Source organism: Perca flavescens, chromosome 4, assembly GCF_004354835.1.
Source record: "Perca flavescens isolate YP-PL-M2 chromosome 4, PFLA_1.0, whole genome shotgun sequence".
NCBI lineage: Eukaryota > Metazoa > Chordata > Actinopteri > Perciformes > Percidae > Perca > Perca flavescens.
The window spans coordinates 27954350-28065223 of record NC_041334.1 but is presented as its reverse complement, the minus strand read 5'-3'; the positions used below and the strand labels follow the sequence as shown (position 1 = coordinate 28065223).

General features: G+C 39.7%; 8 protein-coding genes across 11 annotated transcripts in view; 3 read left to right on the top strand and 5 right to left on the bottom strand.

The window, feature by feature from the left end:
• Positions 1-3143: 3143 nt before the first annotated feature.
• On the bottom strand, positions 3144-5412 carry il10 (interleukin 10). Its single transcript, XM_028576014.1, has 5 exons — positions 5030-5412; positions 4805-4864; positions 4453-4617; positions 3708-3770; positions 3144-3583 (listed from the first exon to the last, which is right to left on the bottom strand). Exons 1-5 carry the CDS (start codon positions 5195-5197, stop codon positions 3473-3475), a joined length of 567 nt encoding a protein of 188 aa, XP_028431815.1. The 5' UTR covers positions 5198-5412; the 3' UTR covers positions 3144-3472.
• Positions 5413-20785: 15373 nt separating this feature from the next.
• On the bottom strand, positions 20786-23471 carry il19l (interleukin 19 like). The gene is made up of 5 exons (XM_028574725.1): positions 23316-23471; positions 23059-23121; positions 22740-22892; positions 22588-22650; positions 20786-20878 (listed from the first exon to the last, which is right to left on the bottom strand). The coding sequence occupies exons 1-5, from the start codon at positions 23469-23471 to the stop codon at positions 20786-20788; spliced, it is 528 nt and encodes a 175-aa protein (XP_028430526.1).
• A 4396-nt stretch (positions 23472-27867) lies between these two features.
• On the bottom strand, positions 27868-37967 carry prelp (proline/arginine-rich end leucine-rich repeat protein). Its single transcript, XM_028575695.1, has 7 exons — positions 37869-37967; positions 32295-32730; positions 32020-32205; positions 30181-30338; positions 29852-30048; positions 28798-28873; positions 27868-28630 (listed from the first exon to the last, which is right to left on the bottom strand). The coding sequence occupies exons 2-7, from the start codon at positions 32724-32726 to the stop codon at positions 28540-28542; spliced, it is 1140 nt and encodes a 379-aa protein (XP_028431496.1). The 5' UTR covers positions 32727-32730; positions 37869-37967; the 3' UTR covers positions 27868-28539.
• A 14518-nt stretch (positions 37968-52485) lies between these two features.
• zgc:113307 (lumican) lies at positions 52486-59575 on the bottom strand. Of its 2 annotated transcripts, none has more exons than XM_028576298.1 (5): positions 59371-59575; positions 56183-56496; positions 55681-56005; positions 54563-54880; positions 52486-53450 (listed from the first exon to the last, which is right to left on the bottom strand). In XM_028576298.1, the coding sequence occupies exons 1-5, from the start codon at positions 59384-59386 to the stop codon at positions 53299-53301; spliced, it is 1125 nt and encodes a 374-aa protein (XP_028432099.1). In that variant the 5' UTR covers positions 59387-59575; the 3' UTR covers positions 52486-53298. The 2 variants fall into 2 exon arrangements, with proteins under 2 accessions (XP_028432099.1, XP_028432100.1); XM_028576299.1 differs by lacking the exon at positions 59371-59575 and adding an exon at positions 59186-59310.
• A 5961-nt stretch (positions 59576-65536) lies between these two features.
• fmoda (fibromodulin a) lies at positions 65537-72550 on the top strand. Its single transcript, XM_028576531.1, has 6 exons — positions 65537-65581; positions 66141-66520; positions 70069-70191; positions 70297-70437; positions 70530-70797; positions 71535-72550. The coding sequence occupies exons 2-6, from the start codon at positions 66152-66154 to the stop codon at positions 71684-71686; spliced, it is 1053 nt and encodes a 350-aa protein (XP_028432332.1). The 5' UTR covers positions 65537-65581; positions 66141-66151; the 3' UTR covers positions 71687-72550.
• Positions 72551-79660: 7110 nt separating this feature from the next.
• slc6a14 (solute carrier family 6 member 14) lies at positions 79661-85137 on the top strand. Its single transcript, XM_028575079.1, has 16 exons — positions 79661-79687; positions 80316-80460; positions 80553-80684; positions 80815-80976; positions 81246-81360; positions 81450-81582; positions 82792-82932; positions 83021-83156; positions 83253-83345; positions 83444-83569; positions 83666-83784; positions 83968-84067; positions 84163-84272; positions 84597-84764; positions 84925-85044; positions 85126-85137. Exons 1-16 carry the CDS (start codon positions 79661-79663, stop codon positions 85135-85137), a joined length of 1839 nt encoding a protein of 612 aa, XP_028430880.1.
• Positions 85138-88176: 3039 nt separating this feature from the next.
• On the bottom strand, positions 88177-90839 carry LOC114554198 (acidic mammalian chitinase). Of its 2 annotated transcripts, XM_028575871.1 has the most exons (12): positions 90815-90839; positions 90632-90661; positions 90341-90542; positions 90143-90199; positions 89889-90054; positions 89500-89624; positions 89276-89399; positions 89009-89191; positions 88781-88900; positions 88547-88685; positions 88374-88460; positions 88177-88331 (listed from the first exon to the last, which is right to left on the bottom strand). In XM_028575871.1, the coding sequence occupies exons 1-12, from the start codon at positions 90837-90839 to the stop codon at positions 88177-88179; spliced, it is 1413 nt and encodes a 470-aa protein (XP_028431672.1). The 2 variants fall into 2 exon arrangements, with proteins under 2 accessions (XP_028431672.1, XP_028431671.1); XM_028575870.1 differs by having other exon boundaries at positions 88177-88460.
• Positions 90840-107374: 16535 nt separating this feature from the next.
• lrrn2 (leucine rich repeat neuronal 2) overlaps positions 107375-110874 on the top strand; it is a 5199-nt gene continuing 1699 nt past the window's right edge. The window contains exons 1-3 of one of the 2 annotated variants that reach the window (XM_028575124.1): positions 107375-107746; positions 108111-108285; positions 109087-110874. The exon at positions 109087-110874 is cut by the window's right edge and continues 1699 nt beyond it. In XM_028575124.1, the coding sequence (XP_028430925.1) occupies positions 109519-110874 (1356 nt within the window). In that variant the 5' untranslated portion in view covers positions 107375-107746; positions 108111-108285; positions 109087-109518. Of the gene's footprint in view, positions 107747-108110; positions 108415-109086 lie in introns of both variants that reach the window. The other variant, XM_028575123.1, reaches the window with a different exon arrangement.

Below are 110874 nucleotides of genomic sequence, written 5' to 3'. Positions count from 1 at the left end.
ACAGTGTGGGGGCATTGAGTCAACACAGACATTTGCCAACACTGGGGTGTTTAGAGCAGCTTCCCGCTAATGCTTAAGCTTATTTCTCTTCAGGTGCGAGGCAGCCGTAGACACTCAGCTTCCAGCTTTGAGTGTGACGAAACCTACAGTCATCTCTCTCTCTCAGGTAAGTGAGAAAGGGGATAAATGGGGCTTCAGGGGAGTTCCTCATGATAGTAGTCCTGTGGAGGTTCTACCCCCCCTTACTCCGCCCACTACAAACCTCAGGGCACCCACCCACCCAGCACGCTCTTCAGAAGGGATGGATGGCACCCTTTTGACCACACCATTTTGTTTTCTGACAGGTGGGAAACGCAATACGTGAAGCACATACTATCCATGTAGCTTCTGAAATAATCACTAAGCCACCTTATCAACAGTTTAACGTCATCAGAGGATTTCCATCATAACATATTCATTTGTTCACAAATATGAATTAAAATAAAATATTTTTTTCTAGGTTATAAACTCAAACGTGCCAGCACGTCATTACTGTGTACATCCTTTGTAACAGTGTGGGGGAATATATAAAGGGCAGAGAGTTCTCAGCTGATGTGGTGAGACACGGCTCGGAGTTCTTTGAAGTGGCAATGCTATCCTGATTCTCACATAACCTCAGACACGAGGGTGCTGATTGACCTGACCCAGACAAGATAGCAGTGAGACGGCACACAGCCTCTCCGCAAGACACCCACAGCGAGCTGTAGCAAGGCTTTCAGACATGATCAAATGGAAAGCGGTTATGTTGTCAGTTTTACATGTACAACAGTTGCTGATCTGTTTTTGCTGTCGGGGTACATGTTGTGGTAACTGGTTGCTTGATTTTCTTTGTCTTTTTTTTTTGTGTGCAATGCACATGTATATGTGGATATCTTAGACAAACTTAGACTCATAATAGAAAGCGTGTGTCACTTTGCATAAAAAGCAGCATCAGCATATTTGGAACAATCTGATCTTATACTTGACTCATCAGGTGCAAGCAGAAACCTCAAACATGAGCCTTCATGTTTCAAAATATTTGACAACTTTTGCAACGTTTTCCTGTTCTTCTCGTGGATGTTTTCATGTTTCTACGTGATGTATCTTGACTATTTCCAAATAGACTTTTTCTAAATCAAGTGTGCCCACAAACATTTTAGGTCACCAACTCTAAGGAGACACACCTAGAGACAGGGACTTTTTTTTTCATGTTCACTCTTTTAAAGAAATCTTATAAACACACACATACACATCATACTAAGTGGCTGTATGGGCATTATTGGGTGGGAGGGGGCTCAGAAGAGAGGGAGAGTTTAAGCTGCCATTATGAGCTTGGAGGACCCAATAGCTTTGGAAACCTCCCCCCTTACACCTTTCCAAAGTCGGATTAGAGAGGGAGGAGGGTAGCCTGGCTCCGTACGAGAGTCTGGTAGGACCAGGCTAGGGGGAGGCTGCGTACGAACACTTGTGTAACTTTCTTAAAACTGACCAACATTCACACCCTCTTCATGATGTGATTGGTCACCTGTGCGGTGGTGAGACAGGAACCAGGGTTTGAACTTCTCTCTATAGCTCTATTTTTTTCATTCTTGACATAACCATTTCTGTCCCTTTTCATGTGAACAACCGAGTTCAACATTATGAATGAGGCTGTTTCCGCTTTTTCTCTTTCCAACATTAGGTTTCTTTATTCATTTTGGACAAAGTTGGCTGTTTTGTCTCTATTTTGCCTTTTATTATTTTGGGTATTGGAAGAATATTGACTCGGCGGAGCATCCAAAGAAAATATTTGAAATGATGTGGATGGCCTTTTTGTTTTTTTCTTCTTTTTTATAAATTGAATTATAAGATTTAGCACCTCATCCCAGTATTTTTATACAGCCCCCAATAATGATTTGCTGAGCATTTGGAGTCTTTGAAGTAGGCCTAACAGTTTAATAATGTAAGGCAGTGGGGTTTGAACCCAGGACTTTCTTGTTGTGGGGTTTTGGGATATCTTAACTGTTGAGGTGAAAGTGGTGTGCCATGGTATATCCATATTATAGATATTGACAATTCAACCTTTAATTATGATCATTCAAAACAGTGATTCTGCATTTTTTAATCAAAGTCCCTACAGTGTGAAAGAGCCCATAACTGATGGTCTCCATTTTTTCTCACCTTGCCTCGAAACCATTGCTCTCTGTACAGACATATCCAGTCATTACATAACAGCCAGACGTCATCTAAACCAGCAGGTTAACAGCCATGCGATTCAAAATGTAAACACTGATTTTCGGGAGACAGAAGTCTGAACCTACACTTTAAGAACTTTTTAAAAGAATGAACACAACACTGATTACAATGATTTTAAGGAAACCCCTATTAATACTGTCAAAATAAAATTGGTCATGCTTTATCAGACAATTATTATGAATTATATCTTTGCATAAGGTACTGTCATCGCTGGAATGATACTATTCAGATCATCCTATGTTGACTAAGCAGATAAAATGACAGATAAAATGCCATAGAATGGTTTCAGTTCAGGGGCCTGAGTCAAGTCAGGAATCTCATGTCACTTTGCAGTCGATTCACGTACGTACATTAAAATGTTATTACAGGGGCATCTTTTAGCACCCTTACTGTTAATATTTGATTGCTCAGGTATAAATGCATTATAGTACAGCTGATGAATTAAACCCTGCAGTTACCCCCTCTGGCTCTGTAACTGTGATCAAGTTGACATGATAAAAATGCAAAAGATTTTTATGCAGGGCAGCTCTATTGCACCCTGTGTGCTACTTCTGTTTTATGATATGTCTGTGTGATTGAGTAAGATTGCTTGTGTGTGTGTGTTTGTGTGCATCAAATGTGCAACTGTGCATATGCCATGAGGGTGAGGCTGGCTAGTTACAGTTACGGTAAGTGACGTACAGGGCTGCTGCTGGTAAGTGGTGTATATGGGTCACGTTTGAGGTTTAGTGCATCAGCATGTTGAGTTTACACTCTTAAGTGGTTCCCCACATATAGACAGCAGAACTGCAGGATGTGATATTTTCAGCACTCTACCAATTACACATTCCTAATAAATTGCACAATAGCAGCTGTATCATCTTGTCAAATAAAATCAAATGAGTCATTCATTATCAACAAGTCATTTATTCATCTACAAAAATACAATATTGGTCATCATAAATAAAAAAAAACCACATAATATATGATACAAATAAATATCACAGCTTCATAAGCGACAGTTTTAGTTGTAACTTCATATGTAGGACTCAATATGGTCTTAAAACAGAAACTTGTCCTCAGGACAAAATCAGAAGTCTCAGAATTAGACATCAGTTCAGCAGGCTACAACATGTGGCAACAAATAACGGATTCATTGCAAAAGAGTGCAAGGTTCAAAGCTGTCTTTTCTTTTTCCTAAGATGAACAAGATCAGATTTTAGTTAGGGTCAGCAGGTCTTTAAACAGCGGCCATTCTGTGTCTTAGCCGTTTAGAAGCCAGATATGTCTCAATGTAGTTAAACAGCAGATCCAGCTCGTTCATGGCCTTATATGGACCTTTACTCTCCATCTGTGGACAAACACATGGTTCTGTTTATTAAACTGATCTGTTGAAATACAGGCATGAACACATGCAAACTGCATTTGAAAAAACACACATTTTCACAATTAAAAGATGAAATGTTGACACTCACCTGGGTGTAAGTAGAGTTGAGGTTTTCAATGTCAAACTGTTTCTTGCAGGAAAAGTAATTTCTCTATAGGAGGAACGATAAAAAAAGATGATGTTACCACAGGGGCTACCAACTTTCATTTGACAGTCAAGCCCTGAATTCAACCAACACCACCCACCACACAGAAGAAGCTACTTTAGTGAGTAGCAGCAAGCCATTCTTTCTCTTCCCCTTTAGCAAGAATTGGATGATGCACAGTTATGCACGCTGCTGCAGTAGAAGAATCACTGACTAATGCAATATTATGGCCTGTCCTGTGAGCCCCTCTTCCCCTTTCTGCCATGGTCACCCATTTGCCTCAACAGTGCGGGGAAGATTTGGGGATGTAGTCCAAACCCAGACGGCGGTTTCCATGGTTTTTCTGTGTCAGACATGGGCTAGACTAGGCTACACCTATCCCTGAAACTTATAAGCGTTTCATGAGCAACAATTCGCCCTTAGTCCACATGTCCAAATGTAACCTTTCACTACAGTGCAAATTATTCAAATATCTTTTTAATCAGGGACCTGGGCTACACTTCTAATGTTGGAAGTTAATAAACTTGGGAGTTCCATGTTAATTCGGTTCCTCATTCCTCCTACATTCTGCTGCGATTTGCCCACTCAATGCTAAACTACATCGGAGCTTTCGGCAGAGCGCACCCGGTGCGTAGCCTATTTACATCTCTGTTCTCCTGTAGTACTAACACGTGCGTCAGCTACTCACACATTTGGTGACATCCGTCTTGAGCTCGTTAAAGATGTGATGTATGGACTCCATGTAAGGCTTTAAGTCATTGGTGTCTTCCGTCACTCCGGCCATGGCTGTCGGCAGAACCGTGCTCAGATAAAACTCCAGTATGCTGTTCATGGCGTGGCAGGCAAACGGGCTCTAAAAGGGGAAGGAAAGCACCAATCTGGTTATGCGACGTCGTTTAACTCTTTACTGGCGTGCACCATGTTCGTCTTGTCGAATAAGTTTAGGCTTTTTTTTTTTGCATTTTCGGATAATACTTTAAAAGCAGTGCATTTGTTATGACTATGAATGAACTTCGTGTAGACCTAAAAGAGGAACTTACTTTAAAAGAGTCCTCGACGCTCTGGTCTAGCAGCGCTGTGTCCAAGTCGTCGTTGGCTTCCTGCAGACAGAAGAAAAAGCTTGAGCTCAGTGCCAGCAGAGGCAGACAGACAGAGGTGAGCAAGTGCAGCATCACCTGGAGACTGACAGGACTACATGGCCACATGTATCCGAATGATGCTGCATGTCAAGGTGCTTTCAGAGTTAATGTTATGCCTTTACTCACATAGAAGTCTCTGATTTGTGAATAGTCCTCTCTGAGCTTCTTTAGCCTGGCAGGGAATGCCTCCACGAAACGACAGCACTGGTTATTGCACGAGATGGGAGAACAGCAGGCAGTGCTGAAAAAAGCCAAGAGAACCAGGACGGACAGGAGGAGAGACCGAGGAGTCATGCTGGACACGCTGATGGATCTTCTAGAGGCAGAGAAGAGAAGACTGGGCCCTCAGGAGGAAAGATGCTGCTGCTGCTGGCTCAGTGGACGTATGACGTTTTTGACTTCTGAGAGACGAAATCTTCTTGGTAGGATCTTGATGAAGAGCTCAGAAGAAAAGGTGCATATATTTTGGCTCATCTCTTGTCTGTATATATAGCCAAAATTGGGACAGATAGGGAGGAGACTGACTGGAAGACAAACGGTTAAACATGCTTCATACATGCGGGGGAATTTTCTTTTTCAGAATCTTACATTACATATGGGTTACTCCTCCCATGAGATAGGCTGGTGATAGATCTCAAGATCATGAACTCTCAAGGAAAAAAAAAAAAAAAAGGTGACATAGCACCTTTTGGAATTTTGACATTACATATTTTTCTCTTTTATCATTGTTTTTAATATTATTATATATACTATTTATTATAATTAGAATAATAATAATAATGAATATTATATATTATGTGTTTTTGATGTTACTCTTATTATCAGTGTAGTGTAGGATGGCAATATCAATCCCATATACAGTACAGTAACCTTGCCTTTGTCTGCTAAATTAGCACAGAAATCATAAATCATCGTTATAGGTACAAAAAATAGTGTTTAAAATGTCATCAAATGTAAATCACATTATATTATTCCATGCATTCACAAGAACAGAGGAAATGGTGCCATTCAAATGGAAATGATAGGCTGTGGTTTGTGTTTGATGATGCTGTGGATTCCCTCTGTATGTCAGACATGTGTAATAAGACTGAAGACAAGTAATGTCATCATCTTTGCTTTTTGCTTATGTGAATGAGGTCATGGTATTCTTTCTCTTTGGGGAGGATAACATATTCATAGGCAAATATGTATAGTGTCTTTATAAAAGGAGAAACTACATAGAGAAGTGTTTCGGGACTCTTGTGGCATCGTAAGGGGTGTTTTCCCGTCAGTACTTTTTTCTTGAATGGAATGTCCATTTATCCACAATTAATGTCTCTCTCGGCCCAATTTACACTTTGTTTGTTGGGCAACACTGGTATTTTGAAAAGTCTTGTCAGCAACATCATTACTAGTGATTATCTGTGCATAGTGAAGACTTCACAATCTGTGCAAATAAAATTCAGGATGATTTGTCAGGTCAAGTTAAAGTTCATTTACCGGATGAAGTGTCTGTCATGCTGAAGATAACACAGTGTGCTTTTCCAAAAAGTAAAATAAAAAAAACAAATGCCTGGTACAACACAGACAAATGTGGATAAACAGTGCAGCAATACAAGAATTAGAAGTTTGATAAAAGGTTTTTTAGTTTGTTCTTAAAAGGCCCTAAAGTATGGAAGATTTTAAATGCCTAAATAAATAAATACATATATAACATTCATTGTAATATACATTTATGCATTTACAGTGTCATAATCAAATAAAAAAGATATGTTCAAAGAGCAATTGTTTAGCTTTTTGTCTTTGATAACAGAATTATTGTTTTTATTGAATTTTCCATGTCACAATATAATAAAATCACGTCACAGAAAACAAAGAGTAGAGTAGGGTAGCCAAGAAATTTAATCCGTGAATGCCCAAACACCTTGTTACACCTTGTTAGACCTTGTTACACCTTGTTAGACCTTGTTACACCTTGTTAGACCTTGTTACACCTTGTTACACCTTGTTACACTGACTACCACAGCAAGCCATTGTGCAGAGGTATATTGCATTTCAGTGTCCAGAAGAAAGCATTATAGACAGTTGATTTTTTTTTGTTGATGTCCATTATGTTTCCATTTCAAAAATGAAAATGCTCCCTCTGCTGGACAACACTGACATGCAATGAACCTAGTAAGTATGTAATTCAATTACTAAAGACAATAATCTATATATTGTCCTTTTTACAAAACATTTAATTTGATTATGTGGCCGGGCCATAGCAAGGCCTAATTTAGCTAGGAACTTTGAATTGCAATGACCCTTTCACTTCGCATTAAAAAGAAACCAACTAGCAACGTGATATCATGACTTAGTGTAAACATACACGCCCACTTTCTTAAGCCAAGTGGCGTGTTATCTGCATGCATTTTGAGCGCCGTATACAGCGGACGGGTTGGGTTTAGGAAAAGAACAACGGGGTTTGCTTTTTTAAAAGAAGAAAGCGAGTTTAGGAAATGTGACACGCGGGACACAATCCCCGGTCTCCTGAGTGAAAGTCCTGTGTTTGACCCATCCACCACATCGACCAACCTCCCTACGCGGATTTTCGCCCTTTCATACTACTCACTACGGCGTAAATTCACACACGTCTTGATAACACGCCAATAATGGCATACAAATTGGCGTGTCATACATACGCCACTTCATGAGATCAGTCTGCAACTAGAAACCAAATAAATCCCACAGATTTAATAAAAATACACTTGCCTGTCAAATAAAGGCAGAGAAAAGGTCTTCCAAAATTAATAATATATACATATTAAATATATTTGAACATACATTGTGACTGTTTTAACTATTTAAAATTGTCATTAATTTATTTTAAATCTGTTATATTAAAAACATGATACAAGTACTATAGCCACACACACACACAATTAAAAACAAAGGGAAATTTATGAAAGAATGAGCATTATTTCTTTGTTTGATTTGTTTTTAGTTAGGCATTAAAAATATTATATAGTTCTGTGCATGTGTTACCTAGAGTAACATCATCATTCAAAGATGTTAGTCAACATGAATGTGAAATAGTCTTTTGCCAATTCTGAATTTCAAAAGTTGTAAAAGTGTAGTGGATGTTGAATCAATATTTCAAGTGTTTTGAAGTAGTTTCACTAATATACAATTCCTAAAAGCAGCCAAAACATATGGAATGCAAATAACGTCAAGAAGCAAATATAGGCCTACCTCATACATTTAAAGATGCTATATATGTACATATTGTATATATACATATGTGAAATTAGGATAAGTCAGCAGTACTCAGTTTATAGGAAACCCCTCTGACTTTGGCACTAACTCTGTGTGTGTGTGTGTGTGTGTGTGTGTGTGTGTGTGTGTGTGTTTGTGCGTGCATGTCTGCATTTAGCTGTGTGATTTCATGACTGTGTGGTTGCAATTGCATTTGAGATGCTTCTTCCAGATTTCAGTTGTGGCTTTGTTTATGTGCATGTGAGAGAGATTTTGAATCTGCTATTAAGTCATATAGTTTTTGTTCATAAAGTAACTCACTTTTAGCAGTTAGTTAGAGCTCTTCTTTCCTGCACACAACTCATAATCAAACCCAAATACCAGATGTGACAAGAGCAACTGCTAATAAAACCAATTTCACGCACGATCATCAAGATCTTAAGACAGCTGTTCACAGAATTGGGGTGTCATGAAAGTATAAGTATATTTCATGATGACGTGTGTAGCAATGTGTAATGTATTACCAATACCATCTATCATGAGATATTTATCAGTCACAAGTTGGTTCCCTGGTTTCAGAAAAGTCTGTAGCACCAAAGAAAGCAAACCACATTAATTTAGCTACGTCTCTCAAGCTCTATTTGCATTTCTTTCTTGTTTTACCATTATCACCAAGGTGACAAAAAAGAATAAACTGACAACTAAATGAGTGAGATTCACTGAATGGCACGACAGCTTTGCAAAGTATAGGAATATGAGTCAAGTGGGTGTGCAATTTTTCTATTTTTGCTCTCTCTGTGTATGCTTTTTTGATGTGGTAATATTAAAACTAATTTGATCACATTTTTAGATCATAATCCTGTGAGTTAAAAATGTGTTAACCCTTTGGAGGCTTCATATCAGCAAGTTAATGTTCACTCAAACCAGAGGTACACTAAGAAGCTAGTGATATTTCTTACACTGCTTATTCTGATCAAACTGTTTTCTTCAGTCAGCTCTATGTCCTGTTCACTCTGCCTCTTCGGCATTGGGCCAAAGCTGAATCAGTTAAATCTTATCTTTCATGTATCACTTTGTCGATCACTGAGTAACAGTCAGCAGAACACTGTCTGCTCTGGAGATGTGTCAATGTGTCTTTGTTCTCTCTAGTTTTGTCAGTTTCTGATGGTGTCACTATCTATCAGGATCTGCAGTCAGCAATACTGTGGCACATTACCTGAAACCTGACTGCAGATATCATATCCAGTTGATTAAGTTTAGTTGATTATGCTTTTACATTTTTCCTCCTTGTATATGCTATAGGATGCCACATTTTCTTAATTTGTGTGTGCATATTGAGTGTCTGCATAGTTTACTTGTGCCTTTAGAGGAAATCTATCTGTTTTTACAAATAGATTCACCACATTTCTCTTTCACTTTCACGTCTGTCGTCTGTTGGACTGCGGATGTGTGTTTTCGTGTGTGGAGCGTTGAATCCTTCAGACGTCTGTTTCTGTTATTGTTTACGTCAAGTGGTTGTTGAAATGCGGACATAAATAATAGTAGTAAGTGTGTGTGCTAGCGTTTTAGAGTTGTCTCAATACGCCTACAAAGAAAGGAGTTTCTCTGATAAATATGTATGAGGTGACAACAGGGTGACAGTGTCCTGTCCAACCACTCACTAATTCCCATTCATTAATGGGTGTTGTTTTGACAGCTAATATGTAGGAGGGCAGAGGCCCATAATTAAGGATCATGCAGAACGGAATATTACTAATAATACTAGAAGTCTCATCTATGACCTACAGAGACCCCTCTGGATTTCAGATGAATTCTTTAGTCATTGAGGCTTCCTCTCAGTTCACCCGTCATGGTGAATGTGAGCTGTCGTGTAGTTGGCATGTCACACACTTCACCCTGTGGATCTGAACAAACGTGTGTCTGTGGTAGATCTTTAAATGGAACTGTGATAATAAACAGGAACATTTAAAATAAATAATTCAAATGTGAACTTGAATAATTACTTAAAAAAAGATAACTTCCTCCGAAACCTTATCATTTCCACAGAGCTGAGCAAGCAACATGAGGTGAAAGTATTGCTGTAACCTGAAACTGAAGTTGCCCGGTCCTGCTGTGCAAGCATCTTTTTGGGAGATGAAACTTTCCCACTGAACGCAAAGTTCAGACCAGTTTGACCTGGACATTGTCAGTAATGTAAGATTAAAGTAGCGCAAGCAGTTTTCCGGTTCAATCAGTGATTGATATACTCCAGTGTGATGCTTCCAAAAGTATGACACCTAATCCTCCATACTCTATTTATGCGCGTTAGGGTGGAAGTGCGTAAACACATGCATGCGTATGGCCATTCGCATATGTACTGTGCCTGTGATGGTGTTAACCGCACTTATGTAAGCACTGCTCATTATGACGGCTCATATTTTCCCATGCTGTTCAAACATCTGAGTGCTGAATTAGTGAAAGTAAAAATAACAACTTCTAAATGCAATTTGAATGATTAATCACAGTTTCATTGACTCTTATTTACGTTAACTTGGTTCTTGGGCTATCAATACTCAGATGTCAAGCAAGATAGACCGGGGTGGGTATGAAGAAGTGAAAAGAGATATAACCCTTGTGGTCGATCATCATCATGCTGCTGCTGTCGCTGATGGCGATGACGATGTTGTATGGAGTTATATTACTGCCATTAGTCAGGAGCGCATTATTTCAATTTGAGAGCATTTCTCACTGATATTACGTTCAGATTTCTTGCTCTCACACTCAAATAGTCACTGCTCGCACTCAAAACCTTGCTCTCACACTCACTGCTGCTTAGATTTGTTCTGCTTGTGCTCAAACTTTCTGCCTAGACTCAGATATGTTGTTGTTTGGACAGATTTCCTGCTCTCAGCTTTGAACCTTCTCCTCGCACTCAGGCTGATTCTGCTCGCTTGCAAATTTTCTGCTCTCGGATCTCTCCTGCACGCTTGGATTTTTTTGTTTTATAACCCTGCCAAAAGTCAACAACCAATAGAATGCCAGCTGTAGTGTTGACCAATGAAATGATCCCTGCCCCGTTGAGGGTGCGTTCACTTTACGTTAGAACGTCTGTTGAGGGCGGCTGCACTGTAACCGATAACTGTAACCAAGTTTATATACCCCCGCGCCGTTCATTGCTTTATTATAAGTATATGTCAACAATGTGCACAGAATGGTCGACGCACTTTCACCTGCACCCATCAGGAAACGGGAGAAAGCTTTGAAGTGGGACATATCAAGTTATGTCCACAACTACGAGGGTGAGTACCATAACTTAAGCACCTAGCTAGCTAGCTAACATATGGCGCTAGCATATAGCCTAGCTTGATGTCCATAAACAAATAGATTTTCTTTATTGTATAGCTAGATTGAACGACATATGACGGACTGTATGTGTATATGTGATGACCTCACTTTGTATTTTTTCCTCGTTTGGTTAACCATGTTCCTGGGGATTTGGCTAATTTCATGTTAGAGCCAGCAGTAAAACCTAAACTGTAATCAGTTTTTGCATCACTGTTGTGTTGTTCATCAGAATTTAGTCTTCATTCCTTCATATAGCATTAGTCTGAAAATGATGAATTCATATCAGTCTGTTTAAAAAGTTGTAACATTAAGTACAATTTTACCACTATAATAAAAACAAATCTAGAAATGATATGCTTTCTTATTTGCTCCTTAAATAGCAGTTATTTGTTTAATTAATACAAAGCAAACTGAACTGAAAAAACATTTATTTTGTTTCACGTTCTTTTCATAGGTGGGGCTGAGGGGCTCGACCCCTGTTGATCTGTGTGTGTGTATCACCAACCCATGATAGCTAGAATTCACCCTGCTACTCCAGATCTACCTACTGTATGGCTGACTACAGACTACAACCATCTGCTCCAGATCTACCTACTGTATGGCTGACTACAGACTACAACCATCTGCTCCAGATCTACCTACTGTATGGCTGACTACAGACTACAACCATCTGCAAGTTTTGTTTGTAGTGAACATCAACAGCTGCACTAAACGTCTCTTTTGTTCATATGGGACTTGGTTGTTCTCCATACTGCATCACACACTATATTATATTAGTATATTTTTTGTTTTGTTATATTAGTACAAACAACAACTTTAGCTTACCACTACCTCATAACTTAACCTTAATTGCTCTTGTATAATTCATTTATCTTCTACTAGTTGTATATACCTCCTATTTAATTGAATTATTCTTAATTTGTGTTGCAATACCTGAATCATCCCTCTTGTGAACACTAGGCTTATCTTATCTTTATTCATAACCCTGCTCACAAACTCACCTTAACCTGGGTCATCTGTTTGCCAATATCAATGTTCCTGCTACAGTAAATCCTATAGGCAAATTGTTCTGCTTTCACCCTAGTATGAACAATACACTTTTAAGGTTTTCCATCCATCCATCCATCTTCGTCCGCTTATCCGGTTTCGGGTCGCGGGGGGAGCAGCTCCAGCTTTTAAGGTTTTGTGTCAAATATTGTGCAATTTGTTATGAATTACTCATTGTTTTGACAAGGTCAATTAAAGCTATTTACCAAGTGTCAGCTCTGGTCAATGTAATTGTACTGTTTGTTTTTATAAATGTTATGGAAAATGAAAAAACCAATTTGCCTTGATCAGGGTTTTGATTTGTTGCAAATATGAACATGGTTTTAATAATCTGTATCTTATTGCTCTGAAAAACTACAATGATTTAAGAAATATCAGTGATACTTATTAACATTTATTGAATTGATTGAATATATTGGCAGACATTACAGGCACCTATTCATGTCAACAGAGAAAACAATAGTTTGTTCTCTCTTTTATCACTTTGATAATGCAGGTGATGGTGCAGAAAGAGGGGTGAAGTCCTTGTAGATCTCTGGCAGATCCAACAAGTCTCCACTGTTGTCTTTGTATAGTATGCTCCTATTAAAGACAAATTCATAGACATCAACACATAAGATATTAGGTGTAAATAGCTTTCTTTAACATCATTACTATACATATATATATATATATATATATATATATATATATATATATATATATATATATATATATATATGTATATATATATATATATCTTACCTTATCTGATTTGGTTTTGTGGATATCAGTAATTTTCTCTCCCAGGCCTGGTTGTGCACCCTGTGAATTTAAGCAAGAAACATAAATGATAAGTGTATGTAACATGATTTTACTATTATATTACAACAGGGGTACTTCAGTCACACCTAGAAGAAGAAAAACAAACAAACAAAACACTTGTTCTTTTCTGCTCAGTTTGCTTTGTATTAATTAAAAAAATAACATTTAAGTTGCAAATAAAGCATATCATTTCTAGATCTGTTTTATTATAGTGGTGAAATTGTACTTACAGACTGGGTCCGTGTACTTTTTCGTTCATTCGATTTTCATTTCATAAACAGGTATTATAAAACAAAAAACAAATGGTTATTTGATAGAAAGGAAAAAAGGCTTGTTTTTTCATATTCAGAGACTGGATGTTGTCATTTCCAAGGCAACAGCGCCAGCCTAGCCTACCAGTGTTGCTTTCAGCCCAGGCTAAAATTACTTTGGAAACCTGTACTCTTGATAATGCTTGGGGGGAATTTTATTTCATAATGTCACATGTATTTATTACCTGGCTCCCTCTGACTCTCTGTCTCTTCCTGCCGCAGACAACTTCGCCCAAAGAGAGTCGAACCAGCTGACTGAGGAAACAGAATTTCAGTTCACGGCTATAACGGTACCGTTACGCCACTGTTAACAATCCCAGCAAACTTTCTGTTGCTGCCGTTAAACTTGCTGATCTGGCAGAGAGTCACCGGGGGTTCGGGATCAGATCATGGGGATCAGACCTCCGGTGCTGGGTCTAATATTCTAATATTAGCTGCTGCTGCAGCTGGCTAGCAGCTAGCCACCAGCCCTGTGACCTCGGTCCCTGCGGTTCGCTGGCGTTACCCGCTCTAGCTGAGCTGGGAATCTGCCGTGCTTGTGATTTATTCATATTTTCTTTTCTTTGCAGTGATATGCTATGATGCACTGATGCCAGGCAGGCTTGCTGCTGCTTTTAGTCAGAGTCTGTGAGATAACAAAACTTAATAAAATATAACGTGCATATAAATAGACGGAATAAATAAAAGTCCCCGGAAATAAATATAAGTAAAACATATGTATTTAGGCTATTGAACTATAATGACTAGCTAATGCCTATATATGTATTGCCTCATTTATGTATTTCATGTTCTATTTCATAGCCATATTTATTATGTAAAGGGTGGCAAAAAACGGATGATCAGTCGCTTAGGAAGTTATAGGCTACAGTTTCCCTCAACTGCAGCTGGGACATTCTAACGTTTAACGTGAAAAAGCGTAACGTGGTTTAATGTAACTAAACAGTCAGTTATCAGTCACATAACGTCCATAATAATTGGACTTTGGTTTAGATTTTTTGACAGTTTTCAGTGGTTATGAGGAGCAATATGAGAGAGAAATTTGGTAAACATTGATCATTGCTTTGGTACATTAAACCACATTAAGCTTTTTCACGTTAAGAGTTAGAATGTCCCGGCTGCAGTTGTTTTTAATGAACGAAAAAGTACACAGACCAGACTGATATGAATTCATAATTTTCAGACTAATGCTATATGAAGGAATGAAGACTAAATTCTGATGAACAACACAACAGTGATGCAAAAACTGACACAAACAATCCAGTTTCTGGTGTTCTTTCAGTTATATTACAGTTTAGGTTTTACTGCTGGCTCTAACATGAAATTAGCCAAATCCCCAGGAACATGGTTAACCAAACGAGGAAAAAATACAAAGTGAGGTCATCACATATACACATACAGTCCGTCATATGATGTTCAATCTAGCTATACAATAAAGAAAATCTATTTGTTTATGGACATCAAGCTAGGCTATATGCTAGCGCCATATGTTAGCTAGCTAGCTAGGTGCTTAAGTTATGTTACTCACCCTTGTAGTTGAGGACATAACTTGATATGTCCCACTTCAAAGCTTTCTCCCGTTTCCTGATGGGTGCAGGTGAAAGTGCGTCGACCATTCTGTGCACATTGTTGACATATACTTATAATAAAGCAATGAACGGCGCGGGGGTATATAAACTTGGTTACAGTTATCGGTTACAGTGCAGCCGCCCTCAACAGACGTTTTAACGTAAAGTGAACGCACCCTCAACGGGGCAGGGATCATTTCATTGGTCAACACTACAGCTGGCATTCTATTGGTTGTTGACTTTTGGCAGGGTTATAACACAAAAAAAATCCAAGCGCGCAGGAGAGATCCGAGAGCAGAAAATTTGCAAGCGAGCAGAATCAGCCTGAGTGCGAGGAGAAAGTTCAAAGCTGAGAGCAGGAAATCTGTCCAAACAACAACATATCTAAGTCTAAGCAGAAAGTTTGAGCACAAGCAGAGCAAATCTAAGCACGAGCAGTGACTATTTGAGTGTGAGAGCAAGAAATCTGAACGTAATATCAGTGAGAAATGCTCTCAAATTGAAATAATGCGCTCTTGACTAATGGCAGTAATATAACTCCATAATGTTGGCTATGTTACATCTGCTCACCTGTAGTGGATAAAACACTTTATTTTCACTGCTCACCACTAGAGGGCAACAATGAAGCGCTATCATCACTTGTACTGCCATCTGTAAAAGGCTTTTGATACTGTTGATTATAATATATAACGTATGACTGTTGCTGCTGATGGTTTCAAGTCAAAGCCACAGATGATTGTTTAAAGATGTCACACAATGATCAACTGCAAAACAAACTGAGTCACTTGTTCGTCTACAAGACGTTCAAGTTTTTCTGGCATTTTTCATATAGGTGACAGTGTCAGTGTGTGTGTGTGTGTGTGTGTGTGTGTGTGTGTGTTTAATGACTGTGGGGTTGAATAGTCTTGTTGAGGCGTTATACTGTATACACTGTATGTATTTTGTTCTGTCTTGTAAATAAAGCTTAACTACCGGTAACTAACTAACTAACTAACTAACTAACTAACTAACTAACTAACTAACTAACAGTTGCCTACCTACCAACTGTTCCACCTGAAGGTGATATGATAGAACAAATCAAATGAAAAAAATATTTGTATTGCTGTGGTTCAGAACAGCTTCTAATTACTTGGACAAAGTTGTGTTAATAAATGAGTAAAAATATATAAATATTAAATCAATAAGCTAGAGTGGCACAGTAATGGTTATAAGTAATGTCATATTCATTAACTGCAGGCACTTTGGCGTTGCTGAGTTTCTGTCTGATCATGTGTTTATGATACATGTAGGTCTCGCTGCCAAAGGAGTTCCCCTCACACAGCCACGACAGTCCATTCACCGACAACAGTATTTATTAATGATTTTTGTTACACACTTAATAAATTCAATAAACTTTTCAACCGTGCGCCTCAGGTTGCCCGGCTTCTCCGGCAAACAGTTCAGTTGCTCACAGACATGACCCCTCCCCGGCCACTGAATGCAAACCATGCCCACCTCCACAATACAGTACTGTAGTATTTCAGCCAGAAGTAAAGTTATTTTAGAATGTGATTAAGTTGACTAGATTACCAAATACATACAAAATACATTGAAATTAGCAACATATTATTGGATAAAAATACGGCTTCTTCTCAAAGTATTAATGACCTCCAGACAACTGTTTTTTTTGGAAGATAGATTACAACCAACTAAATATTCATATAATCTACGAGAAGTAGAATAAGTTGTAGGACACTGTGAACCCCAAATAAAATCCTGATAGATGTGGTGGCTGTGTGTGCAGGTTATTTGAGATATTATTTAATGATACCTACTATAATAGACAAAATAAAAACATTTTGCATTAGAAATTTCATCAAAAGTCAATAACTTAGCTTAAAATCAACTAAATTATCTTTACAGAAGTTAAATGAAATTGCTTCTGGGGTTTCCTTACCCCACTCCTTAGCACCCTCTGCAGTCCACTGTGAGAATGTTTGTGAGTGGTTATTTAATAACTATACACCGTGATCGTTCTCTGTGTCTCCTCTCCATAGTGACAGTGTTTTGAATTAAAGCACATTAAATTGTTAAATAACAAATTTACACATTTATGTATATTATTGATGGAGTAACCTGTTAGGGGGCCTCAGGGCACCCCCTACCTACCGCCCTCCATGCAATGACCCTGGGGGACTTTTGTGACACTCAATTTCTGGGGCTTCGGGGCTGCTGCCCATTTTTCTTTGCTGAGACGAGGTGAAGTTGCTGAACACTGTCTCAACGGAGAAATAAAACACAAGAGGCAGGAAAAAGCATGTCTGACCATCCTGATGGAGACAAATACAAGTCAGATTACAGGCACAGCACCTTGAACACACCATGCTGTTTAAGTGAGCTGTTACAAGCATAGTCACGCATTGCCAGACCTTCCTCCACAGCACGGAGTAACAATGGAGGAGGGTCTTACTAGTCCACACAGCATTCCGGGATGGGAGAAAAACATGCTCTGGTTTATTGGAGTGTCTTTAAATCAATCACAATAGTCATGGAAGGCGCTAAGCTACGGTGCCGCTGCAAAATAGCCTCGGGAAGGAACTTGTTTTGGTGGAACATGTGTATGTTCAAAAGTTGTTTTAGTCATGCAACAGAAAACTCAGATTGGACAGATAGTCTAGCTAGCTGTCTGGATTTACTCTGCAGAGATCTGAGGAGCAGTTAACCATATTCCTTAATCAAACAGAGCTTAAAATTCCAACACAAAGAAAGCGTAAGGTAACGGACACCCGGCCAAAAAGATTGACATCCAGCGTAATTTCCGGTGGCTTCGGAGGTATCCCGGAAGTGGAACATCGTGGATATAAACTAGTACAAGCATAATGTCTAGGTGGGCACACAATATAGTTGAGCCAAACTGTTAAACGTTCCCTCTGTAATTTTACATTATTCATTAGGATGTGGTGGGCTTGAACACAGTTTCAAGGTCCCTGACACTTTTGATGTCAAACGTTTTTGTTTTGCAGGAAAAGTAATTTCTTTGTAAGAGGATAGAAAACTGATGTTACCACATGGGCTACCAACTATCGTTTGATTATGATAAGCACAGGTTTTGAGACTAACAACGCCATGAATTTACCCCCCACCTCTTTCTTTGCCATTTTCAAATTAAATAGGCTACAGTAGGCACTTGGCAAAGGTCCTTGGTCCTCGGGATTTGTGTGCAGTCTCAGAGGCAGAGTTAAGGGCAACAAAATGGTGAGCAAGCAGCAGCATGCCATCTCGTATTATAAGATACCAGTCACAGGGGACATTTTTTCTACAGAATAAGTAATTTGACCTTTGATACTTGTAAGTACATTTTGCTGATAATACTTATGTAATTTTACAAAGCAGAGCAGAGCAGACATCAAGTCTTTGTGTTGAAAGGAAACACTCAAAGTCAGTAGGTAAGAGTATTTTTGTATTGAAGTTAAAAGGTTTACTCTACGAACAGTACAGTAGAAGCATGCATACTTAATGATAAATGATGATATGAATACATATACACTTATGTCAATATATATATATATATACATATACAAACCAACAGGAATCCAAAAATGCAAAAATGCAAGAAACAACACAAGGAGTACAAACTGAGGCAGGCAAAAACTAAGTCCAAAATGCAAAAAGGGAAACAGAGCTGAATAACAAAACGAGAGCACAGAGACCGCAGGGAAGACTATGACACATAACTCTGAGGCCATGTCCACATGAACACGGGTATTTTTATAACCGTGACTTTTTTTACGCGGTTTGGCCCTCCGTCCACACGAAAACGCAGTTTCAGGGCACTGTAACCGAACATTTTTGAAAACTCCGGCCAGGGTGAGCCTTTTCAGAACCGCCGGTTACAGTGTTGTCGTAACCGGGTCTTTTGCCTTGCGACGTCAGAGTGTGCGCCGTTATCCACTGTGTTTGACGTCATATTGTGCACCGCTAACTGCTTTGTTGATGTTTGTTGACGATTCTTTGCAATGGCGGATGAGTAGGATGTAACTTTTTTCTAGGCTTCTGATTGGCCAAGGTGACTTTACGATTTGGGTTATATCGCCGCCTGCTGGTGTGGTATGCTCTTGACAGCGCTTGACAGCGTGTTTTTGCGTTTTCATGTGGACAGAGATTTATTTTAAACCGAGCATGTGTGGATGGTTTTTTTTTTAAAAACAGAGGAGAAAAAACTCCGGTTATAAAAATACCCGTGTCCGTGTGGACTAGGCCTGAGACTGGAGCAAACAGGGACAGGAACAAACACAAAACGATGTGACAAGAGACAAAGGGAACACAGAGACTAAATACACTGGGAAAACGAGAAAACGAGGAACCGGTGACAAACAGGTGAAACAGAGGGTAATCAAAAAGGCGGGAAAACAGGAAGTAAAACTAGACAAGACAGTAAACCAGACTACCAGAGTAAAACAGAAACCTACGTAATCGTCAAAGAACAGAGGAATACACAATAAATAAGAGAATACAAAAAACCTACACAATCACCAAAGGAAACATCAAAAACAGGAAAACAGAAACCAACAATCATCACAGAAACCTAAGCATAAACAATCAATGAGGAAACACAGGGAACCGAGACATAAATATACAAACAGGCAACCGAAATATAACCAACCCCAACAGACCATAACCACAACAGGATGAAATAATTATTAAATTATTTAAAGTACTAAAAAGAGAAATGTACATTGGCTTCTGCTTACAAGTAATGTCAAGTCAGAAGTGAAATATTTGATGTTAGCTTGGAGACTGCAGTCACTTCGGGATTGCAGAGTTGATTTTGCTCAGTTTCTGACTGATCAAGTGTGTGTTTTCTGGCCAAGTTCCTTCATGTAAATCGGATGATGTTTGTCATATAAGGCGCATTTCATGTTGCCAGCAGGGGGCGTTATGACCAAAATTGAATTTTAGCCTGTAGGTGTCCTCAGGCCTGGACCCTTGTCAATCGTGAGAAATTTCGGTGAGATACGACAAAGTACACACAAGTTACAACAACTTCTTTGTTCATCTCTAAACACTCAAAATGACTGTCACGCCACGCCCACACCGTCTGACGAAAAGTCTTTCTTTTAATAACTTTTCATCGTTAAGGTGTTGGAATGGTACAGTCCAAGTTTGAGGTCCATCGGATGAAATCTCTAGGAGGAGTTCGTTAAAGTATAGAACTTGACTTTTATTTGTCCTCAGGGTTGGACTCTTATGAATCCTGAAAAGTTTCGAGCCAGTTGGACAACGTACACTCGAGTTAGTAAGAATATTTTTTTATTGAAGTTTAAATTAAACCATTGTTAAAGTTAAAAAGTTGACTCTGCTAACAGTACAGTAGAAGCACACATACTTAATTATAAATATGAATACATATACACTTATGTCAATATATATAATATATAGCATAACATATCATAAATATTGTATATAAAACAGTCCATGTGTTAGTGGATGAAATAATTTACAAAATAAAAAAGTACAAAATAGAGAAATGTACATTGGCTTCTGCTTAATGTCAAGTCAGAAGTGACATATTTGATGTTAGCTTGGAGACTGCAGTCACTTCGGGATTGCAGAGTTGATTTTGCTCAGTTTCTGACTGATCAAGTGTGTGTTTTCTGGCCGAGTTCCTCCAGCCACTCCAGCACAGTGTCCAGTTCTCCCATGGCCTTCTGTGCCGCCTGGTTTATTTCTAACTGCTCAATGGAAAGAAATGGAAAAAAGGACAGAGAGAACAGTGGATTTAATGATGGGCATTTCTGTATGGAAACAAGTAACAGTCAGGTTTGGATAGTCAGGATATTAAGCCAAAAAATAGATATATAGATAGATAAATACCTCCAGACAAATGTTTTCTTTCAAAATAGATTAAAAACACCTCTTTTGAAAAGAAACCATATTATTTAACCTCTTTGAGTTTCAGGAGTGAACTGTGTCACATTTTTGGTAACATATAGAACTAAATATTCGTATTGATGGCAGCATTTTTGCAGGTCACATCTTTTTTCCTTTGAAGGTCCCGTGGCATGACAATTTCACTTTAGGAGATTTTTTAACATTAATATGCGTTCCCCCAGCCTGCCTATGGTCCCCCAGTGGCTAGAAATGGTGATAGGTGTAAACCGAGCCCTGGGTATCCTGCTCTGCCTTTGAGAAAATGAAAGCTCAGATGAGCCGTTTTGGAATCTGCTTGTTATGAGGTCATAACAAGCAAAGTTACCTCCCCTTTCTCTGCTTTGCCCGCCCAGAGAATTTGGCCAACCCATGAGAGAGAGACATCATGGCTTTCAACCGAGAAAAGTGGCAGTTGGTCAAGGCTACACCCCCACCCTCCACCTTGCCCCCCCCCTCTCCTCCTCAATAGCTTCAGACACAGAAATGGCACATACTAAGGAAAGCTCATTGTGGGACTGGCTCTAGTGGCTGTAATTCTGCACCAAAGCTGAATTTCGGGAAAGAGACTTCAGATACAGTATTAGGGGACCACTAAGGTCTATATAAAAGCATCCAAAGAGCACCATGTCATGGGACCTTTAAAATATACCTCATATTTGCAATATTTTTTTTGAGACTTTTTAAAGTATTTACTAAAATTGTAACATCTTTTGTTTTGCTAAAATAGCTATTTCTAGGGATATCATAAAGCCTTGATCCAATAAAAAAGTAAATGGTACTTTTTACATACAGTGCTCAGCGTAAGTGAATACACCCTTGCTAAAATTGACTAAAAAGAGGAATAAAACAAATCATCTTTTGGAAATTGATCTTAATGCCTTGATAGGAAAAAATAGGAAAAATCCAACCTTTAAGGACACCAATTGTCTTAGTGAATGAATAATGTATCATAAATTAATAAATAAATAAATGTTCTTCCTTAAAATACAGGGGGCATAATTCAGTACACACCTATGTTAAATTCACATAGAGGCAGGCAGAATTACATTTTTAAATTAAAATAGCCCCTCACATCATCACATAAAAATCTGCCTGCCTCTATGGGAATTTAACATTGGAGTGTACTGACTTATGCCCCCTGTATTTTAAGGAAGAACATTTATTTATTCACGATACATTATTCATTCACAAAGAAATATTTTTCAAAAAATTGTAATTAAGACATTAAGATCAATTTCCAAAAGAGGATTTTTTTATTCCTCTTTTTAGACAACTTTAGCATGGGTGTATTCACACAAAATTTGTCAAATCTGACCCTAACACAATATAAGGGTTAGATATTAGTAAGTGATACCTGATATATTTAAAATATTCAACTATTCTAAATAGAATATGTGTGAATTGGACACCAACTGTATCCCATAAAACTACTGAAAACCAAATAAAAAATCATTTGAAAAAGTGAATTAAATTGCCCCCTCATCAGTCCATTGTGAGAACGTCTACATACCTTGATAAACTCAGCATGCAGGGAGTCAACTGTTCTCTGTGTGTCCTCTCCGCAGTGGCAGTGCTGCACAGAACAAAGCACAATTATTAAAACAAGTTACTGGCGTTTATAATTAAAGAACTAACAACTAAGTTATTGAACAGCTAACTTACACATTTATGTATATCTCTTCTGAGGCTGACAAAAGCATTGGCCAGAGCGCTGGAGCAGCGTTGTTGCTGTGGCTGAGAAGAGGCGTAGTTGCCGAACACTCTCTCAACGTAGAAACGCAGCACAAGACGAAGGAAACAGCACTTTTGACCGTCCTGATAGAGACACATCAAGGTCAGATTACAGCAGTTCTCACACATTCATGTTACATACTCATACAATGTTCATAAAGCCTTTATCATTTAGAGCAGATGAATATTCAGAATCTGAACAGGAAATTAGGATAGAAAGAATTCCAGCACTACATGGTAAAAGACTCACCTGAACATGCTTCATCAGTGATTTGTCCAGAAGTTTCACTCCGATCTCATTGTCTCCTTCTATCTGTAATGTAAAGACCACAGAGAACAAGTGAGAATCTCTCTCTGCTTAAAGGTGTTTGCTGTGAACAATTTCTGATATTTTTGTGTGGTAAAGTGATTGACTGTGTCTGCATGTTATGGTGGATGCTGCATTTGTTGATTTCTATTATTTAATTTGAGTCAGTGGTTTGAAGAGTGTGTGTGCAATAAACTCACCGCATTTGATCGTATGTCAATGTAATATTTGCGCATTTCGTGTGTGTGAACATTGACAGAGCAGCTGTCCAAGTTCAGCGTTCGGCCCTCCACATGTTCACTCAGACAGCTGATCAGGAGGAGCAGGCAGAGAGAGCAGCCAAGCAGCATCTTCATCATCATTGTTGTGGTTGTCGGGTGAAAGAGCTAACAGAAAAATGTTGTTTGTTAAATAGAGAACAAAATTCAGAAGCTAGATCCAGCAAATGCTTGGGGGTTTGCTTATTAAATGACTTAATCAATGGATAGAAAGTTTTTTTTTTCTGTTGATAAACTCACAGTATAGCATTTAAAGCCTTCAAAAGTGATATGGTATTTGTATATCATCTTCAATCTTACTTTTTGTTTCAAAATCTAAATTAATTTAAGGGTACCTGCTAGCACCACCTCAATTCAATTTATTTATAGTGTCAAATCACAACAGAATTGATCTCAGGACACTTTTTAGATAGAGTAGGTCTAGACCACACTCACACCTGTGTTTAGACTCACCTGTGTGTGTTACTCAGAGGAAGAGTCCTGGGAGTGATGTGCCTCTGTGTCACCATGCTGTCTCCTCTTATAGTGGCATTAGGGGGATTTTTAGCAGGCAATGCACAGCTTGCACAGACACACACACACTCATGTGCCTCCACATGTACACACACACACACACACACACACACACACACACAAATTGGTTTACAGAAAGAGGAAGTATTTTGCAATTAAAGGAACTGAATTCCCATTACCTAATTGGAAGAAGGAAAAGAAATCATTTAAGATTTCCTCCTAGCTGATGTGATGAGAAACACTTTCGCTGTCAGTGATGTAATTATTTAATGGGCCATTTATTCAATTCTCATTGTCGTCATACCTCTGCAGCAAATAATGTATTCACCTGTGTGTTCCTCGTTATATAATACTCATTTCATTATTGGGCTAATGATCTTTTAAAATGTGTTCCTCTATTCTTTTAGGGTGAAAGATGGCTGTGTTTTGCACCAATATCAATTTGTTTTTATGTTCTCCCTGACCGATCACCATGTCTGCTCTCAGGTGTTCTATATACAGTATGTTAAAGAAAGCGTTGGGAATCTGAACCAAAAAAGTCGATAACACGATGGCTTGAGTTTCAAAATGTGAAGGTGCTTTTATTTACAAAAAAGTGGTTAAACAGACGGGACGAGAAGCATGACGTCGACAGCCCTATGTGGAGCAGCACTTTGCCTCAGCTCTGGTTAAGACCCAAGGACTGGAGAGGAGAGAGAGTTCAAAATAATGGGTAAGTAACATAGTTCGTTGTAAAATAGAAATTACTTAAATGAATAAGTGTGATATGTATAAAAGTGTGACTGCAAATAAATTGTCTGGGTGCTTTGTGACCTGAGTGGGTTTGCCATGTGTCATCCAAACGTGACAGAGCCTTCGTCACAATATACGTTCAGTTATTTACTGGAACTAAAACCTCCTTTGGCACAGTGTAAGACATATTCCCTCAGGGAGCACTCTCACCGGGCAGTGTCATCACTCCTGTCAGACAAGTCCTGATCGGAATCACCTACTGTACCTGCTTACCTGCCGGTTTAACTTTTAATAGCTGCTGAAAATGCAATGCAGTGGAAAGAATTATATGCATGGGAAGTCCAATGGCAAACAGGAATATCCTATGTTCATCGAAATAATATACATACGTAATAGCACTAAAAATAAGGAAGTGAACATTTTCAGATTCACTACTGCTGTGCATCCGTCAGTGCATGTAGTAAAAAATAGCTGCCGGCACTTCCCAGCTCAGGAATGCTGTGGAGGCAAATTTTATTTTAACCATTATTGATTAATGATTTTAACCATTTGCTTAAAGATGGTTTTAAACCTCCACAAAATGCTGTTCCTTCCTCTTAGACTCTTAAAGACCAGAGAGGGACAGCTGCAGCCATGAACTCTAGCTTCTCATTTTGTTTAACTTTTTAGCAGACAAAGTCGAGAAGGCCACAAACCGTGTCTCCTTCTGCCTCCTGAGATAAACTGTTGTTTAGGTTAATGTTTGGAACAGAGAGCAGAGGGGAAGGTGAGGATGGTTTGACTTTTCATGATGTCCTCTTTTCAACTATGGGCAGGCTAAAAGATAAAGTTAGAGGGGTGATTTAACAGAGGTTTTGACTATATGATGTTGTGATTAGGTTTGAAATCTGTATTCTCATATTTTGCAAAATATAATAAATGCTCAAAGACCAGATTTTGGTTTAATTCTCAAACAGTCTTTATTCGTTTTCATTTTTATCATTGATATTTACTAAACTCTGCTGCTTCAAGAAAAATTCCACCACATGCTTAGTGCTTGTTTCTAACCGCTAGAGGTCATAATAAAGCTTTATGAACATGGAAATACTTCAAATGATCCAGAGCACAACTCTCTGAATCTGTGGCACTGGTTCAACAGCTGGTGAATATAATATCATATCATCTGGTCTAAGATATTTCTGTTTATATCATACACTTTTACTACTTTAACACAAAGTAGGCTATGTCTTACATATTTTGAGATATGAGATTGAGTCACAGTCACAGTCACATTTTTACTGTCTCAAAAGTTACTTTACGCATATATGAACATATTAATTTCACACTAATCATAGGTCACTTTTTTAAACACATTATGTGGAGTTATCTTGTGAACAAACAAAAGTTTAAATTTAGTGTTTCTCACCCAAACACAATGAGTGTTTTCTTGAACGCATTAACTTCCTTTAAAACTGAGCCAATTTGTTTTTACATTTTCAAATTGTGATGATGGATTGTGTTTACATTCATGTTTACTGTCTAGTACTACAAGTAAAAACAAAAACTCTCATTCACTCCCTCCACCTTCTGTCTTTGGCTAATTGTTTCTCAATGGTCCCCCAGCTCTGTTGGTGGTGGTGGACTGGAATTGTTCTGCGCCATTTTATTTTTGGCCTCCCTTTCCTTCTTTTGCCTTCTGGTGTCCAGTGTAATGCGACCATTAGGATTGGTTTGATGTCCTTTTTTGGAGCACATGGCCAATCTAGGTCCACCTGCGTCTCTTGTCTAATTGATGATGGTGTGTCTTTTAGTTGGATGATTTCAAGAAGGTTATTATTGGAGATGGTCTTTGGCTGGAATATAGATATCCTCTGTAAGCATGACATATGGAAGGTGGATAGTTTGTAAGTGTCCTGTTGTTTTTCAGCATTCTGCACTGTAGAGTAGCGTTGATAGTGCACAGCTTTGGTAAATCTGAAATTTGGGTTTTGGTGCTGTATTGGTTGGATTTTCAGATTAGTTTAAGTCTTGTGAAGGTTGTGTGTGCTTTATTGATTCGGTTTTAAATATCTTGGCTTGTACACATATTTGCAATAAAGTACAAACAGACTCCAGTTCTATGGACAACAGACTGGTGATCAACGTCAGTAAAACCAAATTCACGCCCATCAACATCAATACACCAACAGAAATAACAAAAGGTCTTTGACAACACTGATAATTTCACACACCTAGGAGGAACCATTTACCACAATGGGAGTACAAGCCAAGACAGTGAAAAACATACAGCAAAGGCCTAGTGGTCAAAAACTCCACAGGGTAAGAAAAATCCCACTCTAAAACAGAATTTGACTTTCCTTAGTTTTGCAATCCCAATTTCGTCAAAAATTAGAGTTAGAGTTATCAGCAGAGCACAGTGGTGGAAGAAGTATTCAAATATTTTACTTCAGTAAAAGTAGCAAGACTGCAGTGTAAAAAAGTCCTGCTTTCAAAATCTTACTTACTTAAGTCAAAATACATACTATTTGCATCAAACGTAAAAGAAATATGTACAGAATGACACATTTCAGATTCATATATTGTTTACATCATCACTGGGTTATAATTATTCATGTAATAACATGTACATAATTGGTAAAGGTGAGGCTAATTTAAATTACGTTATATACTGCTTGGTAGCTTAATCTATGATCTCATCACTGATTAGTACATTAGTTGATTTATATTTTCTATTAATAAACCTACATCTGCAAAGTAACTGGTAACTAAAGCTGTCATATAAAGTAGTGGATCACCCGGATCACCTACAAAATCCTGGTCCTCACCTACAAGCACAGCTCACCTCAGCTGGTCTCCTCTCCATCCAAAAATCCAACCTACGAAGTTTTGGGGACAGAGCCTTCTCCAGGGCAGCTCCCAGGCTCTGGAACTCCCTCCCCCAAGAGATCTGCACCTCTGAGTCCCTCACCATCTTCCAGTCCCACCTCAAGACCCATCTCTTCACCTCTGCCTATCCTTAGCCCCACGCCCCCTCCCTTTCCATCTGGGCCTGAATATTGTTTTGTTTTGTATATATAAATTAAATATATTATTATTATTAGTGTAGAAGTAGAAAGTTCCATGAAGAAACAGAAAGTACAAGCACCTAAAAATTGTACTTAAGTAGTACTTGAATAAATGAACTTACAGTACACCACTGGTGGAGCTTATGAGAAGGTGGTAATAAAATCTCTAAAATCAAACACTATCAAATGATCAAAGAAAAAGTTTTATTTTCCATTATTTGTACAAAGCTTCTTTATACAAAAGAATAATATACAGAAGACTAAGAATAAAATGAATAAAATGCCATTTTTACATGAAGTACCTTGAAAATAACAGGCACATTTAGGACAGTTTCCACTACATGGTAGTTATGTTTTAAACTGGTTCTTCTGAAAGCCACTGCAGGTCTGTTTGTTGTCCATGGTGGCAACTCTACTCTGGTCACATCTGCTAGTGAACATAACTACCCTCCATATTTGAGCATGTCTGTCAATGTACCTGTATTTTCAGGCGTACTTATTTTAGTTTTTTTGCATTGTATCTCTACAAACAAAAACAAATACTGATAAAATATAACAAAAACCTAACCCTAAAGTTCAGTATATCTACTCTTTTTGTAGATTCGTAGTTCAAGGTTTAAATTCCTTTGAATTTGGCAACAATGAATTTACTAAACATATCATTGCTGTAAGTTTTTTCATCTATTTGTCTTTCAGTAACACAGTTCAACAGTATGTACGGTTGATATAGCCTACCTTGTTTTTCACTGAGCATGCTTTGCCTTTAATTGAGTTGGCACAAAGTGACTCTGTGTGTATTTGTGTGTGTAATGTGTGTGGTTTGTGTGCATAACCCCAGGCCTTTAGGCACATTTCTCCTAAATGACAATAGAGTGGAGGTGTCTGAAGCACATGATGACATCCACAGGAATCGGGGGGCTCAGATGATTTCCATCCAAACGCAGGTACCTGACAAAACAGAACAGGTGCGTAACATGCCATTACAATGACAACTGCTTTTTAAAATTCATTTGTTCCTGGCATAATTATAGTTGTTCCTATTTACTTACTGCCAAAGGGTGCCACTGAACCAGTTTGTATTGACGAGTGCAAAGTTGTGACATAATGTGATTTACCTTAGTCTAGGCACCAGACTGAGATCGTTGAAGTCGGCCTGCATGTTATAAGGGCAGAGCAGGGTGCCATTGATGCCTGCCAGGAAAACCCACAGTCATGAATGGCCAGTCCTCAATCAAGTAATAATAAGAAAAATCTACCAATTGAATAGGATTTTTTTTACTTGCTTATCATATTAATAATTAAATCTTGTCAATTTATTTAACACTTTTTAAAACAGAGTGCAGAGTCCAAAGTGCTTTAAAACAAGAGACACATAAAGAGCACATTTTTTTTGCCGGCTCAAACAGAAAAATAAACATTAGCCAGTCCATGCCAAGTTTTAAAAATAGCAGAATCAGATACATTTTTATGAAGTAAAATTATGTTGGTCCTGGTGTTCATTTTACTTCAACATCTTGAAATAACTTTGGAATGAAATGAAATGAAATGAAATGCTTATGAAACTTTAATTAAATAACCGTTTAAAAGACATGGTGTCACCTGGAAAACATGGAAGTGTCTGTACACTGCGCTGCACACAATGCATGCATGCACACACACACACACACACACACACACACACACACACACACACACACACACACACACACACACACACACACCACATGCTTGCTTGTTTTGCCTTTGTTATAGTGTAGTAGGATAGTAGAAGTTTATTGATTAAATAATTATTGATTATGAATCTGTCTGCTTGAATTAAATACATTCTATTATACTTTAAGGAGCAATGGTCAGTGATTATTTGTGTATAGGTTGTCAGTGCTCAGATTCACTTTATAAATATGAGATAAATTATTTAAGATAAATAATATCTACATTTTTAAGAGAACACCCCTTTTAAGACTGTATCCACAGTTCAGTTATTGGTCCCTGAATAGTATTTCTTCAATTTGATAAAGTTAATAATATATAAATATTCATAACTTTATTAATATTGATAAAATACCTTTGATGCTTGCTAATGACTGAATCTGTGCTCCCTAAATTCCCAACATCTGCTACCTCTCACAAATCCTTAAGATGGTGCAGATTGCTGCTGAGATAACTTACTCTCGATGCTGTTGTGGTTGAGGTGCAGGTGCTCCAGGTGACTGTTGAAGAAAGGAACAGAGGCGAGCTGGTTGTGGGACAGTTGCAGGTCCAGCAGGGTGGATATGTTGAACACAGACTTGGGAAGACCTTTATCACTCAGCTGGTTGTAGTTCAGCCTTACAAACGCCAGGTGGGTTAAGCCTTCGAAGTAGTCTCTGAACAAGAGAACAATGGATGAGAAGAACAACTGTAAAATTTGACATCCAACCTTTGTTTAATAATGCATGCAGTGTGTCTATGCGTGTGTGTTTATCAGCTATTTGACAACGTGTGCACTGTATACTTGCTTTGGGATGTCATCTATGTGGTTCCTGTCCAGGAAAAGCTGTATTAGGGTACTGGGTACGCCAGCAGGCATCTTTTTCAGGACATTGTGAGCCAGATTGAGCTGCATGAGGCTCTTCAGGTCCTTAAATGTGTTCTTTCCCAGGTCACTGTCACTCAGCTGAGAGAGAAGTCATTATGTTTGCTCCAGAAATGCATGCAGTACAGATGGGTGACCCTGCTCAAAAATTCAGCCCTGGCAGTGTAGCCACACCAGCCCACATCACCATGCCCATGCAGCCCCACCCACGGACACGTGCATTCACTAATTACATTTGTGTACAGATGGTGAAATAATATGAGCAGTACCTTATATGTAACAGATTTTTAAACATTTAATGTAAGTAACTGGCAAACAATGCTTTTAAAAAGCACATATTTATAACAAATTTACACATACAGCCTTTTTATGCTGTTTGTATGCTGTTACTGTCATTCTCTACAATATGTTGTCTTTTTGTTGTCACTGTCTGTCTTCTTCGATTGTCCGTGTTTCTCTCTGTTGACACTGTACATATTGTCTGTCTGGTTTTACATCTAGTCGTCTGTTTTAACTCTCTAACTCAATTTAAAATTTAAATTTAAATATGTTTTTATGGCTGTCTGTGATTATACGTCAGGGTTTTTCCTTGCTCAGAATTGACCTTTGGGGGAACACTTAAAGCAAGTAGGGGTCTGGGGGTCGTCCCCCAGTACATTTTAAGGGTAAATGACTTCAATTTCCTGCATTCTGATACATTTTTAGGCACCAATTTATAGTAAAAACGTATATTTATGGCAAGGAAATCACCAAATTCTGGTGGCAGGTAACAATTCGAAATACAAAATATAATGGAATATTATTATATTCAGTAGTCCAGTAAGGGGGCTTACACATCTGGGACATGGGCCGGATACGACAACACTTGACCCCAAAGTCCAGTTGTTTAATTAGCATAAACAGGGCTTTTATGGTAACTTTTTTTCCCCAAGGGGCATGTTTTGCTCCAAAGTTGAAAAATGTAGGATTGACTTACATAGGCTACTGCTTTTACTGCTAAATTGTACAATAACACAATCATGTTATGGATACAAAACGTTGTGAAGTGTAATGTTTTCTACATTCTATTGATCAGAAATTATCAGTGATGTTGAATATAGCCTACAGTGTAATGGACCACCACAGTTCAGGGATACATATGAACTGCGGATTAATTGCAGAGTTTAACCTACATAGTGTAAAACTAAACACTACGTTCTACCTACGTAGAGCGGCAGCCTGCCAATCGGAAGGTAAGTAGTTCGATCCCTGGCCCAGCAGTCCCATGTCAAAATGTCCTTGGGCAAGACACTGAACCCTGAGTTGCTCCCGATGCTGCGCCATCGGAGTGTAAATGAGTGTGAATCTTTATCTGATGAGCAGCTGGCACCTTGTACAGCAGCCTCAGCCACAATGTGTGAATGTATGTGAATGGTGAATGGTTCCTGTACTATGTTAAAGTGCTTTGAGTAGTCGTTAAGACTAGAAAAGCGATTTTGAAATGCTTCATATTTATTATTATTATTATAAATAATATAATAATTATTATTATAACCGTAGTGAAATCGTGCAAGCGATAAAAACCCGTCCTATGCGCTGTTGGCCTGTAAAGAAAATGTATTTGTATATTTAAAAAAAAAATCTGACCGGCCCACATTTAAAAAAATGGTCCGGCCCCTCTGGCATTTGCCAGAATTGTCAGATGGCTAATCCGCCCCTGCTCATACCTAAAGAGACCATTGTAGTAAGATGCTCACAAAGGTACTTTTAAATAGAAGTTTACCTGGTTGTGGTACAGGTCGAGCAGCGTCAGGTTCCCCATCTTGCTGAAGGCACCAGCAGGGATCTTAGAAATACGATTCCTACCGAGGCGGAGCTGTTCTAGGTTTGCTGGAAGACCGGAAGGTACCTCTTTCAGGTGGTTACGCTGTACATAGAGGTACAGCAGTGCTGGGATTTTTTCAAACACCTGCACAAGAGATAGATACAGAAAACACATTTATAAATGGTTTTATGTTATTTTCAAATCACGAATATTAATAGAGGAAACCTTCTGACGTTTTTGTCTATTCGGTGAATGCGGTTATTAGCCAAGTTGACCCAGCGGATCTCAGTGGCGTTGCGGAACGGCTCTGCTGTCACTTCTGAGATGTAGTTGTTCTGCAAGTACAAGTAGTGGGCTCTAGATGGGATGACAGGGATCACACGGATGTTCCGGTTCTCACAGTTGAGAGCATTGGGGTAGCTCGGGGAGCATAAACACTCTAGGGGACAGTCAGGAAACATGGAAGGTGGGCCCAGGATCCGAGGGGGGAAGTCTGTTGGCTCCTGGGGCTCTGGCTGTGCCGGTACAGCAGGCTGGGGGACAGATGGCTTCCTGGTGGTGGGTGGGCGCCTGGTGGGCTTCTTTGGCCGAGGTCTCTGGGTAAACACTGCCCCCATCAGGAGGAACAGAGCCAATGCAGAGAAGAGTTCTGCGCCGGCCTTCATCGTCCTATGACAGAGCACAAAACAGAGGTAGTTGATTTGTAGACTCTACTGTATGTACAGTTACATGGGTTGAGAGTTAAGAGAGGGAAAGCTGCATTACCACAACACACAACCTGTCATTTTGGTTATGCTGGTTAGCCAATACGGTCAGCTCATCCCACCCACACAGAAAGTTTAACATCATGTACATTGGTCTTTTTTTGTATTTCTTGCTCTGTGTGGGAGCTCTGGGGCAGTGCTCCCTCTCAAGTGGGCACAAACCCTGCTTCCTTGATTAGCAGCCATTTACAGGCTCAGTGCAGACGAAGGCATCTCTCATTACACTGAAAACTTCAGCAAGCAACTGTTTGTATTTTTCTTTTGATTGCTCCTATTTTGAAAGGGGCTTGGGAGTATTCTTTTTGACAAAAATATTTCCAAGCCCCACTGATTTTTGTTCAACGTGTGTTGAGAGAAAGAGTTTTCAGAGTTGAACTGGCCAAGTAATACTTCGACAAACATAAAGCAGGTTTCTTTTGGATCTTAGTCATGAAAACACAGACTGTAGTGCTGTAAACCAATATGTTCAGCAATCTGCTGCTTTAACTTTTACTCCACAAATGTATATATACCTGATGCTGCTCTTACATAAGTGGAAATGTTGCTATTCATGACTTCAGTGTCTTGTTGAGCAGAAAATAATTAAGATATGTACACTAAGAGAGTAGGCTGGTTAACCCTAGCTTTTGTACAACCTTTCCAGTTTCCTTCAGAGTTTAATATTGTAAATAAGTATGTGCATCAGTGCTGTGAATGGATTAGTTATTGTATAGTAAATGTCAAAATGACATAAATTGATATGTTATTTCAGTTAAAATAAATGTTAAGATGGGGGTTTCTGGCTTGATGATACAAGTGAAAGAGAGTGAGCAAGAAAGTAGACCGTGATTTGTTAAATTTGATCTAATCCAAGAGAAGGAGGGGCAGATAATGGTACAGGAAATTAGTACTTATGAGGGAGAGGAAAGGAAATGTTTTGGGATAAAGGCTCTATTGTCAGCACTGGTCCAGAGGGAGTGTTGTGGAGGGGAAAACTGCAGGTCTGGTAGGTTAAGGCTCTTTGACCCAGGAGAAGCCAAAGGAAACTGGGCTAAATCCCAATAAGGCTCTGATGGAGACATGTGTATCTTATTGCAAATAAAATCCACGATAGGTTAGGTTTATAGCTGACACATCTTTTTAAAGAACAATTAATGTTTTTATTATGCGTTAGTGTTTTCTAAATGGCTTTAGTCTAAAATCTAGTTGTTTAGATTTAAGAGTTTCTACTTTGCATCTTTTAGCACATTGATAGTATACAGACTCATCCCAGCCACACCTAAGAGTTTGAACTTTCATCAGGATTAATTTGTGTAGGTCTACTGTAATTGATCACTTTTTTAAAATATTTCCGACAGATGTGTGCAACTTAAATTAGCTTAGGTCTTGTGTGTGTACAATGTAATGACTTAATGTCCTCACACGCACGCACACACACGCACGCACACACACGCACACACACACACACACACACACACACACACACACACACACACACACACACACACACACACACACACACACACACACACACACACACACACACACACACACTTATTACACAGTCTAACTTAGCATCTCAAGTATTTACCCTTCAGATAAATTCACTTTTCAAACTTGAGCGATGTCCTCTTTATTTGGAATGAGTGAAGTTTTACATTACTCAAAATGTCATTACATAAACTACTACAGGCTAAATAAAATGATATATCTCTGTTTGTGTGCATTTTTTTCTTAACACTGTGCAAAATACATAATGCTTCAGCCAAAATGCACCCTTAGTTTCCAATCACTTTGCTACAGTTGAGCAGTCTTCCGGCCAATTTGATAAACATCACATATGAATCACGGGGCAGGAATGAGGCTCAGAGCCATAATCTGTCCTGACTGGAAAAACAAATCCGAACTTTTCACTGATGGTGTTCCCTGGCACTGCCCTTCCTTTTCCCTCTCAGCCACCCAGAACCTCCTAGCCCTTCGTTCAAAACCAGAACCAGCTCTCCTCCCCCTCTTTCTACTGTTGTCAGGATTAGTAGTCTGGCAAACAACTAAAGACTCAAAGTCAGAGATGGCTGACTCATTGATTTAATATTTGTCACCTCAATGAGCAAATCTGATCAGTACAAGAACTACACAGTGGGTCAGAGATCATTATACATTGATCAGATTCACATATGACTGTAATTCATTCATCACTAACCATGATTAACTAGTTAATCCGACTTTAAAACCCCCAAAATATTGTGATATCCTCCTTTTAAAAACACCAGGTCAGGTCACACATGCAAGGTCCATTTAGTGTCCGGAAGCTTTTGATTACATCACAGCTGTATTGCAGATTTAGTTTGTCCAGTTGTCATGGAAATGCAGAATCACAAATTTTACATTACAAAAAAGATGAAAAAGGACTTGTAGAATCACAATTCCATGACACATTGACAATCTCCATCTGCTGCCAGAAGAACTACTAAATGGGCCTATTGGTGGGAATGTATTCTCAATTGCTGTTTTCAGGGTCAACAATGCATTTTGAACCTTGTCTACATATCAGTTTTCTGTTTCTAAAATATGCAAATTCCAAATATGTCCACTAGCATTGAGACTAGCCACAACTCACAATTGAAGATGTCTTAATTGTGCTTTTTAACATCTATGACCAACATATTATTTATATCAGTCACAGTACAATTGAAGATATTTTGAACTGCAACTATTTCTGCACGCTTTAGATATATATACATTTTAGTGCTATGAGTACTCGTACTAGGCGAAAGTCCTCTTGAGATGTCCATGTGTATCAGGAGATTTAAAAAACCCATAATTCTCAGCTGTCCAACAAATCTCTTTGTTACCACAAAGTTCTTGACGATGAGCTCTTTCCTATTCATTTTTTTCTTTTGTTGGCAGAACAGGCATTGTCATTCCTTTATGTAAGTGTAAATATCACTATTGTTTTGATAGACCACTAAATGAAGCCTTGAATAAGAGCCGTGTCACGCACAGCTAAATTCAGCAATCTAAATTAGATATCTGAAAATATAAAAATGCAAATAACAAATGGTGTATGTGCCATCATAAAAATCTTCTGACAACTCATCTCTATGTATCTGAAACTTATTATGGGCAGTTAAGTCCACTTTAACTTCCAGTTTTTTTCGATTGCTCAGCGATAGTGGTCACAACTGAAGCCACATGTGGAAAACTCTAACCACAGTCTGCATCACCAACAGTCACCTGAGCTAAACAGTTCACATCACCTGCAAAACTCATTCCAAACAACACAACTCTTCACACACGTCTCAAAACAGGCTCAGTGCAGCCAAACACTATGAACAATACTCACTGAGATAACACACACTGTCACTCAGAACACACTGAGAGTAAAAACACTAGCATCCAACACCAACACAGATTATACAAACTTGTAATCTTTACAGTTTGAATAATTTAAGGTAAGTGACTTCACACTAATCAATAGTTTCTTTAAAGAAAACAGTGAAATTCTTTCAGATGAACATTTTTATTTTATAACATACCAGTTTTTTTAGGAAACAAAAAGGAATGAAAATCAACAGTTTGCTTCAATAGATATATCATTTTATTTAGCCTGTAGTAGTTTAAGTAATCTCTAGAAAGAAGTTAAAAAGTAAAGGTGCGTAATAACAAAGAACATTGGATGTCCTGGCTCTCCGTGCACCTGCATCATCTCTAAATACAAATGGATGTGATGTTTCCATTGCTTCTATCTCCATTACTTTCTGAAAAACAGTAAGTCGCAGTTTTACTTACATAAGGTAGTGTTTTTCATGTTTTTTATAGCTGTGTATGTAACCTCAGACATCTTACCTGGACATGTTGGTATCTTTGCTCTTTTACCTGTTTACTGTTTCTCTCAAACAGTATAATGTATAACTGATTCATTTTTATTTGGTGTTTCTTTATTTCCCAAAAAAGTATTTCTGAGCTTTCCTGCTATATATATATATATATAGCAGGTTAACAGTTTTGACAGCAGTGTGTTAGCATTAGAACAAAGTGCTGCAAATCCAGTGTTGTGCAGGTTGTGGTTAAAAGCATGGGATACGTGTGTAGAGTTTTTAAAATCTGTGTTCAAGCAATGAAAAACGAACTAGAGTTTGGTCCACATTAACTGCTGCTGTGCAGACTTTAGTTAGAGTTTTGCACATGTGGCTCCAGTTGTGCCCACTGTCGTTTAGAAATCGAAAAGAAAAAAATAAACTGTAAAGATGGACTTAATATTAAAATGTAGTGGTATACATGCACCAGAAATATTATAGTTTCAGAAGTATCTGCCCTCCTTTTGAAACCCTCATCAGAAGCAGATACTCTGCATTAGTATTGTGGGTGTGGCAGTCCTGCAGTGGCTGTGCAAAGGTTGGCTCTACATCTATGGTACGGCAATATAGATGTGCAGTGAAGGAGTTGGAAGGTGCACTGACAAAAACGACTGATGAACTAATACAGATAAAATGACACTATTTTAAAGTAAATCTACACTTCATACTTCAGTCTCTTGTCCTGCTTGACTGGATGCTGTCATCACTTCTTCTTTGTCCTCAACATCAGCCAGCTCACCAAGATCAATCGTTTACCTTTTACATTTTTCACAGAGGTTTTTTTAAAAGTTCAACCCTATTACAGTACACTGTTTCACCACAGGCAGTGATTTTGAAAAAAAAGCTGCATGCCTGAGAATTTTCTTTCACATTTCCAGAGTATTCCTTTTCAGTCTTATATGAAAGGAAGGTGAGTGCGCAGCAGTGGAGAAAAGCACTAGTAGAGTTGAAGTGTGCGGCGGCTCCCTGGAGGACAGAGTACCACTTTGTATGCCACAGCGTTTCTATAGAAACACACCAGCATGGCTAAGCTGTGCCTGTGCCAGGATTCCCCACTTAGTCCACAAACACACATGTACACTGATCTTTCTGCCTCTCTCTGTTTCACACACAAACACACTCCTGTCTGAATTCTTATCTTGTTGATAATGTCCCATCTAAAACAGCCCCCCACCCCCCCTTGGAAACAACAAATAAAGTTTCTTACCTGCCCTCTTTTGTCAAATCACAAGTTTTGTGTCTTTTCTTCTCTCTGCCTCTCTCACTCTTTTCCTTCCCCTCCCTCTCTCTCCCTCTTCCTCTGTTTCTCTCTGTACCAAACCTCTCCTCCCCTCTCTCTCTCTCTCTCTCTCTCTCTCTCTCTCTCTCTCTCTCCTTGGGTGGACAAGCTGCCTGTTGGGTTTGTTCCCTGCGTTTTTCCCTCTGAAGGTCATAGTGGTTCTTTCTCCCCCTCTGCTCGGCTCAGGGCCAGTGAGGTTTGATCTTAATTCTTTGCGGGCTCTTTCATGTGTCTGCACTGTGTCACAGTATGTTATTATTTTTGTTCTGTTGCAGCATAGCATGAGAGTGCATATTTGTGTATATGCACATATTTGTGTGTATGCATAAGCATGTGTTTCTATTACAGAAGTCTTGGGAAAATGCTGTGAACACTGAACCTCTGTTAGGGAAAGCCCAACTGTACTTGCATCTCTCTGTCTCCCACCCACCCTGCTATTGTTGAGATGACTGCACTCATACCCAGTCATGTGCTTTTCATTAGTAGCATCCATCCGCTGACTCCACGTCATCTTTTCTGTGTCAGTTTTCTTTTCTCCCAGTATCAGTAAACTCAAACAGTCTGACTACTGAGGTCCAGCTGAGGCATAGGGTGTTGTATAGGGTCTTTTCAGGAAGTTGGGCTGTGTAGCACTGTATTTAACAAAGTGTGAGCCTTTACTGTATGTGTGTTAGTGTGTGTGTGTGGGTGTGTGCGTGTGTGTGTGTGTGTGTGCGCGTGTGTGTGCGTGTGTGCATGCGTGTTTGTGTGTGTGTGTGTGTGTTTATATGCCACTGGGGGTTAGGAGATGTGTGCTGTCCTGCATTCCTGAAGAGTGAGCTGCAGCAGAAGGATAATGAGGCAAACATATGTGGGGAACAGTTTCAAACACACATGTACTGTACACATGTGTGCCTCCTTCTCCCACTTTCCCTCATCTAGTTTTTTTCTTTTCATCAATTCTCCCCACTGCACTCCTGTCTCCTCTTCACTCAGTCACCAGGTTTGGGTTATTGAGCTCAGCTGGGAGCAAACATCTGGTCCCAACAAGGAAAGGAAGGTTACATCAACAAATAGGACAAGAGAAATGGGTATATGTGACAAATACGTCACTTTCTTATCTTTCTTATCTTTCTTATTGCTTTCTTATCTTCTCTGCTACCATTTGAGAGACGGTGCAGGAATTCTATTGAATGAATCAGCTCCTCTGATCATAAACTACTCATTTTGCTGTAAACAATTTTATTTTGTGCTGCCTGCAGCGATGACATTATTGGAAAAAGTTGCTCATTAACAGCAACGTCTCATGATGTGTTTAATTTTTCATGTATCATCTCCATAATATATTATTGTAAGGTTTACAAGTGAATTCATATATTTGAGTTAATTTACAAAAACATTATTTACAATGTTTATACAGTTAACTATTTACATATTTGTGTTTACACAGTCAGTATTTGCACATTTACATGTTTAATTATTTACATTAACAGTTATGAATCTACCTCTGGTTTTCCTCAGATTTACCTCAGTCTAAGTTCTGCTAGCATCTGATTGGTTTGTTCAGCTAACTGCGATGGAGAAAACGGGGAAGTGTTGTTGTTGTGGAGCTGATGAAGTGTGAAGAACAGTAAGGTGCTGCTCGACAAAGTTATCCGTCTCCTTCCAGCTGTTTCTTCTTATTCGCCGGTACGGCAAAGGAAGGACAGTCACGGGCTGTCAGCTGTTCTCTCTGCAATTGAGTCTCCCTACAGTGGGAGCAGAGCGCCCAAACGGCCGGCTGCTGCTCGTTAGCTAACGTTAGCTTTCTAATTTCTATGACTTCATCATACACTGGTTAGCAAACATTTGCCAAACAAAATTGTCACTCATCTGGTGATAGCGAATTGCTTTCCTACGATGTAAAAAGAGTGTGTGAATTCAACATTAAGTTGTTACATTTAACTATTTTAGAGGCTGTGGACGTTGTTTACTTCATTAATGTGTTTACTGTGTTAATGGACTGAGGATTGGAGTAGGATTCGGTATTTGGTTTTGGATTCGGCAGAATCTTAACCAGTGGAGTCGGTATTCTGCCGAACCCTAAAAATGTGGATTCGGTGCATCCCTAATTTTAATGGAAGAACAGTATCATTAGAACATGTCATGGTAATGGCAATTTACTCCATTATCCAGTCTAACACATGGTGGACACATTATAAAGAGATTGGCAGGTTACGCCTTAAAGTGATGGTTCGGAGTAATTTACCCTAGGGTCCTTTGCACCATAACCTCGAGCCAAACACCCCCCCAGAAGCTTTTTTCACCTGGGTCGAACATTGGGAGAGTTAGCGTAGAGTAGCGTTATCAGCTGAATAGCTTAGCGCAGGGGCTAATGGATCCAGTGATGTATCTCGTAAATGCCCCCACGAATAATGCCCAAAATGATACCAAACTTCTACACTAGTACAAATAGGTTATGCATTCATAAAACGATGGATTGGAAAGTTTGTAAGTACACCAGAAGTTTATGTAAATAACACTTGCCTGCTGGCTTCTGCTCTCTGCTGTTGTTGTTGTTGCTGCTGCCAGCAGTTAGACGAGTGCTTAGGGCCGTCTACAAATTACAACACCGAAAAGAGATGCAACAAAAATATTTATTAATTTAATAATTAAATAAGGTAATTTCTCCAAACTTACCTCAATTATAACTTGTCTCCTGCTAGTTATACTACAGCACTTACTTTAAAAAAAAAAGTTAAATTAATAAATATTTTTGTTGCATCTCTTTTCGGCCCTAAGCACTCTTACTGCCCGTTAGGTAGCAGCAGCAGCAGCAGCAGCAGCAGCAGAGACGAGAAGCCAACAGGCAAGTGTTATTTACATAAACTTCTGGTGTACTTACAAACTTCCCAATCCATCGTTTTATGAGTAAATAAACTATTTGTACTAGTGTAGAAGTTTGGTATCATTTCGGGCATTATTAGTGGGGTCATTTACGAGATACATCACTGGATCCATTAGCCCTGTTACGCTGATAACGAACCAATGTTTGACCCTGGTGAAAAAAGCTTCTGAGGGGGTGTTTGGCTCGAGGTCATGGTGCAAAGGACCCTAGGGTGAAATTACTCCGAACCATCACTTTAACCTAACTAAGTAGTTGTTGTGCCTAAACCTAACCAAATTGCAATTGTTTCACATTGTTAACGACATGGTTAAAACCATGAACGTGTGGACAAGATTGTCACCTTCAGTTCTCTCATCTCCACCTAGCTGCCCGTAGAGAGAAGAGAAAGTCGTGAAGTAAGTAGCCAAAGTTTTAGTTTGTTTCAGATTTGTAAATTATTGTAATGCAACACATATACATTTCTGTATAAGCTGAGTAACCGGCCAGATGTACGTACGTTACCTTCCGCTTTCTTTGTGTTGGAATTTTAAACTCTGGTCGATTTATGAGCACTATGGTTAACTGCTCCTCAGATCTCAGCAGGGTAAATCGAGACAGCTAGCTGGACTATCTGTCCAATCTGAGTTTTCTGTTAAACAACTTTTGAACGTACACATGTTCCACCAAAACAAGTTCCTTCCAGAGGCTCGGGGCTCCGCTTGGAGCTTATCACTGCACAAGATGATTGTGATTGGTTTAAAGAAATGCCAATAAACCAGAGCACATTTTTCTCCCAACCCTAAATGCTGTGTGGACTAGCCAGACCCTCCTTTGTGGCACTGTGGAGGAAGGTCTGGCAATGTGAGACTAGAGATGGATGGATGCTAGTTCTCTGTTTTTCAGGACTGAATTCAACCTGTTGATTCAAGAAGAGACATATTTATAGGGCAGAGAACCTGCTGGTACTGCAGGAAATCTTTAAGCAGCAGTCCTCAATGCTATTACATACTCCAGCAGATGTTTTCCAAACTGATGTAGAGAGTGAGGCAGGCCTAGGCTCCAGCCCAAAATGACTTGGTGTTTATAAAAATCTTAGAACGTTCCAAGAACGGCCTGTTCTGTCATCTAGAGAGCAATTTCCATGATTAAACTGTTTGGTTTAAAGGCATGAGCTTCAGCCAGAAATGTTTTCTGAGAAATACTAATATTCTCCCCAACATTTACAGACAACTTTCTAATGTGTTGTACTATCGCAACAAAATGATACAGCATCCTGTACACACTTTGTATACATACTTAAGTTCTGCAGGCCGCACCCAAAGTAATGTCCATCCTGGCAAATGTTTTATGCAAATACAAATGTAGCTTATATCTTATAAATCACAAATTACATTATTATTGCATTATTCCTGAATAGACTTTTAATATTCAAACAATGCATGGTGTTTATAGGATTAGGAAGGGATTTAGAGCATAAATGTTCATTAAAAGAAAACAGCAAACATCTTCACTGCTTATTTTATCTACCACAGAGAAAGTGCACAGAGTTTAACTGTCATGCTTTTTCTGTTGGCTACACCACCCAGAACCTGCCTAAGAATAGGATACTGTGCATGCATACCACTCTTCATTAAAGGGAGAAAGGTAGCTGGAAGGCCCTTTGTTTATCTATGAAGTCAAATGAAAAATATTTCTATAATTATAACATTGTTAAAATTTCTTTTGTCTCTCAAATAAATACCTGTGAATTATAAAATCTCACTTCTTAAAGGTGCAGTAAACAATGCTGCGCAAAGATTGTTAGTATTTGAACTCAACTGCCAAACAAATACAACCCCCCCTTCAGAAGCTCCGCCCCCCAGATTCAGGGACAGATAACTACTGGACAGTTTTAAATATATCTTTGTCCCATAGTTGTATTACATATAAGATAGGCCGCGAACAATCACAATCACAATCACATCATAGCCATGCCCTAAAACACCCCCTGCTTTATTGTCGATTGTCGATGTCGATTGTCGAGAATCAACGAGACCATAATTCAAAAAATTAACATCATATTGTATCATAGGCGCGGGAAGTAGGGGTGCTGGGGGAGCTGCAGCACCCCTTGTTGGCAAACTGCGATCAAGCCCGTATTACCCAATGGGCATTAATCATTATGGTGATAATTATCCAATCAGAATAAAATAAAAGTTGTTTAATGTAATGATTGGGAGAAAGCCGCATGCACTGTGTAGATTGGCTAAAGATAAAGGTGGGTGGGCATGGAGCAGGTTGTTTACATTGCACTGATCCAAGATCAGCTTTCTAAGAACGCGTTGAGATTGAAAGAGTGGAATTAATTTGTAACTGATCCCCGGTCAGATTGGGTTGCATCAGCGAGTGAAAGTGTGGAAAACGGAGAGAAAGCGGCTGCTATAAAAATGTCCCGCGAATAAATAGCTTTTTAAAAAGAGCTGGGAATGACGAAGAGGAAGATGTCGAGGAGCTAGCCAACGTTAGCTTGGAAGAATCACTGCCTTCTACCAGCTACACTCAGCCACAGCTAACAGTGGCTAACGTTAACTTTAGCGAAGTTGTTGTGGAAAAAGACAGCGATGAGGCCGGCGGTCATCAGCATTACAGAACAATGTAATAGCAACTCAGGTACCATCATCTCTGAAGAGCCTGCACTACGGGGACCGATTACGGAGACCGTCCGGGAGGAAGTTATACCCAGAGGGATATTAGCCTTTCAGAATCGGCGGCTAAATGTCCAGCATCTCGGAGGGGGGACGAGGCTGGCGGCAGAAAGACCCGCTCTCTCATTAACGAGGCACTGCCCGACACCTTCACAACGGTGAAACGGTACCACAGGAGTGGATTCTATATTCACTGTCCACCGGAGACATTTGTTGCGTTGCCTGTAAAGTGCTCCCAACACACAGCAGCACATGTGTAGTAGGGGTTAGCGAGCTACTGAGGGAGCTGGACTTTGAGGATTTGATCTGCGACTTTGCAAAGAAAAAGACAAGAAATTAGAACTTCTAAATGGTAAGAGCTATTATGCTATCTGTAAATTGAGTAGGTTAATATAATCTGTTGTGACCGTGTGACCAGATAATGTACATATTTTGTTTAGTTTATTGAAATGCCGTGCATATCAGACGTATTGCATCATAATTTTGTGATGCTGCTATAGGCCTGTATGAGACTTAGTGGTCAAGTGCAGTAGCCTATATGTTGGCTTTTGCAGTTTGTGAAGTTGCAGCTGACTAAGTGGCTGTTATTTTGTTATACAGCTGTGTTGTGTGATGGCATTGTTGTATCTTCAGTCAATCACGTTTCAGAATTACTATTGTGCTTTCTGCTTGGGTGATTTTTAGTGAATACTATATCGCCATAGTCTTGAGCCATACAACGCTTTGGTATGATTTAATTAATTGTAACACTGTCTTGTGATGTGTGAGTCACATGGCAGTACTTGGTTTATTGAACTGGAAAGGCATACTTGATGCCTGCTCAGCTGGACTAGTCATTCATCTTTTTTTTTTATTATTTTTTATTCGATAGTGACAGTGGATAGACAGGAAAGGGGGAAAGAGAGGGAATGACACGCAGCAAAGGGCCGCAGGTCGGATTTAAACCCGGGCCGCTGCAAAGGATTCTTTTGACCAGAAGTGATTGGCATGTGATTTAGTGCCCATTTAGTTTGCACCGTATGTAGCCTACTTCATGGAGGGGGGGGGGCAGTGGTAGAGTCGTTCTGCGCACCCCCCCCCGACAGCCCCCCGCACCCCCTGCTGAAAATGACTTCCCGCGCCTCTGTATTGTATTGCAGAAAACTTAAAACTAGCGATTGACACCTTAAACTCATTATGAAAATGTTTACTGAGGGAATTCAGATGGAATGCAGGTTTAAGGCACTTCCGCATTTGCAGCACTTCGCCGAACCGGATGCTTTGTCCATTAATATTAACAGTCTATGGTTCACATGCTGCCTCCCCCCCCCCCCCCCCCCTACCATCAACTGTTACCGCCTGTTGCCGTTTTGCTTGAATAGTGTTTTGTGGCTCATGCACTCCTTTCTGTTTGTTTTCCATTTACACAGCCAGGGCTATGTATTAAAGGTATAGTGGAGGATTTTCTTTTTCCGGGTGGATCATCAAGACTATTGGTCCTCCTGGTTGTCAATCATTCTGGTGATATGTTTACGTAAGGCCGTCGTACGTGCACGTCCCTAGCTTTCAGGTGTATATGTTTTGTGAGCTTGAGCTACGGTTTCAGCCATTCATTGAAGCATTGAAGCTTTTGGGAGAATATTTCACACGCTGGCGTGCGCTAAAAGCACAGGTTGGGCTTCCCACTGATGCCTCAGTCGTGAAGTTTCTACTCCACAGGTAAAGTTTGACATGCTATTTGGAGAAATCCATTTAAAATCACTGCTAGTAAAAGTTGATGTAAGCTATGATTAGCGATGCTAGCCCTGGCACAAGTCACGCACCGCGAACACACGGTAAACATCTCAATTTGTGGAAAAAGTGCAAATCTTCTTTTGGAAAGTAGGCTTGTATGAGCCATGCCAACAGCTTGTAAACAGTGCACTCTCGTGCACACGTTTAATAGGCGTTCCCTCTCGGGAGCAGGCAGAGTGTTGCGCATGTGCATTTTTTCAAAAAGTACAGAGGGTGGTTCTTTTCTAAAATTCGGGAAAATCCTCCACAATACATTTAACACCAGATTGTTTTTCGGCACACAGAAAATAAAGAGAATATAAAGAGATATTCGCTGAATTTGACAAAAAGTGTATTGGATTAACATCACTTATCATACTTTTAATACCACGTGTCTTTTGCGCGGGGTCGTCACATTGATGAAATGAAAATGTTCTGAATACAATCAGTGACTGTGGATCCCAAAGACAGCTGATGATACTGAGAAGCATTACATCATGCATACTTTTCCAACAAGTAAGCATATTGGTAAGCGAGTCGCTAGAAGGAAGCCACATCGATAGTGGACATTTCCAAATCAAAGCTCATCTGTCATGCATTTAAGACCAAGTATTATCCAGTCGACTTGCTGATGGTTTACATACCAAACGGATGCGCTTCAATTACATCAGCTCAGTGAGTGAGAGAACAGTGACTTTCACTAAATTCTTGGAAAAGGTTCTTAATTATCAGACTTCAAATTCAAAGATGAATTCAAATTTTTAAGGAGTGTTTTTTCCTTTCATGCAATAAAGTAACACAGTACGTTGGTGTGGAATGGTTGATTAAACCCATCCTATTTGCAGTGTTTGCACGGTCATGTCAGAAACCTTGATGAAATATTATATTTATATATACTGTAAACTTTTGCACATCACTGATTAACATTTTTCCACACTCTGCAGAAACCGTACAGCCTTCTTTTCCTTTCTTTTTTATGATTACAGTAACATTCCTTCTTTTTCATTCTAAAAGAGTTATATTTCACATTTTTGTTATAGTGAATTTTTCCAGTGTAATATACAGTATCTATTCTGTATTTCTGTTCTTGAATGTAGCAATACTTTGCTTTATTTTTTAGTCCCTTCTTAATGTGTTTATTGTTTACTGTATGCACATTATACACAAGCAAATTTACTGTGCAAAGTGCAAACTAGTTTGGCAATAAATCTGATTCTGATTCTGAAATATGTCGGTTTTCAATGCCTTTTAATAAAAAACACCCAATACTTATCAGAACTGGTTTTCATGTGCTTAAATGATCTTGTATTGGTTGTTGTTGTTGTTATTGCTTCCTCCCCACATTATTTAGATTTTTATATCTGAAATAAATTAGTGTTTTTTTAATTACAGTAATACACAGTAGTTTTGCCCAGGCAATGGATTCCCAGTAAATATGGAAGTGATACTAGTGTGTGTACTAGTGCAGTATACGTATATTGCTCTACTTTAAATATAATACACTTAAAATACTTGGGAGTAACAGCTTGTTTTGCAAGATTAAATACCTAATTTGTATTCTTTTCTCAATCTACTCTGCTGGTGGTTGGAATTTACCGTTCGCCCCCTTTATTAACATGCCCATTTCCTGTGTGTGTGTGTGTGTGTGTGTGTGTGTGTGTGTGTGTGTGTGTGTGTGTGTGTGTGTGTGTGTGTGTGTGTGTGTGTGTGTGTGTGTGTGTGTGTGTGTGTGTGTGTGTGTGTGTGTGTGTGTGTGTGAGTGTTGGATAAACTGCATGTGTTTCACATATGAGGCCCTTTGGTCAGTACTCAGTTAAATATGGAATGTGTGATGGCAGTCAAACTCCTCTCACACACACAGTGCATCGTTCAAACACACAGCATTCCGTCTGGACCCTGAACTCCACATCTCCCACCTTTAACCACTCTGACGAGACCACCTACACCCCTCTTAATGTGTTGTCAGCGATCTAATTAAAGTCTTATCTGGGTAAGGAGGAAAACCACAACTACTTACTCTACTCTGAGTTATATTGCAACATCAGCTTAGAAAATCATCCAATGGTGCACAGTGCAGGGAGTGTGGGAAAACCTCAGGAAATGGTGTCATAAACTTTTCAGCATATGACAAACTCTGCAGACTCTTACAATTTGAATGAGGATTGCAAACAGACCAAATCCTCTGTATCTCTCCAATGTTTGATATAACCCTATAAAATGAAAATAAAAGTAAATATATAAGAGTAATAAGAGTAAATAATAGATCTGGTATTTGTACTAAAATTTGTTAATTTCTAATTGTTTTGGCTAAAGCTACTAATCTCAAGAACAGAAGATTTTGTGAAGATTATGTGTTCGCCGCTGTATTTCTGAGGCTCTTTAGCTTGTTCCCATTACTATTACTGAAGTTGTGTTTAATCTTCTCTTTTTAGCAACAAAGTGTTAAATGCACTGTATGTTGATGACTTTGTAAAATAAAAGTAAATGCAATACAAGACAGCAGAATCAGCATCTGTGCATGTGTTTATTTGTAGGTGTCTAGTGAGAGGGCTGGCGGTCTCAGACTTGTAAACAGCCCTGTAAATGAAACTAACGGCTTCCTCAGTCATCTAGCCAAAACCACATGTACCATACAAGTCTGTGTTGGATTTAGAGATGATTTCTCCGCCCAACAACAAGCAGCCTCTTCACACAGCTGGGAGGCCTGAAGCTCTCCGTATATTATTCCCCTTTTAGACCAGCCTGTTCAATATGTTTAGTTTGAGGCTTATTTTTGGAACATAGATTTAAAAGATGCTGATTTTATGGAACAATCAGGGCATTGATGTATAGTGCATTTGAATCCTCAATGCTAGTCTAAAAACCATCTCACTGTTTCCCCAATTTAGTGACCTGCAACAACTGGAACTCTTTTGACCTGCCAGCCAGACCTGAAGTCAGTCATGACTGTACAGCAACAGAAAACACACAAACCGGCCAATGCTTGCATCATCATCAAGCTTGCATGCTTATCATTTGTATATCAATTACTCAACAAGTAGTAAAATGCCTTGAATTCATGATGAGGGAAGAAGAAGAAGAAGAAGAAGAAGAAGAAAAAAAGAAACTGCCATGCTCCACACTAATGGAGAATCAAAAAACTGAGAAACGTTTTGATGATTTGAAGGAATAGGGGCACAGTTTTCTTCAAGAATTCAAGGCAACACTGGTGAGAAATTGATATCCAAAAGATCATGTTGAGGGTGAAGTATTCTTTTAAGTCTGCATTAATTACCTTTAGCCAAGGAGGTTATGTGTTCGTTTCAGTTTGCCTGTTTGTTTGTTTGTCTTTCTGTTTGTCTGCCTGTCAGCAGGATGCTGGCCCCATTTTTTTTTTTATAAAACTTGGTGGAAGGGTGAATCATGGGCCAAGGGGGAACCCATTAAATTTAGGAGCGGATCCGAATCACGGGCCAGATACACAAAATATTTTTCACTTCCGTTAACATTGCAAGATAGGGCATTTGTGCTGCATTCATGTGGTGTCTGAATAATCCCAAAAGTGCCCTAGTTGATATTATTTAGGCCACTTGGAGGCAGCGCAACAATCTATGAACAACAGACATATTATAGTTACAGTATAACGAACGTGTTAGCAAACTGTTGCCTGTTTACACGTTCAGCAGACACAGAACATTAGTATTCATTTTTTTGCTCTGTTTTGGTCTTTAAAACAGAAAAGAAATAGTGGACAAATTAAGAAGCAACTCAGAATCATCTTGGAAATATTAACAGTGCTAATACAGACCATAGACAGCAGTGGAAAAAATTAGAACTAGATTCAAAAGAGTTTTTGGTGGTTGGACCAGTTCATATCTAACCTGTGTAGATAGTGTTGTACTACTGGAGAGTCTGTGGGCTAAGGGGTGTTATATGTGAAGGGTCCTGAGCTTCTCTGTGTTACTGTTATGACACCGCAGGGAGCTTCATTGCAGATTGTTTTGACTGATGGTTTCCAAGGCAGAGTTTAGTTCAGAGGAGAGGAATGGCCAGAGCTTTAATGATTCCACCAGTCAGTGAGTTCTTTTCTCTCTATAAACGGTTGCAAAGATACTTTGACGCTTTATTAGAAATAACTTGTAAACTAACATGAATTACTGTCAATCCAAATTCTATGAAAAATAGCAATAACATCTGAGGTTTGAAACCAGAATAGAAGGACCCAAATCAATAAACACATTGGACAAATCTGTTGTGTTTTTTTTTTTAGATAAAACTGATGTCGACCAGTAAACATTCCTTCATTATTATTTTTTCCATGTCTATTTAGCATTTTTCCACTTTATTTAGATCCTCTTAGCTGACCAAATCAGTGAGCCTGGGAGGTAGTGATGGAAAAACTTACATTAGCTATCTGCTATTAATGGCAATGACCACCTCAATGCCTTGCATTTAATTCAACAAAAGCACCTTCAGTGAGTGGTTCAGTCCACTGTGATGTGCCAGAGTGCCTTTCGGGTGCTCACATGTGCCATTTGGCTCTTCAGTGCCTCTGTCCTGCAGTATTAACACCTGCCAGCTGGCAATTCCTAAAAACCTACAGCTGTGTCTTCTCAATTGGTTGGGAGACACTGTGAGTATTTACTAATATGGATTGTATAGTGTACCATATTTCAAATGTGTGTGTGTTTTTTTAAATATCAGTATTGTTACTGCTGATAAATTGGAGCTTCATATTTGATCACTCTGCTTCACGTCTTTGAAAAGCAGGAATGCAGCAGAGGTCTGGTTTAAGTGTGCAAGGACTAGTGATTTGCAGGCCTTACAGAATGCAGTAAAACAAAGAAACATGTAAAGGAAAATAGAGTTTGTGGTGAAAGTAGCTAATATCACATTAATAAAAGAGGCAGGTGACAATAAGACAAATGTCTCCATTAACTGGTTCAATAGTTCTTCTATAGCGCTGACCTCCATAAGGGTCACAGAGAAGTTAAACATGATTCAAAGAATATTTCAACATACTCTTATTCACCTTTTTGCGGAGAGTTAGATGAGAAGATGGAAATCTGTCTGTTATATATGAAGCTAGAGCCACCATGCAGCAGGTTAGCTTATCTTAGCATAAAGACTGGAAACGGGGGAAAAAACTAGCCTGGCTCAGTCCAAAGGAAATATAAATAAAAAAATATTTTTTAATCCATGCACATGACGTTAATTTGACTTTCAAAAGTTGCCCCGCCCACTTAGGAGACAGGAAGTGTGTCCCGTTTCATACCATTTGGAGCAGCGTGAAATGAGCTATCTCCAGTTATAGAGAATCTATGGCAGGACAGATTCAGGCTAGCAGTTTCCCCTTAAGCTAGCTAAGCTAACTGTCTACTGGCTCCAGCCTCTTATAAAGGAATGGACAGCAAAACAGTGAATTAGCATGTGTCCCAAAATGTCAAACTATTTTTTTTTAAATAGCGTGATGGAGCAAATGGGCTGCTTGTATTGTGTTTACAGCCTCTCAGCAGCAACATGGAACCAGTGAACTTTCCATCATGACTTCATATGTACTCAGTAGACTGCCGGCTGGTCGTCATTGGAACAAGCTCACACAGACTTTTATGGTTAATACTCTTCACTCAAAGGAACTATGTGTTGGTGACTCTGGTAAATGTGGGTCCAGACATAGCACAAGTCTGATCATGACCCTTTACACTGCATTAAAACACATGGTGTCACCTGGAAAATATGATAGTGGCTTTAGTAATGGCACACACACACACACACACACACACACACACACACACACACACACACACACACACACACACACACACACACACACACAACAACTTTGAGTAGTTATTGGGTAATAGTTGAGTTCCTGTACTTAAGCATTTACAGGAAACGTCAATTTAAGGAAACATCTTTTTACTCTTTAACACTGATTCATAAATGTACTGTATGTATTGCTTTTATCTATACATTTCTACCTCATTATTATTAGGAAGTATTGTCATTATGAGAAAAGTGACACAGGATTATACAGGAACACAATGACTCCATGTCACTTCCTTCTTGGTTTGTGGCATTTAGAGGAAATGTAGATGATTAGTGTGTCAGCATTGTGCAGGCATTCTGCACAATGCTGACAGTTTTGTAGATAAAAGCAAACTCTGGTGCACACATAATACAGTAATATTCATTCAGTTGCTGTCTTGCTCCTGTTTATCTTTTTAAGGTTTCAAATCAACTCACTAAGGTTTCAATCAAACTCCCACACCGGTCAGCATTGAATGGTGTGTTCGACAGATTTGGATACAAAAGTGAATAGTATTCTGTTTGCAGGACAAAATAAGTTACATAATTTTTGTTAGTGAAGCAACTAATTTTGACTCCCATCAGCAACCTTTATTAATAACACAGCGTCATGTGTCTCAACACAGTATGAGAGCTCCTCAGTCAGTTGGATGCTTCCTCCAACAGAATAAACTGAAACACTGTGAGACATCATGACAAAACGCAGGCTTGAAAAACAAAGTGCAGAAATGTTATACACAAATGGAAGTCAAATGGAAGTCAACCACAAATCTTTTAATGCACCATTAAAGGACAAATGTCAAGGTAACAAAACAGGACAGTACTGTTACTCTGCTGCTGCCACATAGGTATCTGTGCCTGCTGGATTTGCTCCTTCCATGATCTGAATATAACTCTGAGCATATTTATTTTATACTGTATATATATATATACAGTATAAAATAAAAAAAATTCTGAGCATGCTCATACTGTACACATTCTAGCAACATACTGTATAGATATGTGAGATTACATTTCTTATTAGACTACCTCATTGGTTTATTGTGCTTTCTGTCCTGTTGTTCATTCATATTTGACATATATCTGCACTTTTTAACTGTTTGCACTAGCTGGTTAAATGCTAGAATGCATTCCACTGGTACTTACTGTATGGCAATAAAGTTGAATCTAACAGAATCTATTATAAATTCTATGTATAAAAACACAAACAGACAAAATCTAAACAAAGAAGAAAATATATACTGCAGATTATCTCCCCTTAATTGAGGCTGGTACTAATGTAAAATGTTCATTTTTTTCCAGTTATACAGTAAATATTTACTAAATTGTATGATTAATATGGTAAATTATTAATATGGCTAAGTTTATGGTGTAATGTGAATCACTGTTGTCTTTAGATTGCTTCCAGGTCTTGCAGGTATTGACAGGTTAAGCATTGCAGCAGCTTTAAAAAAAGAAAAAAGACAAGTACACAATATTATCTAAATGCCCATTTTATTTTTTCTGTTAGTTGTGCAAACCAAGTTTCACGTTTTAGGATCATGGACATCAGATTTCAAATCAAAGTTTAATGTAACTATATTGCAAAATTGCAAAAAGAGGTTTTAGAAGAAGAAGACATGCCTTTATTAGTCCTGCAACGGGAAATTCACATTCAAAATTTGAAGATTTTCAATAGTTTTGTCATAAAATATTTATATTCCATGTGTGTCCATTGGTGGGGCTGTTTAATACTGTCCAGCTAACTTAGTCAGAATCTCTCATGGGAAAGCTACTGCATTTTGCCATTCATACATGTTTCCTTTTCCCCATAACACAGCTCAGTTTAACCAGAGCACATTATTTTGTACAGTCAGAGATGTAAGGGTTTGTCACAGTTCCTATTTGGTAATAACACACAGATGTACAACTCTGCTGAGGCAGAACTTGGAAAAGATGGAGAGAGAGAGAGAGAGAGAGAGAGAGAGAGAGAGAGAGAGAGAGAGCCATGGAAATGCACTGGTGGTATGAGAAATGTTTTGATCAGGACTTTTGGCATAAAATAACACTGGTTTAGTGTACAAGTTCAAGCTTTGACATCTTTTGAAGATCAGTCTTCCCTTCATTGTCTGGGTATGTATTGAAGGGAATGAATTAAAGTATTTTACTCTGGTTTATAATGCTAAGTTCTTTGACTTCACAAATGCAAGTTGCATACAAAACAAAAACCTTGAGTTGAATTAGCTTTTTCTAGATGAGGTTGGCCAGTCACATATGGTAACCCTATTTTGTTGCATGTTCAGAAGGTGGATCAGATATAAATACTTTCAAGCACTCGCAGACAGAAGTCCCAGTCAGATGGCAACTGGTGGTAGGACATTTTGTTGCCATCCAATCGTAGGAACTTTATCCTAGAGTAGGACAGGAGTCCCACCTCTCTGCAGAAACTGGTCACGTTGAACTCTGTGGTGAACAGACAGAAAACAGACAGGATTTTATCATAGAGTCTGCATTTCCTGAATGTCTTGCAGGTGCTGTGTTGAGGAAACCACAACGCTGTCTTTTGCTTTCTCACTTTATTTCAGTAGTAGAGCCTGCCGCAGCCCAGAATGTAGGCTTTGGCAGACAAGACCTGCGGTAGCTGTCACAGTGCTAGCTAGATGATGAGGTGTGTGTTTTCGTGAAAGTGTTTTGCCGTCTGTCTGTCCCTTTGGTACAAAGCCCCGCTGTCTGCTGCTTCACGGGTCAGGAGCATACTTTCACTTTGCCAGAGCCCGTAAGCCAAAATTGCACGCCAGGTCATTGCTGCCGGATGGTCATGTGAGTCAAAATGGCTCAAGTCTGCAGCAATGTTATTAAAATCCTATTGGCCAAAAGAAAGGCCAGAGTCATGGGGAGCAGACAGAGAGAGAGCAAGAGAGAGGGAGCGAGAGAGAGAGAGAGAGAGACAGACGGACAGAGAGAGAGAGGAAAGAGGAGATCATGAAGAGAGGAACAGCATGTGCTTTTGGCTCATCTGGCACTCTTCCCTCTGAATCCATCACAGATGTTTTCATACCACTCTCCTCTCTTCTTTGCTAACCTACTTTTCCCTGATCCAACCACCCAATATTCCCTCTCCTCTTCTCCACCCTGTCCTTGCTTTTTCTCTTTCCATGTCTATGATGCCCCTCCCCTCCCTTCTTTGTCTCTTGTCTTCCATCTCTGACTCGCATTGCCTGCTAGCTGCCAAACCCCAGCCCCTCCCATGCCCATATGCAGTAATAGGCTGTGTTCGAGGAGGCTAGGACTGTGCGGGTTTCTTTGCAGTTCCTGTCACTTTTTCCACATTTCTTCTTCTCCCTCACAACATGATTCAGGCATCCCTAGGTGGTCAGTCAGCCACATACCAGAGTTATACTTTACTTGGCTGTCACAAAGTGAGTGCATTGTTGAATTGTAAATTTAGGAATGTGTGCATATGTGTGGGAAATAAGCATCGGACAGTCAGTGACAACGTTACAATCACAGGGTGAAAGGTGATGATTTTTTGTGTCTTTGTGTATGTGCATGTTTTGTCTTTGTATGCCCCTCACCTTGTATTTCATTGGCCTCCAGGTAGAGGTGCTGCAGGGTGGTGGGGACTATGGGAATGGTGGTAAGTTTGTTATAAGAAAGGTCCAGTTCCACCAAGCTGGAGAAGTTGAAAACCTGAAGGTGGATGCCGCTGTTCTCCAGACCACAGTGACTTAGACGAAGGTACTTAAGGTGGAGAAATCTCACAAAACTGTCTTCATCCAGTCCTGAAAGAGTGTTTTTAGACATATAGAGCTGCTGGACTGAAGGGGGTAAATGCCTGGGAACAGATGAGAACAAATTCTCACTGAGGTCCAGCAGGTTCAGACTGACCAGACCTGCAAAATGAGGGGAAGACACACACAAATGCTAAAATTAATACTGACAAATTTGTGTGATGGATAGAATGAGTGTAAACATTGTCTTGTTAAATGCCAGTAATATTAAGTGTTAATGAGTGTAGTCAGATTTAATGAGTGTCTCAGGGCCAAACATCAAGGTGTGAGATGTAGGCCCAATCACAGTTACACAAATGAATAGACCTACATGAAATCAAATCATTGTGGAATTAAAAACAACCCCTTGACCTCAACCATGGACACTTCTAGTCAGCAATGGCCAGGCAATGGAAATGCTTTTTTCTTTTGTTCTTTTTCTACTGTATTTTTTGACATGATGTACATAGAAACACAAGAGCAGGACTTTCTTAAAGGTGCCGTAGGTAGGTTGCGAAGATCCAGGATTTAGCCAAAAAATTTGAACATCAACAACTTCTCAGTCCCTCCCCCCTTTCTGCTTAAGCCCAAAATGGTCTCCTAAGCCCCTCCCCCCACAAGGGAGAATGAATGCATGTGCATGAGCAGTGATTGACACGCAGTTAGACCCCCCCTGGCCCTAAGTGGTGCATCTGAACAGGGAGCTGTGGATTTTTGCAAATCGCACTACAGACTGTAGGTGGTGACAAATAATGTCCTGTTTCATGTAGATCTACTTGAACAAAGGGTCAGTTTCAGCAAATATGACAGAAAGTTAGTTTTATAAGTCTTACCTACTGCACCTTTAATTTCCACCCCAAAGTAGATTTTGCATATATAAATAAAGGAAATGACACATTGCACACACAATACACTATTATTACCTTTCAGCTCTCCCTCTGTGATGGTTTGTAGTCTGTTTCCCTGCAGCAGCAGCTGTGTCAGGTTGTGCAGGTTCTGGAAAGCTCCAGGGCTGATGCTGCTGATTTGGTTGTGTGCCAGTCGCAGCTGCTTGAGTCCAGCTGGTAGAGCGCTGGGCACTGATCTCAGGTGGTTGTGGTTGGCAAAAAGGTAGCAGAGCTGGGCCTGGTTCTGCAGCGCAACCTGGTCCAGCTTGTCGCTCTGCAGCTGGTTGTGATCCAGGATAAGCCAGCGTAGATCAGTAATGTTGGCCAGAAAAGAAGATGACAGGGTCGAGATGTTGTTACCCTGGGAACAAAAGAAACAGACTATGATTTTTCACACTTTCACAGTTAAAATAATACATGATATACAGTACAGTGCAGTGGAAGTCAGCCATTGTGGGAAGTATACAATGTGAACACTAGTGGTAGACCATTGTAAAGACAACACTCGCTCAGTGCCCTTAGACAGTGTTTGTCCTACCTGTAGAAACAGGTATTGAGTTCTGTCCGGCAGGCGGTCAGGGATGTCTGCCAGGCCTTTGTTGTCACAGTAGAGCGCCGTGGGCCACTGGATGGGGCAGTCACACTGTTGAGGGCAGGCCTGGGGGTTGTTGGCTCGGAACCAGGCTGGGTCCATCCGTCCCCGCAGGCTCATCACACTGGGCTCACCCAGCAGGCGATTAATCCACAGAGGAACACCTCCATAGTCCATGTCAGCTACAACAGTGGCAAATTTAAAAACCAACACAGCAAAGCACAGGAGAGCCATGGAGACAGCCGATGAGATGTGTAATCCTGCAAATTAAACAAAACAAAAAAAGGAGTTAAATAACAGATTTTACATGTCTTTTCTAATTGTGTGAATGTCTTCTGTGACTCGGTAAGTGCATTGTCAAGTCTAAACTAATGACTTAAGTGATATCACACTGGTGTTTTGGCATGGGCATTGGAACAACTTTCTTTTTTTTCTTTTTTCTTTTACAGAGAGCCTGTAGGTCATTTAGTTTGGAGTCTGATGTGGGCATTTACTAGGCAGGGAGAGCCTATTGAAACATGCTGTCAAGCTGCATTATGGGAAGTGGAGGATCCAGGGTTTTTGAATCTTGACCCATACTACCTCTGCAGTATCTGCTTTGACCTTAATTTTTAGAAATGGTCTAAATCAGTGCTTCTCAAACTTTGTTCAATAATGTTCCTTTTTTAAATATTACCCCCTGACCAGCACAAAATATTTTGGTAGAAAAAAATGCCTATATAAAGAGGTAAAATACAGCACTGCGCCATCAGTGTCTCTTTTACTATATTAATCTTAGCGTTCAGCTTTCAGAGTTTATCCAGGACACGGACGTCATACGCCCGATGATTGAATTGTCATTCCTATCAGAAACACACCAATCACAGCCATTCTCACATCAAGGCGGTCCTTTTAAATATGACTCCCTCCTCACTGGTCCCTGCTACACTGACGCTGCATCGCTCATTGCTGCTGCTGCTGGCAACGCTTTGCCTCCACCACCCCAGCCTCCACCCTTCCTAGTTCACAGTCCTAACATGACTCAAGGTTTAAAATAGTTGTCAATTTCTTTCTTTTGGCTCACCTTTTCATACCCAGGGGGGTTTCTGCATAGTGCTCCCTGTTTCAGCTTAGCATGCTGCTTGGCTGGTCCAGGGCGCATTATCAAGAGCGGAGCCATCAGCGCCAAGCATAACTGTATTTCCATTTGTTGCAATAAATGGTTAAATCTACACTTACCTAAATGCTATATTTCAAATGTTAAGAATCCATCACAAACTAATTCATTATTATAGTTTAATCATTTTAGGAATTATGCATTATTGTAATTTTGTTAACATTAAAAAGAAATCGTACCTATACAGTACACAATAGCACCCCTAGGGTATGCGTAACCCCATTAGGAAACGCTGGCCTAAATTGTTGTTTGTTTGACGCCCTGCGGTCTAACGGTCGATCGATCCACCATTTTGATGCAGACTTGACACTACTCAACAGTTTATTTAAGGAAAAAATATAGATTGTATAGCATACCAATTTTTACATAAGGTAAACAAGAAGGAATGAAAATCAGCAGTTTTCTTCAATAAAGTATTTTGTCTCTAGTAATTTATGGAATTACTGGAAAAAAAAAAACTAAAAGGTCCATACGTAACAGTACCAAAGAATAGTGTGACTAATCCTGCCTCTCTCCAGCATCATGTGGCAGGTTTTCTTCATCACATTGGATGTCTGCATCATCTCTAAATACTAATGAATGTGGTGTTTCTATTGCTTACACCTCCATTACTTTCTGAAAAACAGTAAGAACGCAGTTTTACTATTGTAAAGATATAGTGTTTTTCACTTTTTTTTATAGCTGTGTACATAACCTCAGACATCTTACCTGGACATATTGGTATCTTTGCTCTTTTACCTGTTTCTCTCAAACGGTACAGTGTATAATTGTTTCATTCTTATTTGGTGTTTGTATACAAAAAAAGACTTTCTGAGCTTTCTCTGTATAAATACCATATATGTTCACTAACTAGTCTAAAATAAGACAATGCTTAGGCTTTCAGCTAAAATTGCAATCAGCAGTGTTTGATAGGCACCAGACTAAAATCTATTCTGTTTTGAATGTGTGGTTAACAGTTTCGACAGCAGTGTGTTAGCATTTGAACAAAGTGCTGCAAATCTACAGTGTTGTGCACATTGTGGTTAAAGTCATGGGATAAGTGTGTAGAGTTTTGAAAACTGTGTTCAAGCAATGAAAAATGAACTAGAGTTTGGTCCACATGAACTGCTGCTGTGCAGACTGTAGTTAGCGTTTTGCACATGTGACTCCAGTTGTGCCCACTGTCGTTTAGCAATCGAAAAAAACTGTAAAATTATGCAACTTTTGGGCTTTGAAAATCCAGATGAAAAATAGTTTCAGTGTGAAGTCAAACAAGGAACAAGGTCACTTTTTTTCAACAGCAGCCTCTCTTTATGACATTGTGTTATGAAATTAATGGAAATTGCATGGCACTGTTTGAAGTACCGCATGAATTGAGATGGCTGCTTTTGCACACACACTTCAAACTTCTGAGTATGAGAGGGGAAAATGGTTACAGTAATACCCAAAAAGTTACTGTCCACACAAGCACACATTCTCTCTCTCACACACACACACACACACACACACACACACACACACACACACACACACACACACACACACATTCAGACTCTCAGTTACTGAATGACACAGCAGTTAGTGAGAAAGGTTTGCATCATCAGGAAGTTTGACTTGATCAGCATGCTTGCAATTTTGCATTTTACCTTTCTTACCTACAGCACAGTCTTACAGTACATGCACAAAATGTTTCCAGGAGATTATGCAATCATGCCTCATCAAACCAACTGACACAATGTAGATTTGAACATTTCCAGTTTTGCCTGCCTTGCAGAATGGAAGCAGACGAAAAACCACAACAGATTGACACTTACCTTTTTGATCAGGAGCTACAGAACAGAGACAAGTTCTCTTAAATTCCAAATGAAACCGCCTGAAACTACATGGAACTGTGTGTGTGTGTGTGTGTGTGTGTGTGTGTGTGTGTGTGTGTGTGTGTGTGTGTGTGTGTGTGTGTGTGTGTGTGTGTTTGTGTGTTCAAGCTACCGCATATGCTTACCCACTGTCTGATACATTCCTTTTCTTCAAAGACTGCCCACATCCCAGACCTCCTCCATAATCCTTCCTAACTCACTTCTTCCTTCACACTTCTGTCAGACCTTGGAAATGGTTTAACCCACAACATTTGATGGCAACATGTTGGCTTGTACCGTGTAGATAAAATACACAAAAGATTGACAAGAACTGCTGAAGAAGGAACTGAAGAGACAAGAAATCAAATTATGGCAACTGGGTTTGGATTCAGAAGGTGCAGAGCTTTAAGTGAATATTAGACATTCTGTGTGTGTGTGTGTGTGTGTGTGTGTGTGTGTGTGTGTGTGTGTGTGTGTGTGAGTGATTGATTGGGTCTACAGTTTGTGTTCTGCCTGAAGGCATTCAAGCCACAAAGTACCTGGGGAGCCGAGGAGACCATTCTGTGTGCAAGTGTGTATCTTGTGTGTGCCTGTGCGTGTGTGTGTGTGTCTGTGTGTGTGTGTGTGTGTGTGTGTGTGTGTGTGTGTGTGTGTGTGTGTGTGTGTGTGTGTGTGTGTGTGTGTGTGTGTGTGTGTGTGTGAGCACTGTGAGAAAAGAGGCACAGTGGAGAAGAAGGAAAAGTCAGAAAAGTATTCCCGATCATAACATGGAAAGAGCGCCCTCTTGGAAAAATGCTTGGAATGACACTTACAATGGAGCCAAACGTATGACATAATAAAGTGCCTGTAACAATTTTTTGGGGGGGGTCAAAAAAAAGTGATGCTAACATTTGCTAATTAACACAAACTAAGCGTGGCATAGTGTTTCTGAAAACAAAGTAAATATAATTTTCTATTTGTCACATTGTGTTACCTCCACTTATTCCTGCTGTTCCTTGGTAGTTTGATTTCCTGTCAAACAGTATCAGGTTCATTGTAATTTCTAACTGGTTGAGTGTTGGTGCAATTGAAAGGTTTCTAGAAACATGAGCAAGAGTGTCCCCAGCAGCCGGTTGGCAGATCCTCGCCATCCTACGCATTTTGTGCTCTGCTCTGTATCCATCTGGTTTTCTCATAAACAGGAGAAGGAAATGGCAAAGGCCTCCTTCCATCCTCTGCTGGCTCTGATCCCTCTGCTGAAATTAACACATTTCACTGAAACATCACAAATATTCACCTCACTCACACAAGTCAGTGCTAGGAATTCATGTTCACTTCATGAATATTAAAAATGTCCCTGTGATTATAAAAATGTGTTTTTATTTTACTGTCACATTACATTTGAATTATTGACGCTGTAGTAATACAATTCCTTCTCACCCATTGTGTGCTAGGCTTCAACCTCCCAAATCTGCACAGGATAAGTGGGTAGAGACATTGTGGATACATAGATTTATAGTTGTACTAATGACAAATGAAAACTGAGGAAGAAGGGGGAGCTAAATGCTAAATTGAAACTTAAGGGGGTGCTGTAACACACCAAAAAGTTTTTAAATGGGACCAGAATCATTCATTTGAAACCACAAAATACATATCTATGTCTACACATATTTCATGTACATTCAATTCAGTATGTAAGGCCAAATAAAGACATCAAGCAACAATAATTCGTAATATCTTTTAAGAGCTCCATGTTAAACTAAAAGTACAGTAGGAACTTGAGTTTGAACAGCATGAACAAGAAGTTTGTCATCCAATGTGACAGCCTGTACAGTAACCCAGTACACATCTGGTGCTACACACATTACATCAACATTGATATGACGTCAATTCTCGTGTAACTTCTGAAAATAAGTATTACAAAATATTAATGAGTCAGTAACTTGTTAATGAGTCATCATCTTTTTACAGTAATTACATTTTCCCAAATAGATATTGCCCTCAGGTGACTTCCTGTTTGAGAGCTGGCAGGTACAGCAAATCTTCAAACAGCTTGTCAGATATTGTAAGGGAATCCTGAAAATCCACAAATACTCTATAATGACAATGTTGCATGTTTTCACCTGCTCTACATAGTGTACAAGTCTTTGTTTGGCTATGTCTGAAAACATTTTGAGCTGGTCATGTGAAATATTATTAATAATTACATGCGGTTAACATTATGAAAGGGTCTATTTTAACCCAAACCATGATCTTTTCCAAAACCTAACCAGGAAGTTTAGTTGAAAATAATTATAATATTAAAAAACTGAAAATAATAATTCAACTAAGTCTCAAAATAATAAGTCATAAACTCCTGTGTTTGATCTATTTATCTACCATGTCCTCCTCCCTGCATGTTCTTTGTTGCTTATTTTACTACATCAGGCTTTCTGGCAGAAAGGTGCCTGGCAGACCTGAAGGCTAACTTATCCCATGTGCGATTACTTCATTAATTGTTGCTTCATTTTTATTGTCCAATATGACAGAAATACAGATGATTACACTGATTAACATGTTTCTTTTAGAAATTGAAACAATCAGTGTTCCACGCTATCGGTTGAGCCTGAATTAGTTTCTTGCTCTTCCTCTGCTCATAATTTCACTCACCACCTGCTGCCTCAATTTGTCTCTCAAGAGCTCATCTTTGACACTAGAGGGCACTATGTTCTCTGTAATCAACAGAATCAGAGTAAGGTTTATTACCAAGGTTTACACATAGAATGAATTGCCTTGGTGTTTGGTGCATGCCATAAAAATACTATATAAAGAGGACATACAAATAAAAGCAAAATAGACAATCTGCTGCTTTCATCTGTATGAGAAAAAGATGAGAAGCTTGACATGGTGTAACAATAAACATCTGTGTGTGTGTGTGTGTGTGTGTGTGTGTGTGTGTGTGTGTGTGTGTGTGTGTGGACATTTGCTTTCTATCGCTTGGTTTATTATGCCCCTGTGCCTAGGGGTGCCATGCTTAGGGTTAGGAAGTTAGTTACCTTAAGGAGACGCATTGTCCAGGGACTGCTAAATCCAAATCTCTATCATTTCTAGAATTCCTTTGTTTACAGTAATTCATTAGACCCTTAAATATATATTATCATAAGTGCATCTTCTTTATGAATATATGCAATTTATGTAATGTTATGCAATTACAGTAAACAATCTTTATATAAGTTATAACTCAATGTATTTTCTTTATTATTTATGCCGTTGAATTGGTAGTTGCAGGGTGTATGTGTGTGTGTGTGTGTGTGTGTGTGTGTGTGTGTGTGTGTGTGTGTGTGTATGTGTGTGTGTATAAATGACATTTTGAGGCTGTAATCTGGTTCCCACAAGGTTGACCATTAAATTGTAGGGTTCAGACTTGGTTTCGGGGTTAAGGTTATTCGGGTTGGGCATGTACTGTAATTATTATGGTTAAGGTTGTTAAGATTGTAAATCAATACATATATACATTACATATAATATCCTGTGACAAACAACATGTTTTTCTGTTTGAGAGAGAGACTATATGACTGACATGATTTTGTTTAAGTTCTATACAAGTTACATATTTCCAACATGACATCTTACTTAGAAAGACCAACACTGCATTTTTTTATTACTACACATCTATTAAACTTATAAATCTGTCTGGCAGCCAGATGCAAGACCATCTGACTGCCATACGTACATAATAAGACCATTTAGTCCATTCAACGTTCAAAGTATTTTTACTAGCTATTTTTCTGCAGGTGAGTGACGAGAGAAGCAAACTTCAGAATTAAAATTCCTGTGGCATTCCTGTGAAGAGTTCACAGCCTGAGTGGAAAGGGCATGGTCCTCTGATCTTCTGATCCCTGCTCAGCACTGCTCATGACCCAGACAGGAGATGGGGGGGACGGACACTGGCGGGGGTTGGGGGCTATGCAGAGTCCACCTGGCCCTTTTACTTTGAAGTCCTGGTCAGCAGAGAATCAATTCATCTCACTCTAAATGATAACTGCTGCACTTTTTGTTTCACGCTCTTTCACATTTCTTTATATAGTTTGTATATGTATCTTTCTGTCAAACACACAGATTAGACTTTATCTATTCAACCACCCTATACAAACAGGCCTTTGGTGTTATGTTGCAGGAGCTATTAACCTCATAAGGTTCGCAAGGTTGTTGTTAATCAGTGATGAGTAAAGGGCTGGAGGTCATCCTGGTTCAGTTCACAGGTGCAGCCCCTTTGAGCTGTTTGGAGAAAAACTGTGTTGAGTAGTAAGTTCATTATTACCCATATAAAATCACATTTAAAATAACAAATATGACTGGTGTAGTGTGTTCACAAGGCTGGGCAAAGCCCCAACCGGTCTGTCCCACTGCATCTTCTGTCCACAGGTGCCTGAAGACACACATAAAAGACAAAAGTGTTGCAGTAACAAACAGAAGTACAGCTTAAAAGATACGTAGCTTAATGTATCTGTTTGACCCTCCAGTTTGGAACTCATACCAGTGTTCAATCCTTCTTATTCTAAGCTTTAACAATCACAATCTTGACCTTGTAAATTCCGTCTGCAGTTCTCCCGCTCAGCTTTAATGCAATGTGGCCATCTGGTTTTTCCTTTATTCCCTTTTTTGATCTTTTTTTTTTAAGTTGTTAGACGTTGGACACAATGGCTTCAGCAACCACCTTCAATAACATGTGTAAGGCACTAAGTCAGTTTACATAGCACTCTTCCCTATAGTGTTTCTTACTTTAGTTATGACAAGTGTTGACAAGACTGCTTTTTGATCACTCACAGAGATGATGCGGCCCTTGGTCAAAAGCAATATCACAGCAATACGTTGGGAATATTTTGACATTTTGGGAAATATGCTTACTTGCTTTATTGCCAGGAGTAAGATTTAAATAATGATGTCACTATGCCTGTGAAATATGAACAGTATTATTACTTAGTGGGCTTTAAAGGTGCTGGTGCTGGAATATTTTGAACTTTTAGAAAGAGCAAGACTTGCTGTTTCCCCTTGTTTCCAAATTGAGTGGTAAGTTCAGGGATTGCCCAAAAAGGATTAAGAAGGTAGAGGGGTTCAGAAAAGTGGGGGCCATTTTTCTTTTGGCTGAAGGGCAATCTGACTTTTTTGGGTCAGTAGGGGAGTGTCTTTCACATTGGCAGCACACATTAGAACTTAATCCGAAGGTTTAATTTGGTGTACACAATTTAACAAGTTGTACCAAACTAACACTGCTATGTTATTCTTAAATGGTGCGGGAAGGGTTTTGCAGTTTTTCTGTAAGTCAAGAGGAGGTTTCAAAGAAAACATAAGGTTCAGTTAACCTCACCACCCCATTCATTTATATACAGTCCCTCACTGTCTCATGGTTCTTGCTTGCTATTTAGTGGACAGACATAAGGCCCAGACACAACATCCTCCTGTGTAAACATGTTTAGCTATCTATTACTGTAAACAATCCCACTACTCTTCCCTTGTCACATTATAAAAAGGTGTCCCAAGATAACAAGAAACAGAAGGAGATGGAGAGAGGAAAAAAGGGATACAGAGGCAGGAAGAGGCCCGCATTAAGACCAGACAGACTGTCACACATGTTTGCATTTAACCCTTTACAAGATGAAAGGTTGTTGGGAAGGATTGGAGAGAGTTAGATCCACCCCTGCTACAAACTCTCTGGCACAGGGATTTTTGCTAAGTGGGCTGAAGAGGATTTGGATGTACTATTTTGTTATCCATTATCAGACTCATCAGATTATCTCAATCATGTTTGAAAGCAAGAAACTATGTCTTTGTACAGTACTGTCACTTACGCTAGTATTGTAGTTTAGTATAGCGTAGTACTGCAAGATAAATAGTCAAATGCTGTAATCTCTTTTAACGATGACATGACCCTTTAACTACATTTAACAGGAAAAAAAGTTGCCATGAATATAGATTCACTATTATTTGCACTGTGTCATAAACCAAATTGCACATGCACACACACATACGCACACGCAAGAAACAGTGGGGTTCAACTGAATGGGACTTAATGTGCTGCACACAGATGGGAACAATTCCTCACAGCCACTGCTGCATCTCACATCACTCACATGTGGAAAAAGAGGCTCCGAAGTGGGGTGTGGGGTGTGCTGGGCCATGCCTAAACACACAAAATGGGGTGCGGGCGGGTGGATGAGGGACTGGAAGGAACCAACAGTAAAGGAACAGAGAGAGGGTGGAGAGGGGGATGGCAGAACTGAAAGGAGAGCAGGGAGCGGAGGAACATGTTTTTTTACAAAGTGTTTCTCAGAGTCCCCTTCAGTCCTGAGTACACTCTGAGAGAGAGCAGGAACAAGGAGGGCAAGCCTCTCTGATCAGGTAGGTGTGTGTGTGTGTGTGTGTGTGTGTGTGTGTGTGTGTGTGTGTGTGTGAACATGTGATCTGTCTCTGTGGTATTGCTCTATGACACCTTATAGGAGATGATTAAACTTATTTCTTTTGCACTTCTGAGGGTAATTATAGTATATTTTACCACAATTTTGGGGCAGCAGAGCAAACCTTTAACAAAGCTGCCATTCATGGCAAGGTTTTTTGTTTTGTTATTTCTAATGCTTCCTCTCTGGATTCCCTGTGGGTTAAGCCCCCTAAGAATGTACTTCTCTGCAGGCAGTAACATTTCTAAAACAAAGTCAATAAGCGGCACTGTACCATTGACTGTTTAATTTGGCAGCATTTTCTAGAAAGGTTTTTTCAAACCCTGTGCCTTTATATTATATAAGAGGGAGGAACTTATCCTTAGTGGATACAGAGAATCAGTACAAGAACACATTTTTTACCATCAGTTTACTCTGAGCTGTCTGTTTCAAAATGTAAAAAAAAATCTATAAATTCTATTTTGAATGTTAATGACTTGTCCCTCTGTCTCTTTTGATTACAGTGAAGATTTGTATGACTGTGACCATGCGTGCGGTGACCGTCTTCCTCTTGTCTGCCCTTCTTCCACTCTCTTGCTCCCATGGACAAGACCCCTTCGCCTGGCTGTATGGCCCCCAGAGCCAAAGATTTGGCTCCCTGCAGGCAGACACCACAGGAGGGTGTCCAGATGAGTGTGATTGCCCTCCCTCCTTCCCAGTCGCCATGTACTGTGATGGGCGGGGCCTGACAGCCATGCCAACCATCCCCTCCCGTGTGAAATACTTGTACCTCCAAAACAATGCCATCACAGCTGTGTCCGACTCAGCTCTAGTAAATGCAACCAATCTGGTGTGGCTGATGATGCACCACAACCAGCTGACATCTGATGCCATTGGCAAGAAGGTAAATCTACATCTGGTCTCAGTCGGATCCAGCCACACGGGAGCTCAGAGCATGAAGTTGTGATAATGGTCTAAATGGTTGTCAGATGGCTGATAGGTGGCTAACATAGTGTAATTAGGAAAAAGTTATGATTTTAATGCAGCATATATCATTTAAGAAAAGGTATAGTTATATGCATTTGGACATTCTTAGTTTAAAGTCAAACTCAAATTAATACAATTAAAATTGCATGTTTTTTCTACATACATATCTGCAAAACATGTCCTGTGTTCTCCAGACAAACGGGAGACATTTATATGTTTTGGTTTTCATGATGGCTTTGTATTAATCCATAAGTTCTCTTCCTACTGCATGTGGATGGAGAACTTGTTTCCATACAACCAATAAAATAAAGCAAAAAAAGCAGTAACGTCAGTGTTCTTCATATAGGCGGACTGTTACACTCCCGGTGTCCGAAATCACTCACTATTACTACAGTGCACTACATTTACTGTCTTGTGAGTGTCCAAATGTGTAGATGTATACACTATATAGTGCACTTACAAATTCCACAATGGAACGAAAAAAGTAGTGTCCATGGTATGTGCACTACTTTCAGCTAACAATCTTTTTATAGATGCAGAATTACAGTTAAATTACAGTACGACTCAACAGCTATCAGTGAAGCAGCTCCTCCAGCTCCGCAGCTCCTCCACTCCATATCTTTATAACAGAGCTAACTGTAGCCAACCGCTAATCAGAGCTAATAGTTGCCAACTGAGCCTTCAGTTCTGCATGCCTGTATCCATTAACTGCATGTATGGACTCAAGCCCGAATAAAACCCTTCAATTTATTAAAATGGCTGTAAAAGTTTTAAACTTCAACTCAGAATTGTTTGAATGACAGGAATCAGCTCAAGGTACGGCGTAGCGCTAGGGTGACCAGATGAGAATGGGTAAAATTTGGGATTGGTCTTCTTAATGTTCTATCAGACTACTTGACAGTCCAAAACAAACATATACCATTAAAAAAATTTAGGTTTCATTAAAGTAAGATGAAGAATTGTTTTTTGGAAAAGCGTGGCTATACGTGTAGTTTGCTGCTAGCATGGAGCCTGAAGTCGGACCCCCGTGTGAAACACCAAACTCCTTCCTACATACATTGCAAAACGCTTTGTTTGCATCGCGGAAAACTGCAGTAATCCAGGGGTATTTCCCTACCCAGTCCTCCCCGTACCTGCAGAGACGTTTTTGCTTTTTAGCTACGTGTTGATCTTGATCGGGTCCCGGGACACCAGCCTGAGCCTCCATTTCAAAAATGAATGAATGAAAATTTGCGTTGCAACTTGCAGCCGATGGGAGCTGGCTGCAGGATGACTCAATCACCATGAACAGTTTTTAATGTTCTATCAGACTAGAACTACTTGAGAGTCAAACAAAAATAATAATAAAAAAAAAAATACTCAAGAGTCTGCTTTTGAGATTTTGCTCTAATTTTCAGGATGTCTGGTCACCCTACGTAGCGGTGCCAAGTTGATGCTTTCTCTGCAGAGTGCAGGTGCAGACTGATTTGCTCTCGCGAGTCAGGTGACCAAATCACAGCCTTTGCGATTAGGAAATCGCGTTTTAACATATCGCGATATTATTGCAAATGCAATTAATCGTTCAGCCCTAACGAGCAACCAAACAAACATTCACCAGAGAAAAATGCAATGCTCGATAGACAATTAGCTGTTCAACTGCAGCCTGTTAAAATCCACCATTAGTCACTAATCCCGCCCTACGAAGCAGCTCGATTGGTTGGGGTTAGGCATTGACCTCGAGTGGTTAAGGTTAGGATAGCCGATTGGTCAGGGGATAGGACCTGAACAAATTGGGTTACGTTACGTGCATAAGCATGGACGCCTGGCCAATAGTAGTGTGTGAATGCTATTGAAGGGCGGGCCTTGCCTCGAAGTTGCGTGGGTTCCATAGTAAAGCTGGCGACCCGGTTAGGTAACTTACGTGAGGTCATACATGTTTCATAATAAGCATTTAAACACAAAAGTTCAAGATTGGTTAAATTCTCTGCAATTCAATAATTTGGTTCATTTTACTGAAATCATAAGCACCAAAGCATGATTCATAATCTTAGTGCTCTGGAAAAAAGGAAAAAAAGGAAAAATTATGATGCTTCCCTACTTGTAGGCTGTCCTAACTTCCCTTCTCAGGAAGGTTCACTGAGAGGCAGCCTCTCCTTTGCAGGAACACCTTGATCACATTAACACAGTTACACATTCATACCTGGAAGCTGCCCATTACAACCACAGTCTGACCTGCTGGCCAAGGTGTCCTAACCTTTAGGACACCACTGCCCACAAATTGTTTGCCAACTGTCTGCTTACTTGATCTCGTTCCCTCTGAATATATTTCTCCATGCCCTACACCATGTTGCTGGGTATTTTTGTTTTCAGGTTGCTGCCTACACAATGAAACTTTGCCCACCTTTTTCTGTTTAGTTTTCACCCCGGGACAGCCCCCAGCCCAGCAAGCGCTCCTAGCTTGGAGCGTCAATACGCTGCATCATCTCCCTGAGCAGCTATCTTAGAAAAAGCTGTCATTGGTTATCAACACGTCAACCATGGCAATTGTAGCCAATCACATTCCCTTTCCAACGGTATATAGCATGATAAGAACATCCAATGAAACCAGTCCAAATGAATGGGCAACAGAGCTAAGTCCCGCCCTCCCAGATCCAGCAGTCACATGCATGTGTTTTATGAGAAAAAAATATGTTCAACAGTGTTTGAATGAATGTAAAAAGGTTTTTTAAGTCATTTTAAGTCTTTAGTATGTTTTTGTCTAATAGCATAGAAGTGAGTAAAAACATTTAGCAAAATTTGGTCACTTTAACAGGTTTTGGAGAGGTTTGGGCACACATGTGATACCTAATACTGAAAACTCCCTAGCTCCCATTAGGTTAGGACTAGAGTTCTGAAACTTTATACAAGTCTTGTTGACAAGGTGTAGAAGGTGTATTATGTTCTGCATAGTGTGGCACAAAGTATGTCTTAGTTATTATTTTAAAATAAATAACTATTTTGAACCATGTTTGAACTGCTGTAGTGTATGTTGTTTTTTAATTACATGCTAATCACGCACATTTTCTGAAATTAGAATTTAGGTTTCAAATGAAGTCTCATACATGCATTTTGGCCTTGCAGTTCTTCTGTTATAAGCTTTACACTTTGGTAAAGGGAAATAGGCGAAAATCAAGCAAAAAGAGGTGGATTTGAACAGCATGTAAAATACAAATGTGATTTTGGTTGGTTTTAATGTTAATTTGATCCTTACACTTCAACACCACTGCTAACAATACACTGTTTGCCCATGACTACAGTGCTACAGTGCAAGTTTGTTAAATTTGTCTCTAGTTCTCAATGAACAACAATGAATTTGAAATAATACTGACTGTTCATTAATGCACAAGGGATATAACATAATGTGATTTCAGTTGGACTTTTTCATGCTGTTGAGGTAACTATTGTGTGGAGGTTAGTGAGTTGTTTATTCTCCATGTTATTTTGTAGGCATTTATGCAGTTGCAGGGACTAGAGCGTTTATATCTACAACACAACAATTTGACTGGCTTTCCTTCAAACCTCCCTCGCACCCTGCGAGACCTGAGAATCAACCACAACAAGATTGAAAAGGTAACATATTGCATAGTTTGATATTCATACAGAGCCCCTCTCGTTAACTCTTTTGGCTGTACATCACAGATATTAGACTTTAAAATTATTTCTACTGTTGCCCAGGTAACAGCTGCAGACCTAGAGGGAATGGATAACCTCACTATCCTGTATCTCCATGACAACGCTGTCACAGACATGGGCACATCCCTGAAGGCACTCAAATCCCTCACACTGCTGGACATCAGCAGCAACAAGTTGACTAAGGTAATTGTGTGTATCAGAATGTTTGAAAATGTCCCGTTAAGTGAATTAATCATCTGCAGGCCTCCAGTAATATTTTCATTAACTGGTCCCAGGTCCCAGAGGCACTCCCCGAAAATCTGCACCAACTTTACCTGGAGTCCAACTCCATTGATTCTCTACCAGACGGCTTCTTGGGCCGTTTCACTCAGCTGCAGTATGTCAGGATGGCTCACAATCAGCTAACAGACAAGGGTATCCCTGCCAACACCTTTAATGTGACCGGGCTGGTGGAGCTAGACCTGAGCTACAATAAACTGGAGAGAATCCCCCCTGTGAGCACCACACTGCAGCATCTCTATATGCAAGCCAACCACATCAAAGGTAAAGTGCATACACATTAAAGGGCCTGAAAAGATTTATCAATCAGCTTCTATGAGCAATCAGGTTCTACATAAACACAGTTTTGGGATGTGCTCTTCTCACTTGTTTGTGCACGAGGCTTGGTTAAAAAAGGACAGTCAGACAGTTGTGGAAACTTGCTGATGTCTCTGGATCAAATCTGATCAAACTACACACACAGTCCTAATGAAGCACATTATCTTTAAAAAAAGAACATTCACTAAGGATGTTTTTCCACACGTTAAATTACATTAATGCTTATTTTGTATTTAATATTTTGGCAAAATAATTTGGACCTCTTGCAGCAGCAGTTTAAAGCTTTAGTGCATAACTTTTTGATATTAACGAACATCTGTTACATTCAAGCCATTGCCAAATGAGTTGCTACAAAGCTAATTAAGACTATCAGCTCCACACAACTCTCTCTCTCTGTATTTCTCAGTATGGCTATGTTCAGAAGAATCCGGTGACTTTCCTGTGCAGAAACTCAAGTGAAGATAATTACATTACATTGTCATTACTTAGAATTCCTCATGTGGGCAGCAGAAACTATGCATTATAGCTTTAATTTCCTAACTATAAAATAAATAATATAAAGTAAATCAATAAATATAAAGTAAAAATATTATATATATAGTAGGGGCTGAGATGTTGGATGTTTGGAGTAGTTTGGGAAAACACAAATACATTCTTCACCACCTCGCCATCTTTCCCCGTAGAGTTCACTCTGGGTAGTTTCTGCAGCGTCGTGGATGTGACCAACTTCTCTAAGCTCCAGACGCTGCGACTGGATGGGAATGAGATCAGTCGCCAGGACATCCCAACAGAGTCAACCCTCTGCTTGCGCCTGGCTTCCAGCATTGAGGTCTAACTGTGCGCATGACACAATATGTGGCACTCTGCTCACAAACACAGAGCAGTTTACAGCATGCATTGAAAGTGTGAAATAATTTGTATGATGTGCCAAAGCCAAAGCACAGCAGGGGCGACAATATCATTTAATCTCGAACGCAGGTGGCAGCAGTTCTTACTGATATATCCACAGTTCACATCACAGTGAAAACAACGGTTGTCATATGTGGTTGTTTGCATGACAGCTGTTTTACAGCAATTGGAAAAGCTTTACCAGATATGTCACATTGCACAAGCTACTTTTAGATGTGAGCTTCCCTAACAATTGGACCAATGACCAGATGAAAGTCTGGTTTTATTTGATTAAATACAGGTAATAAGATACAGGAGCCCCATATGATGTTTTTTTGTATTGAAAATGATCTTACCATGAGCCTCCTTATATGCTGTGAGGATCAATGATCTGTGTAATCAGTGTTTTTTATCTCTTTATCTATCTTCCTACAAAGCATGCCTTCCATTGTTTTGTCTGATAAGTTGATGATAAAAATATTATGTATTATAGATTATGTGCATTGTTTAATTTCGAACCATTAGCTGTTGTAGAAGCATGACAATATCTTCATCACTTCTCTGACGTCCATTTCCCAATATTTAGGTGCATTCATTTTTCTTTGTGATAAAAATGCTTTGACTGTTAGTGTCTGTAGAAGATGTTCTTGTTTCTTGAAATCAACTTTCCTCAGAGACATAGCTAGATATCTATGTTCCATGTGAAAAATATATCTACACTGTACTGTAGTGAATCACGCAAAGGGCTTTGGGTGTATGAATTATGATTCTTGAATTACTGTATGCATTACATGGATTGGTCATCATACTGACAAAGGATTTATGTTTACCAGCCTATTGCAGAATAAATAAAAGTTGGGATTTTTAAAAAGACCACTCTTTCCACTTTTTGTCTAATACATCACTATATTTATTTTTTATCTTTGTGTGTATGTTTGTGGTTTGATTCAGTGATTTTATGGACTAAAAAGAAGAAACACAGGAGCACTGTATTATAGTTTGCTCAGGACAGAGTCAGCTTTTGTTCATACTAAACTGATGCAGCTATCAATTAAGGTTATCTAGACACTCTCTAAATACACATACTTTTTTCAAAGGTTAATGTGAACGATATGAGAATTTTTATGAGACACACCTTTATAATACATTAAATCATGTACAGTATGAGTATTTTCAAAAGACTACAGATCTTCATCTGCACCCTGTAGATGGTGACTTCCTAAAGCAGCAAAGTCATTCAGGACACTAAGCTTTTTGGACTCTAAAGAGGATTTAGAGGGTAAACCCTCTTCAGCCAAATGGGTCTTTCTGTTTCTGTTTCAGAGGTGCAAGAAGAGGCCAGTAGGTCTGAAAAGAGGAAACCGGAAAGAGCCAAAACACTGTAACTGATGGTAGGTTTGTCTACTAAATAAAAAGAATAAATAACACCTTCCATTCTTGAGACTGTTTGTTCACCAAAATCATGTCATGTTATCTGTCTCTTGATTGTCAGGTTAGTGCATGACAATAAGTGACTTACCCAGCTGGAGAGGGAGAGCTGTCACGTTGCGTCAGGGCTGAACCCTCTGTGTGTCAGCTGGCCAGTGGCTGGATAGTCAGAGGACACAGACGTCTATATTTATAATGTTTTTCTCCATCACTAAGTTTTGTAATCTGTGGCCACACCAGCAGATACCGTCATTACAGATAAGGTATATTATGGGTTTAGGGTAGTTAGATTGTGGCCGCACGTCACTGACCAGAATTGGCTCATAAACCAAAAGAGCATCAACCAGAGCACATAACACACAGGAACCATGAGCAGAGATCTGTCTATGTCCCACAAGGTCAGCGAGAACTGATGATAACTATCCACTAGTTTTCTTGGTTATTGTTGCTATATCAGACTGCATGCTTTTTGGAAGATTTTGGCTTTCAGGGTGTGATTCAGCCCTGCTAATTTACATAATCACGGCATGAAAATGTGTGTGTGTTGAATACTTTAATGTGCTTAATTAAACTAATTATGTCCAGAATTGATTTGGGTGTGTAATGGGAAAATTACATTTAAGCATAATTCCTTATATTTTTATGTTTTATTTCTACTTTAATTCTCTCACAAATGCTGAAAGAGTCTATCTCATTTCCCACATGTAGATTTTGATTCTAACATTGTGAGACATCCAGTCTGGAACATTATGTGAGCACTGTTTGCCTGAACCGATAAAGGTACAAGGTCACCCTAAAACTATCTCCAGTTTACCCATGCCAGTTAAGATGTAACTGGGGGGGTGAAAGTCAGGTACAGGGAGGAGGAGGCGAAATTGCTCCGAGATGTCTGCATGTATATCAGATTGCCTGTCAAAATTGTAGCGTCATAATAATCCAAGTGTGTGTGTGCTGTCACTCTGAAGATGCATATAAGCCTAGTGTTTCTGTCCACTCATTTGAGAAACTGACTCCACACTGGGCTGCGGCCTTTTGTGAAATCATGTTGCTCCTATTTGCAAATATATATATGTTTTTAATAAAATACAAAAACCCAACTTGGTTCTAGTCTTAGACTGTCTTATTTGTTTCATTTTACTAAACTCTGAAAACTCCATCCCCCCTGCTGCAAAGGAAACTTCCACGACAGGTGTCATTAAGGGGATATGTGTTTGTACCATCAAACCGATGCTGACAAAAGTTAAAAAAAAAAAATAAATCCATTAACCAAATTTTTTGTAAAGCCCTGCACAGGCCAAAAACTCCAGCCTTTGCCCAGCCCTGGCCCATGGTGTTCAAGTCCTAGTCCAACAAAGTCTGCAGTGTTTTAGCATGAGCATGAGCATGAGCATGAGCCCGACCCTAGCCCCAGACCAACACCAAGTAAGAGGTGAATTTAGTATAGACCTCAAACATAACTACTAGTGCAACCAACAATCATGCCCACAAATGGTCTCGATGAAAGGAGAATAGTTAAATAACCCAGAATCCAACCTGAGTCCGGTCTATTAAAACAAAACAAAAAAGCCCAAACCCGGCACGAATTGACTTGGCATGTAGATTGTAGACCTCTAATTTGTTGACCTCCTCTTGACCCAAAGAACTGGTAAGAGGTAATATTCTGTTAAGTAATGGGTAGAGCATGACTTTTTCATATACCTCTCTGTGTCACCAGTCATGTCACCTAACATACTTGTGGTCACATCATCAGGTTGTGATTATGGTTGACACAGATCTACGTGTGTTAACAGCAAAGTGATTATGTGCAGATGTCACAGACCAAAATGAGATCTGTCCATCATTAGTCACAGCAGTGGCTTTAGGGAGTAGTTGTTATGACGTGGTTACTGGTATAGAATCACTCACCTGAGTCACACACACACACACACACACACACACACACACACACACACACAGTGGCAGTCACAGCAAAACTCCACAGCTCCTTTACTTGTATGCATTCAATCATGATTCCAGTTTAAAAAAGATTAATTGCACAAACAGCCAGCAGTGTTGTTGGGGGAGAGTCTGGGCAGGCGATTGGTTGGAAAACATTACTCCCTTGTCTGTCAAAGGGGAAGGGACTTTAAAACAGCTGAGTAATTTGAGTTTCTTTTACAGACCATTAACAAGCAAGGACATGCGGGAATACAGCTGGAACAGTTTCAAGGATTTAATTTTCACAAATCCTGCTGTTGTTGACCAGGTAGGATTACAAATCTGTTTGACCAGACTTTCACTTGATAGTTTACAACACAATGTTTACGTTGGCTAAGACTGAGGAAATGGGGGCTTGCCTGTATTTCTGATAATACAATCTAATGTAATCTAGTGAGGAATACAAAACAAGCCATTTGCTTGCTTATGGAATATAAATACAGTGTTTTCTGTTTTTAATTGTAATAATTTTAGAAAAATTTGTTTTTATGACGTGCTGGAAAAGAAGGTGAAAAAAGATCTAATTTAAACATAATGGCCTCATTTAATTTGCCATAGTTGTGAAATTGTCTGGGAGTGATGATGTCATTTTTTGACTGCACTGATGGTTTGTGTGCTGAAACTACCACAATCCAATCTTACAGTATTTTTTCGATTTTTTTTCACTATTTTGAAAACAGGGATTGGTTTTTCAAACACTACACACAATTAGCACAACCACACATGCAATTAGTAGAACACCTCAGAGCCTTTGCAAAATTGAACACTCTTGCAAAAACTATACACTAATTTATAAAAAACACATTTTGTTACCATATGAAACACACACACATGAATTACAGTTTTTTTTCCAGCTGCTCACACATGTTTTCTCAACTATGTCTTCTTTTTTCAAAACTCTACACACAATTTCAGTACAATGTTCTACGGGGAAAGTAATCTGCTGAGAGGGGTAAAAAGTACACTGTAAACACCAATGCAATGTAGAAACAGAAAATATGTATTAGGTCAAACATTACTGTTGTATACAGTAGCATACAACAAAACCATAAACATATGTAAACCAAAAGTATATTCTTTAGAATACCGTAAAAAACACAATTGTATGTGTGGGGTCCCAGGGCGGCAAGATATGCTCTCTTATCTCTCGAATCCTAATTGCATTGTTGGCCAGAACCATATTTATAATTGTAGTCTCTTGTACATCTGTAAATAAGCGTCCTCGTCCTCCATGATGTCTTTGCCTTTCTACTCCGTAGAGAATTCAAACAGTATGTGTTTAGCTTAGGAACTGTAAACAATTTACAAAAAAAAGGTAGTATAGCATGATAACCAACCTCATTCATTCAATGCAGTGCAGTAAATGGATGGCTTAGAGTTACAAATGTTTATGCAATACTATGCAGTCATACGTATGTTACAGTACATTACTGTAATGCTGAAATAGTCATTAGATAGTTGGATACCTCATTTCTGAAGGTTCGAATTATAGACGCCACTGTAAATCGAAGTTGGGCTGACAAGTGTTGCCCTAATCTCATCAGAGATGGCTCTCCTTCCTCTTCCTCCTACTACTCCTCCTCCTCCTCCTCCTCCTCTTCCAACTCTTCGTCTTTGAATTTGTCCTTGTTGTTGTCCCCTGCCTCTCACTCCTCCTCCTCCCCGTGCTCTCTGTCAAAACAGGTAATCTGACCTTTGACCTACTGGTTAGTGATCAGTTAAGCAATTAGTGTTTGCACATGTGAGGAATGTGTGTGTGTGTGTGTGTGTGTGTGTGTGTGTGTGTGTGTGTGTGTGTGTGTGTGTGTGTGTGTGTTTTGTGTTTTAGGTAGAGAATTGTGTGTAGTGTTTTGAAAAAAGTGTTTTATGCAATTGAAAACTAGCTTATGGTTTTGGAGATTTGGAGTGTAGTTCTGCACTTTGAGTGAGAGGTTTCAAAAATTGTGTGACATGAAAAGATTTGGTGTGTAAGCTGTTGGAAAAAACTGTAATTCAGTTTGAACCAGTTACACACTGCTATTGCTAACCTAAAACACTTTTAGCAATTCTACTTCTCAGTGATTAGAGTTTAAATGAAGTACACAGAGAAAGTGCATATCCCAGTTTTCATGCTACAGTACTACAGTAGTGTGCATAACACTGTTATATTATATATGTCTGTTAGAGAACAACAGACAAATATAAAATACTGTATCCAGTACAGGCTACAATTACAGAAAAAAAAAATAAAGATCTGAAAAAAAACTGAAAATACAGTACAGAAAATACTAGACTTACCTGCTGCATTGGAAAAAGTGTGAGGCTGACATTGTGCTTATAGTGGTGCACATCTGGGCCAATCTTTTGCTCCTTGAGTGTAAGGTTTCGATAATTGTGTAATACTTTTGATTTCAGTGTGTAAGCAATCAGCAAAAATTCCTATATTAGCCTATATATTTTTTTTTTTACACATTATGCACTGTATTCATTCTAGCAGTGAGGAGTAATGATTGTAGTCAAAATAAGCAGTAAAATTGACTGCAGTAGTAACTCTATGGTTTCAGCACACAGCTGAGAAACACTGTTCTATGATATCTGTATAGCTTTGTCAAATCTTATCTTGCAGAAATTTGTATTGCATTGTTCTAAACCTTACTGTTCTCACTGCAGTTTTTTTTTTTTACAACATCTGAGACAATTTACAACTTTTACCACTTTACAGTTTTTTTGGATAGCTTACACACTAAAATTAAAAGTACTACACTATTAGCAAAACCTTACACTCAAGAAGCAAAACATCAGCCCATATTTGCACAACTATAAGCACATTGTCAACCTCACACTTGTTGCAAAACTCTACACACAGTGATTTGCAAAACACTAAACACACGTAACATACATTACACACAAAAATCTATCATGAAGTCACTTCCTTGCAATACCAAAGCACTGACTGTCAAATTACCGCACCGTCCAACCAATTGGTTCAACACAGTCATTAGGTGTGCAAACACTTGTTTGCCTAATTGTAGACACACCAATCAGGTGTATAAGCACTATAAAAAGCAGCAGGTGAGTTCATCGGTCTTCAAGCACAATGGAAAGAGTCAGAGAAAGAGTAAGACGAGGAGAACGAGGAGAACAAGGAGGAGGACAAGGAGGAGGAAGAAGGGGAGGAAGAAGGGGAGGAAGAGGAATCAACAGAGGAGGAATCAACAGAGGAAGAGGAAGAGATGGAGGCCATGCTGGAGGTAGAGGTAGAAGAAGAGGAAGAGGAAGAGGAAGAGGAAGAGGAAGAGGAAGACAAGAAGGTGCTCAAAGAGGACCCGAATCTGACAAATGAGATCCTCAACACTGGTTGACCACGTTGTCAACCATGGCCTGACGCTGAGGGAGGCTGGACTGCGAGTACAGCCAAATCTATGCCGATACACAGTGGCAAGTGTGATAAGAACATTTTGACTGGAAAATAGGTATTGTAAAAATATCATCATATCAAACACATCTGCACGGTTTCAGTAACTGCTTACAGTACTGTATTCTATGCACTATCAGCACTTCTGTTACCTTTTCCTGTGAAATTACTGTACTATTGTATACTGTTTTTTTTTCTACATAGGATTGAGGGTCAGGAACGACAAGGGGGAAGGCCTCCTATGTTCACAGAACAGCAAGAGAGGGAGATAGTAAACATGGTTTTGGCCAACAATGCTATAACACTCTATCAGCTCCAAACTAACATTGTCAATAACCACGCCAGTTTCAACGATATCCATCAGGTCTCAACATCAACACTGGCACGCATCCTAAAAAAAAAACACATTCAAATGAAGCAAATTTATCGAGTGCCTTTCGAGCGCAATTCTGACAGGGTGAAACGACTGCGGCATGATTATGCAGAGGTATGTATTCACTTTAGCAGTGTGATCTTGCATACTGTCTCATAATCTTTTACTGTACTGTAATATGTATAGTACATCTACACTGAACTACACAATTTTGCCTGACACTGTTCTTCAGAGAGTTTTACGAATGGATGGAGAGGAGATCCAGCATGAGTTCATTTACGTAGATGAGGCTGGGTTCAACCTGACGAGAACACGAAGGAGGGGAAGAAACATCATTGGCCACAGGGCTATAGTCAATGTCCCAGGGCAACGTGGGGGTAATATAACACTCTGTGCAGCCATTACAAAGAATGGGGTCCTCCACCACCATGCCCATATGGGCCCTTACAACACAGCACTCATACTTACATTCTTGGACCAATTGCACAACATAACAGCAGAAAATCAAATCGATCATATGCAATACATTGTTGTCTGGGACAATGTGTCTTTCCACCGCTCTGCTCTGGTTCAGAACTGGTTTCAGCAACATCCACATTTCACTGTCCTATATCTTCCACCATACTCTCCATTCCTCAACCCTATAGAAGAGTTTTTCTCGGCATGGCGGTGGAAGGTATATGATCTCCGTCTCCAGGCTGAGGTAGCCCTCATCCAAGCCATGGAGGAGGGTACCCCTCATCCAAGCCATGGAGGAGGCCTGTGACCAGATGGAGGTAGCAGCAATGCAAGGATGGATTCGTCATTCAAGACGTTTCTTTCCAAGGTGTCTTGGTAATGACAACATTGCCTGCGATGTTGATGAAATTCTCTGGCCAGATCCAGCTAGGCGAAGAGACAATGTCTAGTTTTTTTTTTTACAGTAAACTTAGCGTACAATACGTAAAGTGACATTTTGTTACAGTATTATGAATCTCCATGTCAACATTTTGGGCGTGTTGAGAAATAAATGAGTTTCTTCAGTCTGCAACATTGGTCTTGTGTAGTGTTTGGTGAATTTACATTATATTTGTACTTTGTTGATGGTAGCCTACTCTAATCATAGGAAAGTAGAAGTGCTAAAAGTGTTTTAGGTTTATCACAGAAGAGTGTAACTCGTGCAAATAGAGTATAATAATGTGAAACGTGTGTGTTTCATATGGTAACAAAGTGTGGTTTTTAAACAAAAGTGTATAGTTTTTACAAGAGTGTTTAATTATGCAAAGGATCTGTAGTGTTTTGCTAATTGGGTGTGTGGTTGTGCTAATTGTGTGTAGTGTTTTGAAAACACGGGCCCTGTTTTGAAAATCATGCTTAAGCAATCCAAAAAAACTGTAATAAGTTTTGAAACTTTTCAATGAGCAGGAGCCACATGTGGATGATGGTGATGAGAATACTGAGCGTGGGAACTGGGCCAGCAAGAAGGAATACATCCTCTCTATGATTGGCTATGCTGTTGGACTGGGAAACATCTGGAGATTTCCCTATTTGGCCTACAATAATGGAGGGGGTACGTATTTGGTGTCTAATGCATGTTAGTGTTAGAAATCCTGTTTGATAGCACCACTGTTAATATTGTATTTAATCCGTCACTTTGAGCAGGTGCCTTTCTTATCCCCTACTTTGTGATGTTGGTGTTGGCTGGAATTCCTCTTTTCTTCCTGGAAAGCGCCTTCGGGCAGTTTTGCAGCCAAGGACCAATTAACATATGGAGAGCAGTGCCTATCCTGCAGGGTAAGACAAACATGAAGGATTTAATGAGGCTGTTGGTCAGTGGTCAACTGTGGATCCAAAACAAGTCTTTTTTTATGACTCCTTACTTAAGCACAACAGTGGCTTGTAACCTCTCTCTCTTGCTCTCCAGGTGTTGGTGTTGCCATGGTTATGGTCACTTTAATAGTATCAGTTTACTATAACGTCATCATCGCCTACAGCCTGTACTACATGTTTGCCTCTTTCCAGTCTCCTTTGCCGTGGTCCAGCTGCCTCAGTCAGGCTGACAGTAACTGCAGCAACACGACAATAGGTGCTTTTTTCAGTTGTGGGTCAAATCTGCTGCTTGGTGAAAGCTAATGTGTTATTCTCCTGGAGTGGGGGTGCAAGAACAATGACAAGATTACGTAATCTGATATAAATGAAAGATTGAAATGTATGCTAAAAACAAAACCTGTAGTTCAGTGCATTGTTTATCAATATTATGGTGCATTCTCAGCTTCAAGTCAAAGCTAAATAATAAAATAACTTATCCATTCTGTGAAATTAATGCTTGTAAATGACCTTTTTTGACTTTTCTAGTGTACTGCAATGTAAGTGGTTCTTTAGTGGCCAACTGGACTCAGGGAAACAGCACTTGCCCTTTATCCGACATAATCACAGATCCAGTGCAGAGCCCAAGTGAGCAGTACTGGGAGTAAGAATCACACACTCGTACAAACAAGCACATATACACACACTTGTCATACTGCTTTAGCTGTACAGTCAGATTTCTCTCCTCCTCAGTCGTGTGGTTCTGCAGAGATCCAGTGGTCTGGATGAAACAGGACCCGTAGTTTGGCACTTGGCCCTCTGTCTGCTGCTGAGCTCCATGATTGTTGCTGCAGCGCTCATCAGAGGCATCAAGTCATCAGGCAAAGTAAGACAACAACCTCAACAGTCCAAAGTCAGGGCCAATGCATATATGAAGCCCACTGCAAAAATCTGTCATTTTTATCTGAAGGGTTTTCTGCAATACAAAGCAAGCAAATCTCTCACTTAGCTAGATGACGAAAACACTTGATCCATGCTCAGCTGCCTTGGTACAGCACAGGGAGTCTATTGACCACTATCTTTATATATAGCTTTCTTATTGAAAATTAGAAAATAAAATACCACTGTCACGTGTGTACTGTAACAAGACAAGAGTCTACAGTCATGCTAGAATCTTTGTGTGGCTGTATTTAGCTCAAAGTACATTGAGTTAAATTCTGACATCAGCATGCTAAAATGTTCACAATGCTAGCGTGCAGATGTTTAGCAGGTATAATGTTTGCCAAGTTTACTATTTCGAGTTTAGCGTGTTAATGCCACCTTCTGTTGGCATTAAAGGAAATTATTCAACATGTTAATTAGTGAACTTTAGAGTTGCTGATAGTCGGGTAGCTGTTTCCTCCTAAGTTAAGCTAACCAGAGGCTGGCTGTAGCTACATATTTAAAGCTCTAGTGCGTAACTTTTTTATATTAATGAACGTGCGTTTCATTCAAGCCATTGCCAAATGAGTTGCTACAAAGCTAAATAAGACTATCAGCTCCACACAACTCTCTCTGTATTTCTCAGTATGGCTATGTTTAGAAAATGGTGTCATCCGGCAACTTTCGCATGCAGAAACTTGAGTGAAGATAATTACCTCTTCTGAAGAGTCCATCATGTTTTTTTTAACCCTCTGTGTCCTCATTGGCTACTAGCAACTAAATGGAGGAGGGGTGGGGGTGCTGCGCAATCACAGAAGGTACTTAGAATTCCTCATGGCGGCAGCAGAAACTACGCACTATAGCTTTAACATATAATACAGACATGAGAGTGGTTTTAAGAAAGTGAATAACTATATTGCCCAAAATATCAAACTATTACGTTAAAATGTACATTTGTATGCAGATTTGAAATAAAATCAGTTTTAGATCAGAATTGTGATAGAATGCTAAATGCAGAGACAAAAAAGTACACGCTAATTTGCACGGCAAATACATTTACATTTGTAAGCCCTGAGGTTTTACAATTTATGCTTGGAACTCCCAGTAGCAAGAATATATAAAAGGAAATAATATTTTTTTCCTCAATTATAACTCTTGGTTTTTGTCTTTACAGGTTGTGTATTTTACAGCCACATTTCCTTATGTGGTGATTCTGATCCTGCTGATTAGAGGTGTGACACTAGAGGGAGCCAGAGATGGCATAGAGTTCTACATTGGTTCCCAATCCAATTTGACTAAACTGACAGAAGCACAGGTAGGGACCCACATTTAGCTGATTAACTGTAACACAGTACAGTAATATAAGTCTTTTGATTCAAAGCATGATGTTGTGTGTTTTTTAGGTCTGGAAAGATGCAGCAACTCAGACCTTTTACTCTCTCTCGATTGGCTGGGGTGGAGTCATGACTCTTGCTTCCTACAACAACTTCCACAATAATGTGTTCAAGGACTCATTTGTTGTAACACTTACTAATGCTGGTAGGAGCATAGCTACAGTAACATGATCATTTAAAGAAAGTTTTAATAATTGATATATTTATCTCATCAACTTTGCTATTTTCATCTTTTTCCGAGGTACCAGTGTGCTTGCGGGCTTTGCCATATTTTCAATCTTGGGTCACATGGCTCACATCTACAAAATGCCTGTTGGAGAAGTGGTGAAGGAAGGTCAGGCAGACACACCATGTTGGCACCAAATACAGTACTAAAACATTTGGAAGACAGCCAGGTGGCCTCTGATGTTTTGTTTCTTTGTTTTTGTGCAGGATTTGGCCTGGCATTCATTGCATATCCAGATGCTCTGTCTAAGCTTCCTATTTCCCCTCTTTGGTCCATTTTGTTCTTCTTCATGCTTTTAACTGTTGGTCTGGACTCTCAGTTTGCAGGAATAGGTGAAATATTCAGTTGCCATTCATACTTGCATAACATTAAGACCGTTTCTGTTGCCATACATTGCTGTATCCTGAAATCTCTCCTCTTGTCATTAGAGGTGATTACCACCTGTCTGCTTGATGCCTTCCCTAAAACCTTCAAATCCAAACGAGCTTTATTGACTATAACAACATCTTCAATCCTCTACCTGCTGGGTCTGCCTTGTATCACAAGGGTAAGGTTGCCTTAGTGTACTTTGGGTTACTAGACATAGGCCTTGTTAACCTACTAAGGTGTGTGTGTGTGTGTGTGTGTGTGTGTGTGTGTGTGTGTGTGTGTGTGTGTGTGTGTGTGTGTGTGTGTGTGTGTGTGTGTGTGTGTGTGTGTGTGTGTGTGTGTGTGTGTGTGTGTGTGACAGGCAGGAATATACTGGGTTACTCTAATCGACCAGTTTGCCGGCAGCTGGGTGCTGCTATTTTTGGTTCTCTTGGAGATCATTGGTGTCGTCTACATATATGGTAAATATGATAATAGGAGATGTGTGCATTTAAGGTAACAGAGAGCCCTTAAACACCAGCTGTGTACATGTCTGTATTGTATTCATGCATCACAGAAGGCAACCGTTTTATTGAAGACATTGAGATGATGATTGGAAAAAAGAGTTTCGCTTTCTGGCTGTGGTGGAGAGCATGTTGGTTCTTCATCAGCCCCTGCATCATAGTGGTGAGTCAAATGTCACATAACGACCCTGATGTAAAAGACTCTGGCAAAATGCCTAAATGCATATGTTGATGAGTGCCATCAAATCAAGAATTAGGAATTATTATTATGGCTTCAAAAGCTACATAAATTAATGCAAAAAGATGTTATTATTTCTGCCAGCAGCCACTGAACTTGTATGAATTACAATTGAATTAAATCCAGATTTAATGTTTGTATATAACTGCTTTTGAGCAAATTAAAAAAGTGAATACATAATACTGCCCCATGTCTAAATTCATGAAGTTAGTTCTGATCATGTTTGATGAATGAAACCGGCTGCTTTAGGTGATCCTGATCTGGTCAATGATCACGTTTACGCCACCCTCTTATGGAGGAGTCCAGTTCCCAGAGTGGGGTTTGGTTTTGGGCTGGTGCATTGCTGTATTTATCCTTCTCTGGGTCCCTGTCATCGCTATCTATAAACTGATGAGAGCAAATGGAAGCCCCTGGAAGGTGTGTATGTGTGTGTTATGATAGCTGGAAAAATATGGTAATTTAAATTACTAATGTTGTCTACATTTTTCAAAGCATTGCATATTGCATAGCTTGAGAATTTATTCCATGAATTCAAAGATGTGACAGCGAAATAATGTTAATGTTTTATCTTCCACAGCGTCTGAAGTCATTGTGCTCTCCAGCTGAACAATGGCATCCCTACCTGGACATTCATCGAGGAGAACGCTACTCACAAGAACACTGCCGCCTCAGGATAAGGCATAAAACCAAACCAGAAGTAAATGTAAATGTCATCTCGAGCTCATGGCTGTGATATGTGTTTTTGTGTGATTGCGTTTTCTTCCCTTCGGTGCAGCAGTGTAATCTGTGAAACTTGACACTGAAAGTTAAAGTTACATTAAGTGATTTGTGACAAACCGTCCACCATTTCCTGCTAGGGCAGGCAGCTTGCAGCCATCTTGTGTGAGGTCATATGTTTACGGTAAACGGAGCAGAGCCATTTAGGACTCGACCACACAGACCAATGACCAAAAACAAGTGAAATGTGTCTGAATGCTACTTAGAATAATAGCAATTTTTTTCATGTTAAGGAAATACTTTGATTCAATGTGTATATCAAACTATTGCTTAATTGGGCTTGAGAATCAGGTAACGGGTCTTATTTTGTCAATGATACATGGTTTTGTATTTATCTGACTGTATTTCATCCGAAATGCTTATGTCCTGTCAGTAGTGACTGTACCAGTGATCATTTTTGTCTTTCTATGTCAAGTATAATTTTGTGTCAGTTAACTACATCTTTTGTTCCTCACCTCTGATATTCTACAATAAATAACTTATTTCTCCATGTCTGATGTCCAGCTGCTTTAAATGCCATATTTATATAGATCAGATACTGCTAAATGTGTTAAAGCTAATCTCACATGGGCTTCAGTGGAAGGGTAGGATTACAACCACCAGATTACAACTCAATCATTATGAAGTGTCTGACTGACACATTAGTTTCCTTAGTAGCTACCTTCTCAAAGTTTTGCTGCTATTTGCGAAGTCTTCAAGTTTAAAGTCAGTAACTGCTCCCTAGACAAATTAGATTACACTGAGAGCACCCAGGGAAATGTTCTGAATATATGGGTATACTTGATTCAGAACTGAGAACACTACAATATAATTAAGATCGTTTGGGTATGAAAAGAAGAAACAAACATGATGGGTCCACAAAATCAGTCTCAATTGTCTATAGAGCTGCTCCAGACTTTATACTTGATGACATTTCAGACTCACTTCTCTGGTTTCTGAATGTCTTTACTTCTGCAGAATTCCTTAAATTTGAATCACATTGGCATTATAGAAAAATAAAATAAAGCATATGAATCATGACATTTCACAAACAAATGTTTTACCTTTGCAACCATCATTGCTGATGTATTTCTTATTGCATGTTGCTTGCATTAATTGTGAACCTGGTTTTGTCTCTTTATTTTGTAATATTTTGTATAGGAATGAAGCTGCTAGTGCTGTCACTGTAATGCCTAATTATGTGAGAGTGAGGAACATTCCTTATACTTTTACAGTAACTCGTCAAAAGTTTCAATTAAACTTAAAAAACAATGCCAACTCCTCGGGGTGCAGAGCTCAGTACATATCAGTGTAAGTTGAGTTGGACAGTATAGCCAGAATCTAAAATCCATAAATGTGAAAACTGATGAGCTTGATAGGAGCCAGGAATAAATTATGCATACAAGTATTATGTTGAAGTATTAGAGTCAGAAATACTTCATTGACCCAGGTCTTTTGAATTTCAAAACATGCTTTTTTCTTTTGTTTTCTTTTATCTTCCTTCAATTTGAATTATCTTATTTTAATTGATGGAGCCACAGGTTAAAGATATTGAAAAGATAAGATATTGACAGTAATCATGTTGACAAACAAATAATGGAAAGTAGTTTTGTGTGTGTGTGTGTGTGTGTGTGTGTGTGTGTGTGTGTGTGTGTGTGTGTGTGTGTGTGTGTGTGTGTGTGTGTGTGTGTGTGTGTGTGTGTGTGTGTGTGTTTGTGTTTTGTTGTGCTTTGTTTGCTACTGTCGAAAGGTTAACAAACCCTCCAGTACCAGTAGCATCTGAACTTTTATCCACCAAGGCCTGCAATGAATTTGCCTCCTTCTTCGGTGAAAGAAATTCAGGAAATTAGGCAAGCAGTCAGTGCCTTCATATCAAGTAAAGGATATGTGTTGTCCCAGTGTCCAGGCAAAACAAATTCCAATATGAACCAATTTTGTACAATCAACCATAAAGACCTGGAGGACATTATACAACATCTGAAAACCTCCTCCTGTTGCCTTGATATTCTACCAACGGGCTTTTCAAAAATGCTGCTGCGCCAGTCCTCATTAAGACCAAGAAAGTGAATCACATCACCCCAGTTCTGAAGTCTTTGCACTGTCTTCCAGTCCCTCAAATAATTGATTTCAAAATACTTTTGCTGGTTTAAAAAATCACTAAATGGTTAAGGGCCAAAATACATTTCTGATCTGCTGCTACACTATGAACCACCCAGACCTCTTTCTGTCCCCAGAGTCAGAACTTAACAGGGGGAAGCAGCGTTCAGTTTTTATTCTCCACATATCTGGAACAAACTCCCAGAAAACTGCAAAGAGTTCTTTTAAATCAAGGCTGAAGACCTTTCTTTTTGATGCTGCCTTTCTTTAAATAATTGTTAATTTCTTATACTGCACTGTAACTTTTATTCTCGTATTTTATCTGTTTTAAATTTTTTAATTGTTTTTAACTGCTCTTTAATGTTTTATGTAAAGCACTTTGAATTGCCCCATTGCTGAAATTTCCTATACAAATAAAGCTGCCTTGCCTTGCCTTGCCTTGCTGTGTGTGTGTGTGTGTGTGTGTGTGTGTGTGTGTGTGTGTGTGTGTGTGTGTGTGTGTGTGTGTGTGTGTGTGTGTGTGTGTCATAATGACAGTACTGATTATAACCTCTGTTGTTGCATTTGTCTTTCTGCTTTTATGTTCAACTGTTTTTTCTGCAGTGACAATTACAGTCATGTTTATCTTTACCTCCTATATTTACACATTTACTTTCTTACTGTACTGCTCTGTGCGCTACAGGAGTGAATATAAATAAAATCTATTTTGTTGCTAATGTTTGATGATCAAAGTTATTCTGCATTGAATACTGTAACTTCATTTTGCTTCAGTGGTTTGAGGTTTTATGACTCAAAACATACATGAGACACACAAAACCATCAGAGATCTGTTTTAAATGAGATATTTATTTAGGTTAGATCAGTAACAGGTGTTAAAGAGCTGTTCTTGAATGGGCCTCAGATGGTCTTATGTTACATGAAAGTTGACCAGCTACTAACTTAAGAACAACCACTATGATGTTCAACCATGGATTTTTTAAGCCCAGTTGCAGCACTTGCAGCTGTTATCGAACACCAGGCCGGCAGCACAGTGCTGGTTGTAGGTATTTCCCTGGTTGCACTCATAGAAGTGGTTCTTGTTGGTTGGGTCAGGGTAGACACCGTTAGACTTGCCAGCGCAGAATCCAGATCCTGTGCTGCTGCCACCGCTGCTGCTGCCGCCGCTGCTGCTGCCGCCGCTGCTGCCACCACCGCCGGGCTGGGGCATAGCGTGCTGGGTTGGTGTCACTGGAGCCAGGGGGTCAACACGGGAAGTGCAGGCTGGAGAGAGAAATGTAAGAATTAATTAAAAAAAGTTAGACAGCCTCATTATGTTTATTACCAGAGAATATGTGCTTTATGCGTACAAGCTCCAGTTCCCAGTCCGCTCTTGAGGGTGTTGATCAGGGGGTATTTTCCCTGGCCGCAGAAAGTGCCACTGAAGTCATCCAGATCCAAACTCCACACCATGGCTCCACCAAAACCGTTCTGCTTCAACCACTGAATCTGTAGAGCAGATGACAGGTGAAACCAAGTGTTAAATAACTTGAAACATAAAGGTCTGGAACGGGAATTTAAAAAAAAGAAATACAACTTCATACCTTAATCTGGAAGCTCTTAACATTGTCATATCCAACCCAGGTTCCCTGGTTGTAGGCATATGGCACATCCTGTGGGCTGTCCCAAGCCTGAGTGGCTGCTTGCTTCAGGAAAGTGCAGATCTGATGGGAGAGAGATGTTTAAGGTTGGGATCTACACAATACATGCATATACAGTATGTTGTCCTTTCTTATACATCCAGACACAGATTCAGAAAAAGAAGCACAAACCTCATAGTAGGCCCAGAAGCCAGACTGACGGGTGAAAGGTCCAGCAGCTCCAGGTCCACTGGCAGGAGCTCCCACAGCAGTGTCAGAGGAAGCCAGGCGGAAGGTGTGACCATAGGTGGGGAAACCAACCAGCAGCTTCTCAGCTGGGGCACCATTGCTCTTCCAGTAGTTCATAGCATAGTCCTACACATGAGAGAGTACAGGCCAGTGTGAGAATTTGTTTCGTAATTTAATTATTATACATTTACAGCTGGAGCCCTTACTCACCACATTGAAGTAGATCATGGATCCCTGATCAGCGGGGCCCTTGTACAGGGGGCTGTTCTCTCCAACATTGTGCTCCCAAGAACCATGGAAGTCGTAGGTCATGACGTGGAAGTAGTCCAGCACACTGGCAAACAAGACATGAGGATTAATGTTTAGTAATGGCTGTCATCTATACAACAAATGTGAGGCTAGTAATGTTTGCATGTGTTTGCACATGTACTTACGCTCCAATCGCGGCAATCTGGTATCCAGAGTCGATAGTTCCCTTTCCAGCAGAGACAGCAGCAGTCAGCATCAGACGGGGACGGTTGGTCTTCTTGCCCTCGGCCTCAAAGGCGCTCATTAACTCCTACAGATGGGCAAATACACTGAGAAACTGAGAAAGTGTTTTAGCTTATAATTTTAATGGTATTTGATTATTATATTTCCAACATACAACCCTAATATAAATATAATATTCTATGAAATCTCCTAGACATACTTCTTGTCCAAAGCCCCTAAAAGGTGGTATTCTTTATATATACACACATAACTGCAATAATAGCGGCCTGTATACTACCAATTACAACACAAATTAATCTGTAGCCATAAATTAAATAGCAATATGACAGACCTGGACCAGAACGGTATAGCGCTCCTTATCCTGAGGTGGGGAACCACGAGAGCCAGGGTACTCCCAGTCGATATCCAGACCATCAAACTCATACTGACGCAGGAACGTGATCACGCTGTTGATGAAGGTCTGACGATTGGCAGGAGAGGAAACCATAGCTGTGAACCTATAGAGACAGGAAGAAGGTCAGAGTTCCACCTGTGCTACAAGTTCCTCTTGGTGAGAGCATTGTTCCTCATTTTATTACGACTTACTTCTGAGTACCAAAGTTCCATCCTCCGATGGCCAGCAGTGTCTTCAGGTTGCTGTTCCTGCAAGCAGCAACAACATCCACTTTAACCTCTCAAATTGAATCTGTGTGCATGCATGCTAATGTCTAATAATGTGTTTTTTCATGTGTGCTGGAGTCACACTATGATCTATTATCACTATGAGCATTTGTGTGTACTAACTGGTTCTTCAGGGCCTGGAACTGTCCGTAGAGTTTCTCATCGTCCCACTCGTAGGTCTTGATCATGTTGCCGTCCATTCCAGCAAAGGCATAGATGAGGTGGTCACAGAGACATGGGTCAATGTTGGTGGGGAAATACTTGCCTGCTCCGGGACGGTACTGTCCCCAGTTAGTGAAATAACAGGAGAGGATGTAGGATGATCCTGCAACATAAGTAACAATTGCTCTTACATTATGTTACCAACATCCACACATATCACACCAACACTGAATGGATAAAGGATATAATTACCTAGCTGCACATGCAGCAGGAGAGCCAGTCCTGCAGAGATAGGTGACAGAATTAGAGAGGGTGAGGAGAAGGCAACTTCAGTTGCACATGAGAATCAATTTGCATTATGCATAAGATCAAATTAAGTTAAAATGTGTAATGACAAAGTTTGAAAAGTTTCTATGAGCAAGGAGCTCAGCTTACCAACGCAGATCAGCAGTTTGCCCATGTTGCTTCTGTACAACAACCTGAGGACTGGAGGACTCTTTTATACTCTGGGTTCTTACCCATATCTGCCTTATCTGTAATATTTGTTTGATGTGGTTTGCCAATTTACCAAAACTGAAAAGTCAAACTCATTCATTTGTTTAGTCAAGACCAGTGCCGCATTGGATTTACGGAAAACCCTGATAACCTTCAAGTGCCTTTTGATAATTATATTATCCGATTCAATTTGCAATTGTCAAGTTTATTGTTGTTTGCCAAAAAGTGCAGGACACTCCAACAGCATTTTCAATTGTTTTTCAAGTTTACATTTTGCTTCATATTTCCACAAAGTGGTTTAAAGTAAAATCTGGGTTGCACCATTTTCCGTTTATAATAAGTTGTTTGATACTAATGTTTACTCAGTTGTCCTTAAGTTTTCTGCTACATGCCTTATCACCCTTAGACATGGTTTAATATCAGTTATCGCTAGTCTATCACCTAAAGTGAACTGTGCTGTGTGTCACATCGCAATGGAAAGAGGCTTTTTGACCTTTCCTGTCCTTGAATGTGGCTCAGCAGTTTGGTGATTGTAATGTGATGTAGTTTTTGAAATTAGTCTTACACTGGCTGTGCCATCTCTCTAAATCTTCATTAACAGACACTGACTGATAATATTGTACACTCAAAGCTGTCATTTATGCACCATTAATAAAGATAACTATTAACAAAATAAATGTGAAAGTCCATTTTTATTTTGTTCATTAAAGACATTTGCACATTGTTGATACATTTAAAACTCACATTTTAATTTATGATGAATTATAAGTGTGTTTGTAATTTGTAGCACTAAGTCATTTAGATATAAACATTTTAAAAGGTTTAATTAAGAGATGAAAACAGAAAAAAAGTGCTTTACAAATAAAGTTTAGAACAAACTTAAGTCCATGTATGTTTACCTTGTTCACCATCTTGGTTTAGCATGTTCTTGTGTTAACCTTTGCTAATAAGCACTAAACACAAAGTACGGCTGAGGCTGATGGAACTGTTGTATAGTTTTACTGGATAAATGATCTTCTGGTAGCACCAAAATGTCAAGGGATCACCAAAGTCATTCATTCGTCCTCTGGAGACCTTGGATATTGGTACTTACAGTTTTTTTCGATTGCTAAACGACAGTGGGCACAACTGGAGTCACATGTGCAAAACGCTAACTACAGTCTGCACAGCAGCAGTTCACGTGGACCAAACTCTAGTTTTTCATGGCTTGGACACAGTTTTCAAAACTCTACATGCTTATCCAATGACTTTAACCACAATGTGCACAACACTGTCGATTTATAGCACTTTGTTCAAATGCTAACACACTGCTGTCGAAACTGTTAACCACACATTCAAAACAGAATAGATTTCAGTCTGGTGCCTATCAAACACTGCTGATTGCAATTTTAGCTGAAAGCCTAAGTAGGTGTCTTGTTTTAGACTAGTTAGTGAACATATACGGTATTTATACAGAGAAAGCTCAGAAAGCCTTTTTTTATATACAAACACCAAATAAGAATGAAACAATTATACCCTGTACCGTTTGAGAGAAACAGGTAAAAGAGCAAAGATACCAATATGTCCAGGTAAGATGTCTGAGGTTATGTACACAGCTATAAAAAAAGTGAAAAACACTATATCTTTACAATAGTAAAACTGCGTTCTTACTGTTTTTCAGAAAGTAATGGCGTTGAAATAGAAACACCACATTCATTTGTATTTAGAGATGATGCAGACATCCCATGTGATGAAGAAAACTTGCCACATGATGCTGGAGAGAGGCAGGATTAGTCACACTATTCTTTGGTACTGTTACGTATGTACCTTTAGTTTTTTTCCCCCAGTAATTCCATAAATTACTAGAGACAAAATACTTTATTGAAGAAAACAGTTGATTTTCATTCCTTCTTGTTTACCTTATGTAAAAATTGGTATGCTATACAATCTATATTTTTTCCTTAAATAAACTGTTGAGTAATGTCAAGTCACTCAAATTGTTCAAACTGTAAAGATAAAAAAGTTTGTAATTTCTGTATTGGTGTTTGATGCTAGTGTTTTTACCCTCAGTGTGTTCTGAGTGCCAAGTGTTTTGCAGGTGATGTGAACTGTTTAGCTCAGGTGACTCTTGGTAGTGCAGACTGTAGTTTGAGTTTTGCACACGTGACTCCAGTTGTGCCCACTGTCGTTTAGCAATTGGAAAAAAATGCAATCCATTTAATAGTTGTCGAGATATTCAGTGGTGGACCTACCAGTATCACGCCCACACCCACAAGATATACCATCAACACTGAGCCAGTATCTTCTATGTGGACTGGTATACTTAATCCACACAATGCCATGAAATGCCGTTTCCATAAAAAACATAATGACCTCTGAGCAGCAAAGCCAATTTCAATTGTTTTTCATTTTAAATATAATTTAGTGCCAGCAGCAAAGTATTACCCCTGCAAACAACAGCTGAGTGCTAAACTACTTGATAAACACAGTGTGAAAAATACCAACGAACAATTTTTTTTCGAAGGACAAGGATAATAAAATGGCATGGGCACTTTGAAATGCCCCCTCAGTCTTTCATTTTTTATGTCAGCAGAAGTGACTTGAATGCAGTTGGAGGGAGGAAGTAATTGAATGAAGGTTTGGCCTGTGATATAGTAAAAATACTGTATTTGCTGAATTGTTTTGTGAGAACATGAACAGTGTTAGATACATTCTCCAACTGGGAATCCGTTCAGTAGGCAAGCACATCAGGTCTCAGTCATTGACACACGTAAAGTTTTTGGCATTACTCAACGAGTCTTAAGGACATGTTTTAGTCAATTTGCCTCTGTTTTCACTGACATGTTTAACTTGTCACTCTCTCTTTATGTGGTTCCAAAATGTTTTAAAAAATAAATCATAATTCCTGTGCCTAAAAAAACGACTGCCACCTGTATGAATGATTTTAGACCTGTAGCATTGACTTCTGTGATTATGTAGTGTTTTGAACAGCTTGTGAAGACATATATCAACAATAGCATACCTGCTTTAACTGATCCATTATAATTTGCATACAGATCAAATAGAGCTGTGGATGATGCTGTATCCCTGGCTTTACATACTGTGCTCCAACATCTAGAGTGCAGGGATAAGTATGTCAGGATGCTATTTGTCGATTATAGCAGTGCCTTTAATACTATTAGACCTTATATTTTAATATCTAAGCTGTTAGACCTGGGCCTCTGCAATTCTATCTGCAGGTGGATACAGGACTTTCTAACAGGCTGCCCCCAGACAGTTAGAGTTGGCACTACATACTCAGCCTCTATAGTGCTAAACACTGGAGCACCTCAAGGCTGTTGTCTCAGTCCTTTATTATACAGTCTGTATACCTATGATTGTATTGCTAAACACCCCACTAATAGTATCGTGAAATTTGCAGACGATACTACTCATTGACAGCAATAATGAAATATATAGAGATGAGGTGAGTAATTTGATCATGTGGTGCAACAGAAATAATTTGTCTCTTAATGTGGGGAAAACTAAGGAGGTCATCATAGATTTTAGAAAGAACAAACCCACACATACACCTGTCTTTATTAACAACTCTTCAGTTGAAACTGTTAACACCTTTAGATTCTTAGGCATCCACATTTCAGACACCCTCACATGGTCCTTCCATATCAGCTGCGCCATTAAGAAGACAATAAAGTTGAACTGAACTGAACTGATACACTACCAAATCTCCCCACCAGAGAGAATCAATGAGCTGTGTAAGGTGTAGTTGAGTCCATTGTGGTCCACTTTGTATAAGATGGTCAAGAATGAGTATTTATTGTTTGGATCAGTTTAGTTCCTTGTGATGTTATCTGCTCTTTGAAATGCTCTAAACATTCATACACTACGAGCAAGACAGGTCTTAACCTCTGTAACAACTGTAGTTGTTTTTGCTGCTACATTGAACTTACTAAACCACAAACCAAACTCTTTCACTATGGCAACCATGCACAAAGAACCCACTGATGAACACAGACCTCTTGCCATCCCCCACGCAATACACACACATACATACACACACGCACACATATGCACGCACGCACGCACGCACGCACGCACGCACACAAAGACACACACCTTCACCCGCCTACCCTCCTGTCAGGCTTCTTAACAACCCATTTCTGTTAGATGGTAGCAAATTCTCAATAATCTTCTCTCTGACATGTTTCTATGCGCACGCACTCTCACAAACTCACATACAGTGCTGTGATGCAGGAGGGTTGTCCAGCTGGTCCACTTGTGAACACATACAGCATGCTGTGACAGGGAAGGAACGCTGTATATGATTTAGCACATTTTCAACATTTTACTTACAGACCACAACCCAAACTCTTTCACTATGGCAACCATGCACAGAGAACCCACTGATAAACACAGACCTGTTGCCATCTCCCATGCAATAAACACACATTCATAAACACACGTACACATACGCACGCACACACACACACACACACACACACACACACACACACACACACACACACACACGCACACACACACACACACACACACACACACACACCCTGTGCTAGCTAATTGGAAATATGACATGTGGAAATTATGATTAATCTTGATCAATCACGTTATCTTTGGAGAGTCACTGAAATACACCCATCTGCTCTTCTGTATAAAACGACATACTGCAGAATAATGGCGATGCTCTGTAATTATAATACATTAATTTCTATGTTAAGGTCTATCCCAGCAGGGGCGCAGGTTTGATTAACTTTTACAATTAGCAGTTGCTCTCTACAGTGTGTATAATGTTTCTTGAACCTGTGATCTTCTTCAGACAATATAGGAGTCCATATTTGATGCATAACAAGCCTCCAGTTGTGTTATTTACTTTTCTGTTTGAGTCTCAAAAAGCATTAAACTGTATGCACCATATGGTGTCACTCTGCACTTGTCTAAGAACATGATCAAAATGTAAATACTGCGAGTACTAGTGGTTGTTCAGTTGCCTCTATCTATCTCTGTTCCTCTCTCCCCCTCCACCCTCACCCGCCTACCCTCCTGCAATGGGCAGGCTTCTTAACAACCCATTTCTATTAGATACTGTTGAGCTTGTCACCATGGCAGCAAATTCTCAATCATTTTCTCTCTGCCATTTTTTTCTACGCGCACACACTCTCACAAACTCACATACAGTACTGTGATGTGGGAGGGTTGTCCAGCTGGTCCACATGTGAACAGAATTCATACAGCATGCTGTGACAGGGAAGGAACGCTGTGCCATGCATTAGCACATTGTCAACATTTTCACATCCAACCTGTCATCTGCCATTATGTGATATCTTGCATTGCGTGGCAGTTTTTTTGCACCAAACTGTGTGTGTGTGTGTGTGTGTGTGTGTGTGTGTGTGTGTGTGTGTGTGTGCGTGCAAGTTTCTTCTGATATATGAGTCACAGTCCTAAACTACTCGACAGCTATGCTTGCTTCAGTTCAGATGTGCTTGGAACAAAGAGTCAGTTAACTAATAATATCAGTGAATGGGATTTGGACCTTGACTCACTGACAGGTTAAAACACACTCAAATATGTATCACATGGTTTCAGAACACTGTTCATTCTCTATATCACCATTGCATTAAGGATGAGGTACAAATAATTCTAGTATAGAGTTATTTCTCTATATAGATTTACACTTTTACAAAAACATTTTGTTCATCCAGCAATTTTTTTTCAAACATACATTTTAACTACAGCACATCACATGATACTGAATCTTCGGCCACGTTGCAAAATGGAAGTGCTTACAATAAAATAATCCAACACGAGACGTGAATGAATGAATTTTTACATCTCATGTAGATGTCCCAGGCAGTTGACGTCAGCTTGTGGAAAACTAAATGAACACACAAAGGAAAAGAGGAAGGTGACACAGAGAAAGCAGAATTGAGAGAGTGCACTCTGCACTCTCTCAATTCTAGATAGGAGGATAAGGCTGAGCTGATTTTCTTTCTCCAATAAAAGCGACACCCCCCCAGTGTTGCTATGGCGACCTCCTCTCTCTCCCTTTCAGCGAGCTACCACTTATCCTCGCTGCCTTTCAGTCAGACAGAGCATGTGGGTGTGTGTGCTTTTGTGGGTTTGGCTCCTGAATGAATCAAGCAAATGAAGAAGGTCATTAGAGAGCCAAGTCACACAGTCATATACATGTAAATACACATGAATACAAAATAATATAAGCCCACACGCTGCAAAATTGCTTTTACTAAATCGTTTTTTAACTTCTGTTCATTCTCTACATTTTTGCTCTTTCGTCTCACAGTATATCCTGCAGTAGCTGCTCTCTATGCTCTTTTTTTTGCTCTTTCACGACCACTCTGCCTGATTCTCTGTTACCACACACCCACACTCAAACACACACATATCCTCTCCATCGTTAGCCTACAGTACAATGAAAAGAAAAACAATGAGGATAAGTAGGGAGCTTTATAAGTGTGTTTAAGTGCGTTTGTTCCCCCATAAACAAAAGGTCAATGACCATGAAAGTTGGTGAATCGTATACCATGAAACAAAATCACTTCAAAACCGTCACAGGACCAGGACATCACAGTTATAAAGTATGCAATGCCCACAATTTAAATTCCACCATATTGTGGGTGGACAAGTATGTAAGAGTACTTGTAATGCAAGTATTAGATCACATCACAGTGGAAGAGGGATTTACTGTAGTTACACTTGTCTCAACTGTTCTTCATATTCTCTCAAGGAAAAATACATCGCACACACAGCTTCTTCACTGACCAGAGGCTGTGTTTCTATACAACCCTCTTCATGCTTCGCAAGCACCTCATTTAATTGCTCAAATAAAAAATGCATGTCCACATGCAAATTTCTGGCAGCGGCCAGCATCGTTTGACCCAAGACTCTGAATGTTATATCCCTTCAAACTGACTACATGTTTAATAATGTCATGAATAACGTATAGTTGGGGAAAAAGGGTGGTGGTGATGAAATAATTTAGCATTTATGCACATTTTGGTTTTAAACCATAACACTTTATGTATCATTATTAATAGTATTGCCGCTGAAAGCTTAGATTATACTGCACTCTAAAAGTTGCCTGTGATAAATGGTTCTAACTGGCAAAATCTCATTCTCCCATAAAGCAGAGACATTGGTATATATATGTGATGATCCAAAGACGTAATTTGACATATGCATATATCAGAATCCACTAGTGACCAAATATATCTTTTTAGATGCAGTATGCTGGCAATACAGGAAGAAATGTGCGCTCTGATCTAAAATATTTTGCATGCATTAGTTGAAATATGTGTACAACTTTAAGAGTGGTTAGACGTGCCCTGGGTACTGAAGGGCCTGTTTCATACAACATAGCTTTGATTGTAGAGTCAACTTAAGTAATGTGGTTATTTGGATTCTAAAATTCTTTCCACAAGCATCCTTCCTGCAACAGATAACACACAGTAACCGAGACAATGGATGTAGTAATAGAGAGAGAGAGAAGGAAGCACCATTAAACTTGCATTATGGTGATTTCGTTTGGGGGTAGCAAAATCAAGCTGTTAAACATCACATAAAGTTGTTAGCATGTTAGTAACATTATCATTCATTTGGAGTCGTGTTTTTGTCCACCTGATGAATGGATGTCCATATAAATATGTGGCCCTTTAGTGCCAAATGTTCAACTATGTTCACCAGCTAGTCAATAACTTTGTCCGTCTGCAGTTTGTTGCTGAGCAGGTAACGTACAGTGGGTTTTTTAGAACTTTTCGCTGGACTCTACTCGCTGAACTGATGACAGCGGTTAGTCTGAACCAAAACAATGAGCTGAAGGATGCTGAAAGATCCTGGGGGAACTTCAGAGGGTGTTGATAATTCTCCGTGGGTTCGTCAGCACAAGTCACACTTTTCACGTTTCATGTAGTCATTTGATCCTTTGTTAATATAAACATATTGATCATAGTAGCTTTACCAAATAATTGGATTAAGCTCAACACAGCAAAACAGACCCATCCCCCAACTCTGTTTTGAGACCTGTCAGGCAGGTAGCAAAATGTTGAACTCACTTCAAACTGATTTAGAGATCAATGTGATGACACTTCAGTCATGGTGTGCCACATGGGCTGCCTGCACCCATCATAACATCTCACTGCACTAATTTGACAGTCTGCTTTGGGTTTTAAGTTACATGTACTCTTAAAACTTGCATGTGCTTCTCTGCTTTAACTGCAGGTGCTATTTGCACAAACCTCCAATTCAGTATCCACCTGCCATATACATCATTTGTATTAAGTGTAAAGTGACTTCTATTGCCAGGTTAATTACCACAGGGGATTACTTACCATGCAGCATGCATGTTATTTACAGGACAGTATCATGTCACTGCTGTATTGCTGTAGCCTGGAGTAATCCACAGAGTAGTTATATCTCCATTCCAGGACAGTCAAACTGTATTGCCTTCGTCATGTTCAATATATAGCCAAATTAATGGCACATGTTATACCTCATAGAGCTATGGTGGTGTTATTGAAAATATATGCATGCCACAGTAAGTCTGAGATCCTTTCAACATCTGCACACATTCCTTTCTTTCATACATAAATTACCACCAGTCAATGTGGCATTATACAGATGCTGTTAGGAGAGCAGTTTGCCTTTAAAACTGAATATAAAACTACAGCATCAGGAAACACTGAGACCGTTGGAATCAAAGAAATGAAACAAACAACTAAAACTCCAAAGTCAGTTTACCCCAACAGTACCCACAATAATATTCTTTTTTTATATTGTTTTCTCTTTTGTGTCTATTGTTGATTGCTAATCTGTACAAAGGGTTTAATTACTTTATGAGCATTTACTCTTGGCCATTTTCTATATTGTATTTTAATGATACAGACTTTGAGATGAGATTGGAATCAGGCTCATTAAAGCCTAATTGAGTCGTGATGTTGTCTGACCGTAAAATTTGATTATTGCGATCTTAAATGCTATGCAATGTGCGCTGTAGGTTTGTAACAATTGGAGACAATTCCACATTGAAACCTAACAAAAAATCACTCAACAAGTCTGTTTAATGAAGAGATGAGACAGCTTCAAAATGATACAGCTGTAAATATAAGATATTGTAAAACAGAAACAACGACTTACATAATGTAAACTGTGTCTCTCTGGCTACTGTCTAACCTTTGTCATCTTGGACCTGGCATGTAAGCAGGTATTTAATCGGAAGGCTATGGCATTGACTAAAATGCCAACAGGAGCCAAAGAAAACTTCTCATCCAGAAAAACCACACACTGTAACTAACGCAAATGGTTTTCCTTCGGCTTATAAAACAGGAAGAGGAAGAGGAAGAGGGAGAGAGTGAGACAGGCAAAAGAGAGGAGGCAGATAGGAGAGATGAGAGGGACAGAAGCTCTGCTGGAGGGAGAGAGAGAGAGAGAGAGAGAGAGAGAGAGAGAGAGAGAGAGAGAGAGATAGAGAGAAAGAGAGATAGAGAGAAAGAGAGAAAGAGAGGGAGAGAGTCATTCTGTGCCAATTTACTCTTAAGCTCCAGTGACAGAGAGAGGAGAGCTAGGGAAGTGATATTTCAGGAACCTTAAGAGATCCATAAACGTGTGACTCAGAGGGAGAAGAAGAAGAAGGAAAAAATATTCCGGCACTTGAAGCATTTGCAAAGGAAGACTGAGCAAATGAAGAAAGGAAGAAATGATGAGATGTGGTCGGTGCTTCAGTTGCGGTAAGAAACCTAAATATGTTAATAGAATATTTTAAGCAAACAGGTCATTGCAGCACTCACACAGACATGCAGCTGTGGATGCATGCACATTCACTCTGAGTAAAAGCTGTATTGATTCAAAGGTGTTGGTAGCAGGTGTGTGTGTGTGTGTGTGTGTGTGTGTGTGTGTGTGTTGGAAATGGAGAAGCTCGAGGGTCTCCTTTGTCAAACATCATAAGTTTGTGAATATCTGTGTCTGTGTGCATGTTGGAACAGATTCAGCTGCAGGGCAATGCGTCTCTGTTTTTTTACAGTATTTTTGTTATTAGGATCTGCATCCAGCACCTCTATATCTCTGCCATACATCCCTCTCTCCTGCTGTCTAAATTCTCCCCCTCTCTCTATTCCACCCTGTTGCAGTGTCTCTCTGTGTTGTAGCTGCACAGCACAAACAAATGGACTGTTTTCTCCATACCTATTTTTTCCCTTTATCCGTTAGAGAATATAGGTCTTAGAAGCTTTTTCTCCGTCTCCCTCTCGTTCTTTCAAAGCAAAGTAAAAGTCAGCCAAAGGAGAGGCATGTTTGACATTAACTTCTGCAGAAGCATTCATGTGACTGGTCTGAAAAAACATTTCTGTTTTTTTCACATCCCGTAGGGCTTCTGAAAACTTTCAAGCCATTGACATCCTGATGCCCATTAGAGGATAGAGACCACCATCTAATCAATTATCCCACACCTTATGTCTAAGTTAAATCTAGAATTGCATGGCACAAGCTATACTGCAAGAAATGCGTTTGGAAAGTTAAAACAATATTTAGTTTAGCACAAAGGAAATGTGACCTCTTTCTCTCTAGAAAGCAAATGTTAGTGTTTGTGTGAGTGTGTAGGGTTTTAATGTATGCTTTTAAAGCATAACTCTTGCCAAAATGCAACCTAGGATCTTTTTGTGAATGTACCCAAGTCAAACTTTCGTTTAAAAGCATAATTAGTATTCTTATTTTCGGTCAAATGGCCTTTTGAATGGGAGTGCTAGGGACGCTACTAAGATCGCATCAAAATTGATATTTTTAAAACACTAAGAATGAAACATGAAACTTTCACCAGCGGCTCAACACATGAACTCGAGCATCGAGAACATTGTTTGTGTACAGAGTTTACTAAAGAGAAAGGTTTTGAAGAACTCACTTTAGCAGTTGTTGTTTACACTATCCACCATCTTGTCAGTCAAAAAGAGTCGATCTCCGAATGCAACGTAACAGGGAGGAGAGTAAAGATGGAAAGCTCCGGGGGAACTTCCGGCGCATGAAAGGATGTAGACGTGTTTATTCAGCGCTCCTCTCCGCTACTCACAAAATCTTCTGCGTACCACGTCTCTTTTTGTTCACAAACCCGCAACTGTGTGTGTATATACCTTCCTAAGAACTCGTTCAAATTGTCCAAAAAGTCCAAAATACCGAAGCCAAACGTCTCCAGCAAAGCCAAATCCACCTGTGGTCAGGCTACTGGAGCTAGCACCAGTGATAGCTGTGATCCTGCTAACCATTCTCCCACCACGTCAGACATGCCTCCAGATAAAACTTATGATATGTGTAAGGAGCTGTGCAAAGAGGTGTCCGTGTCAGTCCTGCGCTGCATTAATGAACGTTTTGATGCCTTCGAGGCTAAGTTTCAGTCACTCGCAACTTTGCAGGCCGAACTGCAAGCCCGTGTGGCTAACCAGGAACAAGCTACTGGCGACCTTGACGTCCGCATATTAGCGCTTGAAGATAAATACACTGAGCTGGTGGGGCGCAACACCCAACTCCATACCAAGGTGCTTGACCTGGCCCGCTCCCGGAGGCATAACATCAAAATTGTGGGGATACAAGAGGGTGAGGAGGAAGGTAAACCCACTGAATTCGTCTCCAGGCTAATCCCCAAGCTGCTCGGTGACACGCACTTTCCGCATCCAGTTAAAATTGACCGGGCTCACCGCTCCCTCCAGCCAAAGCCGGCCACCGGCGCCAGACCGCGTACCATCCTGGCGCGCATCCATCACTTTCAGGAGAAGGAGTTGATTCTTCGCCTGTGCAGGCAACAGTCCATGGAATATAAGGGAGGTAAGGTCCTTATCTTCCCGGACTACACCAGCGAGGTCATGGCTCAGCGCCGTGCCTTCAGAGAAGTGCAACAGGCCCTGCACGATGAAGGAATAAAATACACACTGCGATACCCGCCAAGCTCTATGTTTACCCCCGAGACGGTGGGGCGCCCAAGATCTTCGCGGACCCGAAGGAAGCGGCGAAGTCCCTGGAAAGGAATAATGGACGATCCACACACTGATTTTTTTTCTATTTAATTCACGGTTGCGCCCAGGTGAGGCAACTATATTTGTTCAAAGCAGCTATAGCTGCCCGTTTAGTTTTATATACACTATATTACAACGACCCACTTTGAACTGCTGTCATGTTCATACAGCCTGAGGTGCTGATACTGCTCATATTTTCACTACTTTGACTGCTCTGTATCGCGGTATCATATAGTTTGTTACTACAACGTCGCAGAGGGGGAGTGCTAGTGGTAATATTCTAGTTATCAGCCCAGTAGCTCCTTACGAGATGAATACGGGATGCTATGTGCCAGGTTCGGGGAGGCACAAGGCGGGGTGGGAGGGGAGGGATGATGTTATTGTTCTCTTTTTTCTTTTGCTTTCTGGTTTTTCACTATTTTTCATATGGTCAGTAGGCTACTTACACTACTTGGTAGTAAGGGACGCACTTGTCAAGTGGAAAGGACAATATTTCTGTGAAATTATTTGCTGTTGATGGACAGGGTGGTGAAATTTGTGAGCTTTAATGTGAATGGGTTAAATGGACCTGTTAAATGAAAAAGAGTCTTAACATATCTGAAAAAACTGAAAATAGATATTGCCTTTATACAGGAAACCCACCTGACACCCCTGGAACATAGAAAATTGAAAAGGGATTGGATAGGACATGTAATATCATCATCCTTTAACTCTAAAGCCAGGGGCGTAGCCATTCTGATAAATAAGAACATCCCTGTAACACTTGGAGAAACTGTTGTCGATGCATTTGGGAGGTACGTTTTGGTGAATTGTCAGATATACTCGGAACCGTGGACTCTCTTAAATTTTTACGCACCCAATTATGACGATGAGTCGTTTGTCCAAGATATATTTTTGAAGGTGTCGGAAGGGCGGCAAAATATTCTTATAGGGGGCGACTTTAATTTCTGCCTCAATCCTATCCTGGATAAATCATCTTCATCAGTATCCAAATCTAGAGCAGCCAAAATTACCATAGAATTCATGAAGGAATTAAATTTAGCGGATGTCTGTAGACAAATGCACCCTCAAACTCAAGATTATTCTTTCTACTCTGGGCGCCACAACTCTTTCACTCGGATTGATCTTTTCTTGCTGTAGACGCAGCTGATTCACAGAGCAGTAGAATCTGAGTACTTATCTAGAACATTATCGGACCACTCACCTCTGACCCTGTCCATTTATATGCCTGAAAAGACTACTAATATGTATAGGTGGCGTCTGAATCCTACTCTCCTTCAAAAGCCAGATTTCTGTAAATTTATAAGAGATCAGATTGGCCTGTTTTGTGAGACAAATTGTGCTTCTCCTCCCAATAGTTTTATATTATGGGACACACTAAAAGCCTTTTTAAAGGGACAAATAATCTCTTATACCAAAGGTATCAAAAAGAAATACATGGCGGAAATAGAGGAATTGGAAGCAGACATTTTGAAATTGGAGAAAGAGTTTCAACAATTAGAGTTAGAAATAAGTGAGCTTACCAGACCTCTGTTGCCCATTACTCAGTTTTGCCTCAGGCTAGCAGCTTGAGGCTACATTAGCCGCTGCTCAACTCAACTCAAACTTTATTTATATAGCACCTTTCATCCAAACATGCAGCCCAAAGTGCTTAATATAGCAAAATTGAACATTAAACAACATTTTGCAAGACTCAAAATTACAACAATAAAGCAAAAGAAAGGTTTAAAAAAAACAATAAATAATAGTCAATAGAATAAAATAAAAATAAACATCACAGATAAAAATTATGTAAAAACCTTATTAAAACTTAAAAACTAAGGCTATTGCTGTGGATAATATGTTAACTGTGCAGCCATGCTAAACTTTCAAAGAAATCTGAGTCAGGGGAGTAATAATGGTCACTAAGAGCCAAAATATTCATCCTATTTATCCAGAGGGAAAAGATTGTGGAGAGTTGGAAAGGGACAGAGTTATAAAAGTAGCTGCTGAGTCATACAGGTCTATTCACACTCCTTTTCTGAATAGTTCAAATAATCCTTTGTGTACACACATCTACACACAGTTCTGGTTTCCTGAAACTGCCAAAAACACAAAAAACTGCTTTTGAGAAAAAAAAATGAAACATCAAAATTAAATGATGAATCCATTATTGAGCAGGTTGCATTAAAAAGTGAATGAGTGGAGATGAAAGTGAATGGCTGATAGAAGAGTTAGAGGAGCCCGAACTGTTTCTGTGTTTTTACTGTTATAGGTCAGAGCTTGGACAACATGCTGTACACAAAGTCCCTCACTTTGCTGCTTCTCATACAACTAAACTACACGGTGTTTGAATGCTTATCGCTTTGCTTTCCAACTCAATAGATGTGCTAAATTGAATCTGTCAATTATTTTTCCTTCTTGTGAGAACAAACTTGGCAAGCATCTCTCCACACTTTCTCCTCATCCGCTAGCAGACGTTACAGCCTGCGAGTTGTACAGTACTTCCTAGTCTAGTTTTGTCACACCAGCTGCCAGGATGGAAGTGTCAGGAAAGGTTCAAAGTTCACCTAGTGAAAACTTCATTTATAATCATACAAAACTTCATCACAGAAAATGGACTGATTTGTAGAACACCTGGAAATTGATTAAAGGGGAAATGAAGATTTGTAGCTACAAAAATGTAGTCAGGTTTCCTCGGTCCAGTCAGCGTTTTTTTCATCTGTGTTCTTATCCGCTGATGCACAGACCAAAACAAATTCCAAAGTAAATCTCATAACACTGAGTGAGGCTGGGAGATTTGTTTCCATGGCAACTATGCAATAAGCCTTCTCGGAATGTGTGAGTGTGTGTCTGTCATGCACAACCAGTATCACATAAAACTTTATTTGGAAGACAAAGAACACTAAAACGTCACAGAACTTAAATCATTATATAAACAGTAATAATCACATCGTTGTTAATGCAACAAAAATAATGTTATTCAACCCATTAACAAGCACTTCCTTCTTTGTGCACAAGCCTGAAATTACAGCATATAAATTTGAACGATGACAATCACATAAAAATTCTACACATTGGGGCGTTAAACCTAAAACTTAAACCGGTTGTAATTAATATTATGATATAAACAATTAATCAAATCAATTACACAATGTGCTATATAAAAGGTATGACTTATAGTTCCGAACAACAATTAGCAGTAGCATCAAACTCTGCAGTTCTCCTCAGCTCTACAGAGCCTTTCAGTGCGTTTCAGCTCATCGTCTTTACGATCCATCACTTAAATTAATTTTGATTCACGCTTGCCGCTCTTATCAGCATGATTTCTGTTTTCAGCGAAGACCCCTAAAAACCCTCTAAACACTACCTGCCCAGCACCACAGACAAAGTTAGTAAAAAGCTACAGTATTTACTAGGAGGTAAAGTGCAGATATTTTTCTCAGGAGATGTTGGAGAACACAGCTAAAAGGAGAGTGAATATTGGACAGAAGAACGACTCCAAATGAATGATAATGTTGCTCTGTGTCTGCTGGATGTGTAAATAAGCAACTGTTTGCAAACACCATAACAACTTTACAAGGTGATAATATATCAATGTCGTGTTTACATCTTGTCTCGCTGCCCCCAAGTGGCCAAAAACAATTAAAAAAAAATAAATAATGCAGATTCACTGTAATCAAATTAAAAAGACTGCTGTACTTTTAATTGAATGTAATTAAACAATAACTAGCATGTAACCTTTTGGCCTGTACAGCCATATTTTATTGTATCTTGACTTCCATGTACTATGTATATTAAAATATGCTGTTGAGAACAGGGTGACACTTGTTACACTGACACATTTCTCCCCATAGGGTGTTTTTGCACTTCCGCTCAGCTAATTACTAGGATGATCTCATTACTACCAAATGGCTATGATCCGTTAATGTGATGGTGTTGTACCATGCTCTGGATAAGTTAACCTGCCAAATGTTCTAAATGTAAATATTGATGTAACTGGTGTTTGCGTGTGTCTCTCCAGCATGCAACGTTACTGTGTGTGTGTGTGTGTGTGTGTGTGTGTGTGTGTGTGTGTGTGTGTGTGTGTGTGTGTGTGTGTGTGTGTGTGTGTGTGTGTGTGTGAGAGAGAGAGAGTGTGTGTTTGCCTCTATGTGTGTATTTGTTCCAGCAGCAGCTACAGTCTTTTCAATAGTAGCCTTAACTAGAGAAGGCTGATAATATAAAAGATCCCTGGGGTCTTTAACTGTTACATAATAAATAACATTTGTGGGACGTTATGTTCTAACATTGAATGCTGAATGTGAAGCACTGACATGAAATATTTAAGTGCAACACGATTTCATCACCCCTGCATATGTAACTATTCTCCTGTAGGCTGAAAGAAACACTGAAGATTACAACAGAGCATTCTTTTTTTTTCCCCCGGCCTTTTTCTCTGTACTCATGTCTTCTCTCCTTCACCTCTTCTTGCTCTTCTCAGCTGCAGAGCATGTCTGCAAAGTACATGTAACCCATGTTTAAAATATGACATAAATAAGAATAAATAGTTAAAAGCTGCATAAATAAGTTTGAAGGTGATTCATTTAATGTAAGTTAATCTGAGTTAATTAAAAACGTTAATACAACAATCATTTAATGTTTTAGATTAAAAGTATGCTGACAGAAAATTCATGTCGCTGCCCCTTTAAGGGACTAGTGACGCTAGACGCAGCACCTCACTGACGCTGCAGCAGAGACCTGAGAGAGCAGAGGAGAAATCGGAGAGAACGAGCATCGGTTAATGAGCAGAAAAAAGAGAGTGAAAAAGTAGATTTTGCAGTTGAAAAACATAATTTACCTGGTCGGGAACTGACGGGGATTTTATGAAAACTAAGCCACACCGGTTTTGGTGAGTTTAGTTGTTTCTTGCATTTTGCAGTGTTGTACCCTTTTTTTTCTCTGGCGGAGAGCTAACGCTAAAAACTTAGCTGTTTACAAGGAGATGCTTCGTCATAAACGGTTTACCAGTTAATATTTTGGATTTATGAAGACTGTGAATGTTATAAAAGTGAATGTATGCTGTGTAAATGAAAGATGTGTGCAGTAGTTGTGTGGGAGACGGAGCCGTGAGTTAAAAGAGACCGCTCCGCTGCCATTTTTGAAAAAAAAAAAACACTGTAGCAGTAACGTTACAACTCAGAGACTGTGAAACATTTATTTGTGTAATTCGAGGATTTAAAAGAGATTTATTGTGCTTATGACCTGTTACACAGGTCAGGTTTTTGCTTGGTTTGAAGCTCGGTCGGAGCGAGGATTGGTCTGCAGTGTGCGGGCATGCACATGCACAGACGAGATTCAAGATGGCGAGCCAGACCCAGAACTTCAACTCATCTTCTCCATCGCATCAGTGAGGAAATCTCCTGCGTATGGTGACTCGCTGCCAGAGTGGTAGGAGTATCAAGAATTGGTTTTGAACTGAACTGGAAACTGATTGAATAATTTTGGACTGAATCAAACTGAAACTCTTCATTGAACTGAATAATCAAACTCTCATTTGGACTTCAACTTGAATTTAAGGTGTCATGCTTTTGTTTACATATTGAGTTCATATGTTTGAATGTGATTTGATGATTGTGGTCCACTTTGATTTGATTGTGTAAATTGAAGGTATTTTCTTACCCGTAAAAGAAAGGAAAAAGAGTTAACTCAGGAAGTGAAATAGGAATCCTAAAGTAGGTGCAACCTAGGAAAAAAACTGGTCTAACTTAGATTAGCTTTATTAAAATAACTTAGGTGAACTAAAGAAAAAAGAGAGTGAAATACATTTTCATTTATACAATATTAAGAACCTGCAGGGTATTTTTGTTTTGTATACTGTATTTTGTGTGTTTTTTGCATTAAGTAAATTGCCGGCCTTTTGTATTTAAAGCAACGGTCTCTGGTGTAATTATTATTTTGCTTCCCACTCCTTAGAACCTAGAACTGGTCCAGTGGCGCAGTTAGTGGTGTGATACCGGTGCTACATACATCCTTGAAAACTCCATGTGACCCTGCTCTCTTAGAGATTTATTGCATTTCAAATTCACACAAATTGGTTTAGAGTGGGAAGTGATGGGGTATAGTGCTTGAAAATGTGTTTGTATTTAAGCAACACATTAGACTGTATCAAACAGCTGATTTTAGGTTATTTTAGTTTCTCCCTTTTTCTCACTGATTATCCTTCTTTCTTATGTTTTTTGACAAAAACAGTGAGCTGCCGCACTGGGAGCCATGACACCTCCACCTGTGGCCAGGATGTGAGATCGAGGGTGTGACAATAAAGGCCATCACCAAGCCACTGTGCAGTCCCTGTTCTACCGCTGAATCAAAGTTAAACATAAAAAACTCTCTTGGTATAACAGAGCCCTTGACTATAAAGGGACAAACACATTTAATGTTTTCAGTTGTGTCTGAATCTGCTGTAGAATGTTATTAACAACAGAGTCACTGTTTAATCAGTCTAGATTTTAATGAATGATGACAGTGAATCATCTGGCCTACCTTTTACAGTTTGCACACACACCTTGAAACTGTTAATGTCCCAACTTCACACACATTACTGGTCCAAATGATTCATCTAACATCCTCATAACGAACTCTTTGCCACCTTGTCTGAATCGGCTCCTGTGACCTGCGAGGATTATGAGGCCGACTTTAGTGTTTCTACAGTCGCAGTGTCTCCTGTGTGTGTTGGTTGGTGTATGTGTGTCCGGCGTTGTCGGCTCGCTACCTCATGCACTACCATGGCACGTCTCCTGCCCGGTGCGGTGTGTGTGTCAGATCAAGCCGTGGTTCTCCCCTGACTCTGTCTACCATGAAGCTCCCACTGTGGACTGCAACGACCTGCTCTTGACCAAGCTCCCCTCACCCATACCCCCGAACACACACACCCTGCGCCTGCAGAGTAACCATCTGTCTGAGCTTAACACTTCGGTGCTGCACGGACTCGCCACCCTCACCGACCTTGACCTTTCTCAGAATCGCTTCAGAAGTGTCAGGACAATAACTCAGAGCGCCTCCCTGCCCTCTCTACTGTCTCTACATCTAGAGGAAAACCATCTCAGTCACCTCCCTGAGGCCTCCTTCTGCTCACTGCCAGCTTTGCAGGAACTCTTCCTCAGCCACAACAACTTACACTCGATAGCACCTGGAGCCTTCACCGGTCTGGACTCACTACTGCGTCTGCATATCAACAACAACAGACTCAACACTGTTGACCCTCGGTGGTTCAGGGCTTTGCCCAGCTTGGAAATTCTCATGCTTGGTGGAAACCCTGTGGAGGCCCTGCCTGAGGGGGGCTTCCTGGCCCTGAAATCCCTCCGGAGTCTTGTCCTTGGTGGTATGGGTCTGAGAGGCTTAGCTGAAAAAGCACTGGAAGGTTTGGAGGGCTTAGAGAGCCTCTCCTTCTACGATAACCGGCTGACAATGGTCCCCACTCAGGCCCTGATAAGAGTGCCACGACTGAAGTTCCTCGACCTCAACAAGAACCGCATCAAACTCATTGAGACAGGAGACTTCCGAGACATGGTCCACCTGAAGGAGCTCGGCCTGAACAACATGGAGGAGCTGGTGTCCATTGAGAGAGCCGCCCTGGAGAACCTTCCAGAGCTCACAAAACTTGAGATCACAAACAACCCGAGACTGTCCTACATTCATCCGCAGGCTTTCCTCCAGCTGAGCAGGCTGGAGAGTCTAATGCTCAACTCCAACTCTCTGAGTGCACTGCACCAGCACATTGTGCTCAGCCTGCCGAGTCTCCAGGAGGTCAGCTTACACTCCAACCCACTGCGATGTGACTGCCTATTTCACTGGGCCGCTGAGGAGGCCTCTCACTCTCACATTGAAGACACACAAAAAGAAAAGCAAACACCTCGCATGGTGCGTTTCATCCAACCCCAGGCCACGCTGTGCTCTGAACCCCCAGAGCTGAGAGCTCGCAGGGTAAGAGAGGTATCCTCCAGGGAGATGTCGGCCTCTTGCCTCCCCATGATCCCTACC

Excerpts from the sequence above, each read along its gene's own strand:
- prelp (XM_028575695.1), bottom strand. The coding sequence starts at position 32,726 with ATGAAGGCCGGCGCAGAACTCTTCTCTGCATTGGCTCTGTTCCTCCTG. Across the intron at positions 32,206-32,294 it reads TTCACCGAATAGACAAAAAC|GTGTTTGAAAAAATCCCAGC; the intron begins GTCAGAAGGTTT and ends TCTCTTGTGCAG. Across the intron at positions 28,874-29,851 it reads CAACCACAACAGCATCGAGA|GCATCAATGGCACCCTGCTC; the intron begins GTAAGTTATCTC and ends TTTTCCTGGCAG.
- zgc:113307 (XM_028576298.1), bottom strand. Across the intron at positions 56,006-56,182 it reads CTCAATACCTGTTTCTACAG|GGTAACAACATCTCGACCCT; the intron begins GTAGGACAAACA and ends TTTTGTTCCCAG. Across the intron at positions 54,881-55,680 it reads CACAGAGGGAGAGCTGAAAG|GTCTGGTCAGTCTGAACCTG; the intron begins GTAATAATAGTG and ends CTCATTTTGCAG.
- fmoda (XM_028576531.1), top strand. The coding sequence starts at position 66,152 with ATGACTGTGACCATGCGTGCGGTGACCGTCTTCCTCTTGTCTGCCCTT. Across the intron at positions 66,521-70,068 it reads CTGATGCCATTGGCAAGAAG|GCATTTATGCAGTTGCAGGG; the intron begins GTAAATCTACAT and ends GTTATTTTGTAG. Across the intron at positions 70,798-71,534 it reads GCAAGCCAACCACATCAAAG|AGTTCACTCTGGGTAGTTTC; the intron begins GTAAAGTGCATA and ends CTTTCCCCGTAG.
- il19l (XM_028574725.1), bottom strand. The coding sequence starts at position 23,471 with ATGAAGATGCTGCTTGGCTGCTCTCTCTGCCTGCTCCTCCTGATCAGC. Across the intron at positions 23,122-23,315 it reads TTGACATACGATCAAATGCG|ATAGAAGGAGACAATGAGAT; the intron begins GTGAGTTTATTG and ends TTTACATTACAG. Across the intron at positions 22,893-23,058 it reads CACTGATGAAGCATGTTCAG|GACGGTCAAAAGTGCTGTTT; the intron begins GTGAGTCTTTTA and ends TGTCTCTATCAG.
- il10 (XM_028576014.1), bottom strand. The coding sequence starts at position 5,197 with ATGACTCCTCGGTCTCTCCTCCTGTCCGTCCTGGTTCTCTTGGCTTTT. Across the intron at positions 4,865-5,029 it reads CACAAATCAGAGACTTCTAT|GAAGCCAACGACGACTTGGA; the intron begins GTGAGTAAAGGC and ends TTCTGTCTGCAG. Across the intron at positions 4,618-4,804 it reads GCGTCGAGGACTCTTTTAAA|AGCCCGTTTGCCTGCCACGC; the intron begins GTAAGTTCCTCT and ends TTCCCCTTTTAG.
- LOC114554198 (XM_028575870.1), bottom strand. The coding sequence starts at position 90,839 with ATGGGCAAACTGCTGATCTGCGTTG. Across the intron at positions 89,192-89,275 it reads CCATGATCTACTTCAATGTG|GACTATGCTATGAACTACTG; the intron begins GTGAGTAAGGGC and ends TCTCATGTGTAG. Across the intron at positions 88,686-88,780 it reads TTAAGAGCTTCCAGATTAAG|ATTCAGTGGTTGAAGCAGAA; the intron begins GTATGAAGTTGT and ends TCTGCTCTACAG.
- slc6a14 (XM_028575079.1), top strand. The coding sequence starts at position 79,661 with ATGGAGGAGGCCTGTGACCAGATGGAG. Across the intron at positions 81,361-81,449 it reads CCAAGTGAGCAGTACTGGGA|TCGTGTGGTTCTGCAGAGAT; the intron begins GTAAGAATCACA and ends TCTCCTCCTCAG. Across the intron at positions 84,273-84,596 it reads TCAGCCCCTGCATCATAGTG|GTGATCCTGATCTGGTCAAT; the intron begins GTGAGTCAAATG and ends CGGCTGCTTTAG.